Source organism: Stenella coeruleoalba, assembly GCF_951394435.1.
Source record: "Stenella coeruleoalba genome assembly, chromosome: 1".
NCBI lineage: Eukaryota > Metazoa > Chordata > Mammalia > Artiodactyla > Delphinidae > Stenella > Stenella coeruleoalba.
This window is the reverse complement of record NC_137169.1, coordinates 47,217,313-47,356,279: the sequence shown is the minus strand read 5'-3', so window position 1 is coordinate 47,356,279 and position 138,967 is coordinate 47,217,313. Positions and strand designations below refer to the sequence as shown.

Sequence of the window (138,967 nt, the reverse complement as noted above, 5' to 3'; positions counted from 1 at the left end):
GATCTCATAGGTATATATAAAATCAAAGAAGGTTTAATGATATTACATACAAACTCAAAAAGAGCAGAAAAACTACCCACAGATGTCAGAATGGTCTTTCTGAGAAATTTTATTTATTGTATATTAAATGTTTTTTATTTATTTTATTTTATTTTTGGCTGTGTTGGGTTTTCGTTGCTGTGCGTGGGCTTTTCTCTAGTTGCAGTTAGCAGGGGCTACTCTTTGTTGCAGTTTGCAGGCTTCTTACTGCAGTGGCTTCTCTTGTTGTGGAGCACGGGCACGGGCTCTAGGCGCACAGGCTTCAGTATTTGTGGCATGGGGGTTCGGTAGTTGTGGCTTGTGGGATCTAGAGCACAGGCTCGGTAGCTCAGTAGTTGTGGTGCACAGGCTTAGTTGCTCTGTGGCATGTGGGATATTCCCAGCCCAGGGCTTGAACCCCTGTCCCCTGCACTAGCAGGCGGATTCTTAACCACTGCACCATCAGGGAAGCCCCTGTATATTAAATGTTTTAAATTTTATTTTGTTATAGTTGGTTGATTGACTCGCTCATTAATTCAGTATACATTTTTGGGGTGTCTGTTATCGACAAGGCAATGAACTGAACACTATGAGAACTGTAAAAATGTGTATGACACAATCACTGACCTCATGAGATGTACAATCTCCTAGTACACAAGTAACTATAATAGCAGACAAAATGTTACAGATGCTACCAGAGGCTGTGAGCACAGTGTTACAAGACATTAGCAAAGGAGACTGTTGCAACTGCCTGCTGGTCTCTGCCACCACAGGCACTTTGTATACACCCCAGTCGTGGCTGCTGTACTCCTCCCCAGCCTGAGTGAATTGATGAACAGCTGCCTCCCCGCCTCCCAGGAGACCTTCCAAGACCAGCAGGTATCAGGGAGACTAGGAAACATCATTCAAGGATTTTACATTCTCTTCTGGGAAAGAGAAGCAGTACAACAAACAACTATTCAAGAATAAGATATCACTGGGAGAATTTAATATAGTGCCATGTGGCTGACAGGGTCTTGGTGCTCTGGCCAGGTGTCAAGCCTGAGCCTCTGAGGTGGGAGAGCCAAGTTCAGGACATTGGTCCACCAGAGACCTCCTGGCCCCATGTAATATCAATTGACAAGAGCTCTCCCAGAAATCTCCATCTCAACACTAAGACCCCGCTATGCTAAACGACCAGCAAGCTCCAGTGCTGGACACCCAATGCCAAACAACTAGCAAGACAGGAACATAACCTCACCAATTAGCAGAGAGGCTGCCTAAAATCATACTAAATTCACAGACACCCCAAAACACACCACCGGACATGGTCCACCCCACCAGAAAGACAAGATCCAGCCTCATCCACCAGAACACAAGCACAAGTCTCCTCCAAGAGGAAGCCTACACAACCCACTACACCAACCTCAACCATTGGGGGCAGACACCAAAAACAATAGGAACTACAAACCTGCAGCCTGGGAAAAGGAGATCCCAAACAGAGTAAGTTAAGCAAAATGAGAAGACAGAGAAATATGCAGCAGATGAAGGAGCAAGGTAAAAACCCACCAGACCAAACAAATGAAGAGGAAACAGGCAGTCTACCTGAAAAAGAATTCAGAATAATGATAGTAAAGATGATCCAGAATCTTGGAAGTAGAATGGAGAAAATATAAGAAACATTTAACAAGGACCTAAAAGAACTAAAGGGCAAACAAACAATGATGAACAATACAATAAATGAAATTTAAAATTCTCTAGAAGGAATCAATAGCAGAATAACAGAGGCAGAAGAATGGATAAGTGACCTTGAAGATAAAAGAGTGGAAATAACTACCACAGAGCAAATAAAGAAAAAATAATGGAAAGAATTGAGGACAGTCCCAGACACCTCTGGGACAATGTTAAATGCACCAACATTCGAATTATAGGGGTCCCAGAAGAAGAAGAGAAATAGAAAGGGACTGAGAAAATATTTGAAGAGATTATACATGAAAACTTCCCTAATATGGGAAAGGAAATAGTCAATGAAGTCCAGGAGGTGCAGAGAGTCCCATACAGGGTAAATCCAAGGAGAAACACACCAAGACACAAATTAATCAAACTATCAAAAATCAAATACAAAGAAAAAATATTAAAAGCAGCAAGGGAAAAGCAACAAATAACATACAAGGGAATCCCCATAAGGTTAACAGCTGATCTTTCAGCAGAAACTCTGTAAGCCAGAAGGGAGTGGCAGGACATATTTAAAGTGATGAAAGGGAAAAACCTAAAACCAAGATTACTCTACCCAGCAAGGATCTCATTCAGATTTGACAGAGAAATTAAAACCTTACAGACAAGAAAAAGCTAAGAGAATTCAGCACCACCAAACAAGCTTTACAACAAATGCTAAAGGAAGTTGTCAAGGCAGGAAACACAAGAAAAGAAAAAACCTACAGAAACAAACCCCAAACAATTAAGAAAATGGTAATAGGAACATACATATCAATAACTACCTTAAGTGTAAATGGATTAAATGCTCCAACCAAAAGACATAGATTGGCTGAATGGATACAAAAACAAGACCCATCTATATGCTGTCTACAAGAGACACACTTCAGACCTAGGGACACATACAGACTGAAAGTGAGGGGATGGAAAAAGATATTCCATGCAAGTGGAAATCAAGAGAAAGCTGGAGTAGCAATTCTCATATCAGACAAAGAAGACTTTAAAGTAAAGACTATTATAAGAGACAAAGAAGGACACTACATAGTTATCAAGGGATAAATCCAAGAAGAAGATATAACAATTGTAAATATTTATGCATCCAACATAGGGGCACCTCAATGCATAAGGCAAATACTAACAGCTGTAAAAGGGGAAATCAACAGTAACACAATAATAGTAGGGGACTTTGACACACCACTTTCGCCAATGGACAGATCAACGAAAATGAAAATAAATAAGGAAAAACAAGCTTTAAATGATACATTAAACAAGATGGACTTAATTGATATTTATAGGACATTCCATCCAAAAACAACAGAATATACTTTCTCCTCAAGGGCTCATAGAACATTCTCCAGGATAGATCATATCTTGGGTCACAAATCAAGCCTTGGTAAATTTAAGAAAATTGAAATCATATCAAATATATTTTCTGACCACAACACTATAAGACTAATTACAGGAAAAACACCATAAAAAATACAAACATATGGAGGCTAAATAATATGCTACTGAATAACCAAGAGATCACTGAAGAAATGAAAGAGGAAATTAAAAAATACCTAGAACAAATGACAATGAAAACACGACTACCCAAAACCTATGGGATGCAGCGAAAGTAGTTCTAAGAGGGAAGTTTATAGCAATACAATCATACCTCAAGAAACAAGAAACATCTCAAATAATCAACCTAACCTTACACCTAAAGCAATTAGAGAAAGAAGAACAAAACAACCCCAAAGTTAGCAGAAGGAAAGAAATCATAAAGATCAGATCAGAAACAAATGAAAAAGAAATGAAGGAAACAATAGCAAAGATCAATAAAACTAAATGCTGGTTCTTTGAGAAGATAAACAAAATTGATAAACAGTTAGCCAGACTCATTAAGAAAGAAAGGGAGAAGACTCAAATCAACGGAATTAGAAATGAAAAAGGAGAAGTATTAACTGACATTGCAGAAATACGAAGGATCATGAGAGATTACTACAAGCAACTATTTTCCAATGAAATAGACAACCTAGAAGAAATGGACAAATTCTTAAAAAAGCACAACCTTCTGAGACTGAACCAGGAAGAAATAGAAAATATAAACAGACCAATCACAAGCACTGAAATTGAAACTGTGATTAAAAATCTTCCAACAACTAAAAGCCCCAGACCAGATGGCTTCACAGGCGATTCTATCAAACTTTCAGAGAAGAGCTAACACCTATCCTTCTCAAACTCTTCCAAAATATAGCAGAGGGAGGAACACTCCCAAACTTGTTCTGTGAGGCCACCATCATCCTGATACCAAAATCAGACACAGATGTTACAATAAAGAGAAAACTACAGGCCAATATCACTGATGAACATAGATGCAAAAATCCTCAACAAAATACAGCAAACAGAATCCAGCAGCACATTAAAAGGATCACACACCATGATCAAATGGGGTTTATCCCAGGAATTCAAAGTTCTTCAATATATGCAAATCAATCAATGTGATACACCATATTAACAAATTGAAGAATAAAAACCACATGATATTCTCCATAGAGGCAGAAAAAGCTTTCAACAAAATTCAACACCCATTTATGATAAAAACTCTCCAGAAACTAGGCATAGAAGGAACTTACCTCAACATAATAAAGGACATATATGACAAACCCACAGCAAACATCATTCTCAATGGTGAAAATCTGAAAGCATTTCCTCTAAGATCAGGAACAAGACAAGGTTGCCCACTGTCACCACTATTATTCAACATAGTTTTGGAAGTTTTAGCCGCAGGAGAGACAAAAAGGAATCCAAATTGGAAAGAAGAAGTAAAGCTGTCACTGTTTGCAGATGACATGATAAGAAAAAAACATAGAGAAAAAAAACACAGAGAATCCTAAAGATGCTACCAGAAAACTAGTAGAGTTTATCAATGAATTTGGTAGAGTAGCAGGATACAAAATTAATGCACAGAAATCTCTTGCATTCCTATACACTAACAATGAGAAATCCAAAAGAGAAATTAAGGAAACACTCCCAATTACCACTGCAACAAAAAGAATAAAATACCTAGGAATAAACCTACCTAAGGAGACAAAAGACTTGTATGCAGAAAACTACAAGACACTGATGAAAGAAATTAAAGATGATACAAACAGATGGAGGGATATACCATGTTCTTGGATTGGAAGAATCAACTTTGTGAACATGACTATACTACCCAAAGCAATGTACAAATTCAATGCAATCCCTATCAAACTACCAATGGCATTTTTCACAGAACCAGAACAAAAAATTTCAGAATTTGTATGGAAACACAAAAGACCCCAAATAGCCAAAGCAATCTTGAGAAAGAAAAACGGAGATGGAGGAATCAGGCTCCCTGACTTCAGACTATACTGCAAAGTTACAGTAATCATGATAGTATGGTACTGGCACAAAAACAGAAATATAGACCAATGGACCAGGATAGAAAGCCCAGAGATAAACCCACACATATATGGTCACCTCATCTTTGATAAAGGAAGCAAGAATACACAATGGAGAAAAGGCAGCCTCTTCAATAAGTGGTGCTGGGAAAACTGGACAGCTACACGTAAAAGAATGAAATTAGAACACTCCCTAACACCATACACAAAAATAAACTCAAAATGGATTTGAGAACTAAATATAAGACCATACACTGTAAAACTCTTAGAGGAAAACATAGGCAGAGCACTCTATGACATAAGTCACAGCAAGATCCTTTTTGACCCACCTCCTAGAGAAATGGAAATAAAAACAAAAATAAACAAATGGGACCTATTGAAACTTAAAAGCTTTTGCACAGCAAAGGAAACCATAAATAAGATGAAAAGACAACTCTCAGAATGGGAGAAAATATTTGCAAACAAAGCAACTGACAAAGGATTAATCTCCAAAATTTACAAGCAGCTCATGCACCTCAATATTAAAAAACAAACAACTCAATCCAAAAATGGGCAGAAGACCTAAACAGACATTTCTCCAAAGAAGATATACAGATTGCCAACAAACATATGAAAGGATGCTCAACACCACTAATCATTAGAGAAATGCAGATCCAGACTACAATGGGATATCACCTCACACCAGTCAGAATGGCCATCATCAAAAAATCTACGAACAATAAATGATGGAGAGGGTGTGGAGAAAAGGGAACCTTCTTGCACTCTTGGTGGGAATGTAAATTGATACAGCCACTATGGAGAATAGTATGGAGGTTCCTTAAAAAACTAAAAATGGAACTACCATATGACCCAGCAATCCCACTACTGGGCATATACCCTGAGAAAACCATAATTCAAAAAGAGTCATGTACCACAATGTTCATTGCAGTCCTATGTACAATAGCCAGGACATGGAAGCAACTGAAGTGTCCATCAATAGATGAATGGATAAAGAAGATGTGGCACATATATACAATGGAATATTACTCCATAAAAAGAAATGAAATTGAGTTATTTGTAGTGAGGTGGATGGACCTAGAGTGAAGTAAATCAGAAAGAGAAAAACAAATACTGTATAGCTAACACATATATATGGAATCTAAAAAAAACAAAAGGTTCTGAAGAATGTACAGGCAGGACAGGAATAAAGACGCAGATGTGGAGAATGAACTTGAGGACATGGGGAAGGGGAAGGGGAAGTAGGGACGAAGTGAGAGAGTGAGTGGCATTGACATATATACACTACCAAATGTAAAATAGATAGCTAGTGGGAAGCAGCCGCATGGCACAGGGAAATCAGCTCAGTGCTTTGTGACCACCTAGAGGGGTGGGATAGGGAGGGTGGGAGGGAGACACAAGATGGAGAGGATATGGGGATATATGTATACATATAGCAGATTCATTTTGTTATACAGCAGCAAGTAAGCCAGCAGTGTAAAGCAATTATACTCCAATAAAGATGTAAAAAAAATAAAAATTTAAATATTTAAAAAAAAAAAGAAATTAGCAAAGGAAAAGAAGATGCAACATAAATTTAAATTTTTGTCTACATTGAATATGTACTACTTTTGTAATAAGAATAAAAAGATTCATTTGTTTATTTTTTAAAGAAGGGATTGTTAAATTTATGAAAGAGAAACAAAGGTATGGAAGTGGCCATGGAGAGTCAGGAATGTATAGACCAACTTCTTTTTCTTTGTTCAGTGAATTAACAGAAGGAAAAGTAGCTGCCTTCCTCAGCAAAGTTTAAGGAAATGTTGTAGACTGGGGAAAACTAGGTTTCAATTAAGGTAAGCAAATTGAAGGATTTTTAGGGCTGGGGTGGGGGAGGGATCTTGGCTATCATCTTGCACACCCCCCATTATTTTAAAATTTATTTTTGGCTGCGCTGGGTCTTTATTGTTGCACGGGGTCTTTCTCTATTTGCGGCGAGCAGGGGCTACTCTTCGTTGCGGAGCACGGGGTCTAGGTGCGCGGGCTTCAGTAGTTGTGGCACATGGGCTTAGTTGTTCCGTGGCAATGTGGGATCTTCCCTAACCAGGGATGGATCCCGTGTCCCCTGCATTGGCAGGCGGATTCTTAACCACTGGACCACCAGGGAAATCCAACCCCCCATTTTAAAGTGGAAGAAATTGAAGCACAAACAAATGAAGATACTTGCCCAAAGTCACATAATCGATTGCAACTGAGACAGAACTAACATTCTTGTCTCCACACCCCATGCTGCTTTCACTGGCAGTATGTAGAATACTGTCAGAGGCATAAACAGACTTAGATTATCTTTATTGGCTATCTACAGGTGTGCCTTAAACATCTAGGCTTTCACTAATTGTTCACTGAATGAGTAAAAAATTAAATTAGTAGTATGTTATTTGATGATACAAGGACAAATAAAATGATATCTATAATATATATCTGTCTACTTGACATCCTGAACAACTAATAAATATTTCAAATTTTCCATGTCCAATACTGAACTCCTCATCTTCTCTCCCCATACCTGCTTCCCTCTCAGTTCTTCTTACCTCTAGGGATGGAAACTCCGTCCTTCTAGTTACCCAGGCTAAAAGCCTCCAAGTCATCTTTGACGTCTCTCTTTTTCTCCTACCACACATCCATTTTGTCAGCAAATCCTGTTGGTTCTACCTTCAAAATATCTCCAGAATCTGACCTCTGTCATCACCTTCTTTACCAGCACTGCCTTAAATTGACCCACAACTGTCTTTCTCTTGGATTACTGCAATAGTCTCTAAACTAGACGTCCTGCTTCTACCTTTGCCCACATCCAGTCTACTCTCAAAACATCCAGAATGATTCTTTTAAAAGTCAAGTCAGATCATCACTCCTCTGACCCCAGCTCTGAAATAGTCTTCCACTTCATTCTGAGTAAAGGCTAAAGTCCCTCCGTGGAACAAATGTTTAGAGCAGCTGTAGTCATAATAACCAAGAAGTGGAAGCAACCCAAATGTCACCCAATGGGTGTATAAACAAAAATGTGGTGTACCCATACAGTGGAATAATACTCGGTAAGAAAAAAAAAGTGAAGTACTAATACATGCTACAACTTGGATGAACCTTGAAAACATTACCCAATTGAAAGAAGCCAGTCAAAAAAGACCATATATTATACGACTCCATTTATATGAAATATCCGGAATAAGCAAATCCACAGAGACAGAAAATAGGTGAGTGACTATTTAGCACTGGAGGGATTGGAGGAAATAGGGAGGTGACTGCTAATGGGTACAGGTTTCTTTTTTTTAATTTTATCTTATTGAACTACAGTTGATTTACAATGTTGTGTTAATTTATGCTGTACAGCAAAGTGATTCAGTTATATATATATATTCTTTTTTTTCAGGTTTCTTTTGAGGATGATAAAAATGTTCTAAAATTGATTATATATATATATACATATACATATATATTTTTTCAGCTTTCTTTTGAGGATGATAAAATGTTCTAAAATTGATTGTGGTCATGGTTGCTCGTCTCTGTGAATATACTAAAACCATTGAACTGTACACTTTAAATGGGCATATTTTTTGGTGTGTGAATTACATCTTTATAAAGCTGTTAAAAAATGGAAGGTAATAGAAGGGAGGAAAGAACATAATAAGAGGAACAGTATATGTAAAGACTCCAAATTGGGAAGGAACTTAGTATCTTTGAGGAATACAGGAAAAGCCAGTGTCCCTAGAGTGTATGAACAAGGCGGGAAATAAGCTGGAGAGTTAGTTAAGGGCCACATTACGAAGGATTTTAAATTTTATCATAAGCCTCAAAGTTTAAAAAGGATTTAAGCAGGTAAGTGACATAAGCAAATTCCCATTTCAAAAATCATTCTGGCTGTTGTGGGGAGAGTTAGAAGTGGGCAAATGTAGAACCAGAGCATTTAAAAGGTTATTGCAATAGATAAGGAAGAAAGGATGGTTGATGTTGAGGCAGAGATAAGAGATAGTTTGTGATCTACTTTGGAGGGAGAAGCAATGAAAGTTGGTGACTGGTTGGATGTAGGGCATGAAGGATATTGGTAGATGGAGATTCTATTTACTAAGGTGGAGACCCCTAGAGGAGGAGTGGTTTGGGATAGTATATTTCTGGACATGCTAAATTTGAGCTGCATCTGAAAGCAACAAAGCGTCTATGTACATAGGTAGTTTGATATAAAGTCTAAATTGGGTTCAGATATTGGCTCTGCCATTTACTAGCACTGTGACATTGAGTAAAATTATTTTTTCCTGATTCCTTCATCGGGAGACAGCAATACCCTCTAATAGTCAAATAATAGCCTATTGGGTTATTACAGCTTGTTGGTTAAGAGCACAGACTTTGGACCCCAACTGTCTGTTTTGGATCCTGGCTCCACCATGACTATTGCTGTGTGACTTTGGGCAAGTTACTTAACCTCTTTGAATCTCATTAATAAAAGCACCTATCTCCTAGGGGCATTAAATAGTACATGCATTAGATCAGGGATCCCCAAGCCCTGGGCCGCGGACTGGTATCGGTCCACGGCCTCTTAGGAACAGGGCTTCACAGCAGGAGGTGAGCGGCGAAGCTTCATTTGCCACTCCCCATCGTTTGCGTTACCACCTGAATCTCCCCCCAACCCCGTCCGTGGGAAAATTGTCTTCCACGAAACCGGTCCCTGGTGCCAAAAAGTTGGGGACTGCTGCATTAGATAATACAAGCAAAGTGCTTTGGGCTTGGCATATTAAGCCCGATATAAGTGGTAACTATTACTATTATCTCACAGGGTTAACATGAAGAGATGAGATAATATACATGAAAGACACCAGTGTGTAATAGATGTTCAAAGAATGGGACTAAAATTTCTTTCCTTATTTTTCCACCTGAATTTTGTCTTAATCAAACTTTTAGCTTTTATCCAGATTAGATTAACCCGAGACACCCTCTCCTACTGGAAAGCCCACTATACCGCCCAACAATGTAAGGTGGGAGATAAAGCCTGGTTAACATTGCCGAAGAGGGGACAATGGATAAAGGAATGTCTAAGAGAGGAGGCACAGTCCAGGCTGGGAAGATAGAACGCAATTAGCAAATTTGGAATTCAGCTTAAACAGTGAAGCAGACACTATAGTTCCTGAGAAAAGGAGAGTTGGGTTGGTCTGGGACACTGGCTGCTAAGAGATGAAACTCCACAGCTGTGTCTTTTATCTGATGAATATCATCAATAAAGCAGGCCTCCTCCTGTGAGGACTCTGACTTGACAATATCTAAACTTATCATTAACTCTTCCCGAAGCGTTCGTGTGTGCCATCCCAGCTGGTCATTCATTCATTTACTCACTTGTTTGATTATTTAGTAATTCAATTAGTTACTAAGTTGACTATTTACTAATTCAACAAATATTTACTAAGTGCCAGGTGCTAAGGATACACAAGGTGAAAAAAGACAAAAGTTCTTATTCTAATAGAGCTTGAAGTCTGGTGGAGGAAGACAGGAAAGAAACAAGTAAGATGCATAAGTTCTATGGAGAAAAATAAATTAATGGCATCAGGAGAGATGTGGTCATGGTGAATAAAGGGCTGAAGGAGGGGAACATTACAACAGAGGGAACACTCAGTGCAAAGGTCCCGCATCTTCCTGTCTCTACCTTCTGTATCCCATTTCCCCATCCTCTAACATTTAAAGAAAGAAAGAAAAGTTTTTGTTGGACTGAAGAAAATAATATACTTAGTAACTCAAGGTATTTGTTTCTTAGGGCTTCTGTGTGTCAATTTCTCCTTTTCAACATTATGCCTGAGAGATTCATCCATGTTCCTCTGTGTAGATACAGGTCATTCTTTTTCACTGCTGCATAGTATTCCACTGTATGATATATCCTAATTTATTTAGTCATTCTATTTTTAATGGGCTTTTGTGTTGCTTCTGTTTGTGAGCTATCATGAATAAAGTTGCTTTGAACCTTCTTGTACAAGTCTTTTGATAGACATATGCCTTTATCTTTGTTGGGCATATCCATAGGAGTGGGACTGCTGGGTCATAGGATATGCATATGTTTAATTTTAGTAGATATTGCCAAAGAATTTTTCAAAGCAACTATACCAGTTTTCACTCCTGTTGGTCCACATCCTCATCAACACTTGATATTGTCAGGATTTTTAATTGTAGCCATTCTGATATACAGTGGTTTTAATTTGCATTTCCCTAATGTCTAATTATGTTGAGCACCTTGTCCTATGCTTATTGGTCGTTCATACATCCTCCTTCATGAAGTGCCTATTCAAGACTCGCTCCTCTCCCCTGAACCTTTAAAAATTTGGGGGGTTGTCTGTATTTTTGATTGATTTGTAGTTCCTTATACATTCTGGATATAAATCCTGTTTGCAGATATACATCTTTTCCTAACCTGTCCTAATTGCCTTTTCACTTTCTTACCTGTGTATTTTGGCTGTCATCAAACTTTTTCCGTAAAGGGCCAGATAGAAAATATTTTAGACTTTGTAGGCCATGTGATCTCTGTTGCAACTACTCAACTCTGTCTTTGTAGCACAAAAGCAGCTGTAGATAGCCACACAATCAAATGAATAAGCACGGCTGTGTTCCAATAAAGCTTTATTTATGGGCACCAAAATTTTGCATTTCATATACATTTCACATATCATGAAACATTCTTCTTTAGAGTTTTTTCAACCATGTGAAAACGTAAAAACCATTTTGAGCTCACAGGCTGTACAAAGACGTGTAGTGGGCCGCATTTAACCTACAGGCCGTAGTTTGGTGACCTCGGATGTACTTCATAAATATAAGTTCTTAATTTTAAAATATTTCAACTTGTACCTCTTCTTTTGTCATTATTGTATTTTATTCCCATATAGGAAATCTTTGCTTACCCCACAGTCATGAATAGGTTCTCCTTTGTTCGATTCTAAAAGCTGTATTTTATCGTTCATGTTTATATCAATGATCCTTCTGGGATTAAGTTTTATGAATGGTTTAACTCTTTTGTTTCTATGTATTCAAGTTATTACATGTCTTTTCCAGCCTTAGTATGCAGCCCTGCCTTATCTGCTTTGTGAAACTTTCCCTCATGGCCCTATGTGGAACTTATAACTCTCTGCTAGCCTTTTATTCAACAACTACTTTTTGACGACTTATTATGTACCATGCTAAGCACAAAGGTTTGGCTTTTGTCTGAAGATTACATGCTGTTTTTTTTTTTTTTTTTGCGGTACGCGGGCCTCTCACTGTTGTGACCTCTCCCGTTGCGGAGCACAGGCTCCTGACGCGCAGGCTCAGCGGCCATGGCTCACAGGCCCAGCCGCTCTGCAGCATGTGGGATCCTCCCGGACCGGGGCATGAACCCGTGTCCCCTGCATCAGCAGGCTGACTCTCAACCACTGCGCCACCAGGGAAGCCCGAGTACAGGCTTTTGAAGAAATCAATTAAGTCTTTATAATAAAATGTGATGAGAGTCAGGATAATATTGCCAGTATTTGGTTATGTTTTTCTCCTACTAAAAATGAGTCATTTGAGGAAAGGGACCATAAGCTTTTCATTTGATTATCTCTAGCATCTAGCATGAATTCTAGTGTAGAACAGGTGCTCATGAAAATGTGTGAGTGATTAAACGAATGAATAAACACCCATGTATATACAGTGAATAAATACACACATAATGTATGTGAATAGGTATACAGAATATGTATATATATGAATTCAGTAAATGCACATAAATGTGTATGTTTGTGTATACCCACACACAAACACAAAACTGTTCACATCTTCTACCCTTCTTCCCAGACACACACAGCTAAAGTGTCACTTGGAGAAACCACTGATCTTTCCCTTGTGTACCTTAGAAGAGGACAAAGTTATTCAGTGTGGATTAATGATTAAAGTCTCAATGGCTCTTGTATCAGACAGCCCAGGTTCAAATCCAGGCTTTACCACTCAGTAACCTCATAATCTTAGACTCGTTTCTTAACTTCCCTGTGCCCCAGTAACCTTATCTGTAAAACGGCAAAACCTTCCTCATAGAGTTGTTTAATGAGTCCATACATATGAGATAATTAGAGACCTAATTATCCGTCCTCAATGAGGATAGTAATTCTTGTCTGCTTTGTTCATTGACATATCCCTAGCTCCTAAAATTGTTTGGTACATATCAGATACTCAATATATACTTGTCACATGAATGATAAATACTGGATCAGGAAAATATCAAAAAGTCTGGGCTATTATTATTTCACATATGATATAAAAATTCTGAATTCCCATTACAGCCATTCCCCATCCCCCAACTATGACAATTTTCACTTTGGGAGTCCCAGCATTTTTCTACAGCGACACAAGGTGGCAGCATCAGTCTCCTTTTGAGTTATCAGCCATGCTCCAGTATTACCCATTCTGGAGACGAACTGCCACATCTTTATTTGCAAGTTCCTCTGTCCATTCTAGACTGCTTTTTTTTAAAAAAAATTAATGAACAGCATTCACTCTTTGAATTATCATAAAGTTAGCTCTTAACTGCTATAATTTCTAGCTAAAGAAAAGACGACTGCTTGTAGAAAGGTAAACATATTGACATGAACTGAGGCTACTGTACAGTAATACTACTGTTTTGTGTTCTCAAGCTCCCTTTTTGTAACAAATAACTGCTTGACACACAATGAACCCAATTCTTGCTTTTCAGTGACACAAGGTGCAACAATGTTGTTCCTTTCCAAGTCTATAAGAAAATACAAAACAACATAAAACTTCTCCGTCTTTTTAGTAAAGACGCGAGGCTAATTCTGCAGTCCCTCTAAATTACTCTGTGAAACCATGGTTGAGCAGCAGAAATTTCTGAGCACTTTTGAGGATGTACAGAAAAGAATTTTAGTTTAGAAATTAAGAGATCTGGAATTCTAGTCCTTCAGGAATCTCCTTACCTCCAATTTTAAGCAAATCTCTTATCTTTCAAAAATTCATTACCTTCATTTCTAAAATGAAGATAATAATCTCTGCCTTATCTACCTGAAATGAGATCAGTGAATGTAAATGCCTTTATAAACTGTGAAGGGTTCTATTTTACTCTGCATGAGCTAATGTTAGAATCATTTCCATTTTACCTTCAAGGAAAACCATTTCTATCCAGTTAAATGGGCTTGCCTCAGTTTTGTCATCTATAAAATGGGCTAACAATAGCAACCCGCCCCCACCTACTTTGGTGAACTGTAAGAATAAAATAATACATGTGAAAGTGCCTTTAAAATGAAAGTACTCCCACTTGTACAAGATTATTAGTTTAAGTAAATAGCTTTTCTTGAGTTTCACAAACAATCCTGAAGAAAATAATCTGTAACTAAATTGTCTAAAAGAAATAAGCTTGTTTGATTCAATACCTTCAGAATTCTCAAGAAATTGCACATTTCAAAAAAAGATAGATATAGAGATGCCGAAGGTGTTTTTGCATCTAGGGAAAAATGAATAAAATTAAATGGTACATTCAGAGTTAATACTGGATAAACACCTTTTTAGATCTCTGCCACATCTTTGTTTGCAACCTAGGCAGTCTGATACAAGAACCACCAAGACTTTAATCCTTAATCTATACTGAATAACTTTTAATATCTGTGTTTAAAACAGGTATATTGTAGAAACAAAGTGCTCATTTAAAATATTAACATTCAATTAACATTTGTCAACTACCTATTGTATACTAGGTATTTTCAAATGCATTATTTCATTATTAATGTTTTAGTCCCCAGAACCAGAGAAAAATGTCAGTCCCATTTAAAAGTTGAGGCAATTCAGGTTCAGAGAGGTTGTTGAGCATATCTCAGATCAAACAGCACATCAAGATGCTCAAAGCTTCTGCTCCTTCCTGCCTTTTCTCCAGAGTGTTACTCTGGAGGCCTCTATTCAGTCCAGTGGGAGCAGTTGTGATATTGAATCCAACACTTAGAGCAGCAAGCCAACAAGTTTTGTTTAGTAAAAACCAGAGATGGAATGGAACACTTTTAAAGAACTTGGATAAGTGGGTACTTGTTAGGCCAAACTTAGGTTTCTTTAAGTGAATTTCAATGGCTTGGGAAATTTGGGCTCTGACCTTTTGACTACACAATTTTATGTAAAGGAACTCAGTTACCTTTCCCTTAAGTATTTCCAGAGCCAATTCATGCCTTTTCAAAAAATAAAAAATGATTAATTATTAAATGTTAGGGGTTAAAAAGAGAGAGTAATAAAATTATGAGGTAACGAGAGATCTTAGAAATGAAGGCCTTTTAAATCTCTTGGGAGGTATCAGTTATTTAAGAATGATGTGCTGTGTTGCCACACATAATAAGTTAATCTTAAAAAGGCATTTATCCCCGCTGATGTTATAGTTTTTATACAGACTAGTTGAGTGAAATGGATGTCATTTTCAGGTGTGCATTCTGGTGGGCTATGTTTACCAGGAATTTAAATTATGTAATTACTTTGAAATGACACCATTCTAAACTATCCAGTCTGTTCTGTTGCATTTTACTTGCTAATTGGACTCTTCAATTTTAGGATTTAAAGCAAAGAGGCCTTCAGATGCATCTGGGGAGGCTGTTTCATTTCCTATTACATAAAGAATGATATTGACACTATATTTATGACTAGTTCAAGTCCATTTTAATGAGTATCTGTAGTGTTCTGTTCCCTTGAAGAGTTATCCAAATGTAATCATTGTTTGCACCCAACTACATGCACCAATTAACACTATGATCTTTTTGTTATGAAAAAAATAGCCCCCAGTGCCTTGTGAATGGAAATATAAAGCTCTTATTTAAACATCCATTTATTTTCCCTTTTATTCGCTCCTGGAATAACAGGTTTTTATCTTTCTTAATAAGTAGCTGAATTTAATCCAGGGAACCTTTGAAGCCAAAAAGGTTCCTAGTATTCAATCCAGTGCCAGCTGAAGTTTACCATCAATCTTGCCCAGTAACTTTAAAGAGCCCAACAGTGACTGTTGAGTTATAATACCATTTAACTACAGTAAAAGTCTGGCTTTTAAAAATGCCTGTTCTTAAATTAATAAAAGTCATTTCACAGAGAAGGAAAAACAGACAGGAAATGTAAAGGGAGGTGACTATAAAATTCAAATAATAGAACAGAGGACTCTACAGTGGAATATTCGTGGCTGTCAGTGGCACAGATGCCCTAGGACTTTTGAAACTCAAAGGAGGGAAAGATCAGAGTGGGCTCCTGAAGTTTCAGGGGTTTGCTCTTACTTTTCGTTTGGGATTCCAAAGATGTGGCTTGGTGACTTAGAACTTCAAGGGTGATTATCATGACAAGGAGTGCTGAGTGGGCAAAAGGGAAGACACCAGGAGCCCAGAATTCCTTTCAGAATGTCAGTAATGGTGAAATCGGTTTTGTATTGTTTCTGCTATTTTAACATGTCAAGAGAAGGTATTTCTCCTGGTAAAGCCGTCTAAGGAATTTGTTCTTCTGGTTTCTCTGGCTTTGACTTGCTGCTATTTGATTGAGAATGCTGTGTCTGATCTGCCGCTAGATACTGCAGCTCCAAAACTGTCTCAGAGATTCAATTACTCTTGCTTCCAGAAGACAGCGATTTTGCCTTTCTTTGCCAGCCCAATGGTTGCTGTGCAGTCTGGACTTAAGCTTAATTCTGCAGGCGTCAGACTCTGTGCGAGGTACCTGGGAGATGCTTTGGAGCTGATAATCTGTAGAGTGGACTAGTCTTTACTAAGTATAACGCCAAATCAGACTGTGATGAGTGCCACAAGAGTGTTATAAATAAAGTGTTGAAAGTGAAGTTAATTCTGTCTAGAGATCAAGACAGGGCTCAGAGAGAAGGTGACATTTCAGAGTACCCTAAAGCAAGAGAAGAATTTTGCTAGTTAGAGAAGGGATGATGTGCATTACAGGCAGAGGGAAAAGGAGGACGGGGTGTGGAGCGGGAAAGGACTATTGGAGAAAGGTCAAATGGCTGGTGGTGGCTGGATATAGGGTTACTGAACCCCATAACAAGTCAGGATAAAAAAAGAACATGAACAATATAACATATAAAAAAGCTACAACTATTTCTGTTTCTGGATGTACAAAAAGAGACATCTGGAAGAAATGCCTATTTATTGTACTGTGTGCCCAGTTTTCTGCTAGGCACTACAGAAGATAGAAGGAAAGGCCCTTGCCTTGGAAATGATTATAGTCTACCTGGAAGAAAAATTAATTCACATAAAATAATTAACTTAAAAGCACATGACAACCTCTAAGGCAAAGCATTAGATTGCCCCCAAAACTACCCCCCGTAGTTGTACAAGCAGGCTGGGGGCCAGCTGAACTAGCAGGGGGTTGTAGGGCTTGGGACTCGTTCACCCTGGAAACAGGAATAAAAGTCATAGTTAACACCTATATACCTGGCACTGTTCTAGGCGTTACATGGGTTAGCTATTTAAGTCTTCACAATTACTCTATTTAGGAGAAACAGTTATTATCTCCAGTTTACATATGAGGAAACCAAGGCACAGAGCCACGGCCAAGGTTCCAGTCCACAGGGTCTAGCTCCAGAGTCGTGCAGTCCTTTTCCTGTTCGTATCCTCAGAATCTACCCCAGTACCCGGTGCTGGGTGTTAAGATCTTTAAAAAAAATTTGTTTTTCTTTGAGTATTTTCGGGATAATATGATTCAAATCAAAATAAAGACTTGAAAGCCCCAAATGTGTCAGGGAGGAGAAATGCTTTTGAGCTGCACAGCCTCAACTTTTACCTGACCCAAGGCCGGCAAGAAAAAGTTTCTTTTTATTCTTTTATTTATTTATTTATTTTTCCTTTTGTGACAATTTAGTGTTTCTGAACGCTAGGGGCTCCCGGATTCTCTGGTTTGAGAGTAACTTTTCCTTTTAGGATTTTTTTTTTTTTTTTTGGAAAGGGGTGGGGGAAAATGTGGCCTTAATTATCCTACGTCTTCGGCTGCTTAAGGAAGGGGCTGTGCTTTCGGAATCTCTTCTGAGCCAAGTAAGGAGGTCCCTCTCTCTTTTTAAAGGACCTCTTGAAATAAAACTGCCGAAAACAAATCCAGGCGATCACAACGGCAGCTGCGGCGGCAGCAGCAGCAGCAGGAGGAGGAGGAAAGTTAGAGTTGCGGCAGCGCTTCGGCGTGGCTGGGCTCCGCGCAGCTGGGCTCCGCGCAGCTCCCATTCATTAAGCAACCAGCCGCGGAGGAGGGTGGTCGAGGGCCCGCGCTGCCCGCTCGCTGCTTTGCACACAGAAACGGGAGCCCCGCGCGTCCGGGGCAGCGCGGCGCTGCAGAAGTTTCTGCTCGGGAGTTGTCTCTCTCCCCTCTGGACTTTCGAACGATTCGGGATTGAGGCAGGAAAAGCAGAGGAGCCCCAGGGGAGCAGAAAGCACCACCGCCTGCCGTTGGAAGCGGGCAGCGGGGCCGCACTCTCCCGCCGCGCCCCGAGCAGCCTCGGCCGGGAGGCGACCCGGGCGTCTGGGTGTGTGACTGCTGTCGCGGGGCGTCTTGACCAGCGCCATGCAAAACTACAAGTACGACAAGGCGATCGTCGCGGAGAGCAAGAACGGCGGCAGCCCGGCGCTCAACAACAACCCGAGGAAGGGCAGCAGCAAGCGGGTGCTGCTCATCTGCCTGGACCTCTTCTGCCTCTTCATGGGTGAGCCCAGTCCCGTTGTCCCTCCGGCCCTCGGCGCCCGGCGCGCGTCCCAGCCCGACCGGGGCTGCGCGCCGGGCCGCGTCTCCCGGCTGCGCCGCGCAGTCCGCCCCGGGGGCCGCCCGCAGGCTTCTCGCGGAGCCTTCGCGCCGCTCCAGGCCCCCGGGTCCCCGCCCTCCCCGTTCCCGCCGCCTCCCCGGCCTGTAAAGGAGTGTCGGGAGCGCTGTAGGCTTTCGCGGGCCACTTGGACACCGAATCCTAAAAGCCGACCTCCGGTTGGAAGCCCGGCCAGAATCCCACGAAAGGCGTGGGCTCGGCCTGTTAGGATAGGGGAAATCGGTGGAACCAGGACCTGGAGCCGGCGTAGAGCTGGTTGCCCTCCATCCAAGTAAGATGGATCTCCTGGAGCGCTGGGCTCCAGCCTGTAGAACGCTGCCTTCCCCCGGCCGAATGTAAACATTCAGCCCTTCCGCCGGGGCTGCCTGGGCCTTTTCTCATGCCGCTATCCTGAACGCCCCCCGGGGGTTGGGAGGGTGCTCTCGAGGGGCGTGATGCTGGGTACCGATCCAGCAGTCACTTTTTAGGCGCCTACTGTGTGCCAGGGAGTACTGCCTCTCCCTGACTCGGTGCAACACGGGCGAGGAGGTCCATTTCACCGATGAGGCAACTGAGGCACTGGGAAAGCTAGCCACGGTTCATGCATCGGGACCACAATTAATTGTACTCCCAGAAAGCTGAGGCTGTAGCCCGCTTCTGTTTTCCAAACTAGTTGGAAGCACAGCTGGAAGAGCAGGAGTAAATGGAATGGAGTGGGAGGGAAAGGAGGATTTATGAACTCGCCCCCGGGGCAGGGGGTGGCTATTGGCAAGAATCTACAGGAGTTCCAAGATTGAAGTAAGTGTAGATTTTTTTTTTTAAGCGAATCATGGTGTTATGGGAAGCGTGCAGGACTTGTCATCAGGACACCACCACTCTGCCACTTGCCGGGGGTGCCACCTAACTGCCTCTCTGGCCTCAGTTTCCTCATCAGTTGAGTGAGTGGCTTGAGCTAGATGCTCTCTAAGGCCCCTTCCTGCATTAAGAACTCGGATTTGGTCCAGGAGCTGTTCTGCCAACTCTGCTAACTGAAGAAACATCTGTGTTCCCTGTTCCCCTTAAAATAGAACTCCTGCACGGAAGCTCAAGTCCCTTTGAAATGGAGTTGTCCATGCAGAGTGTGCAAACCAGAGACTTCTTGGGCTGGAGTCCAATGACCCTGTGTTCATGGCTCTGTAGCAGGATCCTTACTGAGGTCCATCTGTCCTTGGCTTGATTGTCCATAGTAAATTCTGAGAGTCAAAGAAAGAAAGGACTCTTGGAGCTTAAATATAAGAATGGCCCCCTTTAGATATGCAGAGACAGCTGAAGGTCGAATTGTGCTCTGCGGAAGGGAAGAAAGGTGACTGTAGTTCAGGTGGCAAATCCCATTCCCACCTCCTCGTATCAATTCAGCATTAAGATGTTATGTAAAGGAATTGTCACTGGGGGGCCTACCTTCCTGAAGGCCACTGGCTTATTATGCACAGTGCAGAGATGAGTACTTAAAAGTCCCCTTGCCAAGCTATTGAATGTTTAAGAGACCTTCCCTGGTCCTGGGGGAGTACCAGGAACACAAACACATTGAAGCTGTTTGCTGTAAACTTGTCTGGGGCTTCCCAGTGTTCACTGATGTGTTTTGTTCCTTGGTGGTAGGGTGAATTCTTTCTAGACTGTCTGTTCCCTGTACCCTCCTACCTCCTACTTGGTGATTAGGAAAGCAGAACTAGAACACACTTGACAGCCTTCGGACAGTTTTATTGAACTCCCCTCCTCTTTCCACTCTTCTGATTTCAGAAGGCAGTCCCACGAGATGGTGTATCTTATCAAAGGAAAAAGTGTGAAGGAATTTGCAAAAAGACACACCTATCAGCTATAGTTTAGCGGGGGACACAGAAATCCCAAGATACTGTTGTACATTGAAGGTGTTAAGTAAGGTGTATGTTTACACATTACAGCTCTTCATCTGCCCCAACTCTCCCTGTGTCCCCTTCAAAGCTAATATTCTATACCTAGCTGTTTGTTAAGTTTACTCACTATTGGCCTCTTTGAGCAAATGATTTTTGTTTACTGAAAAAAAAAAAGTTAATAAGATACCAGGACGTTGTATTTTACCATAAGGAGCACATAGCTATCCGTTTTAAGGTATGTGCCTTGCCATTAACATAATGTCAACCAAGTCATTTTCAATGTGTCTCCCCTATGCATAGGCCAAATTACAATATCACTAATTTAATGCCTCTCGACCACCCTTAATAGGAAACACTGTAAGGTAAACATTTACTTGAGAAATTTATGCAGGAGAACTCTATTTGGCTTCTAAAAGAAAATTATTAACACAACATGTGATTTTAATATTCCACACATCACAGTCCTAAAAAATTGTTTCTACTTGGTTCACTTTCTGCCTGGGACTGTCAGTATGATTTAATTTTTATATAGTGTATTGATCATATGGTCTGGATTACAAGGCCCTAATATATGAAAAAGGGAGACATTTTTCTGTTTATTCTCTCACAGGAATATATACCAAGCTTCCTCTCCTTGTGTCTGGAAAAAATAAAAGCTGATGTGCACTATACGTGTTATGTAAGTGGAAATATGCAAGCAGTTTAACTTGTTTCACATACCTTTTGGAATGTTAAATTCTTGGTGAAAAAACAGAAGTCCACTCTCCTTTGAGGACCAAAGGAATCTGGTGTCAGAGAATCACCAATGGAGGTTTATGTCTCAGAAAATAGCATCTTTGCCGATTATTGCTTTTATAAACACAGTTATGAATCTTTGCATAGTAGTTTTTCTGAAATGGATTTTGTTTTCCTTTCAGTTGCATAAAAGTATGGCCTTCTGTTTTTTTATGCACTCCTTCTGCTCTACCAGGTTACAAGAGAGCAGCAGACAATATTCCCAGGCAAGGAGGAATGAGCATCTACTGTCTTTCTAAGCCCTGTTAGCCTCTTTTTCAGATGAATGAGCTGTTTTCCTTTTCACTTCAACTCTGATGAAGAGATTATCTCCATTTTATAGATGAGAAAACTGAGGTACACACTGAAGTCAATTTGAGTTGATCTCTAATCCTCAGTGAGCATGACTGGAGTCCATCCCCCTTTTCTTCCCTCATCTGAAGAACCCTGGAACTCAGATCATTAGAAAATTCTAAAGCTCGGTTTGCAGAAAGTCCTGCCTCTCCACATTTTCCAGTTAGTCATTTGCACCAAAGCAGATGGATAAAGGTGGTTCAACTCTTCTGGTCAGTGATACGGTCTCGTCTCCCCAAGGTATCGTTTTGATTTGGGGTCGTTCTAACACTAAGTAATTCCCAAATTTTGAGGACGCCTTTTTACCCCATGAGACAGTGGTTCCAAAGAAAGCACAAATGGCAGTGCACGGCGGTAGCACAAATGCAGAGATTTGGTAAATCCATGTGGAGCTTCTCTGCTCTGTCCCCTGTCTCTTCCTTGTCCCCCTCCCCAGATATCTACTGAGTGCCTCCTTCCAGCCCATGCAGAGTCAGCCCTGCTGACTCTTCCAGGATGGTTGAAAACCTTCATTGTCTGGATTGGCTAGTTTCTTTTGTTTTTCGTTTTTTTTTCTCCTTAGCTCTTCCATCCCTTTCTCTTATACTTGAGATATACCATAGGGTTATAGCTGCCTTTGTGGGAGACTGTTAAAGCCAGAGTTGGTGGCCTTTTCCACTTTTAGCCCTTTTGACTTCCTGTCAATTTGAGATTCTTTCTTTCCCCCTTCCTGTGCAGTTGTTTGGGCTGGCAAGCCCTGTTCATAGCATGATGCTAATGATACCATAGTTGAGGGCTTCTTCCCCGTGTAGGCAGTTATGTTTATGGAGACACCCTGCCCTAGGTGTCATGTCAACCTGGTACACATTATTTGCGGAGTGATAATTTGGGGGATGCCTACTGTGTCAGTACTTCACCAACTCAGCTAATAAGGAGACCCATCTGGTGTGACATGCAGATTTCTCAGGCTCCTTCCCAGGAGATTCAAATTCACTAGGCTCTGGACCAGGGCCTAGGATTCTGTGTTTTATAAAAGCTTCTGGTGATTCTTATCAGGCCAATTTGAGAATCACTGTGTTGTTTAATAGCTAATGTCCTAAAGGGCAGTTGGTTTATGTAGAGGGATCGCATGTTCTGGCACGTTTTGAATTGTTAGGTTGTCCGTACTTTTCTTTCTGTTTGTGGCCAGTACACCTGTCTTTTCCAATAAAGATATTCAAGATACCTAGAGATTATCATACTAAGTGAAGTCAGACAGAGAAAGACAAATATCAAATATCAAAGACAGATATCACATATCTCTCATAGGTGAAGTCTAATTTTAAAAAATGATATAAATGAAGTTATTTACAAAACAGAAACAGGCTTGCAGCTATGGAAAACAAACTTATGGTTACCAAAGGGGAAACGTGGAGGGGAGGGATAAATCAGGAGCTTGGGATAACCGTACTTGGGATAACCAACAAGGACATACTGTATAGCGTAGGGAACTCAACTCAATATTCTGTGATAACCTATATGAGAAAAGAATATAAAAAAGAATGAATATAGGTATATGTGTAACCGAATCACTTTACACCTGAAACTAACACAACATTGTAAATCAACTATACTCCAATTAAAAAAAATATTTAAGATTGTTAGAATCCTTTCAAAAGGAAAAATTACCTCTGGGTGCTGGCCTGAAGGTCTGATTTTTAGTGCAAGGACTTGCTGGTGTCTCCTAACTGCTAAGAGACTGGGATTTTTATTTCTTTTTAAACTGAGTTCTCTGTAGTGTTGTAGGCCAAGTGACCACTTTGGATAAATGAAGTGTTAACTCTATAAATATTTTCTTTTGAGATATTGAAGTTTGTATATGAGTAAACAGTGAAATGAATGAATGCGGCTTCTAGAGAGAGCCTTTACAAGATCGAAGTTAGCTTGGCAAAGTGTTGTAGCAACAACACAAGCTTCGGATTCACCCAGGTCTGGGTTTGAATCCTGACATAAAGTCATCTACACATGTGACATGGGCAAAAATTATTTAACCTTTCACGCCTCAGTTTCCTCATCTGTAAAATACAAAAGCAAACCTGTGACCCTCGTATATGGTGAGGCTCAGATGAGATCACAAATCTGAAAGCAAAAAAAAAAAAACAACAAAAAAAACAAATCTGAAAGCACTTCGAAGAGGTAAAAAGCACTAAATCATTATCGGGTATTATGTAGCTATTATTATTCACAGTAATAGCATTTTCCTTTCCTTCCCGGTGTCCTTACTCCTCGATGGTTCTATGAATTTAATATTTTGGCAGCAAAGTTGCCTGAAATATATTAGGGGAAACAATTGTGAAGAGAATCCCAAGAAAAAACCAGACAGAGGGAACACAAATGTTTTCTATTAGCCAGAGAAAAGCAGTGGCAGGTTTGGGAAAAGTCACAGTGCAGGAACCTCAAGAGTCTTTGGTGGTTACCTTCTTCCCCTCTGGAAGGGACATGGCTATATCATTTTAAGGGAAAGATAAATACACCTTTGTCAGGGAGGGAATTTGGACAAATGGCCTATTTTAGTGTCAACTCTTATATGTGTCTTTTGAAAGCCCAGAGGAAGAAAAAATAACTAAAAAGAGCAACATGATTAAAAATAATCAAAATGCTTGTCGTCCAGGGCACTCTCCATATCTCTTGAGGAAGGGAATCACTGTGGTAGTGAACATATTTATTGTTCAGGTCAACCATGTAATATAGATAGTAGATTCCTTTTAGAGAGGAGGAAACTGCAGTTCAGAGAGGTTAAGTAACTTGCACAACGGTGCCCAGCTAGTAAGTAGTCACTAAATTTTCCAGAACTCTCGTCGGCTTACCTTGCTGCCCACTTTTCAATGCAGTTAATGCAGTGAAGACTCCCTCTTTTCTATTCCATTCCATTTCATTTATTTCCATTTTTTTGAGTCCAAATATGTACAAATATGTTCTGCAGGGCCCAATAGAAATAGTTGCAGAACAGCTTGGAGTGTGCTGACTGAGCCTCTCGGTGGACGTAATAAAGAAAATTCCATCGGAGCAATTCTTTAGTGCCTAGATTCATGGATGCTTTAGAATTTGAAAGTACCTTGGGGATTTCATTATCAACAATACCAAGTCATTTTTTATCTCAGTCAGAAAAATAGACCTCTTTCAACAGGGGACAGGTGGGAGGTCCAAGGGGGAAGCACAGGCTTTGGAGACAGATAGGTGGGAGTTTGCTTAGGGTTATTAGCTGTACGTGGTTAGGCAAGTTGTGACTGTCTCTGAGGCCTCGGTTTTCTCATTTGTAAAATGGGATAATATGTGTTGTGAAGTTGCGAGGCGATGCCTGGTATAGTGTGTGGCGCTGTGCACTCACCAGCTGCTGTTGTCATTGTCACCACGTCCTAGTCAGTGCCCTTGATTCACATAGGAAGACTTGGATGCTTGGACTGGTTAGTAATTGTCTGGTGATAGCGAAAGGGCAGGACCTAGAACCAAGGTCTTGCCTTTATACCATTTTGCTTTTCTGGTGCGTACTTGTCAGTTCGAAACTTGATTATCATTTATGAGGTAGTTCTCCAGAGAGCCCTATTCTTATTTTTCTCTTTCCTGGGTCAATTAAAAGAGGAACAAGACAAACAGGTTTAACTTTTAACCCAAACCAGAGGATGATAGTTTAGTGAGGGCAGAGACACATGGGGCAAATTTGAAGGACTAGGCAGTTTTTTTGATAGATCACTTTTCTTCCACTGGCCCTTGTTCTAAAAGGTGCTTATTACCAAAGATCACTGCTGACTGATTTGCACTTGAACAGGCACCATCTTTTTCAAATGATGTGTCCCAGGAGAGAAGAAAGAGAAGCCCACGTTTTCGAAGTGTTTGTTTTTGACTGAGGAGGAAACTGAGTCTCAGATGAAATAATTTTCTCAAGGTCATGCATGAGTTGGTGGTCCCAACATTCAAAAGAAGGCTAGGTCAGTTTCTGAAACATCCTTGTGAAACTATTCTTCCTTTAGGTCCAAGTTAAATTATAAATTATGATCTGCATTAGAATTCCCAAATTTAAACCAAACCAAACCAAACAACACACATAAGATCCAGTTGGCACCTTATGAAAGGAACTTGATGATTTCTGTGTGCTTTGAGAGTATACACTGCAATCAGAGTATTGGTGGGAAGTGTGTTTTTGAGGTTTGTCACAAATTAACAAAATTATATGCTTAGAGAGTTTTGCAGAGAAATGCAAATCAGTGTAAGCGCCTTGTCATAATAAGCAGTATGCTTTTGTTCCTGTTTATGTATCCCTAAAGCACATAATACACATGATTATATTGACACGAAGGAAGCTGTTCTCACTGATGGTTTCTTTATCTCTGGCCCCCAAATTAGCATCAATCAGTATAATTTCTAGAGAGCCTATTTAATTAAGTCTATGTTTGTACCTGTCTTTCAGGTATGTCTTGTCTTCTGCAGTTGTTTCTTGAGCATCTACTATGTGCAACACCCCTTAGTCCCTTCTTCCCCTGGGGTGGGGTTCCTTGTGCTTTATGAATTCCCACGTTGGGAAAGGGTAACAGACTTTTGGGTAATTTTACACACTTAGTGCTGCTGATTTGGGCATGGGAAGGGAGGGGCTATAGCTGCACAGTGAAAAGCAATGAGTTTGCCTGAGGGCTTGGAGCTGGGTCTTGTTAGAGAAATAATAGCCTTCATTACATGGAGTGGGAAAGGGTATTGCAGCAGAGGGAGCAACGGATGCTGAGACTTAGAAACAAGAACGTTTTTGGGAAGGGTGGGTGGTTGGAGGCTGGAGTGTAAGTGCTGTGTATTTGCATTGAGTTGGTGGGGAAAGAGAATGTTGGGGATGAGGCTGGAGAGATAGTTAGGAGCCAGATTAAAAAGGGGAGCTATAAATGGCAGGCCGCTAAGGGACTTGAACTTTAATTTGGAGGACCAGCGAATGAGGTTGTATTTTCGTTTTCATTTTTCTTTTTATTATGGAAAATTTCATACAGAAACCAAACACAGTATATACCTAGGAGTGGAATTGCTGGGTCATACGGTAACTCCATGTTTAACTTTCTAAGGACCTGCCAAACTGTTTTTCCATAGCAGCTGCACCATTTTAGAAGTACCGTAAGGTTAGTTAAAATGTGTAAGGAAAAAAAAAATTACCAAAGTTTTACAGGCAATGTTTGACATTAACATATTCATGCGCAGTTTTTAAGAGGGGATTAATTTAATCTGATTTGTGTTTGAGGGGAGGGAAATTGGAGGCCAAGGAGGGAGATCATTTGGGAGGCAGATTAGAAATGAACCTGAGGTACAGGGGACAGAGAGGAGAAGGATGGGTGACAAGGAGATTAAAAGAGATTGGGGGGGTGAGGGGGATGGTGGTGGTGGTGGGGTTCCTGATCTCCTGGTTGGGAGCCTCTGAACCATGGTGATGCCTCTCTCTCCACGAACACTTTAAAGGCAGTGTTTGTAGAGACCTGTGAAGCCTGTATTATAGGATTAGTGAATGCTTCTTTATGTTCATAGCCTTATTAGAAAGATGAGGCTCTAAGTTTTTTATATACATAATTTATTTAATTAATATATATTTTGCTCTGGAATTTTTAAATTTCTCAAAGCCCCTTAAAATAAATGGGCTATTGGAAATCCTCTTGGTTTAGAGAAACGGTTTTCCTTGAGTTATAATGGTATTTTTAAAACAGTTTTGCTGAGATCTAATTTATGTACCATAACATTGATTCACTTAAAGTGTTCAATTCACTGGCTTTTAGTATATTCACAGAGTTGAGCAACCATCACCACAATCAATTTTAGAACATTTTTATCACTGCAGCAACAAAAAAACTGTATCCATTAACTGTCACTCCACATTTACCCTCCTCCTCCCCCCATCCCATGGCAACTACTGATCCACTTTCTGTTTCCTTGCCTTTCACTCAGCATAATATTTTCAAGGTTCATCCGTATCGTAGCATGTATGTTCAGCATGTGTGTTCAGCAGGTATTAGTACTTCATCTACTTTTTTTTTTAACATCTTTATTGGAGTATAATTGCTTTACAATGGTGTGGTAGTTTCTGCTGTATAACAAAGTGAATCAGCTATACGTATACATATGTCCCCATATCCCCTCCCTCTTGCGTCTCCCTCCCACCCTCCCTATCCCACCCCTCTAGGTGGTCACAAAGCACTGAGCTGATCTTCTCCCTGTGCTATTGGACATAGATTTTCAATTCTCATGGTTATATTTACCTAGGAGTGGAAATGCAGGACGATATGGTTCCTGTGCTTGACTTTTTGAGGAACTGCCAAACTATTTTCCATAGTGCCTACACCATTTTGGAAGTGTCGTAAGATTAATTAAAATATGTATGGAAAAAATACAAAAGGTTTACCGAAGACCTTTGGAATTAACATATTCATGAAACCACTCTAGTGCTGCTTTGTTTGTCAGAGAATATTTCACAAAGAAACAGAGTTTTCAGTCAGTTTAGCAGTGTCAGTGGGTTTACGATGAGTGAGCAGAGAACAATAAAGCTGCCTGAGGAATAGATGCTGGGTGGTCAGCTAGACCCCCTCACCCGCTGAGTAACGTACTTCCACAAACCAGGGTGTGTGACAAGCAGATTCCTGCTTCAGCAAAATGAAAAGCAGCCTTAGATCTTCAGAGTACCCTGAAAACAGTGAAAAGTACAAATATTAAAAATCCCTATTCCTTGGATTCGCTTTACAATATTTTTAAGACCATGAAATAGAACTGTAGTTCCTGATAAGGTTGATTTTTTTTTTTCCCATCCCCTTTCCCCCCTGGAGATGTGGCCGTTATACCTGATTATCATCTCAAAAACTAAAATTACTGCGCATCTTTTAGATTCATGTGCTGGATGCTGGGTGATATTAAAGGGTATAAGACACAAACACAGATCTTTAGAAACTGGTTGGAGTGTCAAGTTGAAAATTACAGTGAAGATGAAGCTATAAGTGCGTGAAAAATGAAACCACATAGAATACAAGAAGGTGAGGAAAAGGCACTCAACCTTTATTATTAGGAGTTTTAGTTGATATCTCACTTAATCTTTCCAATAACAAAATAAGGTAGATGTCAATAACCGGTTTTGCAACTCAGAGAGGGTAAATGATTTGCTCAAGTTCACACAGCTAATAGGTGTTAGGCCTGGGATTTGGACTCAAGCAAGCCTGACTAAATAATGACAATTGCTAACATTTATTGAGTGCAAGTATGTACCTCTCACCGGGCAAAGCAGTGTGCATGCGTTCTCTTATTTAATTCTCCCAGTGAGCCTATGAAGTCTTCATTACTATTATCTCCATTGACAGAACTGAGGTTCAGAGATGTTAAAAAATAACTCACCAGAAGTTACACAGCAGGTGAGTTTGAGTTGGGGTCAGACCTGAAAAGTCTGTCTCATGAGGCCATTTTTTTTTTAACATCTTTATTGGAGTATAATTGCTTTACAATGTTGTGTTAGTTTCTGCTGTATAACAAAGTGAATCAGTTATATGTATACATATATCCCCATATCCCCTCCCTCTTGCTTTGAGGCCTGAAGCCCAAGTTTTCCCCACTATTCCCTGCCAGCTTTCACATCAGCAACGCGTGAGGAATTGTCCAAAATGAGTTAGACTCATGAGTCTCACCCTGGGTTCTCTGGACCTGCCAAGGTCTGTTAGGGCAATCACAGGGCATCTCGTGCTCTTTTTAGGACTTCAAAAATACCTAACACGTCCTGTACGTTTTTCAATGATTAACTTGCCTAGACTAACTGAGAACAGCAGCCTCTGCCTGGACTGGTCGCAGCACTGGCGTTCTGTGCTTGTGATCTGAATGTGGAATGACACTGGCAGATCACTCTGGTCTCGCTGGTTATTTCCACTCATCAGGGGATGTGATTGACACTTCCCATGCTTTGATTAACAGAAGTGGAGAAATGATTTAAATATAGTTTACCTGGTAAATAAAAACATCTTATAGATGTCACAGAGGGTCGAGAAGGAACTGCAAGGCATCTTTGATGGTGAAAAGGTTGGACATTCTAGAATGGACAAGCAGCTCTGGATTTAGGGCAGAGGAAGCCCGCTGGATCCTGGGAAGGCTTCTTAAAGGAAGGAGAGACTTGAACAAGGCCTTTGTCACTCATATCGGGGAGCAGGAATGGGTCTCTCTGTTAGTGACCCTGTTTGTCCCGTGGGCTCTGTCTGCTGTCTTGGTGGTTTGGCGTAACCTTTGGGTCACACTGAGAGATTGTGAGCTTCTCTGGTTAGTGGCTGTGGATGCGGCATCTTCATTAAATGCAGTAAATAGAACTTCCCCCAGTAGCCTCTTCCCCACAAATGACCCACATTGTTGTAAAGTTAGCAACCACTGACAGGAAGTGGCAGGAGTGCTTCCAGCCACACAGTGGATTTCATTAGACACTGGCCCAAAGTAGCTGTTTTGGTCATTTTGGCTTTCGTAGGCTTCTAGGGAGGAACGGCCTAATACATTCTTTCTCATCCTTGCATGTGTCCTGCTGTCATCTTCGCCTTAGTGGATATTTTGATTAAATGCCTAGTGTCTTCTTTTGAAGCAGCCATATGTTTCGCAAGGGAGGAACTTCTGGCAGGCTGAGATTTAAGAATATTTCCAAAGGTGTCACCAACTTACAGTAGTCCTCCCTTATCTGCTGTTGCCCTTTCCATGTTCTCAGTTACCCTCAGTCCAAACATATTAAATGGAAAATTCCAGAAATAAACAATTCATAAGTTTTAACTTGCATGTCGTCTGAGTAGCGTGATCAAATCTCTCGCTAGGATCCCCAACTGGTGACATGGTCAGCTACTGACATCCAACCATCCACGTTGTTATGACTTGATGATCCAGGATCACCCGATGCATATGGTCCTTCTTCTGACGTATCATCAGAAGGTCAGTAATAGCCTAACGCTGTGTCACAATACCTACGTCATTACTTCACTTTGTCTCATCATGTAGGCATTTTATCATCTTGCATCATCACAAGAAGAAGGGAGACTACAGTACAAGCAGATATTTTGAGAGAGAGAGAGAGACAACATTCACATAACTTTTATTACAGTATATTATCGTAATTCTGTTTTATTAGTCATTGTTGTTAATCTCTTCCTGTGACTAATTTAAATTAAACTTTATCATAACGATGTATGTACAGGAAAATTCATGGTACGTACAGGGTTCGGTACTGCCCACAGTTTCAGGCATGCACTGGAGCTCTTGTAAGTATCCCCTGAAAATAAGGTGGGGGGCTATTATACTTGAATCTTTTGTATAGCAGTTTTCTCATTTAAATCTGTCTGGAGAGAGTGGCTCCAATGCCCTGGCAGGAGGGATGATGGGTCCCACTCACTCTAGTAAACCTTTGCTTTGGACGGTCTATACTGTAGGCATTGTGTGAATGTAGAATTCTCTGGGGCTGGCTGGGAAATTAAAGTATACTTCTTGAGTCAGAGTATTCAAAATACAGGGCTTTCAATCCCAGGGGAAAATAAGCCCTCTTGATTTTAGGGTTTAATTTTCCGAAGGCCACTGATGGAGTTGAAGACCCTTTGATTATAATTTTGCTTTAAATTGGATGTTTGTGGTTGTGTTGACCTCAGCTGTGAAATCCAAACATTTATTATTAATTAATAATCCCTTTCATTGAACAGTTCTACCAGATGATAGCATATGCATCTGAGAATTTGAATGTAAATATTCTTCTTGCCTCAATTCATTTTTCTCATTCTAGCTCTTTCTTCAGCTCCCCAGCCCTGAAAAGCCCGCAAAACAAAACACTCAAACCACCCTACCCAGGATATCATTCTCCAAGTGTCAACAGGAAAAAGTCCGGGAAAGGAACATCTTTGAACCCTTGCACTATAGTCAGGCACATTCACGCATCTCATCAAAGCCTACAACTGTGGAGGGGAGCTATCGCTGTAACTGATTTTACAGATGTGGCAGTTGCCCTTGGGAAAGGTCGAGGAACTTGCTGGGGATCCTGCATCTGGAAAATGGTGGAATGCCTGGGACAAGAACCAGCCAGCACCTATGTCTCCTCTTTCCTCCCACCGTGAAGACTCGCGTTGAAATTTGCACTGACTGCTATTTCCAATAATAAGCATATGAAGCGAGCAAGCCAGCCAGAAAATTTTAAAATGAAATGACTAGACCTTGTAAAGTGTTCAAGTGTGATTTGGGGGTGAAAGCCTTTTGCCCCTTTTAGTATTGCCTGTTTCTTTGTAAATTCCTAGAGGATAGATATGAGACTCAAAACGTCTGGGCTGGAAGGGGGAAGGGCATGAACTTTGCTGTACATCCCTGGCAGGCAATCATGCAAGGGGTTTGTTAACTGGCTTGAATTTCACAACAACCTATGGAGGGAGGAGGGGGTTAGAGTTCATTTCAGTTTCCTCAGAACCTGGTCGGCTCTGCCTGTCTCAACTCTTTTTGGTGGGTGGCGTAACACATTGTATTAATAATTCAGCTACTTCATCACTCGCAGAGACTGTTTACTAAGATTCCAGGGGAACTGCTCTGCTAGAATCTATTTGGAGCTGGTAGCTGGGACCATGCATCCACTTTGGTTGAAAATATGCTCACAGAGCATCCCAACTCCAATTCTGTAGAGAAGAAAAGGGCAGAAAACCGCGGCAGGGGACTACCTTGCCGACCTTGCGGATTTCGTACAGAGATGGAATGACTGGGGGATAGCGACTTCGGATTTGTATTGTTAATTCTTCCTATGGGTTTTCTCCAAAGGAGTTAAAAGGGCAGGGAAATGCAACAATTTGAGTGAAGCAGCCTGCACTTGGGTTAGAGGCTCTGTGTATTTCCCAGGCTATTGCAGGACTCCTATTCAGCTGGGATTTGAATGGGAGTGTGATTTGCATGAGAGCAAGTGTATAAAGTAGGTCTTTTTTTCCCTTTCCTCAAAGAAGTTTTGTGGCATTTCTTTTTCTGACAGAGTTGGCATGAAGCTTTGACAAACACAGACCGATGGAAAAGTTAAACAGGCCTGAGAGCAAGCGCATTTTGTCCAGATCCTTCACACTTAGAATGCAGAGCAGCTGGCAGGAGGCAGCTTAGATCACAGGAGTCATGGCAAGCGCTGTTCCTCCACTGTGGACTGGTGATGAATGGGAAATGCTCACAGAAGCAAGGGGAAAATGGATGATTGCCTATTTATCATTCTCTGTGGTCGGGGGAAACTACAGATGAGAACAGTCCTGGGACTCAGCTGTCCATCTTATCTGTCCTTCGGTATTTATTGAGATAAATACAAAGAGATAACAAAGAAATACTAGAGGCAGATCCTGCCCTCAAAGTGTAGGAGAGAAGATGAGAGGATAGACACACATTCATTCCTGGAGAAAACATGGCCAGGTGTCTTGAGCTGATCGTTAAATGAAATTTTAAAAAGTCCTAGAAAGTTTAAGAGGCAGCTCCACACTGATCCTGGGCTGTGTTCCCAACTTTGCTGTATTAGCTGGGTGATCCCTGGCATATCACTGCCACTTTAGGAATGGTAAAATGGAGATGATGATTCATTCCCTGCCTGCCTCATGGAGCTATTGAGACCAAGGGTATGGTATCACATATATATAGGAAAATGCTTTGAAACTGTGAAGTCATATTTGTACAATGTATATATATATATATATAGAGAGAGAGAGAGAGAGAGAGAGAGAGTGTGTCTTCTGAATCTGCTCTCCTCCATTCTCCCTATTTCTATCCCACTTTAAGTGCATGCTGTCATACACCTAGATCTGAAAACATTCCTTTACAGATCTTCTTTTTAGGGGGATAGTGTCCCCCCGTATATTATTTATGCATTAACTATACAGGAATCGTTTCTCAAAACTGTAATGCGGATCACATAGGCCCTTCTCTTCATGATTTTTATGACCTCTCGTGGACTACAGAATAAAACTTATTAGTATATTTGAGACCCTTCAGAATCTGGCCCCAACCAAGCCTTTCTGCTCCCCATTCCCTTCCCATCCCCCTCCACTTCCCCCCTTTATACCCTTGTCCCAGACATCTCCATTCTGTGGCTCTTCCAGGAACTTTCCCACCAAATCATTTCTCTTTGCTTGATACGTGTTACTCACCTCTTAGAATCAATTCAAGTGCCACCTCCTCTGTGAAGACTTTTCTGATTTGTTCTGGGCGGAGTTAGCCCCTCTCTGGGCTATCATAGCACTTTGTATTGACCTTTCTTGTGTCAAATTTTTTGGCTTGTTTTATGGTTTTGTACAGTTCCATCTTAATAGATTATGATTCCCTTGTATATAACAGGTGCTTGAAAATTTTTATTAAATTCAAGACATTGAAGAAAATGTCAATAAAACATTATTTTAGTAAATATAGACAAGAAGCAAAAAGAAAAATAAAATTTTGTTGCTTATCCTACCATAGTCCTAAGGTAGCCATGGGCACAGTATCTCTTCTTTCTATAAATGGCTGAATTATTATTAAGTATAATTATAAAGCTAAACACTGGATGCTTAAGACATACTTCCTGCCAATCAGTGTGATGGAATGGAAAAAAGCCTTCGCTTTCTAGAGTTTATAACAGCCCATAATAAAGTATTAACTAACCTGAGAGATTGGGACTATGTAGCTAATTAAAGGCAGCTAGATATTTGAAGTTCGATTTTGCATTTCATGCAGTGTTTTGAACTTGGTCAACAGACAGAATTTGTACTAACCATAATAGCTTCCATTAAAAACAAAAATTGAACTTACCCTAAAAGCCAGGGCTGTAGTTTAGGATGAGTGGTTTTTCTCATCCTCGTCGTGCCTTAAGGAGAGGCTCTGAATGAGGAGAGCAGACGCCTCCTGTTGGGGAAAGATGCCCAAGCGGAGACTTACGAAATCTAGGTTTATGTCTTAACTTTCTTATTAACTTACTGGGTCACTTTAGCCAAGTAACTTTTCCTCTCTGTGACACTGTTGTCTCATCTGTGAAATGGGACAGTTAAGTCTTCCAGTATGGAGAATTCTCTTGTTCTTTTGTCCAACTCGGCATTTCCTCTGAAATCTCTACCTCCGTTCCTTAAAATATTTTAAAGTTCACATTGAGGGAGGAAGGGAAGGATTTTCTCCTTTCAAATCTTTTCTGTTTGATCATATTGCTGTACTTTTTCTTAATTCTGTCCCTTCAAAAGTATTTGGTTCATAGCTTTTACCATTGGAAAAACTTAAAAACAATCCCCTTGTATACTAGGACACTGCACATTTGTGTGTTTACCTTTTTAGGTATTAATCTGGGTTAATCTTGCTTTTCATAATTTTGAGAGGGCTGAGATTGTAGTACCAACATGTCTGCTTCAGAAGAGAAAGGAACTAACAGTACAGAGCACCTAATGTGTTTTATTCGATCCCTGTGATATCCTTGTGGAATGGGTGGATTACTCCAATTTTATAAATGATAAAACTGAGGCATGAAGAGGTTCGTTACTAGGAATTAACCCAGATCTGTGTATCTTATTTCAAAACTCAGGCTTCAAGACCATTTAATCAATCTTCCCACTTTCACCCACACCTGGGGCAGTCCCTCTAAACCATCTTTTCTTGGTTAGTGTCAAACCTCTGCTTAATAATTTCAGTGATGGTAAATTTTATAGCAGTTCTAATTGTTCAGAATATTATGTTAATATAAAATCTACCTTTCTATATATTTAACCGAGCATCGGCTATGTTTGGTACTCTGCTGGTAAGTTGTTATTAACATTAATAATCATATCAATCAGTTTCATAATGAAAAGCTCCTGAATAAGTGGTGGTGATACGTCACTTCAGGCAATATTCGTTGAGCACCTTTCATGTACCAAGTACTGTGCTTGCTGTTGGGGTCTAATGATGAACTGGATGTAGTTCTTCTAGGGTCTTCTGGAGGAGACGCTGGTCAGATGCAGCTCTAGAAATACAACACAGACGCGGTACAGAGGTAACAGGATCGAACTGGGGGGCCTGGGGACAGTCTCGTCACAGCTGTTTGGATGGGCAACTCAGGAGAATGCTCTTAGGCACCATTGTCAAAGAAGGCATTGCGCTGAAGACCTTTCTTGAGCAGAGTGGTTCCCGTGCCTCAGCTCTAACCATTGGTACAATGACCACCCTTTAGAACAACCTTAGAATGCAGGAGTGGAGGGACCTAAGCATCAGTCGTTTTCCCCTGCCCACTCCCATTGAATAGGTGGGAAAACTAGGCTCAGAGAAGCTCAGTCTCTTAGAAAATGAGTAAAATCCAGAGCAAATAAAACCCTTACCTTGTGCAGGTTCAAGTTTAAATGCAACATATGCCATATTTTAAAGCATCCCTTTATGCCGTGGATTTGGTTATTATGCAAATCAGATAATGACCCCATGTGTCATAAAGCCTTTTAAACCTTCACGTAACATCCCAAAGCACAGCAATATACTCTTACAGTAAAAAAAAATTCCAAAAATGTGATTATGTTAAAAGTGGGTAACCCTCCCACCCTCCCTCCAAATTCCACTCCCCAGAGGCAGCTGCCGCTAACAGTTGTAGTTCCTGCCAGCCTTACTTTGAATACACAGGTCTTCTGATTGGCATCCACCTTCATCCGTATTGGTTGTTTCCTGGACACACCCCACAGATGCCTGCCTTCTGGCTCTGGCTCATGCCTTTGCTCTTCAGAGCACCCGCCCCTTCTTCTCTGCCTATGGGAAAGAGTATTCATCTCTAGTCTGGTTTCTGCTCATCCTCTATCCTCACTACCCCAACCTTGGGGAACTTTCACCTCCTCATTTCAAGTCCTTCCAGCTGTGACACTAGGTAGCAACCTTCAATCACTTACTTTCTGTTGGGTTAACTTTCCTTCCCTAAATAATGGGGCAGTTGAGTTAGATGATCTTTAAGCTCTGCTGAGGTCATCAAATATAAAAGACTCCACACTTAGGACATTGCTTCACAGTTAGATGTCTTGATCCGTGTTGAATTGCTGAATCCTGTACAGGGTTGGGACATAAGAGGAGAGATAAAGAGATTCACCCTAAGAAGTTCCCACAGTTTAATCTCAAGAGTTAGAAAGTTTTAAACTTTCAGAGGCGATATGGCACAATGGAAAGAGGATGTGTCCTGGGGGACAGTTCTGGACTCAAATCCTGGCTCCACCATTTGCTAGCTTACAACCCGAGGCCAGGGTTGTAACCTTTCTGAACTTCAGTTTCCTCATCTGTAAACGAAGGACAACAGTTCCTATCTGACAGAGTGTCCCAAGATTGGGAGATACAGACAGTAGGCTCTTCCACATTAATCTCTACCCTACTCTCTAAAACCTTTTTATTTAGAAACTTTTCTGTCACAGTTGGCAAGCTTCATGAGGCATAAGAGAGAGTGCTCCCTGGATTGATAGGATGTGCAGTGTACACGGTACAGATTAGGTGCAGTTTACCTGATCTGCCAAAAGTAACTTTGGAGTCCTTCCAGGGAATCATCGAGTAGCTGTACAGATGTAGCTACCTTTCTGTCTGCGCTTGCTAAAGGAAGGTGTTTTCCAATTTGGAGAGAACGTGTTGGAAATTTGTCTTTAATGCATTCCAGTGTTCTGAGGCAAAACTTGCCCAAGAGATTGAGCAGAGCCTATGAACCAATATCATTTAAAGTTCATTAAAACGATCGTCTTAATTGAATACAATGGAACAAGAAGTTCTCAGTCTTCTGGTAGCAATTAAAGACTAAAGAGTCAATTTGCAGTTGTTTTTGCAACTCTTAAAATAATACTTTCTCTGCCCCTCCTCTCATGAAAAGAGTTTTTAGCTATAGACATACCCTCGCATTGAGGATTTTGAAAGCTGTGAGGACCACAAACCTGCTGGCAAAGGCTTCTGCTGCCAAGGCGTCAGAGTTCTCAAAAGCAAGATGGTTCAAGCTCAGGATGCGCCGATTTGGAAATAGAGTCCAAACAAAGGGCCTTTTGAAGCAGGAAACTGGGCTTTGGCTTCTGCACAGAGCAGTGTGGGATTGGAAAAGCGCCCTAGGACTCGCTGAGGAGAAGAGGCACTATGAGACCGATGGGAGGAAGTATAAAGTTTCTCCATACAGTGAGACTTTCTTTCCAAAGCCTCGAAAGTTGGTTTCGGAAGCTGTCATCTTTCCTCTGTCTGCTTCATCGGCATGCCTCTAAAATGTGGACTTAATGACATGGTATGTCTTTGAGCAGAGAAGGAAAATGAGCCTCCAAGGTACATGGGGACGTTCGCATTCTAGCAAGATGCCTGACCTGAAGACCAGTGGTTTTCTTTCAAGACCCAAAGCAACCACATTCATGAATTCATTCATTCACTCACTTAATTGCAATATTTACTGATCACCTGCTACGTGCTAGCTTGATGGAGGTATAAAGTTAAACAGCACAATTCCCTCTCAAGGAGCTCAACATTTAGTTAACCAAAACTTGAAGTACTTCCCAATGTGTTCACGCACACATGACTTTCCTCTCCTCCATCACGCACACAGGATTTTACATTTGACCTTCCCTGCAGTGAAACTTCGAATACTCACCTTTACAGGTATTCCAAACAGCAGCACACTGACCAACAGAAGGAGTCCAGTTCAGGTAGAGAAGGGCTGTAAGCACGGGGGAAGGCTCAGTGATGGAGCTTAAGGAAGAGAAAATAATTTAAATTCTGATGGATTCTATTCTTCGTGGGTTTTTTTTTCCTGTTCTTTTCCTGTTCCTTTTTCTTTTTTCTGGCCATGCGGCTTGTGAGATCTTAGTTCCTGACCTGGGATTGAACCTGGGCCCTGGCAGTGAACCGAGTCATAACCACTGGACCACCAGGGAATTCCCAGTTCTTCATTTTGATATATCTAAACTTCACCTATTAAGCACAAACTTCCGTGACCAGAAAAGACCCACTTCCTGTCAAAGGCTTGGTGAGACAGAGGGAGGGGAGTGGAAACACAAGAGTAGGAACAACAGAAGGAAAAGGGTGGGTTTGGCAGAACCACGGGCGAGAGAACTTACGCTGGAGAGCCTGGGAGCTGGAACCCGTCGCCATAGAAGAAGCGCGGTGGCTTTGGGTTGTACATTTGGAAAACTGATTTTTCTGGAATAGAAAGGGCTCAAAGATGTGAGGCAAAAAGGGACAACCTTTCATGTATTAGTGATCTTAGATGTTTGCTCTGTGCCCCAAATGTGTATCGATAATGTAGCCCATGTGTTCGTGTCTTCCAAGAGTCAAGAATCCAAGCTTACTCGGTCTCTGCCTTGTAGCGTTATTTATGTGCCAGTTTACTATTGATTGTTCCTACACAGTAGTTTTACAGACGTAGGCTTGATCAACCCATGCAAACATTCTTGAATTCAGAGGTGCCAGGGCCTTGAATCTGCATACAGGTTCCCCTAATATTAGTTGGATGTTGTCATCAGATGTAGGGATGTCTTGATTCCCACCGAAGGTGGTGTTTTTGATGACAGGACTTAATCAGAGAAGTGACAATGTCTGATTGGTTGATTGAACAACATTTAGAAGAAAACTTTCTGGTGTGTTTACGGACACCAGGCCACACACGTAGCTTTTCTCTTGCTCTTTAGTTTTTGTTTTTTTTTTCTCTTTTGCTCTTTGAATTAAGAGTATTTGTATGGTAGATTACAATTTGGGGAAAATACTGTATATACTATGTATATTTGGAGAGGTATAGAGAATAAGTGAGGGTTTATGTGGAACCTTGACAGTGAAATCTGAGGCAGGGACCTTCTTTTTTTACTTCTCTATTTCTTTTTTTTTTAAATTTATTTATTTTATTTATTTGATTTTTGGCTGCGTTGGGTCTTCGTTGCTGCGCGCCAGCTTTTCTCTAGTTGCGGTGAGCGGGGGCTACTCTTCGTTGCGGTGTGCAGTCTTCTCACTGCAGTGGCTTCTCTTGTGGCAGAGCACAGGCTCTAGGCGCGTGGGCTCAGTAGTTGTGACATGTAGACTCAGTAGTTGTGGCTCGTTGGCTGTAGAGCACAGGCTCAGTAGTTGTGGTGCACCGGCTTAGCTGCTCTGTGGCATGTGGGAATCTTCCCGGATCAGGGCTCAAACCTGTGTCCCCTGCATTGGCAGGAGGATCCTTAACCACTGCACCACCGGGGAAGTCCTACATACAATTTTCTATTTTTTTATATTTTATTTATTTATTTATTTATTTACTTTTGGCTGTGTTGGATCTTCATTGCTGTGTGCGGACTTTCTCTAGTTGCGGTGAGCGGGGGCTACTCTTTGTTGTTGTACGCTGGCTTCTCATTGTCGTGGCTTCTCTTGTTGCAGAGCATGGGCTCTAGGCGCGTGGGCTTCAGTAGTAGTGGCACGCGGGCTCAGTAGTTGTGACTTGCGGGCTCTAGAGCTCAGGCTCAGTAGTTGTGGCACACGGGCTTAGTTGCTCCGCAGCATGTGGGATCTTCCCGGACCAGGGCTCGAACCCGTGTCCCTGCATTGGCAGGCAGATTCTTAACCACTGTGCCACCAGGGAAGTCCTACATACAATTTTCTATGTTGCTAATAGTCACCATAATGAAAATTATTTTGTCTTTGCTTGACCATATGACCCTTTATGATCATTCAGAATTAGGCATCACCCTTTAATCACACATAGATTTCTCTTCCACTCCCTTTCTCTTCTCTTCACCCTGGGAATGGTACTATTGCCCCTGTTTTGCTTGGATGGCTGTGACAGTACCATAGACTGGATAGCTTAAAGAGCAGAAATGTATTGTCTCAGAGCTACGGAGATAGAAGCCTGAAGTCAAGGTGATGCAGGGCGATTCCTCCTGTGGGCTGTGGGGCAAGGATCTGTTCCTGACCGCTCTCTTTGGCTTGTAGATGGCCGTCTTCATGTTCTCATGGCATTCTCCCTGTCTGCTCTGTATGCGTGTCTCTCTGTCCAAATATCCCCTTTGCAGCAGGTCACCAGCCATATTAGATTAGGACTGACCCTAATGTCGTCACTGTAATTTGATTACTACTGTAAAGACCCCACTTCCAAATAAGGTCATACTCGGAGGTCCTGGGGGTTAGAATTCCAATATATGAAATTTTTGAGGTGGGGCATAATTCAATCCTTAACAGCCCGCATTTGTATATGAGGAAATTGAGACCCAGGCCAAGTAGCTGGAGATTTGAAGTTTGGCCTGAGTGAATCTGGAGTGCTGCGTTAGCATCTCATCCTGTCTTCTCCCCATGACTTGAAAATACCATGAACAAAGGGAAAAAAAATTCTTTGATCTGAATTTAATTAGCGTGAGACAATGTTTGATGGTTATTAACTGCTAAATTTAACTGAGTTTGACTATTTGAAACCTGTGTAAATCATGTTATTTAAAAATGAAGTTAAGTACAGCACACTATACTTAGTTAAAATGTTTTATTGCTCTAAAGCATTTGCTAAGCCTGTTGCACAGACTCTTCCATTCTTATCTGAAAGTACCAGATAAGTACTGGTATTTATAATACAGTGACCTGTAGGCTTTATAGCATCCCATCAATTCCCTGGCAACTGGATCACACTTTATAGCAAAACCAATCAGTATTAGATATGGGTCACCAATTTTTATCTTGTTTGTCTCTCTTTTTTGTAGATTCCTTTTAGTTCTTCATTTTCCTTCTCCTGCATTAGTGATTATGGCAAGCCACACACAAACACTCACATGTACACACACACACTTGCACCCCATATATATATATATATATGTGTGTGTGTATACACACACACACACACACACACACACACCCCATTAGACCCTAGGGAAGGCTAGAACCAGCATAACAATAACCGACTAATGTAGCCAGTCATGGTGCAGTTGTACAGCTCATGGATACCTGTACTTGTGTCTCTTTGTCACTGAGTGCACTTGGGCAAATCACTACTCTTCTTAATTTCCCCACATGAATTAAAAAAGAAAACGATTTAACTTAGGATCACTGCATCTCCCCAGTTGCTCTTACATCTGTGATTTGTTCATTGTAGGTGCCTAATAAATATCTATTGGACAAAAATGAATGAAAAGAAAGTGAACACATAGTTTCCATAGTGTGGTGTGAACTAAGGAAGATCCAAGTGACATTCCATTCAAACCAACATGAAGTGCTGAGAAAATCCCCAGTTATTTTCCTTTAGCTGGAAATAATCAAACATTGAAAAGACATTGGAATTGTAGAAAACTCTACATATGCCCTTGCCTGCTTTAAAGGAAAGGAAGAACTGCCACGTGGGGACATAGGGCTACCCTAGTCATCTTGCTTCATTCCAATGTATTTTGTGGGGGCCATAACCATAGCTTCATGAATTGAGTGCACTCTGTATATGGTACTGTACCTCTAAACTTCAGAGTAACCCCTCCACTGGCCCCACGTTACAGATGGCCTGGAGAGGTTAGCAGCTTACCCAACGTCACAGGACTAAAGAGAGGCAGATGCAAACTTCAAAAGCAAATCCATTTAATCCCCAAAGCCCGTGCTTTTCTTGATAGTCTGTATTGTCAGTCACCCGCTCCCATCTCATAAAAAACCCAAAGGCTTGGTGACGTTCATGATACATAATCAGTAACTCTTTGTGAAGTACATAGTAGACTTCTTTATTGGCCAAGATAACGCTTGTCTCTCTCCTTCTTACAGAAGACACACCATCTCATATTCATGATACGAGTAACACCGATTGAGCATTTCAGTGTGCTAGGCGTGGTGTGAAACATTTTCTCACACGGTATCTTTTTTATGTCATATCCCTGTGAGAAGTTAACTGGCATGTTTAAGGTGGAGACAGGACCCAGGTGTGTCTGACTCCAGAATACACACACGTGGAGCTATACCATGCTCCTCTTTGCCATGTGCTTCAGCAGCCAACAGATGGATTGCCACCCCCTTTAGCCTCATACTTCTCGTCTACGCCTGGTAATGCTTTTGAATAGTGCTGTGCGTTAAGATAACCTGAGAGGGTCTGAGACTAGCAATGAGTTTCAGAGAGGTGTAGGAAGCAAGGAGGGGAACAGGCCCAGCCTCTCCTGGAGAGCAGGCAGTGTTTATTTGAGTTGTGCTGTCCTGGACCTAGCTTGGCGTCCAGGCTGTGAGAGGCTTTCATACCTCTTATTCAGGGTGGATGGGGATGTGTCTAGAGAATGCAGAAGGTTTTTCCTTGGGAAGATGCTTGTCATGTGTCACTGAGCAGGGAGCTTTAGATGTAAAGTCCTGTTCTCTGGTCCCTCTTCCCCATGGCCGCCAGGGTGCTCTCTCTCAAACACAACTTGGCCATACTGTCTACCCCACACGTATTCCTTTATTTTGAGTGTCTGCTGTGCACCCAGCAATGTGTAGAGGATGAATAAGAAACACCATCCCTGCTGGCTAGGAAATCAGTCTTGTTGGAAAGCCATACCCTCAAAACATAATTTTGGAGCTAGTTAGAGACCATTTAGGCTAGCTTTTCTTAGCAAGGGCTCTGGAGAACTGTGGTTCTTCTAGGTTGTACATCTCCCTGTTGAAACTCAAAAGTGAACTCTGATGAAGTCTCCAGGGAGAGCAATTTGTGCCAAATATGCTTTGGGATATAACCGAGTAGTGCAGGCTCCTCTCTTTAATAGATAAGGGGGCTTGGCGAGGAAAAGGGACTTTCTGAAGTCACCGAAGAATCCAATGCTGGGCTCCAAGACCCAGCCCTGGGCTTATTCTGCTGCACAGAGGCCCCCTAAAGTTACTCCCCACTCTGCTTCTATCTCAGACCAGGCAGTCCTAAACCACATATTTTCTCCTGTATCTTGAAACCATATGTTTCGTAGGTTTTTTTTTCTCCCTTTCTAAGATAGGCCTCTGATGTTTGGTGTCTGAAATCGTTCTGTTTCTTTTTCAGAGCTGTTTTGGCAAAGACATTGGAAAGCTAGGTTCACAACAAGGCAGAAGAGAAAGTGAGAGGAGGCTTGCAGGTGTGGAGCCCCAGTAGGAAAGACGGGGTTTCTATGGGAATGTTACCAGCCCCCTAAATAGGGAGCTCTTTGAGGGCAGGAGCCTTGGTTTATTCATCTCAGTATTTCCCACTCCCAGCACAAAATAGACACTCAGTAAACCTTCGATATTCAATATGCTTTAAAATTTTTGTTTATTTGGTGTATGCATATAAAAATTCCATTGTAAAACCCCTTGAATTCAAACGTGAAATGGTCTTGACTTTTTAGAGTAGTGATTCCCAGATCGCCTTGGGATAGAATCATCTCAAGGTCTTATTATAAAAGGAGAATTCTCAGGCCCTCGCCGCAGAACTTCTGATTGAGTTATTGAGTGGGTTCTGGGCAGTGCCTGGAATGTGCTTTTAATAAGTGCCCCTGATGGTTTGGATGATTGGCCAAATCGGAGAGTCAGTATCCAGAGGGTAACGTTGTTCGATCCCCCATGTCACCCTTAAAGACAGACATGAAAATAAGCACTGGCCTTCAGGCCTGGAACCTTAAAACAAACACACACACAAAGAGCTGTGTGCGAAGGAATACAGAAAGGCTATATGCAGAACAATTGGCCAGTATAGCCTGGGTCAGATGGAGAGGGGCGATGGATAGAAGTGATTTGCAAGCCTAATTAGACCTCCTCCCCAGTGCTCAAACCTGCAGCTCTAAGCCTTCTGCTAATTGGCAGTCCCTTAATAGATTAGGACCTGGCATCAGGTTTGCATGTTATTATAAACCACACACAGAAAAACCCAGTGGCTGAGGAACTCCTGCCAAACCCAGGCCTGGGTTTTTGTGAGGCTTTTGAAGTGCGCTGCTCTTTCAGTATTTTGTATAGTCAGTGTACTAAAAGGCATCAAACCACTCCTTTGGATGGGATTTGTGAAGGGCGAGTTTGTTCAATAGTTAATTCCCCAAGACCCGTTCTGTCATCTTGACGGACAGGCTGGAGCCCGTATATGCAGCTCTGCTCTCAGCAGTCCTTGGGGCATGATAGGAGACATGATTTCTCATGGATCCTGTCCTATCCTTAGGAATCTGTCCCCCTCCCCTTGGTGCGCTTGCAGGGGAAGGAAGAAACGTTAAGAGCGCATCTGCTAGAGCTGGGCTGAGTGACACACCATCTCAGGAAATCCTCACAGCAGCCCTTCCAAACTGCATGACATGACGTGTTTTGCCAATGAGGACGTGGAGATCCTGAGAACTCGCTAGTCCAGGGTCACACCGCTACACCTGGCGGAGAGGGGAGGGACTCGCACCTGGGTCTGCTCGCTGCAAACTACCACCGAACCAAACCAAAGCTGGAAGACCCTTTTTAATTTTTCTTGGTGCTCAGTTGATGAATCTGGGCAGTGTAAGAGTTTTTCTGAGACTCACATCCTGCGCGGGAATACTTGTTTGCATCCCTGGGTAATATATGTACTGTAAGTACACATCTCCCTCCTCAGATCATATAATAGGGTCCCTGCTCAGGGGTGAGGCTGCCATCACAGAGAGCCTTGCTGCACGGAGGGACCGAGCGGGGCCGCAGAGGGTGGCTTTGCAGAAGGCCTCTGACTGGCTGTCAAGGGCGCAGTCAGGTATGCCTGGAGCCTTTGAACAATTCCAGGGGCCTTGCCCTCTGCTCTTGTCGGCCCAATTAGGTTCCAGGGGGGCCTCCTTCCATTTTTTTCCAAGTCCATTTCCACAAAGGGAGAGCTGTAGGGGAGGCCGAGATTTCAATGAAAACCTTCCATTTTTCAGGCAGACATACCAGGCAGCTCTCATGGCGATACTATGGTGAAGGAGAATAATGTTATTTGGCATTCCGCCCTTTTAAGAAAGTGTATGTGTGTGTCGGGGGTGGTGATGCGGATGGACAGGCGGGAGAGGATAGGCAGAGAGAACAGTGCGGGCTTTGTAATTTACCGCAATAGAGCGGTCAGGTGGGCAGGGTCATGAGGAGAGGAGGGTTGCAGGGAAGGCCTCAAAGCCCCCTCCTTGGGCTGCAATACCTTCTCCTCCCCCTTTTCCTGATTCATTCACTTTGAGAGGTTGCAAAGGGGAGGTTGAGGAGTTTTTATGTTTTTATTTGGAAGAAGGGCTCTAGACGTTCTGTCCCTCGGAGAGAAGCTGGCTCCTTGCTGCTTTGCAAGGATTAAGGGCCTGGCTTCCAGAACCGTGGAATAAACATCCCAGGAACTACCCTTTTCTCTCCACAGCTGAAAAATGCATCATGGAGCAGTGGCTTCCTGGAGAGTTCTGGCAAAAGAGCTTCCCTCTGGAACAATAGGGCTCCTATAGCAAGCCACCTAGGAGTTCTTCCCTGCAGCCCGCTCTCCCACGTGCATCTGGATGACCACATTTTGTTTCCCTGATCCTGGTGGGTAAGGGGCGGGGCTCACAGCCAGAGCCACCAAGGGCGGCCCCAGAGCACAAGGGTCTCTATCTCGGGAGGGCTGACCCATTTACGAGAAGTACCCCTTCTGAGGTCCAGGCAAAGGCACCTAAACGTAGGAAATGGAATGGCTGCAGGGCACTGTGCAAAGCCAGCCTGACCCGGCGGCGTTTCTGCCCTGCTGCTCCGTGACCTTATTTCTCATCTTCTGTTCTGGCCTTTGCAAAATCGAGCTGGTACTGCTCACTGGAAAGGATTATTGGGAGGGATAAATGAGAGCCAGCTCAAAGTGCCTAGAATAGTATCCAGTTTGCAGGAGTAACTGATGCTAATTCCCAGCCACCCCCACCCCCCGCCTCTAACCCACACTGCAGTATTGCTGATAGATACCTACTTCTTTGAGCCAAGAGCTGCCTATCATGAATTTGGTTTGTATCTGAAGGTTTGCAGATTTGGGGATGTTTTCTGAGGCTGTTCTTTATAAATGAGCATCTTTGAACCCTGGAAGGCTTTGCTTGGCCAGGCTACCTTCACAGACTTAAAGTAGCCTGCTCCCCAGTTACCCCAGCTGGGATAGGGGGCAGGAGGTGATGCCCATCTGCTCTGTAAAGATGCCATGGAAAGAAAGCCTTCAGTTTGTTCAGAAGATGCCCTGCACTCCTTGGATAAAGGTGAAAACTTTGGAAGGTCCATAAGACACCTGGTAAGACCACCTCTTTCATTTTGCACATGAAGAAATAGAGCCCAAGAGAGCAGCAGTGCAATGATATAGTTAGTTAGCAGCAGAGTTAATGCTGATGAATACAAGTTTTTATTATCAGTTACCATTGGTTAGTATTTGTTTTTAAGGTGGCCTTGGCTAGAGAAACTTTGACTAAATTCCCCAAACTCTCTTGTGCTATCTTATCGCTACCAGGCATTACTTCACTGAATCGAAAACTAGTGTGGAGATCATTTTCCTTCCAGAATATTGGCTGAGCTGACCCAGCTCAGACTACTTGAGATTCTTTCTTGCTCAGTAGGTGAAAGGTTGGCTAATTTATTAGAACAGACACAAAGTAGAATGACCCCAATATATCTATCTGCCTTCAACTTACTATAATTTATAGCGATCCTAGTGATGATTAAGTTAGAAACCTTTTTCCTCCAAGGAAGAAATTTCTTCTGAATTGAACAACATTTCTACCTCTCAGTTTTTCCTTTTTCGCATCTTTTCAGCATCTGTGTGTTAGGAATTAGATAGGCTCCCTCAAACTACTTTTCTCACTTTGCCTCAAGAGTAAGAGGTGGGTAGGGGATGAGGGTGAAACTCTGAAGCAGTTTTTTTGGGGTGGGGGAGACTTCCCAGTTCTGGATTTTTCTTTTTGTTTGTTTGTATTGCTTTAAATACATCATTAGCATTCAAATAACAGCAAGGAATCTTTGAAATGCATTTATTGAGCTAGTCTATAAACCGGTATTGCACACCTATTGGCTGCTGAGTCATGTGCTAAAGGGCATCTTCCATGCTCCCTGAATATTTTAGAAATGCCTACGTGGAAGTTCCCGTCATGTGGCATCATGGGCAGTTGTCCCCAGAGTATGCCTTCTTAGAGGGCAGGGACCACTTCTTATTAATTTTTGTAGCTCATAATTCTCTCAGTGTGGAGTTTCCTCCATCAAAGCAGGCTTTTTCTCCTTCACTTTCTGGCCACCCATTGCAACTTGGAGAACTCAGTGGGGTATGCACCAAGCCTCAGATGTCTGGGAGAGAAGTTTGACTTCTACTTTAATCAGGTGTTCTGTGATGCCGTTCCCTCCCGGGATATGTCTAAAATGAAAATATAGGCTAGAAGGACAGCACAGAGAGAGGAAATAAACTACAAATTAAAAAGTGATTAGTGAGTGTTTAGGCAGAAGGTCAAAGGGATTATTTTGGACTTCAAACTTTTCAGCTTTCAGGGCTTGTATTCAGTTACAAAATTACATCCCCAAATTATTTGTGCAGGTGGCAGCTGTCAGATTTGAAGAAGGTTTCTGTGTTTTACAAAAGGAACATTGACAGGGCTGGGAGTGGGGAGTATGCTCCTGGGGTGAGGGCTGTCTTCTCCACCACGCACTGGAATTGCTCCAGTCTTGTGCAGCTCGAGTGACAGTCCTTGTCTGAGCTGACACAGCCGTGTCCAGGTTGGTCAGGTGACCTTCTTGAGGAAACCAGTCAAGCCGGTTGATTGGCATGGAAACAGTCCCGGAGAGTCGATTTTCAGACTCGGAGCGCAGGGAACGAACCTTTGTTAAATACCTACCATATGGTATTTCATCCTCACAGCTCTTCAGAGTGGCTCTTGGCGTCCTCTTTTTACAGTTGGGGCTCAGAGAAGTTAAGCAATTTGCTGAAGATTGCCTACATGATAAGTGGCAAACCCGGTTTTCAAATCCAGGTCTGTTGCTTTCTTGAAATCTATGCTCTTCCTCTTACTGGGAACTTTCTTCGCAGCAGAGATTCCCAAGAGGATCACAGCAAATGGGTTAGGTCGGGGTGTGCTGAAAATGATCCTTTAGCCCTTGGCCTGCGAGCTAGGGTGGGTGTGGCACTGAATCACTCCTCAGTTTACCCCTTCCAAGTATGTTCTGATAGTTTCACCACCTAAATGTCTGGGGAACTCTGAAGATTAAGTGTCTTAGAGATCATCCAGTTCAACCACTCCTCTGAGACTTGAAGCTGGTTGGGTTCTCCATAATTTACTCCTGGTGCAATTGTCTGCTCTTTGCGAGGGTATGTGGTACTGTGTTGCTTTGGGAGATTGTGTTAAAAAAAAACAGGATTTGGGGATATGAGAGAGATTAGATTAAATTCAGAAACAGGGGGAGGTGTTGGGGAGAATCTAAGACGGGGGGGTCATAGAGTGTACTGGGGGCGGAGCCATATCCTGGGAATTTTAGTCTGTTTCCTATACAATTATTCAGTACCCATGCGCTGAGCACCCACTAAGTGCCAGGAATTATTCTTTGTGCTGGGGATACAGAGATGAATAAAATATGGACCCTTTTCTGAAGAGACTCTCAGCTAGTGAGGAGACTTACCAGAAAAGATTCATTACAGTGATAGGGGGTGGTGGGTCTCAGCCTTCCCATCTAGTAAATGGAATAAATGACACCTCAGATCTCTTGTAGTTCCAAAATTTTACCAGCGTATTACTGAAATGTTCCTGACTCCACTAGAGTAAGGTTTGTAATACCAACAATTATCTAGTGGATTTTAATTTGTAAATTCCTTCTCACTTGGCTTTGACTTTTTAGAATGAATGAGCTTCTATCAGAAAGAGGCTTTGTTTTCATTTTAATACTATTGCCTTGAAAAATAGAACACTCTATCACATAGACGTGTATAAGTTGGGTCTACTTCTTTCTTCTGAAGCATAACCATGTAATTTATTAACACGTCCACATTGTTTAAGTGGCCAGTAAGGCAGATTCATTCTGGCCCTACCTACCACCAGCTTCATGGAATAAACTTGCTAAGGCCTTTGTAGTTCAACAAGCCTTGGCTTCCAACCCTCATTCATTTTTTTTTCTTTTTAAACATCTTTGTTGGAGTATAATTGCTTTACAATGGTGTGTTAGTTTCTGCTTTATAGCAAAGTGAATCAGCTACACATATACATATATCCCCTTATTTCCTCCCTCTTGAGCCTCCCTCCTACCCTCCCTATCCCACCCCTCTAGGTGGTCACAAAACACTGAGCTGATCTCCCTGTGCTATGCGGCTGCTTCCCACTAGCTATCTATTTTACGTTTGGTAGTGTATATATGTCCATGCCACTCTCTCACTTCGTCCCAGCTTACCCTTCCCCCTCCCCGTGTCCTCAAGTCCATTCTCTATGTCTGCATCATTATTCCTGTCCTGCCCCTAGGTTCTTCATAACCTTTTTTTTTTTTTTTAGATTCCATATATATGTGTTAGCATACGGTATTTGTTTTTCTCTTTCTGACTTACTTCACTCTAGGTCCATCCACCTCACTACAAATAACTCAGTTTCATTTCTTTTTATGGCTGAGTAATATTCCATTGTATATATGAGCCACATCTTCTTTATCCATTCATCTGTCGATGGACACTTAGGTTGCTTCCATGTCCTGGCTATTGTAAATAGAGGTGCAATGAACATTTTGGTACATGACTCTTTTTGAATTATGGTTTTCTCAGGGTATATGCCCAGTAGTGGGATTGCTGGGTCGTATGGTAGTTCTTTTTTTAGTTTTTTAAGGAACCTCCACACTGTTCTCCAGTGGCTGTATCAATCTACATTCCCACCAACAGTTCAAGAGCAACCCTCATTCATTTTACTAACTGTGAGACCTTTGGCAAGTCACGTAGCTTCTGAGCCTCAGTTTCCTCATGTCTGAAATGCAAATGTTATTAACTGCCTTGCAGTGATGACTTGACACAAGTTTTGGATTTGAAAACGTTGATAGGAGGCACAGTCTTTGGTTAAGTTTAAGACATACGCACATGCACATACTCATCCATATGTGTCTAATGTAGCCATCACCTATCACGGAGGACATTGTTGAATCAGGAGTTCATTATTTCTATTTTTATGGCTTCAGCCAAGGACTTTATGTTCTCTAGAGTACGGATGGAAAAGCCAAACGTCTCCAGGGGCCAGGTGGTTAACATAAATGACTGAAGTAGACCAGGTATAGGAAGATTGACGGTACAAGCTCAATGGGAATGGAACTGAGACACAGCCTTGGTTCAGGGAGACAGCAGGGCATGGTGGTACCCTGGAGAATCTGTGCAGCCAGTTACCACTGCCTGCACTGATTGCCACAGGGCGGTAGAGCTGGCTTCAGAAGCTGAGATCTGAATGTTATGTGAGACCTCTTGTTATTAAATGTTGACAACGAATTTTAAAAATCTTAAACACTGGGTGGGCCAAGCGGAACATCTCTGCAGGCCAGGTTCGGCCATGCACTGCCAGTGTGTCACCTTCAACCTAGAACTTGGTAGGACCGTGTAGCCTGATGGGTTAACTTGGAATGCCCTGACGGCCTTGGATTTCCTATCAGCATGACGTTGTTCTTGTAAGGCCTCCAGTAATGCTCCAGCTCTTCATTTTTGGCACTGTGTCTGGCTCCGGTCTTGCCTTTTGACTATCTCGAGCTTTGACCCTCCCAGGTGTCTGATGTCCTGCCAGTCCCCATATTGTTTATTTTACCGCCATGTGAACCTGGTGTTTTGTGTACACCTGGATAGCATGGCTTGGATGGGAGCACAGTGCTGATGAATGCATGTTTAACTGTTGGAAAAATAAGAAGAAATGCTTTTTCACCCTTATTATAGACTTACCTCCCATTCAGCCTCCTGTGATCTTTGAGAATACGGGGCAGGGTTCCTGCTGTGGTATTTCTTCTCTGTGTCAGGGTGCCAGGTCCTGCTAACCACTATCGAAGCCCCTTCTGTTTACACAATCCCTAGAAGTCCCTGGAATTAAAGGATTTTATGAGCATGCTTTTCCCGTGGGATCAGATTGCACTGGGGAAGAGGCTGGTGGGCCCGTGGCTTTTGACAGAACTCTGATCACATCTTATCCCTGCTTAAAAGCTTTCCATGGCTTCCTGTCACATACAGAAGCAAGAATTGACATTTATGGAGCCCAGCGGTTACTGGTTGTTTTATAAATTGTCCCAGTTAGTCCTTCCAGTCCACTCTTTATGTTGGGAACTATTACACAAAGGCCTATTGCACAATGATGCAGGTGGAGTTCAGGGAGGTAAACTGACATGCCCGAGGTCACACAGTAAGCATGACAGGTGATAGAAGTGGAATCCTGTCTGCCTGACTCCAAAGTTCCTGGTTAAATTGGAAAAAAGTAACTCTGCCAGAGTGGGTTACGTGGCTGAGTAGACTCCTTTGTAGAAAAGATATTTATATTTAGGTCTTGAATCAGAGTCTGCCAGTGGTACTTTAATCCAGATGTTAAAAACATTACTTCCCAGAGTTGTCAGGAAGATCAGAGGTGATCATTTATGTAAGAGCTGTAAAACCCTGTGCACGCATGTGATTCTCTCTCTGTACTAGTTCTGGGCAGTGTATTGAAAATGAACACATCTGGGTCATTAGGGAGACTGAGGCAGGAGAGTGGCCGGATCTGTACAAATCCATCTCAGCATCTAAGGAGGAGGAGCCTTGCTTTTTATCCTTGTTCAAGGTCAACCTACACTTTGCGGAGCTTTGTAGCTTTGTGAATAATCTGCATAGACAGAGTTCATGTTTACTTAAGAATAAAGGCTAACTGGCCCTGTCTCTGAATGAACTTTAGAGTCAGAGTATTCTATTGCATACTCTGGTTACACCTCTTATCAGCATAGTGGGCACTGAGGCAAATTATAATCTCTGACCCTCAGTGCTTTGGCTGTATACTGAAAATTAATTTAGAGGGTTGTTTGGAGAGTTAAATCAGTTGATATATCCAAACCTCCTGGCACATAATAAGTGCCCAATGAATGTAAATTTACTCTCACCCTTTTAAAAGAGGGAAGAAAAGAGAGGAAGGAGGTCTTGGGAAGTGACCCAGTTTTACCTGGAGAGGAGGAATCGTTAGTCCTTCAGGCTCTAGTAGTTGTGTAGTACTAGAAATAAAATATCTTGTTTGTGAAATACATAATGGCAACCAAAGAGGTCTGGAATTCTCTCAGTGAAAGGTATGAATCATGGGCCGTTGGTTGAGTTTTTAGTTCTTGGTAGATATGGCAGCCCTTTAAAAATCCAACTGCACCAAAGCCGAAACAGCCAGAGCTGGGGGTTTTAAGGTGGCTGAAGTTCTTTATTTTAAAGGATAAAATGTGTTTATTTTAAGCCCTTTCAAATAAGAAAGATCATTCTAAGTCCTTTTTCATACCCACGATTAGACTAAAGACAGGTGTCTCTTTGTCACGGAATCTGAGATTTTTCCAAAGTTGAGGAACTCAGAAACAGTGCTCAAGGTTGTGTCCTGAGCACCTCACACAGTGCCCAGAAACTAAACTCAGGAACTGTCTATACATGCTTGTGGAATCCAGCTAAGACCAAGGACTTGGGCTCAGGAAACCCAGGGACCAGGATTGGATCTGCCATTCCTTTCTTCATTTCTACCATGTGGTTGCTTTAAGTTCTGACAGTCTTCTTTTTGTAAAGAAAGGGCCTGAACTTTCCAGCACCGAAGGACTGAGCATTTGTCAAAGAGAACCTCTAGACCCAGAATACTGCATGTTCACACCAGCCAACAGTGAGCGTTTTTCATGGCAGCCTCTTTCAAAGGTGGGAAATGCCTTCATAGTAAACTTAGGTTTGTCTCATCTGGATTGTGGCCAGTCTAGAAATCTGGACAAATATCGTAAACCAAAGAAAGTTTGCACACTTCTAAGACAAGTAGCAATTAATTACTTTAAATAGAAACCTTGTCACTTACAAGCAACATAAATATTTGTATTTTGAACCTCTAAGTAGTAGCTGGGTTGACCATTCTGGCCTTAAGTGATTAAAAAAAAAATCAGTCGGTCATATTTTAACAGGGAAGACATTTATAAAGAAAGGGAGGGTCAGGTCATGGAGTAAGAAAACATAAGCCCAAAGAAAGACAGACCTGGGTTCAAATCCCAGCAACCAACTGACTCACTTGGGAACCTTGGCCACGTTACAGAACTACTGGTTTCAGTTTTCTGTTGGGTACAAATGAAAGTAATGGCCTGCAACTTTTCAGAGCTGTTGTGGTGATGAAAATACATGAATTCCTAATTCGATTCTAAACTCCTTGAAATCAGAAGCCCGGTGGCGTCCACCTACGCTTCTCACATCTGGTCCAAATTGGTGCTATTTGCTTGCTTTGATTTCAGATGAGCTACTTAAACTTTCTGAGCCTTAATTTTTCACTTGTAAAGTGAGTAAAACAGTAAAGTTGGTAGAACTCTATAACCGTAGATAAGATGCATAAATTCCTGTCACAGAATCATTTGAGCAACTAGACTGTGCTTGATACCTACACACAGATTCTATGTCCAGTATTATTTTGTGAGCAGATATGTAGGCTTTCTGCAGATATTAGTTTAATTATCACTCACACAGATGCTGAACTTGGCTTATTTTAAGGTAACTACAGCTCGGGTGAAGTAGAAAGTTGGACAACTCTGGAAAAGGTACTTGAAGGACATGGTCCATAGGAGCGATGGGAAAATCTCTCCCCGATGCTCCGATTTCGGTCATGCAAAAGTGCAAAAATTTCTCGTTCACTCTCCCACCCCCACTCTTTTCCTACCCTCACAAGAGCTTTCTAAAAAGCACTTTGAGAGCAGGAGGCTGTGTTTAATTTTGCACAAACTTGAAGCTGTGGCTGGAGGGAGCAGGGCTCTGGGGCTGGGTCACTTTGGTAACACTTCCCACATGACTTTATCAATGGGTGGGCCACGGAAACTTATCCCATGTTTTCTTACACCCCACCCCCAAACCGCCCAACCTGCCCAAGTGTTCGTTTTTTGAAGCCCAAGAACTTTCAAAGGCCTGAACCCAACACAGGGGCTTTTCTTCATGCTTTGATTTTCTGCCCGTTAAGTGTTTGTCAGTGAGTTCGTATTTCGCTTCCTCTGCAGCCTACACATCCCAAGAGGTCCCTGGAGGTTCAGGAAGTTAATTGATCCTTGATTAAAAGAAGGAGAAATGCTTGAGTTGAGGTCTAGCATCACCAGATGGGGCGTGTGTGTGTGTGTGTGTGTGTGTGTGTGTGTGTGTGTGTGTGTGTGGTGTGTGTGTGTCTATTTACATACATTTTGGTTCTGCTTTGCAGAAAGCTTGTAATGTACCTTTCATTTTAGATAAATCTAAATTCCGGGATATTGGCTTCGGAGTCTTCATTATATTCAGTACTGTCGTGTGTGGTGCACAGTGAATGTTCAGAGAGCAGGAGCCAGTGCTGCTGCCTTGACTGTTCCAAACAGAGCATTTTCTTCTTCAAAGCCCATGAGATTTGCTGGGCTTCAATTAATGTATTAAACTCATAGGTGCTTCCTTCCCTCTCTTTTAAGTGACTCATTTACTTTAGAAAGCGCCCAGGAGTCAGAGCATTTGAGCCCTGTCCACCCCTACCGCGGACAGAGGGATGCTGGTAAGTCACTTTAATCCCTTTGAACCTTAGGGTGACTGAACGTGTCAGCTGTTATGACTGCTCCTCCTGTTGGCCTTTGGGCCACTGGAAGGTTGGGACTCCAGCTCAGTAGCCCCATCAGTGCTGAGAACAGAACAGGCAGCAGGTTTGTCAGATCTGCCACAGTTTATGTGGGGGTCCTCGGTACCTTGTGTATCTCTCCCAGCTCTGTAGTCAAACTTAAAACTGTATTCTCGTGATGGCAATGGCCATCAGTTTTGTGGATGGCCTATTGCGATCCCTAAACTACACTGTTTTTATGAGTGTATTTAACCCCTGGACCCCAGAAAAACCTCCGACTCACATGAGGGTCAAATTAAGCCTCCCATCCGGGCCATCTTTAGTGTCTGTAGTCGAGTGTTCTTCTGTGCCCGCGCTGTACTCTCTACATCCATCAGTCCTCACACTAAAAATGTTTTAGCGCACTTGTTTTCATGATCTTACAACACGATGCACCTCTTGAGGGCAGGCACTGTACTTTGATGTACTTACCCCTTGATTCCCAGTGGCTAGCCCTGGGAATGGTCTTATAATGAAATGATCAGGGGCTGCAGTGATTGGTAATAAAGATGGTGCCAACGCTGGAAATGGAGATCCCGTTTTGGAAAAGAACGCCTCGTCTCTGTCGTGGAGAGGCAAGGCATGGTGTTATGTCTCTTGAGGACTGGCTGTCCCACTGCGGGGACATGTTCATGCTTTTCCCATCAACTGAAGGGGATCTGAGGTTATTCTTTTCCCGGAGCCAAGTCAAGATTTGACTGGCATCACCCCCAATCATACCACAAGTTTGTAGGGGAGACAGAAAAGGCCACCGGGTTTTCTAAATGCCGTCTCCACGCCTTTCAAGAAAATAAAATGGACCATATTCCGATCCAACTTCTTGTCTGTTTGTGGCCATCATCCACATAATTGGAACCGGAAACCCTCCCCAAGCCTTGGACAAGGAAGGAAGGAAAAGGATTTGGATTGTTCCCAGGTTAAGAGTACAGAGGAACTGACCAGACAGATTTTCTTTCCTAACCTTCTCTGTGGGACTTTCCCCTCCTTCTTCCTTTTAGCGTTTCTGAGTGTCCACAGTATGTGCCAGACTCGGTGCTGACACCACCCCGTGCTGCTGCCTGGTTTCTTCCAACGAAAGCAACTTCCTGTACTGGTTTTATTCCATGATGTGTGTCTTCCCCTACTAGATTGTAAACTTCCTGAGGGCAGGACTTGTGTCATCTTTGTAGTCCTCGTACTTAGTAGGCATATTTAAGACTCAATAAATATTTGTTGAACGAATGAATGAATGAATACATTATTATATCCTCCCAGCAATCCCAAAGCAAGATTTTGTTTTTCCCGTTGAGCAGATGAGAGGGGGGTTTTGGAGATGAAAAGTAACTTGCTCGAGTAGTAGGGAGCAGAGTTGAGATCATTAACCGAGTTCAGTCTGACTCCACAGCTCTTTTATATGTGTTTTATTGTCCTTATGAACATATGTTTTACAGGCCTATCATGTGAACACTAGTAAAAATAGAAGCTGGGGGCCTTAGGAGCGGAGCACAAATGTAAGGAACTTGGGGTCTGTTCCCTTCCTTTTATTAGCAACGCTCTGGCTCCTTGGCACCACAGAGACTGTGACCGGGCTCAGATGTGAAGCTAACGGTGTTTATCACGATGTGTGGAACTTTAAAAGTGGACTATTAATATCATGCTGCTGGCTTCACAGCTCCTTTTCATAGCCAACTTGGCCACATTTCAAAATGTTTAGGCAGTGGAATGAAGACGGCTCAGGCCCACGTGATATCTTTTCTCTCCCAGCCCCCAACCCGAGAAGATCAGCTAACCGCACTTGCCATCTCGAAGCCAGAACATGGATTCCCTGTTTCCCTTTCTTCCTTTTCTCCATCGCAGAGCTAATAGTTGTTGCCTTCCAGGGCCCCTCTGTGTTTACTCTCCGAAGGTCAGGCACAGTGCTGCGGTGTGCGGCTGGGCTTTCTTTTCAAAGCACCAGTATGAATTTGATAAAGTAAATTGTTGTTCTAGCAGGAAGCAGTTGGGGGGGGTCACAAAATAAATAGCCGTAGAATTCAAATAAATCCAAAGAATAAAACCAAATAAATCCATGTGTGTATGCACAGTGATACATAAATACACTTTTTAGAAAGTGAGCATTTTTATCGCTGCCAGTCTGGACCAAAGTCATTGAAAAACTGCAGAGTTCATGGTATATATATATTTTTTTCTTTAAGGGGCCGTCCGGGCCTTCGAGCCACATGACATGAGCTTAATTCTTTTTGAAAAACATGAAAATGGAATCTTATCTTTTAAACGGCTGGTTATCGTGGGTTTTTTTTTTTTCCACTAATGAAATTCATATATGGATGAAACCAATTTGCAAAGTTAAATTAGGGATTTAGGCACTTTGGGGTGGATTGAGAGACCCTGAGTGAGCTAAGCATTCGTTCTGAGCCTCTATCCTCTCCACTGGCAGATGAGTGATAGTAGTGCTTAAGTGATTTTAAAATGACTGCTCAGGGTTGTTGGAAGAGTCAATGCAAAAATGGTTGCAAAATACGTCACCTGTTGTTAGTGCACAGCAGTGGTGGGCTGTTATCATCGACAAGGTGGTTTTCATGGTCTTCCTTAGCCTGACATTCAGTGGCTTACCTTGCACTTTTACTTTACCTTTTACTCACCATTGTGAGGTGGCCTTGGGGCTAGGTATTGAATTTGGATATAGGGGAGGAAGTGTCTTTCCAGCCTAAAGAAGAGCATGAACCGAGACAGAGGCTCTGTGTCCTGTTTTGTTGGAGGGTGTATCAAGGAGGTTCAGGTCGTGGGGAGCTCTGGAGGTCATACTTACGGATGTCATCTTGTCCTGTGCAATGGGGAAACATTGAAGAAGCTTGAGCGTGGCCACGACATACTTACGGTCAGGAAGCAAACTGGTGGATGTGGGTAAGAGGCACAGAAGGCCAGGAGACCAATTTGGAAGCTGCCGCCGTGTCCAAGAAAGAGATATTGTGGGCCTTCACTTTTTGCTTCAGGCTTATGAGGGCCTTTCCTGGCAGGTGATGGAATCCATTTTCCATGACCTTTAAGAGAATGGCAACTGAGCTGGACATTGATAAACTAGCAGCAGCTGCAAGAGTGCCTCGGTACCCCTGATGCCCTTGGGCTCTGCTCCAGGTCTGTAGGCAGGAGGGCCCAGCTCAGCTCTGCTCAGTCTTGTCAAAGACTCTTTGAACAGTGAAAGAAAAGCACTGGAAATGGTATTCGCTAAGCAGCTACTATGCGCGAACACTGTACTAGGAGTTTTATGTGCTTTGTTTCCTATTCCCCTTTAGTCATCACCACAATTCATTTGTGGGGAAACTGAGGCTCAGGAAGATGGAGAGAGAACCAGATGTCACATTGCTAGGAAGTGGTGGATCTGGGGTGCAAATTCAGGTTGTCTCTCTGATTCCAGAGTCTTCAGAATTCCAAGCCACAAAGTCTTGGCATGAGCTTCTCAAGGGGGAAATGATTGACTTAAGAGAAGAAGGCACTTGGAGGCATCATGAGACATCATTAGATTTGGGGCTTTGTTAGTAATAATTACAAATCGGGCTTTGATTTTTAGCAGGATGTTGTAGAGCAGTGGAAAAGCTCCTGCCCTGCCACTTCCACCGCCTCCCTCTGTGCTCTTGGACAAGGCAAGAGGATCACACCACACCCTTCTTAGTGGCCACTAAAGGAGGGAAGGGGGTGCACGTAGAGAAGCCTCTCTGTAGGCTGTAGATCAAATGCAAGGAATTAACTTTGCCATCGATGTTGTTATCTGGGGTGGTCTTTGCTGTAGGTCATTCTTCTTTGGCCTCCTCTCACTGATGTTTTTCCCTCTCTCCTGTTTTTTTCTGGTATATGCGATGATGGTTCCGTCTGGTCCAGCGGGCCTGCCCTTCATCATCATTGAGACAAGCACCATCAAGCCTTACCACCGGGGGTTTTACTGCAATGACGAGAGCATCAAGTACCCGCTGAAAACCGGTGAGACAATCAATGATGCTGTGCTCTGCGCTGTGGGGATTGTCATCGCCATCCTCGCGGTAAGCGCCCAGACCGCCGTGCGCAAAGCACGTCGTGGACTATCCGAGCTAGTAGAGGTTTGGAAGATCAAGTAGAATTTCATTTGATTAACACTGTTTCATGCAGTTAATACGATTACTAAAAGTATTTTAAAATACTAAATATATATATAAGTATTATAAAAGTATGCTAGGCAACCTTCTACAATGCTTTGCATACCTTATCCTTACAACAATCTAACAAAGTCTAGATATTGTTCTTATCTTTCTTCTACAAATTAAGAAGCTGAGGTCCGCAGAGTAAAAATAATTTGCCCAAGGTCACTTAGTTAATGAGTGGTGGAGTTGGGATTTCAACCTATTGTCCCTTACCCCAGAGTCTGAGCTCTTAGCCACTGTGCTATAAATCAGCCCCAGATGATGGGGGTAATACCTTACCAAACATCTCAGGCCTTTTCTGTGTTCTTTCCACACTCTCGTGGTGCTGCTCTGACAGTGGTAATGCCACTGACATTCTCTGCCATATTGTTTAATTCTCTCATCCAGGGACTGTAGTGTCAAAGTGAAAATAGAATGAGACTTGCAATCCAGGGACCTAGGTTCTAGACCTGGCCCTCCACTGCCAAGCTGTACGTCTTTAAAATCTCGTTCCAGTGCTGTACGTCTTTAAAATCAGGGGTGACCATCTTGCTTCAAAACTTTGCAGTCAGAAGTAAAAGAGATCATGAATATTGAAATAATTGGCAAACTCTTAATTGCCGGCCAGGCTGCTCATACACCAGTGTAAAATCTAGACTTACATCCAGATCTTCCCTTAGAGGAGGAAGCCTTCATTGAAGATGCCAGAATGTGCCGCCGACTTGACAAGGTCCAGGATTACTTTGAGCAATGGTAGCCTCATGGGAATCAGGGTATGGTCTATCTGGGCTTTACTTGGTCACTGCCCTGTTTCAGACATGTCCATTTAGGGCAGGGGAGGGGGAGAGTAACTGAGGGTGTTCCAGTCTTATAATCTGTAGTTCATACATTTTCACAGCCATCCATTCCACACCTCCAATATTTTCTAAATTTTTTCTTTGTCCTTGAACTTGAGCCAAATGGGCAAAGGGCTAGGCATCACATCCACCAAGATCGAAAATCTTTGTTTCAAATCCTTGAGTCATCTTTGTATTCATCCTAGCTTGGAAACTTAGCTTTGGCCTGTAACAGCAAGCCAAGAAGGAAGGAGTTAATATTAAGAACACTGCATGTGAAATAAGGGCTTAGTATCCCCCGCATTCAAATGGAAGATCAGAAGCTTGGAGGGATTCAGTGACATGCTCAAAGTGTAAAGCAAGTAAAAATTCAAGCCTCAACCTGGCTATTCCCAAACCTCTGTCCGTCTTGCAGGCTTGATTTAGGCTTGGAGGTTGGCTATCCTATCCAAGTGCTCAGTGGGATGGGCAGTTAGCGACTGTTGCCTTCTCTGCTTCAAAGGCAAGCTGCTGATGGCCATGGAGCACAGTGCGTGAAGTTTTTCTTTTGACTTCCCCACTCTGGGGGTTTGTGATAACTTTGAGGCCCCTGTTTGTTTTCTAATAACATCGTAAACGAGGCGTGCAATCAACAGTTTGATGTTGGGGGAGGGGGCAGGGAGGCTAGTAGAATTCTTTCCAGCCTTTAAAAGAAAAACCGTCCATTTGGCAACTGCGGTAGTTTCTTAAAGGTGGACTAAGGATCTTTGTGTTCAAAAGCTGAGAAATATGAAATCTAATTTTACTCTTTGCTCCAAATTAACAGTGTGGGGTTGAGTTCTCTAGGAAGCATGGCTTTGCCTGGAAAAAGCGTTTGAATACTTAATACAGTATCTTGTGCTAAGGTTTGAACAGGTGTTTTTTGACACTTGGAGGCTCAGTTAATTGAATGCTTTTAGAAGCCGACTCTAACCCGGGAGGGCTTGAGATAAGAATAGCACAGTGACAGGGATGTTCTGTGATCTTCGTACTCTTTACGTGCGATTATCAGTGGCTTGCCTCGTGGGCTGCTCCTAGATGTGGCGCCCTGGAGAGAGACACTCCTCAGAGGCCTTGGGCCCCTCTGGCTACGTGAATCCCTGGTTCTTCTAGGCCTCGTTTTCCTCGTCTGTAAAATGAGAGTGTTCTTTGACTTCGCTCCTGGGGATTGCTGTGGGAATCAAATGCCGTCCCTTCCGTGGGCACATGCTCGGCTGCAGTGGGCTGGGTGGACCCAGCGTGCTCAAGTGGCTTCTTTGAGGTCCACGTGTCTCTTCCATCCTTCCTTCCTCAAGCAAAATTCCTGGTCAGCAGCTCTTTCCCTGCTGTTTGCCAAGAGCCCCTTCTTCCTCACGAGATGCTAGTGTTTCTAAGAAAAATCTGCTTTGAAGAGCTTAGTTGTGGCTGGCCTCTCTCCTCATGTCACGTGGATGTTTTAATTAAAATGCTCCCTGACCTCCCAGGTTTCCTGGAAATGGTCATGTGCTGTGGCCTTCGTTATATAGGAAGGGCGGCAGTGATGTCTCCTTCTCCCACACAGGGTTAGCAAAATAGGTTTGGTCGGGCTTCCGTCTGGTTCTGAAAAAGGCCAGCCAAGCAAATGCAGTAATAATCGGTGTCCTTTGTCAGGGGCTACTGTTGTGTCATGGAAACCTGAGACCGTGTTCAAGCCTTTTGCCCTCGTAGAAACCCCGCCACCCTGACACGAGGTTTTCTGGTGTCTCAGTTTCTCATGGGGTTAAAGTCATAAGCGCTGGTTTATCCCTGAGCTCCTCTGCTATGGAACGTGTAGCAAATTAATGAACCTCACTGCGCTTCAGTGGCCTCATCTGTGAAATGGACATTATATGTCTACTTATGAAGGTTCTCAGAAATAAATGAGCTAAAGTATGGAAAGTAACTTAGGGCCCGACACAAGCAGTATAGTAGGTAAATGTTCACTATTTTTATTGTAAATGAGTAAACAGTCAAAAAGTTGTGAAGTGACTTAGCCAAGACCTCATACCCCGTATAAGTAGAATCAGGAAATGACTTCCAGCCTTTGCACTCATCACATCTCCCGCTCTTTCCTTGTAGTTTATTCGTCAGAAACCGGGTCTCTTGACTCTCGTTCCAGTGCTCTTTGCAAGAAAACTTTTACCTCCTGATCCAGCTGCCCCTGCGTTTCAGCTGGAGGCATGTGTGAGAGGTGGGCTCCTAATGAGGTCTGCTTGCCTGCTCACCTGCCATTAAGGACCGGAGCACTCAGGGGAAAAAGGAAAAGCAAAGACCTCAGAGGGAAAGTGACTAATTCCCATTCATATATATTCTCAATTCTGGAAAAGCTATACGACTTGAATTCAACAACGATAGCAACCCCTCTCTCCCACTGTGACCGGCCAGAGAGCCTGGCTGGCCCCGGCCAGAATCTGCTTCTGATCAGAGGGCGTGAATGACAGGGAGGGTGGAGGGGGTACCCAGAGCTGGAAATCTAATCATCCTGCTACTTGCTGCCCCGGTCTCCTCCCACCGAATGTCAGATTTGTTTAAAACAACACGAGAAGCCTTTACTGATTAGGATGCCCTTGTTCCAGTCTGAGGAGTCCCCACAACAAAGGAATCGCATGCCAGCGGGGTTTAGAGTGTGGTTGAGAGATGCACGAATCAGAAGTTATAGAGAAAGCAGACACCTTTCTATGGCAGGAGATGTGGAAAAATCTAGTCATTTTGACCTCTTTTTCAGATGTATCGCAGATTCTGGAATTATAGCATAATAGGAATTCCTTCTAAATCCACAAGGCAGTGGTTCCTATCCCTGCCTTGTAAGGGTTTAATGACTCTACAGCAGTGAGATCAGGAGCGAAAGCAGTACATATCATTTCCTATCTAGCCTTCTCTCGATTTGCCTTGTACCGCGCTGTGAAGGGAATTATGGGCAAAGATCTTAATATGGAAAAATGCTTAGTATTCTTTTTAAATAAACATGAGCTCAGTGCTTGCCTCGGTCAGACCCTGAAAGGGGTTTAATGAAGATTCTTAATATCTAGGAGTTGAAGCATGATGGATCACAAGTGAATCCCCTTCTCCCTCTGGCCGTAAAAACACTCCTTTTCCTCAGATCCCATTGATTTTGACCTCTGTCATGATATTCCTAACTAGAGAAAAAGCTTGGGCTTGGTCATCATCTGATTGAGGTTCACGGCCTGACTTCTGAGCTTATCCATTCTGTGACTTGTCCGTCAACTTCGAGCAATCCATGGACCCCTTTGGAAAAGAGCTATACCTTCCTTTACTGTAAATTGGTGACAATGGTTCACCAACGCCATAGGCTAGTTCTGGGAGTCAAATCAAGTGACAGTATGTGTGTCATCAGTGAGAATCAGCCTTTTCTTTTCTGTAGTGTCTGCCGTAGCCTTTGTACTGTGCATACAAAGCCGCCTTCGTACGCGTATTCTTTCACTTGTACTTGGTAGTGATTCTAGGGGGTAGATTGGTACAGCTAAGGCAACTGGGAGTCAAGATAGGAAGTGACTTTCCCATAACTAAGGAGTGCCAGGGCCAGACCAGTAGTCCTCTGGATCCTAAGGCAAGGCTTTTAAGAAAAACAATGACACCACTGCTACCTTCTAAAGGCTGCCTCCCCTTCCACAATTACTTGTCAAGCCCCCAGGGCGTGGCAGGTGCTGGGGATGCAGTGTTGAACCTCAGCGCAACAATCTGTGTGTTGTCTCTTGTCGCTAAACTTCCAGAAGCTGCCCCATCTCAAGCAGACGAATAGCACCTTCAATACACATCGCCTTGTAATGTGTCCACATCTTGTCTCCCAGCTAGATAACAGGTTCCTGCAAGGCAGAGATCAGGTCTTTTCCTCCTGCACATGGTAAGTACTAAATAAACACCAAGCAAATATCACCTCTTCTCCAGGAAGCATCCCTTGGCTGCCTCCTCCCCCCACCTTCCAAAGGTCCCAGAGGTCCCCGGGCCCACCGCTATCGTTGCAGTCACTGTGCTGAACTGTCATGTCTGTTTGATTGTCTGTTTCCTCATTATCCTGCTAGCTGCATCACGGTAGGGACCGGTCTGATTTGATTTTGTATTGCTAGTGCAAGGCACAGACTTGGGTGCTCAATATACATGTTTGTGAAAATCACAGAGGAGGTCATGCATTTTGGGCAGAAACTCACAAGCATTAGGCCAAAAGATGTCAGAGGACCTAGGAAGCAGGGACAAGTGTCCTGTTTATCTCCCTAAAATCTTCCCTGTGGTCCCTGATGCACGTGGGGGCCTGCTCTCTACCACATGCACATTTCTAGCTGGAGAGACAAGAAGAAGAGCTTATAGCTCCGAGACTTGTTTATTCAGGATCAGGCTTCAGTTTGCCCACATCTGGACTTCATTACTTCCTCCCCACCCTCCCATCTCCCTTTATCTGAGAGAGCACTGCCAAGAAAACAAGGTTCCCCAAGATTGCTTCCTCATTAAAGGTTAGTCGAGTCTTCAACTCTGAAAAACATGAAGTCGAGCTGGCCCAGTGGTGCCTTGGTGGGAGACCCAGTTCCCCAGTTTACAATCCACTACATCTGTGCAATTATCAAGACCACCAACAGAGAGTGGCCCTGTTAATCCTTCAACTGTGTCATCCCGGATCAGACAGCTACAGAGTTCTTCTGAGACCTTCTTACCCCTGGGGGTGAGGTGGGGGAAGGGGCCCTATTTGCGATGTAACAAACACAGGCATGGAGGTTAGGATTTAGGTTTCTCCCTTTCCCCTCCACGCCCCATACTCTGCAGAAATTCTTCCTTAGTTACTGTCACTCTTAAGCGTTCAAGTTTATTTGGAATATGTGTCGAATATGAAGGTGGTGATATTCTCCACTTAAAGTGATAATGCTTAGGGGTCTGGGAAATCTGTTTGCGTGAGTTAGTGTTAGGGGATGGGGTAGAGGATCAGATACCATTGATGAACTATCTAGTGGGCCCGAAACTAATATGCCTTATCTTAAGTCCTCTTCAACAGCTACAGGGGGTAGGTATTATTTACCCCATTTTACAAATGAGGGAAGGTCCTGAGGCTTACAAGGGGGATGTGGCTAGTGTGAGGTTACTCTGCTTAATGAATGGGGAGCAGGAATGAAAACCCAGGTCTGTCTGGCTTCAGAGCCTGCACGTGAACTGACCTTGAAGACCCCCTCAGTGCTAGGGGCTATGCAGAGTGCTCTTTATTTAGTGAGCTAGAAAATCTTTAGTTCCTGGTGTAGAGAGCTCAATGTATAGAGGAAGACGAAACATCTGGAGCAACGGGCAGATGGCTGCCCGAGGTTGACAGTGTGGGATGGTGTTTTGTAGCAAGTGGTTTGTGCAGAATCTCTGGGTGAGACCTTCCTTAGAACAAGCAGGCAGCTTGTAGGCTTCCTCTTGGCCTAGAAGCTGATAGACAAGACATAGATACTGTCCTTGGAGCTTATGGTATAAAGGGGAAGCAGGGCAAGTACAAGACTGACTGTACCATTAGATCCTCAAGGAGACTAAAGAATTGGTCTGAGAGCTAGAGGAGAGTCAGGGCTGTGCAGGGTGGTGGGCCCCAGAGAGGTGAGAGCTTCAAGGACAAAACAGGCCAAATGCTATAGATGGTCTAAGGTGTAAATAAAGTGCTATGGGAGTTGAGAGGAAGATCACTGAAGGTTGTTTTCATTGGTGAAGGCTTCATCGTCGTCATCATCATCATCCTTCGTGGAGCACTTGTCCCATTTAATATCACAACAACCCTTGAGCTCTTGGTACTGTCATCATATCATCCCCCTTTGTACACATAAGAGGGCTGAGAGTCCTAGAGCTCAGTTGTCCAAGACTCCTGAGTCAAAGAGCCCAAACTCTAACCCAGTGCACTAGTCGGCACTTGAGCTCTACTTTGAAGCAGAGGCGAGACTTTCATCAGAGATCCTGATACTCCAGGCAGAGGGGATGGCTTCACCATGACTGAAACAATAGGGTGTTTTCAAGAGTAGTCGAGCCAGACCCGTTTGGCTGGAGAACTAGAGTGTAAGGGAGTAGACAAAGATAAAGTAGGAAGAGATAACTGCAAGGCTGTGAAACTCCTTGAGTGCTGAGGACTTTTTACTCCAGTTAATTGCCTAGAGATGGATGAAAGTATTTTCAGCCTACTGGGTCAATTTTCCAACCAAGGTTAAGGATGAGGCCCGAACCACAGTGGTGGTAATACAAGGGGAAGAGAGAGACAAGAATGGATGTGAGACACCTTGCAAACGTGAGATGAACAGAATTTGATGACAGTGGGGTAAAGGAGACGGAGGGGTCTAAGATTTCCTGTCTTTGCAGTTCTATGTTTGGTGGCATCTTGAGTAGAAATGAAGGGAAGAGAAGTGAGGTTTGGGGCAGAAGTTGCAATGAGTGTGTGACTTGGTCAGGTTGACATGCTGATAACATAGGTTTGATAACTAACCAGTTGGATGATTTGGCGGAAGATTGGAACAAGACTGATAGGGGTAAATGGTAAGCTGAAACTAGAGAGAGAAAGGTGCCCTTTTGAAGGTCATCTTCACAGAGGTAATCATTGAAGCTATTGGAGCAGCTGAGATCACAGTGAAAAGGCAAGGATACAACCCTAGGAAGACCTACCTTTATCTGGTAGAACCCAAAAGTGGAGCCACTGGAAGAAGAAAGGTGTTTGAGAAATAGAAAGAAAAGCACAGTGATATTAAGGACGTTAGGAAATTCAAGGTCAAAAGGAACGAGAGGTAGGCAATAGGTGATGTTACAGAGAGAACAGTCGGGAGACTCTTGCATGGATAGGCAGAGCTGGTCATCTAGGAGACACGTGGCTGTGAGTCCCTGACTTTGGAAAATACGATGCTTCACGCTTCAAACTGCCTTCCTTGTAAAGCTTGTGGGCTTAGGGCAGCCACTACTGATTTCAACCATTCATAGCTTCTATGGTGACCTCTCTCTGGCTTCTTTGCTGCCCATTATTCTAGATATTGGAGTTTTGACCTACCCATAAAGCCCAGAATCTCCACTGGTGGCCTTGGACAGATTTAGGTTCCCGTTGCCTTTCCCGATCTGTCAGGCACTGATCTCCTGCCAAGAGGTTGAAGACAACCTAGTGGGAGAAGAATGGGATATTAAATTTCTCATCAGTTATTTCTCGTCACGAAAGATACTGCATTTTTTTTGTAGTAGATGGAGCATTCAGCTCAAAGAAAACACAGCTACATGTATCTCCAACCTTAGAAGCAGGACCCAGATACGTTACATTTTTCCTTTCCCTTGGGACTGAGAGATAATGTGAAGAAAAGGATTCTCCATTATTCTCCATCATTTAATGTTTGTTGAATGAATGAATCTCTTCTGGGCTGAGAGAAGTTCATTAATCCACAGAGCTGAGATGTGAAGGGGGAGCTTGGTGCTCTGTGGCTGGCAGGGATCTAGATGTGCACGTGCCTGACAGGGTTACATGACCTTCCCAGGTGCTCAAGGAACGTCTGTCTCCCTGGAGACATCCATCCTGCCACCACCTGCTAGGGCTTCTAAGAGAAAGCTAGCTTGACGCCATTGGACAGAACACGGGAGGCCCAGGCTGCAGCGACAGCCCTGCCACTGCCCATTGCCTTGTACCTGAGGGTGATTCAGTGGCCTCTCTGGCCTTCATCATACTCACCAAGTATGGATAATAATTTAGTAATCCATAGGGTGTTGTCAGAAGCAGATAACAGTGGATAGGGAAATGTTTTGTGAGCCATAACAGGCTGTGCAGATGTTATCATTCAAGCAGATCAGAATATAGGGAAGTTTGTCCTTCGAACTCAGCAGGGGAAGAAGATGAGTTCTCAGGCTCTGAAAGACGGATTGTTGGGACACTGTGTGCAAAAGTCTTTTCTTGGGAAAGGGGACTGTTGTAAACAGCCCTCGCTGCCTGGGATTTAGACTTCCCTTCTGCTTTGTTCCCCTGAAAAAGGCATCCTAGATAAAATGGTCAAAACCAACATCTCCATACCCATATTTTCTGGTTCTACCCTGGAGGGGGGTACTTCCACATTCTTTAGTGTGGAATGGTCCTTTCCAAGGGGCTCTTAGAACTGTCTTGGAAAAGATGTACTTGTATAAAAGTACAGGCATTTCCTACAGATATTGCAGGTTCGGTTGCAGATCATCGCAATAAAGTGAATATTGCAACGAAGCGAGTCACACGAAATTTTGTTTCCCCAGTGCATGTAAAAGTTATGTTTACACTAAACCGTAGTCTATTAAGTGTGCAATCGTATTATCTCTAAAAATCAATGTATATGCCTGAATTAAAAAGCACTTTATTGCTAAAAAAATGCTGACAATCATCTGAGGCTTGCGGGAATCATAAGCTTTTTGCAGTGGTAACAGTAAAGACCGCTGAACACAGATCACAATAACAAATATAATAATAATGAAATAATTATGAAATAATGAAAAAACTGGAAATATTACGAGTATCACCAAAACGTAATACACAGAGACATGAATTGAGCAAATGCTGTTGGAAAAATGGTGCCGATAGACTTGCTTAACGCAGGGCTGCCACAAACCTTCAGTTTGTAAAAAAAAGAAACAACAAAACAAACAACAAAAAAGACCTCACAATATCTGCAAAGCACAATAAAATGAGGTATGCCTGTGTTAATTTTTTGTTTCTCTTTTTTCCAAGGGCAGAAAAGAAAACAATGTTTGCATGGCTCTTCTGCTAGGTGCTAGGCATCTGATATACCACCTTCTTTTTTTTTTTTGCGGTACACGAGCCTCTCACTTCTGTGGCCTCTCCCGTTGCGGAGCACAGGCTCCGGACGCGCAGACTCAGTGGCCATGGCTCACGGGCCCAGCCGCTCCGCGGCATGTGGGATCTTCCCGGACCGGGGCACGAACCTGTGTCCCCTGCATCGTCGGGCGGACTCTCAACCACTGTGCCACCAGGGAAGCCCCTGATATACCACCTTCTTGAATCCCCTGGCAATCCTGTCAGGTAGAGATTACTCTTTTTATTTTGTTTTTTGGAGCTTTTTAAAAAAAAATTTATTTTACATTGGAGCACAGTTGATTAGCAATGTTGTGTTAGTTTTAGGTGTACAGCAAAGTGATTCAGTTATTCATATACATGTATCTATTCTTTTTCAAATTCTTTTCACATTTAGGTTATTACAGAATATTGAGCAGAGTTCCCTGTGCTATACAGTAGGTCCTTGTTGGCTATCTATTTTAACTATAGTAGTGTGTACATGGCAAGATATTACTCTTATTTCATAGACAAGGAGACCTAAGCCCAGAGAGGTGAAGTCACTTATCTAGGTCCAAGGTAAGAGATGGGATTCAGACCAAGGTTTTTCTGGCTCCACAGTCAGTGCTTCTTTCACCACCATGTGCTCTCTTCTTTCCAAAATGTCTCTCCTAATGTATCTCCAAATTTCCCCTCCGGAACAGTTCAATATTTGTGAATATGTGGCCAGTTGAGCTCTTGTACACCAGAAAAGACAGGAAGAGGAGCTGTTTGAGAGTTGGAGACTCCCTCCCTCCAGACTGCGGCCATTCTCGGGCAAGGACTGATTGACTGATCCCTTTCTCTCCACTCGTAGCTTAATTGCAATGCTTTCCCACTTTATTAGTTTCCAGATTCCGTGCCAAGTGCTTTAAAAGGCAGGTAGGGGAGAATTCTTCTCTGCTCGCTGGCAGCCTGCCATCACCCCCAGAATCTGTTGCTTGCTGTTTCAGAAAGGGATCCACATTGAAGGCATTTTTCTCAGCCGTGAAATTTACATATCATAACCTTGCTGACTGAAGCAGAAATGAGGGCTCCAGGGGCAGGAGTATGGGCCCGAGTGGGGACAGAGCCTTTGCAGGGGGGAGAGGGAGGGGGAGGGAAGAGCTTATTTTATTACCCGGGAATAAAAACATTGTGAGTAATGAATAAAATCCGAAAGCAGTAAATCTGGAACTCCAGAGTTACGTGTGTAACGTGTTGGAGAACAATTTAAGCCCTCGCCTCTTCTGCAGAAGCGAGGTATTTGGGCAGCCCGAATTTCATTAAATGGTCTTTTAAGGGTTAGGATTACAAGAAGCCAAACCCGGCTGGTTCATAATGATGATTTATGGCTGTGTTGTCGACTCCCCGACCCTTCTGTACAAGGGGATGGAGAAAATACATAATTTGTTGCTCATTAACTCCAGGATCTGTCAGGGCTGCCCCAGAAGCCATGTGGTCCTGGAGTCATGTGTCTGCTAAATGGCTTCAGCCTGGTCCTGTCCTCGAAAACACGCAGTTGCCATTCTACAGTGGAAATTGTTTTTAATAACAATAGAAATAATAAAATGATCTCGATGTATTTCTTCTGTGTGTCTTTCAACTTGAGAGTCAGAATACCTGGGCTCTGCTCTTAACACTGTAAGCTTACTAGCCTCACATCCTTCAGATAAGTCATTATTTCTCAGTGCCTTAGTATTCCCACCTGTAAACTGGGTATATTGTCTTCACAGGTTGCAGATTAAATGAAACTGTAAGTTGCTAAAGAAACATAGAAGATTGCTAGTATTATTAGGGTTGTTATTGGGAATTTGAGGGGCCATCACACATTCTCTTTTTCATCTTCCCACGAGAGGAGGAAGCATTTTAATTAGCAGCTTGCTATTTGCGAGACTGTGGCACTGAAAACTGCAGTTTTAGAATGAAGGGATGTTAGAGCTGAAAACAGTCCTTGAGGTGTAATCAAACCCTTTCTCCCTAAGACGGCTGACGCAGAGAGGCGACTCCCCTGAGATTCATCAATAAAATATGTAAGAGATGCTGATGTGCAGTGGGAACCCACATGTTCTTTTTCAGCATCAGATAGGAAATCACGCTCAGGCCATGCCGATTTAGAAACAGTTTCTTAATCTGTGGCAGTGGATGGCTCAAGGAAGTCGGGAGCAATCCAAGGGCAGGGATCATTCATGGGGCTTTGGTTCTGCTCCTTGCCTGTGGTGTCATCTCCGAGGAAGTACCGTTCCTCTGCTACTAATTATTACCTTTGTTTGGTTGGGAGGCTACTGGTGGAGGTGGCACAGGAGAGCTGGGAATAAATGTCTTTGCCGTTATGAAGGAATGAATCACGGAGTCTAGTGCCCTCGTTTTGCAAATGGAGAAGCTAACTTATCCCAAGTCACTCAGTGAGTAGGGACTCGAGCCCTGGCCTCTTGACTCCTAGTTTAGTGCTTTCCCCCCCCAGGTCTAACGTCACGTGGGCATGATTTATAAATAAAGAAGAATAAGAAAGAGAGAACATGATGGTGGTAACAAACATCTGGAATGTGTTAGCCTGTAAGGTTACATAGGGTAAAAGTATAAACAGGTTCAAAAGGGGAATTAGACCATGAATGGTAGGAAAGAATGCTGGGTGGAGGGTTAGAACACCTGGGTCTAATCTTTAGATGTGAGTTAATTTGGACCTCAGTTTCTTCCATATATAATGGAGCCTTTCATTTATGACCGGCTAGGCTTCTCAGATTTTAATCTCTGCAGCATGTTGTCAAAGGACTCTTAGTAATGTTTAGATGACATTTCCAATTTTGCAATAAAACAACTGTGAGGACCACCATCCTGCTCCCTTTCATTCATTTGTTCATTCATCGGATCGTCCTGTTCTCCCAGGGAGTGGCTAAGCCAGGATGCCAGACCAGACTGGCCTTTGATCAGCTCTCTCTAATATAGAGTCATATGATCTAGGAAACTCAATATGATCTAGGAAACCAAAGGGTAGCACTTAGAAATATCAAGTATTTATGAACACAGAATCACTGTATAAACGTTAGCGTGCTGGTAGCTGTTGTCACGACTGCACCTGCTCGCCGCGCCCCTGGGCCCAGCTGGAATTTCATGGCCATCCTCCCCCCAGACTTGGGAGCCCTGGACTTGGATCAGATCCCTAGCCTCGACGCCTTCCCCAGCTGTAAAAGAATGACGGGACACTTTGAGAAGGACTGCCCGGATGTGTCAGTCTATTGCTTCCCCTGTGGTTGTGAACATGCTCTCTGTTCCCTGAAAGGGCAAGTGTGGCTCATCAGCCTTCCCCGTGAGGAAGTGTGAAAGGGACTTTGTGGTGAGTGGTGAGTTGAACATCGCTGTCCCTGGACTCTGGTTGCATCCAGGAAGTGGCCAGGGCTGTGCCGTGGAGTTAAGACAAGGGCAGCAGGCTGTGTGGTGGTGCATCACCAGCGCAGAATAGGTCCTCGGCTGTGTAGGCAGCAGAGGCATTTTGAGTCAGCTGCCCACCCCCCGTTCTTAATGTAAAACCCGACAGTTTTGGTTAAGGTGCTTTCCCTCCCACAGCCTCAGTCCACCTCCTGGTGGTCCTGAGGAGTTCATAAAATAAAGTGTATAAAAAATAAATACTGGTATGCAATAGATAATCAATGGTTGGTGGCCCTTTTTTTTTTCTCTTTTAAGTAGTGATATCGCCCCTAAGCATGAAGGAGTGGGCACTGTGGGATGGAGGAAGGGCATGATCTGAAGTGCCTTGTATAAAGTTTCTTGGTTTGTAGGCCAGTGTTCTTTCCATCATGCGCTACTTCTAAAGAGTAAGATGAAAGAATCACTTTCTATGACCCAACAGGGCATTTCCTATCCATGTTGCCACCTTTCCGGCAGTAACTGCAGAGATTTAAGTTATTTCAGAAGGACGCCAGGTAGGTGGCAGAGCCTGGATTCAAACCCAGGACTGGGTCTGGGGGCATTCGCCCTTTCCCACAGAAACCTCGGCCGTGGCTCGACACGGCACGGATCGAGGCCCGGTGTAAAGTTACATCATTGTTGGTGATCCTTTACCCCAAATCCCAGAATCCGGAAATGTGCTTAGGCCCTCAGACCACGATCTTGATTCTTCAATAGCTAAGTCATTATTTGTCTCTCTCTTTGTTTTAAAATATATGCGTGTGTGTGTATAATATATTTTTATATATTATGTATTTTTATATATTATATATTTACATATAAATATATTTGACTGCATATTTTTCTTGTTACAAAAGTACAATATGGCCGTGTAGAACTTTTTAAAAAAAGGAAAAAATGACTGTGTTAGCACATTAATCTTTTCTCCTGTGCCTATTTATGTCTGTATACTTCTTAAATAGAGAATTGGGATGTTCTAGATTATAACTTGGAGTTATGTACTGAATATCTCTTAGGTCAGTAAATATCCTTTACAGCCTCACTTTTGTTGCTGGGTCTTGATACTGCCTAACCCCCCACCCATTGTCTTTCAGATCATCACAGGGGAGTTCTACCGCATCTATTACCTGAAGGAGAAGTCCCGGTCCACGATTCAGAATCCCTATGTGGCAGCCCTCTATAAGCAGGTGGGCTGCTTCCTCTTTGGCTGCGCCATCAGCCAGTCCTTCACAGACATTGCCAAAGTCTCCATAGGGCGCCTGCGTCCTCACTTCTTGAGCGTCTGCAACCCTGATTTCAGTCAAATCAACTGCTCTGAGGGCTACATTCAAAACTACAAATGCAGAGGCGACGACAGCAAAGTCCAGGAAGCCAGGTGAGACCCCACCTCCCGTGGCACTGTGTCCATGCCTTTGCTGTAGGCAGTTCAGTGAGCACCTACTTAGTAGGGTACCAAGTTCAGAGCTGGGCCCCGGTTTAGATGGGTGAATAAAGCAGAGTCCACATTCTTAAGGAACTCACAGTCAGATGATTGAGACAGATAGTAAATAAACAGTTACGATAGAGCATTGCTAAGTCCATTCGTTCATTCTTTCTTTCTTTGTTTCGTTTATTCACACATTCATGGGTGCCCGCTAGGTTCTGGGCAATCCGCTGCCAAGGATGCAAAAATGAACAAGGCAGTGTGCTGCTTTTGGGGTCACTGTCTAGGGAGGGAAGATGCACGGACATGTACCGGGGATATGAATACAGCCCTTACACTGCCCTCTCTTGCTCTTACAGGAGGTCCTTCTTCTCTGGCCACGCCTCCTTCTCCATGTACACCATGCTGTATTTGGTGGTAAGTACTTTGATTCCAGTGGAGTCCAGCCCCAGCTTCAATCCTGTCTGTGCAAAGAGCCATCAGAATCGTTAGGGACAGACTTCACTGAGAAATCTTTGAAAAAGAGGTTAGATAGAAGAATAGCTTCTATTCTGAGCTCTGCCACTGACTTAGCAGAAGTTGTTTCACTTTCCAGACTTTTCCCATGTTTCAAATAAAAATAATATTTACCATGGCTGCTTGATAAGGATTGAGCACCCATTTTGGAATGATTAAGTGATAAAGACACTTGTATAACATTTTATGGTAATAAGCACCGTTTTCTGAAAATCCGTGAACTCAGTTGATCCTTTCAGAAGCCTTATGTTATAAGTAATATTATCTCTACTGTGGGAAAGGATTACTCAGTAAGTCTTAGAGAATTAAAGCAAACTGCCAAAGTTTACGCAGACACCAGAACTGTCGCTCAAATCCATGCCTTGTGCTCGAATTCCTCGTAATGTTCTCCGTGCCATTCCTCCCCCACCCTCTACTGATGGAAGGGCTTTAAAAATCATTGTGTGACTACGGAGTGATTTTGAGTTTTACAGAATCCTTCTGCATCCCTGAGCACACGTGACCTCATAATAGCACAGTGAAGGAGGGAATCCTTGGCCCCACTGCTCAGATCCAGAGACCAAGGCCCAGAGAGGATCAGTAGTGTGTTGGAGGACCTTCAGGTAGTGGTAGAGCCATGGTCTGAGGTCCCCTGTTGGCCTCGCCATGCCATGCTTCCTGGAGATGCCGGGATGGTGCAGGTGAAGCGCCTTGCTCCCCTCCAGCTGCCGCACAGACAGACAGCCGCTGGTCTGTTTCTCTTTGTCAATTAAATATGGTCCCACTGCCGTTCCTTTCCCCTTGAATGAGGTCCGTGTGCCAAAGCACTTCCTGCTTTTGGCTGCTTTGATGGAGTTCAGAGCGAGAAGGCGCTGAAAGGTCAGATGTAGCTCAGAGGAGCATAAGCTGTTTGGAAAAAGAACATTTTGATTTCAACTTATTTGAAAAGCATAATTAGGAGTTGGAAAAACAGCAAAGAGGTTTTTTTTGTTTTGTTTTGTTTTTTCCCCCAATCCTTTCCAAGTCTGGAGGCCTCCAGGCTTCCTGTTACCTAGGATACAGAGCTAAGAGGTAGGCCCCGACCTCTAAAAACATTAAATGTGGATTTTAAAAATTCATGGAGAGCACTTCCCACCATTCTTCATTTTTTGTTGTTGTTGTCTTAGTTTTTGCTTTGCTCTTAGGAAGGACAATTTAGCAGCAATATTTTGTTTCCTGTTCCATTTATATTTTACCCAGGGCTGGAAGCAATTTTACAGAATATAATTCAGTGTTTTGTAAAGTAAAAGTGCTGGCAGGTTTCTGGTACCTTCTAGGTGCCAGGCACTGTGTCGCACTCAAGCTATACCTTTCGATTCTCTCAATAACCCGGTGAGATGTGGGGGTTTTTTTGTTTTTTGTTTTTTTTTGGTGGTATGTGGGCCTCTCACTGTTGTGGCCTCTCCCGTTGCGGAGCACAGGCTCCGGACGCGCAGGCTCAGTGGCCATGGCTCACGGGCCCAGCTGCTCCGCGGCATGTGGGATCTTCCCAGACCGGGGCACGAACCCGTGTCCCCTGCATCGGCAGGAGGACTCTCAACCACTGCGCCACCAGGGAAGTCCGTGAGATGTGTTTTGATTACACTGTTTTCAGTTTCAAACAAACAAACAAACCTGAATCTAACAGGTAGCTGAAGCCTGGTCCTCATGACCCCAGCATCGTTGTGTGTTCTTTTCATTGTGCTGCACGACGAAAAATAAGGCCAAACAAACCTCTGCAGGATAAACTTACAGAATATAAGCTCCAACCCTAATTTCAATGTCGCTTGAAGGTGACCTGCCTTTCTTCAGATCTGCTTTAATGGGTGAGATGCCCCCCTACCCCCAGCACCCATCACCTCCTGGAAGCTATGATTATAGCAAGAGCTCTCTGTGGGGGTGATGGGTGAGGAGTAGATTGTGATTGAATGTTTATTTGCATCTTTGAGGGAGGAAAAAATTATAGTGCCTTTATATTCCAGGAAGGAAGGAAGGGAGGGAGGGAGGGAAGGACGAAAGAAGAAGAAAGAAGACAGCCTCCTTAATCCTTCATCTCTGAAGCATATTTTTACACACACTCCCCCATGCACACACCGCACACTCTTCAGAGCTCTTGCAAACATACACACATTCACAACTCGCAGACACCCACATATACAACGTACAAACACAGGGCTCTCCTTTTAGCTCTAAGATTATCTTGTCTTAAAACAACCTCTGCAGGTAAGGGCTAAGAAGTAAGGAGGACAGTGCCCTTCACCAGGGCTCCTTTTTATGTGATATTACACAGAAATCTCAACTCTTTGAAAGTCCAATTTGCAAAGCTTTCTAAAGGAATTTTGAAGAACACCGTTGCCTCCTGTCTGGGGAAGTGGGAAATCCTGCAGTCCATCAGAGAAGCCCCTAGACTCCTCCCACAGGGCTTTTATATTGGGCTGCAGGAAGTGCCGGAGCTGCACTCGGCCTCCCACAGAGCCCCGTGGGCTTTTATGAAGGCAGCCTGTGATCCACAGCTTCTCTGGAGCCTTGGGAAGAAGCCCGTTTGAACCGGCTGGGCATGGCATTGACAGTGTTTGCCTTTAGAGTTGGACAGACCTGGGTGACTCTGGCCATGCCAATTACTAGCTGTGGAACTGGGAGTTGATTACTTAGGTTTTCGAACCTCAGTATACTCATCTGTCAAGGGGAGGCAATTGTGTCTGTTTTTGCAGAGTTGTTGCCACTTTTCTTCTCTAGGCCCTGCTTTCCCCATCCGTCAAATGTAAGAGTGGAATTAGAAGGTGTCTTCTAATTTAAGAAGGTGGTTCTAATTTAATTCTAATTTAAATTCTAATTTAAGAAGGTGGTTCTATTTAAAAGCAGTTGGGACCACGTGCTGAAAGAGAAGATGGGAGGCACTCAGAGACAGTTTTGCCCAGATTCCCATGGAGTTCAGAGAGTGGCGGACCAGAAGCGCCAGCCATCCCTTCGCCAGGCCTTTCAGTGCCAGCCACCGTCTAGAGCCTCCCGTGGCTTTGGGGGGCGCTCCATATTAGGTTTTGATTTGTAAAATGGATAGCTTGGAAAAACCATGCTCCAAACACCAAATTATCTCTGGGAATGGAAGCTTAAGGATGAGGTTAAGGCCTGTCAGAGATTAATGCAAATTCTAATCAGAGAAATCCCGCAGCCTATATAAACATAAACGGTGCTTCCTACCCTTGAGCCCTGGTCTAAACTCCAGAGGACCACATCTGGATTGGCCCCACGCCTCCATGGTCAGGGATTGAGGATGGCCTGGCTGTCTGGATAAAGTGGCAACACAGGAGCCAGGCACCAATTCACATAGCACACCTGGAGTTACCTCTGTTGTACCAGGCAGGCTGCTGCCTTCTGGGGCTGCTAGATGAATCAGACCTGGGCCCTGCCCTCGAGGAACTCACCTATGCTTTCAACATTCATCATTCAGCATGTATTTAGTGAGTGGCTATTATGCACCAAGCCCCATGCCAGGGGTGGGGATATAGCGATGGGCAAGGCATGGGCATGGCCCTTGGGGAGTTCAGTCTAGAGGAACAGGTGGACAGTGACGATAGTCTTGTCCATGCTACAGGAGGGCCCGGGGTGTATAGGTTATTATGGAAGCTCAGAATTGTGGCACCCTGGCTAAGCTGGAGTGGGGAGCAGAAGCCGGGGAAGGCTTCTCTTAGGTAGTCACGGGATGGTGGGAGGGTTGGAAGGACTGCCAGGTGCACGGGTGGAAAGGAGGATGGTGATGCGGGATCTGCAGGTGTTCAGTTGAGTGGGGCTTTGATGGCTGGTAGGAAGCAGGGCGTGGAGGGTGCAGTGAGAGCTGAGAAGACCTGGGGGTCGTCAGCCCCAGCTCCTCCTTCTGCAGCAGACCAGGCAGCAGCAAGTTCGAGTGAGGCCTTTCTCGGCCTGCTGAGCTCCTCTCCTGGGAATCTGCGCCTTGCCCCTCCCCTTCCTCAGGACACTTTGTCAGAGAAGCCTTTCCTGGAAGCCCCCTCCTATACTCCCTAACTCCCTTTGCAGCCTTATTTTTTCCCCCAATTTCTCACCATCTGACATACTCTTTGTGTATCTCCACCAGATAAATTATAAGCTTCATGAAGGAGAGGTTTTTGGTCTCTTGATTCACTGCTGTTTCTCACTTCCCAGTGTCTGATACTTAAGTATGCAATGAATGATGAACGAATGAACGGATGGATGGATGGATGATGGATGGATGGATGGATGGATGGATGGATGAATCCCGCGTCTTTTGACACTCCCAGGCCGTGCTCCTTTTCCATTCCAATCAGAACTTTGTTCATCTCCTCATCACTGACTTGATAGATCACAGAGGGCCTGTGTGATGTAGGGAAGGCCTTTGCTGCCTCTTTGCTGAACTGTTTGCCTTTGGACTCTTCACTGTGGTGCCCGTGAATACTGTGGATGTGTCAGAGGCTTTGCTGGGTACCAGGGAAGTGGCTGTGCTCTGATAGCCATGTTCTCTGGCCTCTGGTTGTTAGTCATTGAGCTTTTGTTCAACATGTTTAGAATCCTGGAGCAGTGGGGTCTGGTATGCCCACGACACATGCCCACAGATCCTGGGAGTGTCTGGTGAAACCCCTTCCGGGAACAAGGTTGTTGTTTCCAAGGGGGGATAAACCACAGCACCAGATGTTTTTCCTCTTCTTCCTGCCTGCCTCATCCGTCCATCCATCCATCCATCCATCCAGCAGTTTCTGAGTACCTGTTCTGTGCCAGACCTTGTGTGAGCAGCTGGGGACACCAAAAGAGCTCACATTTTGTGAGGAAAGCCTGAAAAATATTTAAATAGTGGCAAAGCAGTTGGCTAAGTTCTCTGATAGTGGTGGACTGAGGGATTGGAGCCCAGAGGAAAGGACTGTTATTAACTCTGCTCTGAGTCAGTTTACAGGCTCTCCTGAGCTTAAGATCAGGTCAGAGACTCTTCTATTCTAACTCTTACAAAAGCTGTACACCTGTGTTTGAGACATGCGTGCTATAAAAGTGTGTGACAGGTGAATTAGAGGAGCCTGAAGTCCATATGTCCCATTCGGGTTGTCCTTTAGTCCATGACGCCTGTATAGTCCCCTCAGATTGCTTCTCCAGAGACAGAAGTCCAATACAAAAGACCAATACTTGACATGCAAAGCACTAATTCCCTAAGGAAGCCAGGTGGTTCTGTGGTTAGAGCATGGACTTAAAAGAGGCAAATCTTACTCAGTGGAAATCATGGCCCATTGTTACCTTGAGCAGGTGACATGGCCTCTCTTGGCCTTGCTCTCTTCATCTGTAAAATGGGCACAATGGTGTCTGCCTACCAGGATGGTTGTAACAATTGCAGGGGATATAATTTAAAGCACTTCACTCGGTGTCGAAGAGCTCAGCAAATCAGTAGTTTCTTTTTCTCCCCCTGATAGTGGCAGAAAACAAGATCCGATTCCCTTCTAAAGGAGGAGAAAAGTCAACTAAAAACTCCTCTTTGTCCTGAACGTAGTTGAATAACTTCCCAGTTCTGCACCACGTAGAGTCACCAGGCACGTGAACCTGAGCCATGGAGGAGATGGGAGAAGGGAGAAAGTTTCTCCCGTGGGTGTCAGCGATCTGGACAGACTTCCAGGAAGAAAGAGGGCAGGGACAGAGGAAGGACAAAAGCCTCCTTCTCACTCTTAGCAGAGAGCTCCCAAGAGCAATGGAAATGAAGCCAGAGGACAGTACAGACCTGTTTCACCAGTATGCAAATTGTGTAATGAAACACAAATGACTTAGCAAGAACCAGTGAGACTCACCCCAGTCTGACTTGCTGGTTCAGCCCCAAGCTGGCTTGAACTCAGCCAGATCTTTCTAAGGAGGTTTTGTTAGAATTCCACAGGACCCAGTTTTGAAGCTCAGACCAGGAAGAAGAGAGCTCCACTTCTGGAGTGAGTTCTGTGTGCCGAGGACTTTCATATACATCGGGGGGCGGCGGGGGGGGGGACAGACATACACCTTTCTATTGTAAACTCCATATCTACAATCAGCAGTTTTATTTTAGCAACTGGAAGAAAAATCTTAGTCCCAGAAAGGGACTGAAAGATTATATTCTTTTTTTTGTGAAGGAACTTGTTTTATGCATGTCTGTGTCTTTCACAGCTTTGAACAGAATAGATGCTCACAGCATTTTTTTTTAAGTGAACAAATCTCCTTATGTGACATATGGGAAAGCAGAAATCCAGAGAAGCAGAGTGCCTTGTCCAGGGTCAGACAGCTGGTGTGTAGCAGAGAAAAGAGTCAAATCCAGTTGCTCTGTTTGCAAGTCAGGCACTTTCTGTGACATCGCACTGACGCACAGGAAGTGGATTCTCTGAACACAGAGGCCTTCACACAGGTGGGGAATTAAAGACAGAGAGGACAGGACCTCAGGGCTGCAGATGCCCAGGAGAGGTCAAGCTGATTTAGGCTTTCTGGTTTTGTCCAGCTGCGCTCACCCCTTTCTTAACCACCCGTTTCAGGGTGCCTGGGACTTCGCTGAAGCCCCTGCCCGAGCTTTGATTCTGGGAGAGGCTCCTTGCTGTTTGGTCTAGGACAGGGCATTACATCCTTGGGGCCACAAGGTTTGACTCCCTCTCCTGAGTAAGGGTTACCTGCCCCCTGTGGAGTGGGAATGAATGGAGCCTCCTGACCTACATAGTATCCCCAGGTCAGGTTTCCAAGGGAGCAGGGTGTTCCAGAATGTACTCACTGATTCTGGGGAGGCCCGAGCCTCTGGCCTGGAGTGAGCGGCTCTTGTGAACTGGGCTTTCAACTGGCAAAATCCAATCCGTTCAGCACTTAGATTGGGGTAGGGCAGAGGGTGTTATCAGATCCTTTGGTCAACCTCAAAGCCTGTTGCCCTCAGCTGACTTTTCAAATCGAAAGTAGTCCTTGGGTGAAAGGTCATTGTGCAATCGCTTTCTTTAGTAATTCGCTTGTTTTGGTGAAATCAGCAAAGTCATTGAGTCAATCTCATCTATCAAAGAGAAAGGGTGACATCGATTTCTATAAAGAGTGCCTTGAGTCCCTGTCTCATGCCAGGCAGGGTCCTGTGATGTGTCATTTGACCCTGGCAACCCTAAGAGGAAGATGATGTCCTGCCGGTTTCACAGAGAAAGAGACTGAGGCTTAGGGAAGTTAGTGAGTGGTAGAGCTGGGACTGGAATCAGGGCTGTCTCACCCCAAAATTCACTTTGCTACTGCTGTGCCCCTGCTACAGACACCAGGATCCACCCTGAGATCTTGAGACATTTCTCAATAAATGTGTCAGTTACTGATGGATTTGGGGGCGCGAGCTTCCATCTGCCCACTCATTCCATGCCTGACAGCTTCCCGAAGGGATTCTTTCCCCCAAGATGGCCCCTCACTTCTTTCTTATTCCTGAGCACTCCCTTTCTGAAGCTATTCTGATGACAGGTCTCTTCCTCCCTCCTCAAGTTCCTCTCATGTATTTGCTTTTTTCTTATATTAAGCTCCAGCCTTCAGTATCTGAGTCAGTGGAAGGGGAGATGTGTGCCTCGTTCAGGTTGGGAAACCCACCCTTCCTCTGTCCCGCCCTGATCTCCAGGGCCCGTGACCTAAAGTCTACATGGAGGGGGCCGGGAGAGATGGAGGATTTTGAAAAGTCATTTTTTGAGGACCTGCAGATTTTTAAATTGAGGGAAATGAGAAAACCTTGAGGTTATTAGGTCCAAATTCAGAGGAAAAAAACCATGGTTAGAGAATAAAAGCATCTGTTTTTTGAGCAGTACGTGGTGCCAGGCACTTAGCACCAATCTGTGCTACAGCCTGTGAAACAGTGGTTGTTACATTATTTCACATGGGCGAAAACAGGCTCAATGAGGTTTTTCTTTTTTGGGGGGGGGGTGCTGCACCCCGCCGCTTGAGGGATCTTAGTTCCCTGACCAGGGATCCAACCCACACCCTCAGCAGTGAAAGCATGGAGTCCTAACCATTGGACCACCACGGAATTCCCCAATGAGGTTTTTCTGGTGAAAACCTGTGCCCTTTCCGTTGCCCACCCCGCCCCTGTCCATGGCCAAGACTGGCTGGAGGAAGGCCAGACCATGGTGGTCACACTACATATGGCCTAGTCCTTCTTCCCTGAACTTGCTATTGTCTTAAAGACCGGGTTGAGTTGGAGCTATCAACATCATTCTCACTCTCCAAAAGGAAGAGATTTCTTTGGTTCTTGATTGTAGAATCTGCTGTTTGTTGGGTCCTTTCAGCAGAAATGAGGGAGTAGCCTGTGACCGGCAGATTATTTTCTGGTCCTGAGTACCTTGCTTAAAATCATTTTACACCACGGCTTACAGTACCATTTCCCAATGGTGATTCACTAGGTAGATACTCTGTAAAAATAATGTCTTGTAAGTGATGAAAATAAACATTTAGTATTTACCAATCTTTTTTAGAAAGACCCTTAGTATTCCATGGAGGATGGTTTGGGAAAGACTGACCTACTAAATAAAGGCCACGTTCATTAGTTTGACCTCCAGTGCCCTTCATGAGCTGCCTGTGCTTGCCTCTGGAGCCCTGTGTTTCACCCCTCCCCCATCCCCTGCCCCATACCCCCTTTTCTGCTATTACAGAACTTCAAGAAGTTCTCTGCCGCTCTGATTGCTGCCTTATAAGCCTTTGCTCTGCCTGGAATACACACCCCCTCACTACCATCCCCTTAACTCCTAGAAAATACCTATTCGTGTTTAGGATTCAAGTCAAGTATACCTTCCCCTTAGTAACTGACCTTGGTTCCCCCAGCTTCTTTCATAGTATCTATAAAGCCCATAAGTGCACTTACATGTTTTCATATGTTCCTCCAACTGGATGCTCGTAGGGCAGGAATTATAACCTCTCATTTCTGTGTCCTTAGTACCTATCATAGTGCCTGGCTTATTTATTGAGCTGTGTGTGTGCGTGTGAGTGTATTTATTTATTTATTTATTGGCTAGTTCCACAGGTTTGGCCTTTTAGGTGAATTTTAGAATAATTTTTTAAGGTTTTTTTCTCCAAAGCTTTTTAGGATGTTCCTAGGAATCTGATTAAGTTTACATATTAACTTTTGAGTTTATAAGTTGAGGGTTCTTATAAATGGGTGTTCTTATAAATAAAAATCCTAGCGATCTATTCAAATTGTCCTTTATGTCCTTGGCTTCATAAAGGCTCTATGCAGTTCTTGGTAAGCTAATAACTATTTATAGCATCATCTTGGCCATTATGATGATTTTTTTTTTTTTTTGCGGTACGCGGGCCTCTCGCTGTTGTGGCCTCTCCCGTTGCGGAGCACAGGCTCCAGACGCGCAGGCTCAGCGGCCATGGCTCACGGGCCCAGCCGCTCCATGGCACGTGGGATCTTCCCGGACCGGGGCACGAACTCGCGCCCCCTGCATCTGCAGGCGGACTCTCAACCACTGTGCCACCAGGAAGGCCCCATTATGATGATTTTATCTCTTCTTTTAGATTTTTAACTGGGTATTTTTTATAAAACGATTGGTTTTTATCACTTGTTTAGTGGCCAACATCATCAGTGCATTCTCTTTATTATTTTTTATTTGTTGTTCTTACATTTCCCAACAATACATTTATATAATTTCGTAGTGATTATAAAGTTGCCTGCTGTTTTCCAGGCCTGGGGTTTTTTTTGCAGTTGTCTTCCCAGTCGTTGAGGTTTCAGTGCTAGAGGTTCTTCCTACGCGGGCAAGAGTGACTCTGGAATCTTCCACTCTTCTATCTCCTCAGGTTTACTGCTGGCTTGTCAATCCTGACCACCCAAAGGAAGGTGTCCATTTGTCTCAGGAAGGGCAGAGTCACTCCCTTGCCACTGTCCAGGTCTATCTTTAGGCTGTCAGCCCCTCCCCTCTGCTCTCTTCCCCTCTCTCTGGTCTCCCAGTGCCTTGCTTTGATTTGTAGTCGGAAGTTCCCCTCGTCCCGTTGTGTCTTCCCCCTCATTTCCCAAGTTCCCACAGGAACCTGAGAAGTCTGCTGTGCCCAGAGGTTAGAACGGAAACTGCAGCAAGATAACTCCAAGGGACAATGCCCAGCTGACGTCATTGCAACTTCTTTGCCTCGGCCAGAGCAGCGTTTTGGTTTTTTTCTTCCATTTTTCTTCAGGTTACTCTTCTACCCCACCCAGTCCAGTCTCTGTCAACCTCTCTTTGAAAGCTCTCTGGCATTGTCTGGTTGGTTTATGTGTTTCCTCATATTCTAATGCAAAATCCCTGGTTCCAAGTGGTGACTTAGAAGCTTGTTCTTTGGTAGAGTTGCTTTCTTTTGAAGCAGAAGCATTCCCTTGCGACTATCATAATGAACCACCCTCCCCCACCCCGTCATCATGCTTGTGTTTCCATGACACTCCTGAGAGGCAGGTAGTGTAGGGATTGTATAGCCGTGATCTCCAGGAAAACACATGTGTGCATTGAATGAGTTGTCATCAATTGTAAAAAAGAAACCTTTACTAACTCCAGTTACTATTCTTTAATTGGTTTCAGTCAAGAAGATGATAAAAGGAAACTCAGGTTTCTGGAGGGTCTAGTCCATGCCAGGCCATTCTCATGAATTCTTTTCCTTGGCTCTTATTAGCTTACCTCCCTAGAAAAGCTCCATTTTTCTTAGTGTTTAGTAGAGGAACTAAGGCTCAAGGTTTAAAAACATGGGCTTGAGGTCAAGTCCAAGTTGAACGCTCTTTCTTCCAGATGGTTCCATGTGTGGGAATGTCACGTGTGTCAACCTGGGGCTAGAATGCAGGGGAGCGGCCAGTCACTCAGTGTCTGTTCGTTTTGTCTCCTCCCTCCAGCTGTACCTGCAGGCCCGCTTCACTTGGCGAGGGGCCCGCCTGCTCCGGCCCCTCCTGCAGTTCACCCTGATCATGATGGCCTTTTACACAGGACTGTCCCGCGTGTCTGACCACAAGCACCATCCCAGTGATGTCCTGGCGGGGTTTGCTCAAGGAGCCCTGGTGGCCTGCTGCATAGTAAGTAGCCTCTTGTCCTCGGCACACAAGCAGGGCCCTGGATGGCTTGCTTGTTAAATGTTTCCAGCTCAGTGACCAAAGCCAGGGAGCTCAGTCCTCTTCTCTGCTTGGCGTCTGAGGAGCCATCCTGCCCCAGGAGCCCTTCAGTGAAATGAGGATAATTCCTGCTTCTTTCCAGCCTGGGAGTTTTAATCCAACAGATTCTGTGAATCCTTTTCTCCAGAAATATGGAAGGTTCGTGCTCATAGTTGCAATAGCAAGAGGTCTTAGATATTATTCTACTCACTCACTCTATCCATGAGGGCAGTCAGGGTTCAAGAGGAGAAGAAACTTGCCTCAAGTCACATGTCAAGAGTCTAAGTGTCTGACTCATATGTTTCTCACATGCTGCTTTGGTGATCACTTGCTATTCAGAAGCACTTCCCAGCTGCTTGGAAAACATCTACCCTTCCCACTGTGACCTTTACAGGACTTGGTCAGACCCTAAACTAGGTGTTGGCTGGGGAGGTGGGAGTATGGCGAAGGCTAAGCCCTCTCCTAGCCTGAGGGCTTTGTACAATCAAGTCACAGAGCTTCCTAGAGAATGGCCTTGGGATGGACCACATTCCGATCGGCCTCAAATGACCTACCCCTCCACGTACTTCCTCCCTGACTCCCAGTGAGGGGGGATGAGGCATTCCACCTCTGAGGCTCTATCTCTTCAGGAATCTCTGCTTTTTTTTTGCCTGCTAAGTTTTTGTTTTTAAGAGTCAAAAAGAGAAACTTTTTTTTTTTTTAATCTGTACAACATTACATTTCACGCTAAAATTTTGAGGGTTTTTTTTCAGCAAACACAACTGAGCACCTCCTCTGACATTGTGCCTTCCTGGGCCCTACACAGGGGCACTCACCCTGGTCCAGCAGGAATCCGTGTTCGAGTACCACAAATGCAGCTTGTATTGTTAGTTTAACCCTTGCTCATTCCCGGTAAGAATCATGAAGTGAGATCTAGGCCAGCCCCTGGTCCTTTCCTGGTTTTTCAGCCTGGCTGCAGCCCCATGTCTCCCTGGAATAACCTCCCTGCTTTCCTGCATTCGTCACCCTGTGTTGAAATTGTGGACGTGTGTCTCCCTTTCAATCGTTTCTCAGGGACAGGGACCCTAGTTAACATATATGTTATTCTCCCTGTGTCACCAAGGCCTCTCAGAGATTCTAGCTCAGAGTAAGTGAATGCGTGTGTGATCAACACAAAGCTAGTACTCTTGAGAACATTCTCTTGAAGGCAGAGGGACGGAGAAGGCACAGCCCTTACTTCCAAAAAAATCCCAGTCTAGTTGCTCACAGCCAGGCCAAGCACAGGAGCTACAGTACAACGAGGGACTGTCACGGGGACTGGCCAGGGCACTTCGGCAGGCAGGTGAGGCAAGAAGAGGGGCGGGGAGTTGGGGTGATCAGAGTGGACACCACAAAGAAAGCAGCATCTGAGCTGCCGGCCAGCCTCATCCCAGGAACCCTAGTCTAGGGACTGGCTGTTTTGAGGGCTTTATTCATTGCTTTCTTTCGTTTTTCTTTTCAGTCAAGGCTAGAAGGGAGAGAAATTGCGGGAGCAGACCGTTAATGAGAGCAGCTGTCACGGAGAGCTTGTTCTCTGAAGGTTGGCCCTTTAATGTGAAGTGACAGTGGGGGATGGGTGTTTGCACGACAGGGTAACCCTTTGCTGACCGTGCCCTCTGAGCTTTGCTCTAGGCAGGAGGTCAGCCCACGGGGGCCTGCTGTGGTGTTTCCTTCTCGGCGCCACTGCCCTAATTAAAGTCTCCCGAATCCCCAATTAAAAAAATTGAAAGGTTGGGGGTTCCTTCATAGCCTTCCCCTCTTTTATAGAGCGCTCTCTACGCACAATGAGACGAAGTGTCCGGGAGGACCATGGTTTATTTTCGAGAAGGGAAGTGAGGGTCTGACTTTTATCCTGTTTGGCTCGGGTGCACTGGAGCACTGGATAGGAATTTGGTCCTAGCGTTTGTCAAGCATCTACTCTATGCTGGCTCTGCTCTGGGTCCTTTACTCATCGGCTCCTTTTAGGGACACGAAGCCGTTGTATACCGCGGCCATTTTACAGATGAGGTCACTGAGGCTCAGAGAGATGACTCAAGTCATCTGAGGTCAGAGCTAGTTGACAGCGGCTCCCGGGATGATCACTGACTCCAAAGCTTTGCCCTCTGTGCTTGGCAAGGGGGCACGGTCACCGGAGCTGAGGCGGCAGGAGGCGCCCGAGGCATAAGCAGCCTAGGCAGCAGCTTACACAGCAGAAGTTAAGGGTGTCAGGGGCCTTCCCAACCCTTCGGGCTGATCCAGTTGCTGCTTTCAGTTGGAAAGCCTGTTTTACAGTGTCAGGATGGCTTAGAAAAGGGTTACAAACATCTTTCCCTGTCCCACTTAGCTGTGAACACATGAGGGTAGGGACTTGATATTTCTCATTTTTCTCCCAGTGCCTGACTTCCGGCCTGGTCATGGAAGCTCAGGGTCCTGGCTGGCTCAGCACTCCAGCGCTGAGGGAGCCGTTTCATCTAAGCCACCTGAGAGGCCAGGGCAAGACACTGGAGTCAGCCTGGGAGCTTGAGGATGCTCAGCTTGGGGAAGAGAAGGCAGTGGTTCACTTCCCATCAAAGGAAGTATAAGGATCAAGACCCTGAGTTGAGCCAGAGACGGGTCTGGGGAACCAAGAGGCCGTCTGAGGACACCACGTGCTGGGGGAGGGGACCCTGAGGTGGCTGAAGGGCATCTGCCTCACGGGTTTTGCAGCTTTATCGGGTGCTTTTCCAGAGTTGTACCGGGTAGCTTGCAGCCTAGGCAGGAGCCTGTGGTCTCTGCTCTGCTGTGTCTCAAAGCAGAACTTGCCCCCAAGAATCAAGGCTGTCCTGGCACATACCAGGCAAAGCCGAGTTCTCTTCTCGCCCGTGAATGGGGCCGATATGAATGGATCTTAACACAGGGACATTACCTGAGCTTGGCTAGGAGGACCAAGAAAAGGCAGCGCAGTGAGGTACAAGGCCATCGCACAGAGGTCAAGGAACCCAGAAGCCATTTCCCACTGTGCCTGGTAACCTCCTGAGCCAAGCTTCGATGGACCCCCGTCAACAGGGAAATCATATTTGCTGACATGCATTGAGAGCTCACATGCCAGCCACTATGTTAAGCACTTTACATAGACCATCTCCAGTCCCCCAAAGATCCTATTTTGAACCCTATACCCATCACTGTCCTCACTAAAAAGATGAGAAAACAGGGACTAAGGAGGATGAAGTAACAAGGAGAGGGTAGAGGGTCGACCCCAGGGCGGTCCAGCAGAGACAGGTCTGAAGACCCCAGACTCTTCTTATAAGACCTCATCTCCTGCCCATCTCACGTCCCTTCACCTCCAGGCACATGAAACTTATCAAGATTTTTCAACACCCTGAGCTCTTATCTTAGACAGCTGTCCCCTTTTGATGGAGCACACAGTTCCAGTTTCACCCCATCTCTGATGAAACCTGTGTTAGTTCCCCATGTTGCTGCTCTGACAGATTACTACAAACTTAGTGGCTTAAAATGACACAAATTAATTTTCTTAGAGTTCTTGAGTTCTGAATTCCAAAATGGGTCTCAACGGGCTAAAATCAAGGTGTTGGTAGGGCTGCATTCCTTCCGGAGGCTCTAGGGAGAGTCTGTTTCTTTGACGTTTCCAGCTTCCAGAGGCTGCCGGCATTCTTTGGCTCATGGCCCCTTCCCTCGTCTTCAAAACCAGCAGCGTAGCATCTTCATCTCTCTTTCATTCTCTCTGACCTCTGCTTACATCTTCACATCTCCTTCTGTGATTCTGACTCTGCTGCCTCCCTCTTACGAGGACCCCTGTGATTACATTGGGCCCACCTGGGTGATCCAGGATACTCTCCCCATCTCGAAATCTTTAACTTAATCACATCTGCAAAGTCCATTTTGCCATGTAAGGTAACATATTCACAGGTCCTGGGGATTAGGACGTGGCCATCTTTGGGGGGCTGTTGTTTAGTCTAGCATACCTTCTCTTCTGTCTTTTCTGACGACAGATTGCCTAACTGTCTTCCAATGCTCCCATAGTCCTTTGCATGTTTTTCCTGCTGTGACATTCAGCCTGGTTCTGTCGTAATTGTTCAGATGTCTGTCTCCCCAGCTAGACTATGGGTGCCTTAAGAGCAGAATCCATGGCTTAACCCTCTCGTTGTTCATTATCAGTGCCTGATACAGTGGCTGACACACAATAGCTACTTGATAAGCACTGGCTAAAGAATGAGTGATGAATTAGCCTGTGACCCCAGGCAAGACACTTCTTCTTGAGCCTAGTTTCCTCATCTGAATTGATCTTGGAGGCCCTTAGCTCCATGACCTTCTCCCACAGAGATTCCGAGGCACAGCCGACTTTGGACTTTGTAGTAACTGAGCTGGACCTGCCTTCTCAGATGGAACCGTCTCCATTGCAATGCCTAGGTGGCCTCTATTTGGGGATCATGACATGTCTTTAAGTCCCCAGGGGGTACAGTGCATCACTACAGAATGTTGGCTCAGCCACTGCAGAGCCTTGGGCAACAGGCCATGACAGCCAAGCACTTTTACCCGGGTCTGTTGAGAGTAAGTCCTGTCACAGCAAAAAGACGTGTCTAGACAAAAATCACACGCCAAACAGGAGAGGGTTTGGTCCCCTCCCTCACTGCTTACTAGCTGAACGCTTTCCAGAGGAGGAGGGCAATGGCAGCCAACACAGAAAAAAAACCTACACAGTGTTGTGAACTCAAAACAGAGACACGGACACACAGGGGCAGAAGGGCAGGCACACTGATGTACATCTTCACACATGTGGACGGAGGTGCACAGGACAGAGGCACGGGGACAGACCCAGTCGTACCCAGACACAGGCATCCATCCTCTTTCCGTCACCTGCACTCAGAATCACAGATACACAGACAGGCCAAGGCAAACACAGGCACATGCTCACACACACACACACACACACACACACACACACACACACACACACAGAGCCACCCCTCCCAAGATGTGAACTCTACAGCTGGGCTCACCATTCCCACCCCTGGCATAACCCAGGGACCTGGACGAAGTGACAGACCTCAGTTCATTTCCTATCTGGTGACAACTTGACTATCTGTCCACCTCCTCCCTGACCCTCCAACAGATGGCAAATTGTGGGGCCCTGGGAGGGGTCAGGGCAGGGCCAGGCCGCCATTGCTGTGGGTGCAGCAGAGGAAGCAGCTGCTCGTGAATTTCATAAACATGCAGCAGAGTCTTTCCTGGTTTTCCTCTTGCAGGGTGTGTGGCTCAGCCAGCAGTTGCTCTTTTGTGTGCTGCTATCTTCCTCCAGGATGTAGGGAAGGGCGAGGATGTTCTTTGTCTCTGCCGCAGTTAGGTGACCCTGGGAGAAAGGACAAGTGAGAATGTGAATGGAAGAAGGGTTCAGTGATGACAGCCCCCCAAGGGGAAAATGGGGCACAGAGAGAGGATGGGACACACCCAAGGACTCATGGTGGCAGAGTAGGAACCAGATCTCGGCTCTCTTGATCCTATCTCAAAGGATTAAACTAGTAAACTCCAAACACGTGTAGTCTATGCCCTGAATTTGTGAGATCTTCTGTAACAGGAGATTCCCATCTATTTCCACTGGATTCATTCCACTACTGCCTGGGCACAGGGGAATGGATGAAATGACCACCCGAATCATTTCTTGCCCTGCAAAAGCCTAGCTCTTTGCCCAGAAGCCCTGGGGCTGACCTTGTCATCCTGGGCCTCTACTCTCAGGTGGGCAGGGGTGCCAGGAACCCCTGGGTGTGGGAGAGAGAAGGAAGCAGAGGCAGGGGTAAGCTTTGCCCCCCAATAGATAATGACAATTTGCACAGTTCTTCTAAAATCTCCTTTCTCATTCCCCTGCTGAGATGAATGGGGTAGATGATGAGGCAGAGACTCAGAAGGGGGAGTTGTATTCCTGCCACTTAGGCATATTGGGCAAGTCACTTCCTCTCAGCTGCCTTTTCCCACCCCGCGATGTGGGGATGATACGTCTTAACATCACCTGATCTTTGGATTGAGGATTCAGTGAATTAACGGTGCCTCATGCTTGACACATGAAACGCATTGATCAGATGTGTTTTGCGTGTTAAGTATGGTGCCTTGTTTTAAATATTCACAGCTGGAAAGAATTGGTCCTTAAAGAGCTTAGAGTGCAGTAGTTTCCCAGCCATGATCCATAATAAGAAATACATTATAACCCAATAGAGGTACCCACACATAACTAAAATATTTCACAAAATAAGACTTATGCTTACTGTATGTGATACGTTCTAACATTTTAAATTTAACCCTTTAAGATGCTGGTAGTAACCGCCCAGTAAATTGATTTTAAACTTACTAATGACTTGTGACATGCAGTTTGAAAAACACTGGGCTATTGGGGACAGACACGTAAACACACAAGTGCAGTAGAAGAGCACAGCCATTAGGATGGGATCCTGTCCTGGGGACAGTGGGGGGGCTTGAGAGGGGGGAGAGCTCATTCTTCTTGAGGGTGCTGGAAGACTAGAAGAATTCCTGGAGGAGGAGAATCTCGAGCAATGAATGGATATTTTCTGAGATACAAAAGATAAGGAAGGGCATTTCATGCAGAAGGAATAACACAAAGACATGGAGATGGATGGGAACATGGTATGTCTTGTGACCCTAAAAAGTTCAGAATGATGGAACTTGTGGAATATTTGGGGGAAGTCAATAATAGTAGCTCTCTTGACCCTTTCAGCTTCAAAAGGTGGGATTTCTAGAAGTAGGCGCCTGCCTTCCTCTAGCCTCTGTTATTCTTGGGTACCATGTTCCTGAACTCTAGCTGATACTGGATCTAGCATCTTAGTGACTGCCGTCAGCCCTCTGGGTCCTCCTTACCAGAAACCCTCCTTTGTATTAGCCAAGAAGTGCCTTCCTGTGAGGCTCCTTACAGGGCTCAGACGCCTGTTCTCCTCCACAATTGCCCGCGACTTTCCTCTGCTGCCCCAAACCCTCCTTCTTTTTATGGGACCAGCTCCCTTCGTGACCCTCAGTAGCAGTGATGGTCATGAATGATGGTAACTGAGGGAGGATTTGAAGAGCTCTGTATAGGTATGAAGCGTTTTCACGTGAATTCTCCCATTTAAGCCTTACAGAAACTGTGAGAAGGTAGATTTTTAAATAATGGTAGCACACAAATGCAGGGCAGACCCATCCTCTGAAATCATAAACCTCTTCATTTTGCATAAATGCAAGTCTAGACGAGAGTGTGACTTGGCCTGGGTCATAGAGCAGTAGCAATTTGGGGACTAGATCCTGCTGCCTGACTCCTCATATGACACTTTCTACCTCATCAAGTGCCCTTTCAGATATACCAGGAAATTACTCAGTATGGACACTGACAAGCTCCCGTGCCAGAAAATCACTGAAAGGCCTCTACTGAGGTCAAAAAATAATTATTGCAATCAAGTAACTCCCATTTAGTCAAAAGACAGGGCTGCCAAAGATGACTTTTCTTTAGACGGCACTTATTATACGTAGGGCGTGAGAGTGAGCTGAGACCCAAGGCAAAGAAAATTATTCCTTAATCAATGAGATTGTTTATTACGGTAGAGCAGGATGCCCAAAGGATATCCCAAGACCAGGGCATCAGGGTGTATGCAACAGGGGCAGCCCATGGTTTCTGTCCTCACAGTGGGGTGGACTAGATTTATCAAGGCTACGCTTGCTGGGCTCTGAGCACGGTTCATTCGCTTGAGTATCTCATTGTCTAAAGGGGAAGCATGACATAGCATTTATAGCGTTATGTCTGCACTCGAGCCTGTAGGCCTCATGCGAAGACAGAAGTTCATTGAAAGTTCAGCGTGGGTACCAAAGAGCAGATTCGAGCAGCTTAAGGAAGGGCTCATGGAGCCCAGTGTATAGATAAGGAAGCTGCTCTCAGAGAGATTACAAGATGTCTAAGACACACAGCCAGTGAGTGGCAGGTCTGTGGCTTGAGCCCGTCTGTTCATCTCCATGGACTGTCCACGGATGGCTCTCCTCACTCGAGTCTACATAACAAACACCACTAGAGTTTGTTCAATGCAGATTCTAGGCCACACTTCTAGTAGGTCTGGGTGGGCCCAGGAATCCGCTTTTTCAAGAAGCACCCTGCTGATTCGGAAATAGACGATCTGAAGATTATACTTTGAGAAACATTGGAATAGACAGCTCGGTTTTCTTCTGATTCTGAGATTCCAAAATTCTTCCACTCTTACGTTTATGTGCTCTGTTGGCATCTAAGCTCAATGAGGGCTTATAAAAATTTCAATATATAAGGATGTGGTGCCTGTCTTCAAGGAGTTCTCTTATGCACTCTCAGGACTTGAAACACTCAGGGACTCCAGAAATATTTAAAGGACAATTTTGTTGTCATAATCTGCCCTTAAAAAAATGACACTCAGGGCTTGCTGACTCAGCAATTTGCAGCAATGGGAGTGGAAACCTGGCTGCGGACGAGACTTTTTGTTTCTGGCCAGTGGTTCTTGGTGAGCTCCAGGCAGGCAGCACCTAGGCCAGGCTGGGCTGTGTGCTTTGGGCATCTCCAGAGCTGGTGAATGCTGGTAACGAGGCATTGGAAGCATCTTCCTTTTTGATTGTGCTGACTCATTCCCCAAAATAGCCCCAGAAATTATTGGACTTTGAGAGCATATCCTATCTGCCCTGTGGAAAACTCCCATCTCATATGGTCTTTATGTCTGGCTTGAATCTATACAGGCTTTCACCTATTCGTCCATATTCTCAATCATTTCAATTTTCCCCTCTCTAATTTTCCTTGTTTCTGGTTCCTTCTCTTGTTTCTTTTCTTTCCACGCAAGGGGCAGGGGAAGAGACGTGACTTGATGTGGGTAGGCACTGAACGCGCAAGCCAGTGATCATTGCTCTGTTTATTAACAAGCCCCACTTGCTCATTTTGTGACATCATATACTCCTTTGAGTAAACCTCTGAGGTAGGCGTTGTATCCCTCATTCAGGTATTTTGCTGAAAATGGCAAAACTTGGATTTAAAGACAAGTCTGTCCCACTACCAAGAGCAAAGCCTGTCATCAGTGCTACATGTGTAGGATGGAGAATGCGAGGTGGTGACCCAATGGCACAGTAACAAGGGTCGCCATTTAGAAGGAGACTCCTGTACATGTCTCATCTCATTGCCGCCAACAGGATTCCTCCAGCCAGGAGTTGCCCTGTTTGTGTGTTTGCTCTCGGTGGAAGGGCTTCATTATCTTGAGTGCTTGTCTGAATCAGATTACTACGCCCTCAGATCACAGAAAAGCTTGCCTTTCTGACTCAGGAGAAGGTCAGAACCACTTTCCCAAGCAAATATTTGAGGGAGCCAGAATTTTAGAAGGCAGAGGAAAGCAGAGCTGTCCTTTTTCCCCTAGCGTAGTTACCCAAACTTGAAGAGTTTCGTTGGGAACAAGTGAGAGATTTCTAGAGTTAAAAACAAAACTAGAAATAAAAGCATTATGTCCCCCTGCACACATACATGCCACCTCCATCAACGGCAGTTGTGTCCTCAACGTTTCAAAAACCCATCTCTTCTTTGTCTTCACTGCATGGTGATCCTACAGGACTCATCCTCTCCTAGATTCTGCAACAGTGTCCTGACCGGGACCCCTGCCTTCGGGCCCTCGGCTCCCTTTCTGACGCCTTCTCCTTCTTAGGTAATCAATGATCTTAATGCAAGTCTTCCCAACGTGCTGCTTCCCTGTTTCAGCCTTGACAGTGGCTCCTCGGGCTGTGCCAGACCCCTTCTCAGTATCTGGCTCCCCCTCCAGCCTCACTGACTGCTCAGCCCTCCCTATACTGAGCTTCCTGCGGCCCCTGAACGAGCTGGGCTCCCTCACTCCTGTGCCTTTGCACGCGCTACTCCCTTTGCCTAGAATAACATTCCTGGCATTCACCACCTGGCTTACTCCTACTTATCCTTCAAAGCTAAGCTCAAATATACCTCCTTTGGGGGAAGCCTTCTAAGGCCCTCTCCCCTCCACTTCAGCCTGGGTTAGATGCCACATTCTCTGTGTTGCTTTAACACCCCGGCTTCCCTCTGTCATAATCCTCAGAACACTATTGTAACTGCTCTATTTACCTGGATCTCTCCCTCATTGCCCTGTGAGCTCTTGGAGGGCAAAGAACTCTCTCTCTTCTGTATATTTATCATCTCAGGGCTTTGGCACGGAGCAGATGTTGAATAAGTGTTTACTGATTGCACTTTTCACAAAAGCAATTTGTGAAGGTAGAGGAGAAGATAAATGGAATTGAAAGCATATGCTCAGGGTAGGAGAACTTAAAACTCTCCCTGGTGCTTCGCGCCTAGATTTCATGTTTGCCAAGACTGTCGTCTGATCGGCTCTTTCACACCACAGAGGAGGTCTGTGCAGTGGGGCTGTGGGCTGGGAGTGGCTTTGTCCCTCAGACCAGGGGTAGCCACCTAATTCGTGTAGACCCTTCCCAGCCTGGGCCTCTGGGTTTTCTTTCCAGGTGGAAATCATCTTCTGCAGGAAATAGAACTGGCCTTTCCTAGTCCTTTTTGTATTCTGCTGTTCAAGCATGAAGAAGGAGCCCTGTTTGAGTCTTGACGGGATCGTGTTTCATGATCCCCCAAAAAGTGTTTGCGTAACCTCAGGCCCCGCTGAAGGCAAAATACAGCTTAAGGGGGGATCCTGCTGGACCCGACTCCACTTTTTATCTTGCCGCTGGGGTGTGTGCATGTGGCGTGGGAGGGTGTGGTCCCCCTGACATCCGTAGGCGTTCTCCGTTGCCGATAAGATCCAAGGCCAGAGTGCTTGCTTCCAGTGGAAAGAAGTGGAGGAATTCAACAGCAAACATTTTATAAGCTCCTGGTGTGTGCAAGGCTCAATGCAAAGGCCTGTGGGTGATGTGGGATGATTAGGGCTGGGCTGCATCCTCAGGAAGCCTCTCATTAGGAAGAAAGACTGATGGGCGAAGTTTTGGAGACACGAGAGGACGTGGCTCACTCTAGGCCCAGACACGACCTTGGTACCACACAAGGAACGCCTTTATTGAACTATGTGCCAGATGCAGGTTTAGTTCTTATCAAGTACATTCTTGCCTTTAACCTTCATTTCATTCCTATCTTGCAGTTCGGAAACGGAAACTCTTAACATGTAGTGGATATGAGCTCAGGAAATTAAATTGGGAAGTCAGCCAGTAGATGGAGGTGGTATCGGGATCTTGAAGGGAGGGATGTTTGTGTGAGGGTGTCCCCTGCCGTCTTTGCCCTCAGCACATGGCACACAGGCTGGGAGAAAGATCTCTAAGGAATGAGATTCGTAAGAACCCTTATTTGGTGGCGCTCGCTGCTAGGCTGGAGAAAGTGGAGTTCAGAGCCAGCGATGGAGAGACTGACCGAAATCTCTTCCTCGGGGACAAAGTGAAGGAGGAAGGGGAAGGTAATTTCCAGGTAGAGATGAGGACATGGGCTCTGTCAGAGAAGGGTTGAAAAGTTTAATGATCTCCTATAACTTTAATCATGTTTGTTCAGATTTCCTTATACTGGGGGCAACTGAAACCCCCCTTCCCCACCTGTTTGTAAAGGGTTCCCGTGCAGGGGGAGCCTAGGGCCTCCTGGCAGGGTTGGGTACAAACCTTTTCTCTCCTGGTTCTCAAGCTGGCCCTGGCTACGAGACAAACCTTTCTGTGCCACGGTTCTCACTGTTCACACCTCCTTAGAAAAGAAAGAGACAAAAGGCTTAATTTTTTCCTTTGCAAAATGGTACATTCAATAGCACTCAGGCTGCAAATGTCTTAAAATGTTCCATTTCTTGGCGAATATTTCACTTTCTTGCTGTAGGATAGAAATCGCCTAGCCTTCTTTCTGTATATATATATACATATATATATATTTTTAACCAAAAACTAGTAGTGAAATGTTTAAGTAATATATATATAATGGGTACAAAAATTCAAAACATACAATACAAAGGATTTTATGGTGGCCAGTAAATAAGCCTCCGCTTCCCATTTGCCTTCTAGTCACCCCATGCTCTGTATCGCTACAGAGAGAACACTGTGGAAATCGGTTCAGCAAAGGATCCAAGTCACTTCTGTGGCCAGGCCCTGGCTGCAGAGCCTTGGTGTTGGTGCAGTCTTATTAAGAACTTCATTTTCTTGCCTATAATGGGCCCTGAATGAAGTCACAGGGCCGTCATTATTAGTGAGCGCGTGACCATCTGCAGGACAGACTCTTCCATCCAGAGAGCCGTTAGCCATAGGACCTTTGAAGTGTTTTAGCCACTAAAACACTAGTGGCTAAACTCAGCCATATGTTTCCTATTAAATTACATGACTGACAGCTGCCTCTTATGGCTACTTAGTACAAACGCCTGTTGCTTAATGGCTCAAATGGATATCTGTGTATTTATTTTGCCACCTAATACAAAGCATAAATTTTTCTTACTCTGGTAACTTAGCAAGTTCTTGAATCTTTCATCATAAGCTAATTGAGACCGGAACTCTGCCCGAGCCATCCTTATACCCTTGTGGGTAAGCGTTCAAGTAAAGGTTTCTCAGCGATTCTAAGAACGACTCCGTGAGGGCACATGCTCAGGAGGAGGAAGGAGGTTGGGAATAAGCGATAGGAGAATTTTTGTTGACCTTTCCACCGGGTTAGTTGCTGACTCCTTCAGTCAGGAGACCCTGGCTTCTCGACCCCCATCAAATTGTTGACATCACTGGGCTTTCAGGAAAAGGTGATAGCGACGGCTTCCTTGCTCCAGCGCCTGCCGATAGGAATTCGTACTGGCTGATCTCTTTTGGTTACACCCTAGATTCCTTTGTGAGGAAAGGGAAAGTATCACGGACTAATGACGGTGACTAATTATGACTTGCTTCCTTTGTGTGAGAACTTATCTTTCACTGCTACTCATTTACCTTGAGAAATAAGGAAGTCCTGCTTGCACACAGGGGGCACTGGACTGAGAGCCCACGGAAGTGCGGGCTGCCCCTGCCATGGCTGTGCAACGTCGGGCGTGTCACTGCCTTTCTCTGGGCCTCAGTTTTCCTCTCTGTACAAGAGGAATTGGACTCTGTGGTCTCCTTGGTCCTTCCGTATTCAAAGATCTACAGTTTGGGGGCGCCTTTCTCTAAAGTCTATGCTCCTATGGTCTTGCCTTTGCCTCTCCCCAAGGCTCAGATGTCAGTGACTGATTGGGACCTCTGATTTTGTGCTTCTAGGTTTTCTTCGTGTCTGACCTCTTCAAGACCAAGACGACACTCTCCCTGCCTCCTCCTGCTATCAGGAAGGACATCCTTTCACCTGTGGACATTATCGACAGGAACAATCACCACAACATGGTGTAGGTACTACCCACCTCCTGAGCTGTTTTTGGAAAATGACTGCTGACAGCAAGTTTTTGCTGCTCTCCTATCTCATCAGACAGTAGAATGTAGGGAAAAACTTTTTGCCCGACTGATTTTTAAAAAGGAAAAAAAAAGTCTTACCTTGTGGCCTTCCAAAATAGGTAGTGTTCACCTATATGGAAACAACAGCAAACTAACAGCAAGTGCGGGAATCCTGGATATGCAGCTGGTTTAAGTGTTCATGTTCTAGTGAACACAGGCTTGTTCCGGAACAAACACTAAGATGATTTGAGTAGAGCCTGCCGGTCACCTCTGTGACCTGAGGAATCCCAGGCCTGTTGGAAAAGCTCAAATTCACCTTGTAGCACACAACGCCAGAAATAGCACTGAATCAAGAAAATAGCCATGGGGGGCTCCCCTGTTGTGTCTCTCTGTCCACACCACTCGATTCTCCACTGTGACTTTGGTTCAGGAATCTTATTTGTTTGTTTGTTTTTGTTTTTAACTCTAAGAAGAGAGCACGTTTGCTCAGTCAAGCGATCAGATCCTGAATCCAAATTCCCAGTTGTGAAGCCTTATCACTCACTTCCTCAGCCCGTAGGCCAGCAGCGCAGTCCCTCACTTTAGCGATTAGGTGACTCTTTGTGGATGAGTGAATTTCACAAATAGCACAATTTCAGAAGCGCTCGAGGGCACAGGCCCTCCCGTGTCTTCTCTTGATGCACCAGCCTGTGATGCTGAGACGTCAATTACAGGATGCTGATGTTGTGTACATCAATGACTGGGGCACTGCCACGCTCAAGTAGTGATGGTTAGCTTCGGTTACTGCTTTCTTCCTGGAAACCCTTGCTGGGTGCCCACCGGGATTGCCCGGGAGCGCCCGGAGACGAGCAAAGATGTGGTCTGCCATCAGCTGATGGAAAGCAGCCTTCCATGCAAGAGATGAAGGAGTGGAGGGGGCAGAATGAAAAGTGAAGCAACCCTTTGGCTACTCAAAGTCTGAATGAGCCAGAGTAGCAGACAGTCTCACATCCCAGAGGCTGCCCTTCCAGATAAAGTGGGGGTCTCTGGGGGAGCCGCTCTTGCTAAGCTGTGTAAAGCACTATTGTCTTGGGGTTGATCTCTAGGGCAGTTCTTGGTAGGTTCTGCTGGGCAGAACACGTGGGTTAAATCTCCGTAGAGTTTCCTCATCCTCTCTCCGTAAGTGTCCTTCCAAGCAAGGTCCCACTCGAGGCAGCAGACAGGGACCGCTTCTACTGAACCTTTGAGGAAAGGAGGAAGGAAGAAATGCTTTCAGATCTCGGATGCAAACCTTTCAAAGGGCTAAATGTAACCACATGGGTCAACCACATGCACATCCTTACAACAGAAGCCGTCCTTTCATTTCAACTTATAGCAAGCTATGATTTTTATATATAAATATTATATAAATAATGTATAAAACATTAAAAGTTAACTATGTAAAATATTATTTCTGAAACAATTTTAGCTATATCCACTATGACTATAAACTGTGTCTCGACCTGTGTTATTTACATTAGCTGCTTACAAAAGCATGGAGTTCATTTTTTTTTTAATATCAACTAAAATATTGTAGTTCTGTGCTAGACATTGTTTTTACAATGAAAGAAATAACTGCAACTAGAGAAAACTGTATAAAAACATTAAATTGTCAGTATTTTTGTAAGGTTCCATTTTGTAAAGAGAATAATATTCAAAGACTTTTGTAGAATACAAAGTGAAAACTTGTATCTGCGAAACTATACTTGTATTAAAGGTGCTTTTTAAATAAAAGCTCATAACAACTAAGGAGGGAGTTGGAAGCTCGGAATGATTGAGGGGGTTGGTCTTGGGTGGGTGGGAGGAGGGGGACTTGAAGGCTGTGCTCCTCGAGGGGCCTCGCCTCCCCTCAGGGCATCACCGTGGGATTCTCTCAATGGAAAATATGGTGGCCATGGTACTGTCGATAGGGATGCCCCAAGCTCTTTCATCTCTGAGAGCCTGTTTGCAGAGTGAACAGAGAGAGCTCCAGTCCTGCTCTCCTCTCAGGGTCTTCTAAAGAGCTTTTGTATTCAAAAGGGGGGTTTCCTCGGGGCAGGGGGAGCTGTGGGTCCCCGAAAGCAGATAAGGAGCAGACTGTAGATAAGGTGTGCTTCGGGAGGTAACAAAGGGAGTCCTTTACCCAGCCGGCGACATCAAAGGAAGGAGGCTGCACCGCTAAGAATGGTATTTGCCCCCTGCTTTCCTTCCCTGTGTCTCCCCAGCCTGGAAGAAGAGGGGAAGCTGGACGTTCACTCACATTGTTTAAGCACCTGTGTGCCAGGCGCTGTGGCCTATTTGTCGCTTTTGATCCTTCCAGCAGTTCTTATTTTGAGAAGTAAGGACTGCTAAGGAATGCAAAGATGATGTTTAAGGTCGTAGAGGAGTAAACTGCAGGCCAGAGCTTGGGTTCATTTCCTATTTTGCTGCTGTCACAAATTACCACCAACTTGTGGCTTAAAACAGCACAAATGTACTATCTTCTCGTTCTGGAGTCTTTGGGGGCTCCGTTTCCTGGAGGTTACAGGTTATTAGCAACCTTAATTCCATCTGCTACCTTAATTCCTTAATTCCCCTTTTGCCACGTCACATAACATATTCACAGGTTCTGGGGATTAGGACATGGGCATCTTTGAGGGGACCATTATTCTGCCTACCTGTGGCCGCCAAAGATTCACATGCAGCCCACATGCAAAGTATATTCACCCTATCCCAACATTCACCAAAGTCTCAACACATTATAGCATCAATTCAAAATCTCAAATCTCATTATCAAACTACATCCTCTAAATAAGGTAAGGATGAGCTTCTGGGTTTAATCCATCCTGAGGCACAATTCCTCTCCATCTATGAATCCGTGAAACTTAAGAAATAAGTTATCTGCTCCCAAAATTCTGTGATGGGACAGGCATAGAATAACAGTTATAGACATTCCTAGTCAAAAGAGAAAATGGAAGGAAAGAGGGAATCATTGGTCTCAAGCAATTTTAAAATGCAGCCAGGCAAACTCCCATTTGATTTCAGGGCCTGGGAATAAACCCATGTGGCTTGTGGCTTCCTTTCTGCCACCAAGGTCAGCCTGCTCTTCGCTGCTACACAAGCCTCACTCAGGTCCCTGTCCTAACTCAGCATTTTCCTGTAAGTGGAGTTGTAACTTTGGACCCCACAATGCAGCGAGGGAGATTCTTAAGGCCAGAGTCCAAAGTTTTTCTTTCAAATCTAGGGGAACAAAGATCCAGATAGACAAAATAACTTCCTGGCAGGAGGAGGGGGGTACACAGCAAGTTAGTGGGGGAGCCGGGGAGACCAAATCAGGTCATTCCATACTGCTTGTCTCCCTGTCTTCCCATTATACCTTTCCAATAACACTTGGTGAATGAAACTAGTCTCAAGGAGGGAGAACGCCATTTCATGGGCACTTAAGGAAAGATGGGGCCTGTGCCATGGTATGGTGCAGCTCTGGGATTCAGATCTAAATGATTTCAGTTATTTGTTGATTAATACTAATTAAGTACTCTGTACCGGGCACTGGTAAACACATGAGGTAGGACAGTGGATAAAAGGGGCAGGGTCTCAGCTTCGAGGGAATTATGGGCTACAGAAGAATGCAAAAAAATCAAATAATCACACAAATAGGTAATTAAGAAGTAAGAAGAGCATTATGAAGAAAGAATACAGGAAGCTATGAGAGACGTCATTTGGAGGACTCTGTCCTATCTGATGGTGGTTTTTCTGAGATCTACCAAGGGCCAAAGCCTGTGTATACCACTTATCTACACCAATGACATAAATGAAAAGAGCTCTGCCAGATGTAGGTCTAGGAGAAGAGACAAGTAATTACGGTAGTGTGATAAGGGGAGGAGGGGAGGTGTTACAGGATCATAAGTAGAATGAGTCAGACTTTGACGTCCTCCATGTGGACCCTCTCCCTATCTCTGGTAAGCATCCCTTCTAGGACATTCAACCCTGAAAAAACATTCCAGCTTCTGCATGAACCAACCCTTCCAATGACGATAATTGTGCCTTCAACAGACCTTTGCAGTTTTCTGAAAACTTGAGTGCACACATCACATTTGGATTCTCCTCACCTCCTTGGGAGAAAAGATGAGGCATGAGTGGCCCCAGATGTCAGAGATGAATGTAGGCTCAGGGAGGCTTTGGTAGTTTTCTTTTGATACCAAAACAGTTTGTAAATAATAATGAATAAGAAAAAGAGAGACAACATCTGTTTTAAACTTTCTAAGAGAGGATATACAAATGGTAGATAAACACAGAAGTGTACTCAGCTCTGTTAGTCATGGGGGAATGCAAATTAAAATCACAGTGAGATATTACTACATACTGTGACATCCTTGTCTAACTTAACAAAAAAACTGACAGTACAAATGTTGGTGAGGAGGTGAAACAATTGAACTTTCATTCACTGCAAGTGGGGTTATAAACTGGTACAGCCATTTTGGAAACTTTGGCAGTATCTACTAAAGCCAATAATATGCACACCCCATCCCTCAGAAATTCCACTCCTAAATATACACCCAACAGAGGGATGTATGTGTTCTCACCAAAACTGGAAACAACTCAAATCCCCATCAACAATTGAGTTAAAAAGTGAAAATTAAAAAGATCATTAAAAGGTATAATTAAATATTCACATGAGGAATACCATTTAGCAATGAAAATGAACAAACCCCTGCAATGCACAACAATATGACTGAATTTCACAGAAAGAATATTGAGTGAATGGAACCAGGCACAACAGAATACATACTGTGTGAGTTCATTTTTATGAAGTTCAAAACAGGCAAACTCACAGCAAAAGAAACAATTAACAAAATGAAAAGACAACCTACTGAATGGGAAAAAATATCTGCAAACCTTATATCTGATAAAGGAGTTAATATCCCCAAATGTAAAGAACTCATACAACTCAATAGCAAAAAACAAATAACCCAATGTAAAAATGGACAATGGACCTGAATAGACATTTTTCCAAAGAAGTATAGGAATGGCCAACAGGTACATGAAAAGATGTTCTACATCACTAATCATTAGGGAAATGCAAATCAAGACCACAATGAGATATCACCTCATGCCTGTTAGAATGACTAACATCAAAAAGACGAGATATAACAATTGCCGGTGCAGCTGTGAAGTAAAGGGAACCCTTGTGCGCGGCTGGCGGCATGGTAAACTGGGACAGCCACTGTGGAAAAACAGTATGGAGGTTCCTCAAAAAAATAAAAGTAGAACTATTATATGATCCAGCCATTCCACCTCTGGGTATATATCTGAAAGGAATGAAAATCCTGTGTTGAGATATCTGCACCCCATGTTTATAGTAGCATTATTTACAACAGCCAAGACATGGAAGTAGCCTAAGTGTCCATCAACAGATGAATGGATAAAGAAGTTGTGGAGGGGCTTCCCTGGTGGCGCAGTGGTTGAGAGTCCGCCTGCCGATGCAGGGGAAATGGGTTCGTGCCCCGGTCCGGGAGGATCCCACATGCCGTGGAGCGGCTGAGCCCGTGAGCCATGGCCGCTGGGCCTGCGCGTCCGGAGCCTGTGCTCCACAACGGGAGAGGCCGCAGCAGTGAGAGGCCCGCGTACCGCAAAAAATAAAAAAAAAAAAGAAGTTGTGGAATATAGATACAATGGAATATTATTCCGCTATAAAAAAGAAGAAATTCTGACATTTGCAACAACATGGATGGAAATGAAGGGCATTATGCTAAATGAAATGTCAGACAGAAAAAGACAAATACTGTATGATCTCGCTTATACGTGAAATGTAAAAATAACAAAAAGAAAAAGAAAAACCAAACTCATAGAAAAAGTCATCAGATTTGTGGTTACCAGAGGCAGGGGTTGTGGAGAGGTGGAACTGGATGAAGGTGGTCAAAAGGTACAGACTTCCAGTTACAAGATAAGAACTAGGAGTGTAATGTACAACATGATGATGTAGCTAGCACTGCTGTGTGGCATATAGGAAAGTGGTTAAGAGAATAAATCCTGAGTTCTCATCACAAGGAACAAATATTTTTCTTAATATATATTTTTTGTATTATAAGAGATGATGAATACTAACTAAACTTATTGTGGTAATCATTTCACAATATATGGACATCAAACATTATACTGTGCACCTGAAACTTATACAGTGCTGTACGTCAATTATATCTCAATAAAACTGGGGGAAAAAAAGAAAAAACCCAAAACAAGCAAGCAAAAACAATACATTTCAAGGAGTTCAGTAAGCACAGAAAATTCCAGAGCGATGATTATACCTTGGTCAGAAAAACACACTTGAACCAAAATAAATATTTGTACCACTTGATTCCTAGCATTGAAAGGGCCTGGTAGGAAACCAAGGAAATTATTTGACTGTCATAATGATACTCAACCTTGTTTTTCTCTACTCATCTCCTATCACAGATTCTCAAAAAGGGGATCACTGACTTTCCCAGCCCCCATTCAGCTGATCATGTTCTATGTATTTGAGAAAACAGGAAAGCACTTGAGATGTCTCATTAGCCTGGTTATTGCTGCTTCCTTCCTTCGACATTGTGCTGTGAGGGTATGGCAGCTACCTTGGGGCTCTGGCAGCTACCTTGCCAGCCATAAGGAAAAAGCCAGAACCTCACAGAGCTCTGGGGCTCTGGCAGCTACCTTGCCAGCCATAAGGAAAAAGCCAGAACCTCACAGAGCAGTTGACCAGTGCCCTAGGTGGATCAGCTCTGGAGGCACCTGCGTCTAGACATCTCATTATGTGTGATAACTAAATGCCTCTGTTATTTCAATAAATTCAATTCAACGTTAAAAGAAAATCAGAAAAAGCTCATCTACAGTGATAGAAGTCAGATTTGTGATTACCGTTAGGGGGCATATCGACTGGGAGAGGACTTAATGTGGGTGGTAGTCACTTTGTGAAAATTTATTAAGCAGTACATTTCGATTCATGTATTTGTCTATTGCTATGTCACACTTCAACTGAAAAAGGGAACAGAAGGAAATTTGTTCAATACCAAAGGAAAATAAAAAGCTTGACAAGATATTGGCAATTTTTACTTCCTAAATAGCTTTCAAACTCATCCCTTCCCTTTATTCCCTTTATTTATGTGAGGCCCCATTAACTCTTTTTTAACCAACTGCAATAGCCTCTTTACCAGGTATCACTGCTTCAGTCTACATTCTTGTAAGAATTCCTCCATACAGCGGCCAAAGGGAACCTTCTAAACACGAATCTGACCATGCCACTCACCTGCTCAGGGAATAAAATCCTTCACATGGTATTTATTCTTCTTTTTAAATTTATTTCAAAAAATGTAATATAATACAGAGAATAACACGAGAACCGTGTGTCTACCACTCAACTATAAGAGATTAGCATATTGCCCTATTTGTTCCAGATCAGATATTGTTGTTGTTAAGAAAGAAGCGGTTGAGATACGATTTTAGCCCAGTCCCTTCATTCCACACAGTCTCTCCGCCAGGTAACTATTATCCTGAATTTGGTGCGTGCCCTTTCAAATCAGGTTTTCTTACTTGACCCAACATATGTATGCATCCATGAGCCCTATATAGAATTGTTTAGTGAGTGTTAAATAAGCATATATATAAATAGTATCAAAGTAGTATGTTTTTTATAATCTGCTCTAATCACTCACCATCGTGTTTTTGCGATTTATCCATGATGGCACACAGATCCGTAATGTTCATTTAACACTGTAGCATCACTGTATGGGTAAACCATACCTTATTAATCCATTATAAAGTTGATGGACATTTAGATTGTTTCCAGGTTGTTGCTATTGCAGACAGTGCAGACATAGACTCCTTTATGTATTTCTCCTTTTAGTCCCAATACACAAAGAAATGGAATTGCTAGATGGTAGAGTATATGCGTCACCGCTCTAACAGATATTATTGCCAAAATGCTCTCAGAAGTAGTTGTATCAAATTTATACTATCACTAGCAGCGTACGTAATTTCTATTTGATTTTCATCTTCCACAACTGGTACTGTTGGACTTTAACATTTTAGCAATCTGATAAGTGTGACTAAGTAAAATCCCTCTGAATTTTAATTTTCATCTTGCACACTAAATAGGTTGAGTGTGTGTGGTTTATAATTTTTTATTGTGAGCTTATCTATAGCAGGGTTTCTGTTGTCTATGGGAGTCCCATGCATCCTGGTCTCTAAAAAGCAGTTTTGTGTTTGCTGCCACCAGGAAGGAATCCCAGGGGGTTCATAGACCCTGGGCTATGCAATCAAATTATGTTATTCTCTTTTTAAACTTTCTAAAGAAGGATTTCAGAAAACAGTTCAGTCCTATTAGATGGATATATAGGACTGTGTGATTTGGCTTTTATGTGCCTCTCCAACTTCAACTTCAGCCAGAAGTTGTTACCTTGGTTTTATATGCTCCTTTTATTTCTGATACATGGAATGTCTTTTGATCTGGTCCATGTATTAACAGAGGAAGGGAACTATATTCAGTGGAGAGAACTGTTATATTTTATTCAGTATTTCTATGTGTTTTTTCTGGGAGAGGTAGTTCTACGTTAATGAAGTCTGCCATGTCGCTAGATTTGGAATTTCAGCATGGGATTCCTTTCATGATCTGGGATTTTCCTATCCCTCAACCCCTATTTCTTGTGATACACCTACCTTTCCCCTTGTCCCCTAAAATCCAGCTATGCTGAATTGCTTGCAATTCTCCCAAGCTCATATCACTTTGCTTTTGCATATGTAGCTACCTCTTCCTAGTTATTGTCAAGAATCAGATCTGCCTCCACCTACCTGGGAAAACTCTGAGCCCAGAGGTTGTGTTGGATGGCTTTGCTGGCCTTCCACTGTCGTCTTGCTCTGCAATTGACTAGATGTCCAACTATCTCACCTATTGACTGTGACCTCCTTGCAGGCAATGACAATGTCTTATCCTTCATTTCCTTAGGATGGAGCACAGTGGCTAGCACAGAGTAAATACTCGATTAAATATTTTTGATTGAATAGATGACTAGAGAGTCCCTTCTTTAGTATATGTTTGGAAGTGTGTGTGTGTGTGTGTGTGTGTGTGTGTGTGTGTGTGAGAATTATATATGCAAGGATGTACATGTATTTGCCAATACACAATTGTGTATCTCTGGGCATGCATGCAAGTGTGTGTGTGTGTGTGTGTGTGTGTGTGTGTGTGTCCAAGTATATGCACGTACGTGAATGTTCACTCTGCTTCTTCTGAGTGGGTGACACAAACTCTTAGGTGGCATTTGTGGGGATGCTATGATGTTTGTGGTGACGGCGGAGAGGGGGAATAAAGGATAATTGCCACTTTGGTGCCCAAACTGTGGAATATGTGGTCCAAGCAGCTCTCAGAAACTCGCCCCATGGAAGGTGCCTTTTATGGGGGGTGGGGGGGGTGGAATCCATTGTACCTAAGTAAGCACTGCACTGCCCTTGAATTCAGGGTGTTGGAACGAGGGGTTGGAAGGAGTTTTGACATCAGTGGTACAGCCTCAGTGAACAATGACTCCTGTGGACCTCATCTCTTTAACTCCAGTAGAAGCTATGTGCCAAGTTTTCACTTTTCATTTTCTTTTTAATCCTTTAAGGCCAGTTCCTGCCTCACACCGGGGCCTCTTTCCATCCCATTAAGCCTCTGCCTTCTATTTCTGTGTTTCCTTCCCTCTCATTACTCTGGCATGTGTGGGCAAACAGAAACTTTCTACTGGCACTCTCACTCGACATCTTTCTCTTTCTGCCTGATTCACGGGAGGCTGTCTGGGGGTCCACCTTGATTGGCAGGGGAGTTCCACGACCATGATGTCACCTCTGCTCAGTTGGAGGACCCCAGCATGAATCAAGACATCAGAGGAAATGAGTGGTGATCCCCTAAGGAGACAAGCTCATAAAATCATCATCAGTGACAGCAAAGGAAATTAAGGAAAACTGAGGTCAGAGTTATAAGAGTACAGCCAGTGTTTGTTTATTCATTCCTCATTCATTCAGTGAATGTTCACTGAGCCCCTACACTTTGAATAAGACATAGTTCTTGTCCTCAAGGAATTTACAGTCTAACGAGGGAGACTGATGGATGGATAAACAGAAAGACAAAAGTAAGCCCAGGATACTCTGGAAACCCAAAAAAAGAGGAGTCTAAATGACAGGAAGATCAGAGAGGAAGCAAATTGTAAAGAACATGGGTTCAGAGTCAGATAGACTTGGGTTTAAATCTCCAGTCTGCCATTTAACTACATAAACCCCTCACTTCTTGAACCTCTGTTTCTTCAGTTGGATGTTGGAGATAACATAATACTTATGCAAAATGGTTATAATGATTAAATGAAATATTTTAGTATAGAGCCCAACTCACCACAAGCATTTAAATTGAAGATATTTTCTATCTTACATAGATATTGCTTAATGTTAAATTTTGAAACAAGTAGGAGATGGCTAGATAAAGAAAAGGGAGCATGGTGTTCTTGTCAGAGAACACAACCATGTCCAAAGGGCTGACACATTTCATGAGCTGATATATAGCTTGATGTGGTTGAAATAAAGGGATCGCATGTGAAAGCAATGGCAGATGAAGTCAGAGAGGTAAGTTGAGGCCAAATCATGCAGTCTTGTATACCTACCTAAGAAGTCTGAGCTAGTATCTCTGGAGGTTTTCAAAAGGGAGTAACATGATTAGATTTGCATTTCTAAGAAGTTTCTCTGAGGCAACTTGACAAAAGAGCCTTAGCATGGACATATAATTTGCTCTACTAATGTTACTTCTAGGAATTTATCATAAGGAGATAATTAGAAATAAAGACAAAAGTTTATGTACAAGAATGTGTGCTGAAGGCACATAAGGAAATTGGAAACAATCTAAATGTTGACTAATTGGAAAACGATTAAATAAATCACAATACATCCAGTTGATGCAATATTTTAAAGCACTCAAGTACATTTGGCAATATTTCAAGGTATAGAGAGGCATTCAAAAGAAAATGCCAAGACAAAAAGAAGAATTCAAAGCTTAAACACAGTGATTCTGGTTTTGATTTAAAATAAATAAACAACTGAATAAATATGCAAAATTATTGGGAGGAGCTGTACCAAAACCAAAAAGTAACTATAGTTATCTTTGCATAGTGGAAATATTGGTGATTTCTGTTTTCTTTTTTCAAGTTTTTTCTATACTTTCCACATCTTTAGAATGAATATGTAGCTTTCAGAATTTAAAAACATTTTTTAAAATGATCACTCTTACGGGCATTGTAGAGAATAGAGGTTTATGGAGGAGAGACAGAAAGAAATGAGACAGTTAGTTGACTATTACAATAACCCAGGAGAGAAGCAATAAGATTTTTAGCCAAGGCAAAGCCAGAAGGGATGTACAAGCAGGAGGGCGGATTCTAGAAATATAAAGAGTTAGAATTGAGAAGACTTCATTGCCTATTAGATATGGGTGAAAACAGAGAGAAGAAATCAAACATGGTGCCCAGGTTTCTGACTTGGGCAATCAGGTGGAGTGTGTACTGATCTCAGAGAGAGAGAAAACGGGGAAAGGGCAGTTTGGAGGAGAGAGTAGTAGAGATGAGGAACTCTGTTTGGGATATGCTGACCTTCACCTGTTTGTGAGATGTTGAGATAGATGTGTCCAGTAAATAGGTGGATAAATAGGCCTGCAGTTCATTTAGTTACTCATTCATTCATTCAACAAATGTTAATTGAGTACCTACTCTGTGCCAGGCTTTGGTTTTGGACAGCAGTATACAAAACAAAATAGAGCTTGCATTCCAGTTGGGGACTACGGTCTCTAGCTCAGAATAGACATAACAGACATCTGGGCTGAAGACAGACCTATAGGAATCAACAGCTTGGACATGGTAGAGGTGGAGAAAGACGTGAGAAGTGGATGAGATGGATGGCCCAGCGGGGTTGTGTAGGATGAGAAACGTGGGCTTGTTTTGGATCAAGTTCAGTCAAACTATTTCTTTTCTATGGCTTAGAGGATTGAACTGCTTTGAAAAATGTCTGCACACCCTTTAAATATGATTACTTTCTGACTGTACTCAACTCCCAGTCTAGCTACCACTTCTGTGAGAGGTGGACAAGTCACTGAAGCTTAGATTTGATGGTCTTATCTCTAAACTAGGAATAATATGGCTTTAACCTGCGTCAGTATAACTCTCCTGCTTCAGGACCTCTGCACTCTCTGTTCCTCTGCCTAGAATACTCTTCCCTGTGACCTTCCCCTGCTGGGCTCCTTCTTCTCATCAGATGTCTGCCCCACTAACACTCCTGCAGAGAGGACTTCCCTGACCCTCCAGGATAAAGCAGTGCAAACCCAGGCCCTTGATGCTCAAGCACTCTATTCTAATCGCTGTCTGCTATTTCTTTTACTGTTTTTTACTCATTGTTGATTCTTGCACTCCCTAACCAGAACGTGTCATGAAAGTATGGGTCAAACTTGCCTTGTTCTTTGCGATAGTCCAATCTCCTAGAAGAAAGCTTAGCACATAGTAGGCAAGCAGTAAGTTTTGAATTATTTTGAATTTGAATAATTTTGAACAAATGAAGGATTTTCCAGCTTTATGAGCAAATATTAATAAACAACTCTTGAACACTTCTATGTGCCAAGTACCTTGTTAAACTGCTGGGGATACTGAAATCTTACTTGCTTCTTATTTGCAAACAAGTTTACAATCTCATGAGAGATACAGACACCTATGCAGCTATTATAAGGGAGTGAATCAAAGCGGGGTAGAGGTTTGGATTGTTGTGAGGAAGGGTCTGGAGATGTGCTGTATGTGTGGAGGACGGAACTAGGTGGTCTCGGGGCTACAAATTGGAATACTGGGATTGTGATGCCAACTTGATATTATGACCCAGAGGCTTGGTTGATGGATGAAAAGACAGAACAGGAGAATGAATCCACTTTACACTTGCACTAGACTATGAAATTTATATCTGTTTGGCTCACAAGCACATCATATCCAGATGTACATACACATAGTAGGTGCTCAATAAATATTTTTTGAATAAACAAGTTTCATCTCAGCATGAAATAAAATTCACAGTTGGTATATTCCTGAAATGGAATATCATTCAGCCTTAGCAAGGAAGAAAATTCTGACACACGCTCTGACATGGATGAATATTGAGGACAGTTTGCTAAATGAAGTAAGCCAGTCACAAAAAGACAAAAACTGCATAATTTCACTTATATGAGGTATGTAGAATAGTCAAAGAAATAGAAACAGGAAGTAGAATAGTGGCTGCCAGGGACTGCAGGCAGGGAAGAACGGATGGTTGTTTAATGGGTATAGAGTTTCAGTTTTGCAAGAAGAAAAAGTTCTGGTAGTTGGTTGCACAACAATGTGAATATACTTAACACTACTGTACACTTGGAAATGGTTAAGATGGTAACTTTTATGTAATATGTATTTTACTACATTTAAAAGTAAAAAAATAAAATAAAATAAAATTCAGAGTGTGACTAGTGATTCAGTTGCATCTGAATCTGTGTTATTTTGTTCTCCTAAGTGAAAGAACTCAAAAAGCCTGTGTTCCTAGTGAGAGTTCCTCCTGTTTTCAGAATCTATGAACCTGCATGAAAGGGGCAAGGGGAAACTGAGGCTCTGAGAGGTTTTGTAATTTGTCCCAGGTCACACTGTCAGCAGGGCTGGTTCTGTGATAAGAACCCCAGTCATTGACTTGAGTGCAGCGCTCTCCCCATTCCACCTGCGGTCAGGGGTCAGGGGCAACCTCTGCAGCCACCTCTCACATCCTGATCCTGCTTGGGACACCACGGTTCCTGCCGCAGGACAGATGTCCCTTGACATCTCTGCTTGAAAATCTGATAGGCACCTTGCAATCAGCTATACGGAGCTCCTGATTTACTAGTTATCAGATGGTATATTCTTAAAAATAATTTTTGATGATAGTTCACTGTGTGATTTTTGGCATACAACTTAGGAGTTCAAAGAATGAAGTCGCAGTCCTATAAACAAAACTCTTTCCCCATGAACTGATTCTTGACACTAAGTTCTCTGTGCTGACATCTGTAAATATGATAAATAGGACTAGAATTCATGCTTAACTCTGTGTCACTCTAGTGATAAATATTATATACCAGTGGATATATATACTAAAGAAAATTCTCAGATATCCCATTATGAGATAAATTCCCTATACTTTGTATGTTTCCTTACTTTATATGTTTAGGAATTATTTTTTAAAATCCAGATTTGTTATTTTGATCAATTGTGTATACTAATCATTATAATGATAACTCAATGCAGATGGAATTTTTTAATGCTTAGAACCATATGGTTAGAGGAAACAAAACATCTTATATAGCATTTATATACATTTTAGAGAGATATGATATGGTGATCAATAAAAGACTTTCAATCTTATAATCTGTATTAGGTTAAGATTCTGGAGGAGAGGTAAATGGAATGAAAATATGAGTTCAAGGAATAAAAGAAACTAAAATTTCTGATTGTTGAGAAGAGTTCTTTCATACATTTTTAAAAGTAAATGTAGGCATCAGAACACTATGATATTCACTTTCAACTAGATCATTTAAAAGTGACTTAGTACCTTTATTTCAAATTTTCAATATTTACAAATTGCCATAAGTTTCTTTGCAACTATGTAAACTTACAATGAACAATTTTAGAGGTCAGTGTAAAATGTGTGTTAGAGTACATAAATTTTCAGAATTCTTTTGTGGGTGTGTAAACCAAACCAGTTTGAAAACCGGGGGCGCAGACTGTCCTTGATAAGTTGTACTGTAAAGGATACTGAGAAATGGGTAGGTAGCGGGAGGAAAATATGGAACCTCAAAAGACCTGTTTGGTTTGGGTTCGCTCCTGTTTCTAACGATGGGAGAAATTACAGAATGTTTATGTGCCGAGGAGAATGATTTAGCCAAGAAGGTGAAAGTGATGGTGCGGGAGAGGAGGGACGGTGGCTTGGGGCAGTGAAGGACGTGGGCACAGAGTACCAGCAGACGGGAGGCCCGTGAAAGGACAAGGCAGAGCGACGTGGCCGACGCCGGGAGGGAGGGCAGAGAGGATGGGCGAAGGGCAAGCGCGGATATCCGTGTGGGATGGAGGAGCGGGTGGTGGCTGGAGGAAGTTCTCTCTGACTGAGTCTATTTCCTCAGTAAAATCAAAGCAAGATTAGCAGCCGTGAGGAAGGGTGCGGGAGGAGGTGTTGGGAACGACAAGAGAGAAGATGTCGAACGGTCCTTTAGAGGAGTGGAACGGAATTCACTCGGGAAGTGCAGTAGGACTTGGGCTTGGTTTCAGGAGTTTGTTGAGAGGAGTCAGCCAGGCGGTGTGCTTCTTCCGCCACGTGCAGCCGGGTGGACGCAGGTGAGGGCGGGCGGGAGAGTTGTATTTACCCAGCTTGCAATGTGCAGGTGCGCACACTGATGGGTGCGGGTGCAAGGGAGTTGAGGCCGAGTCATTAAAATGATGGAGCCTGGACTTTAAGCTGCGAAAGGAGGGACAGGACGGCACAGGGATGGGTGATGCAATCCATGAATAATTAACTCCCTGTGGGGGGCCAACTGCTGCGTTTGGAGTATTGACTTTCTTTTTAAAATTTCAGCCGTCTTATTTTTTTCCCCCCAAGGGCACTGACTCTCCGATTCTCCTCCTCTTCCGTCCTCAATATTTCTGTCGTCGTTTTCACAGGTGGAATATCTTCTAACATCTTCAAGGAGGTCAGTCGCGGTTTCTTTCAGCGTTACCTCTGCCGCCTGCGTGGCCCGCTTTGCGCGTTTCCTAGGCATTCGCGTTTCTGTTTGTTTTGGTTGCCGGCTTTCCTCCCGCAGCCGCGGATCCGGGCGGTCCCTTCAGGTTCCGGGGGAGAAGGAAGCGCTGATTGGTTGTCCTGCGAGCCGGTGCGGGGCCTGTCGCCGGGGGGCGGGGAGGGCGGCCGGGAGCTGAGCCAGCTGTGGTTCTCCCTGGGCCGCTGGGCTCCGGCCGTCCCTCCGTCCCGGGCCTGGGAGGCAAGCGCCCGGGGCGGGACTGTGCGGGCCACGGGGGACCTGATTTCTTGTTTTCTGCCCAGCCGGACGTTTTGGCACGCAATGCAGATGCTTTGTAGCTGGGCATTTATCTGGGAGAGTGTTTGCGGTGACGTCACAGAAACAGATTTTGTTTGGCCTGCCTCCCCGCCCACTCCCCGCCCTCTCCAGACTTCTTCGGGTGGGCAGGCACGCACCCAGTGGGAGCAGTCCAGGGCTTCCAGCCAGTCCTCCTTTTGAAAGGCACGGCGTCGGAAGGGTGATTGAACATTAACTCTTCGTGGCGGCAGTTTATCTGTCAGGGAGGCCTGGCGGCCGGAGGATTTCGATTTCCAAGCAGCTCCACGCACAGAGTGCTGTCCACCAAACACTGTATTTCGTGCTTCGTTCGTGCCACACCCCGGGGACGTTTCCGAAGAGAAGGGCAACTTCCAGCCCTTTAGAGTGACTGCCTTTCATTCTCACGCCCCAGCTCTTGGTGGTTCCTGCACTGAATTCTCACAACCTGTGATGTCGACATTAGTCTCCCATTCTTCAGATGAGGCAGTTGAGTCTTAGAGAGATGAAGTGACTTACCGATATCATCTAGATAGGTGGGACAGAATTCGGTTTGGCCCTGATCTGCCTTCAAAGCCCAGGTATAATCTATTATTCTACCAGAGCCATGCCCTCCAGGGATACTGGGTTTGCTGGGTGGGGAGAGGACAAGAGAACTAAGTAAAGCCGGAAGTGCAGACTCCAGGCGACCACTAAAAGCAAGGGAAAGCACCATGACTTACTTTGTTTGCTTGCTTGTTTCTGTGCCCTTTAGGGAAATATGCCCAGAGGAAGTTCATTTAACCTGGCCCTGCAGGATGAGCAGGGAATTCCACCCGCTGACAATGGACATTTCAGGCCCTGGGAGCAGAAGGTCCAAAGGGGAAGAGATTCTGGCATCCGCAGAATGTAATGGGGGAAGGCCCTTAGGGAGACCCCAGCCCTTCATTTTACTGAGGGAATAAATGGAGGCCCAGAGAGGGTACTTAATTATTTAAGATCACGAAATGCAAGTGCCCAAATTGGGGCTGGAATCCCAGTACTCTGCCCTTTAATCTGTGGTCTGTCTTTATTAGTAATTTAGTAGTAAGACACAATGTAAGAGTTGTTCACACTTGTTCAGCACTTACTAAACAAGTACTTCATATATATTCCTTTCTTTTAATCCTTGGAACAACTCTATGAGGTAGACGGTATTTTACAAAGGAGAAAATTGAGACTGAAGGAAGTAACTTACTCCGGATCACACTGCAAGTCTGAGCCTGGAGCCCAGGCTCTTTCCTCTCTGCTCTAGTAGTGATAAGCAGATACGGAAAGAAGGGTGTGACCAAAAAAAAAAAAACCCTTTTCAACGTATGTATTTTTATCTCCCGTATTCAGATGAGAAACTGAGGTTCAGAGACCGTCAGTGACTTGCCTAAGGTCACAGAGCAATAAAGTGGTGGAGCGGGCAGTGGTGACTACTCCTGGGTTCTCTCTACTCCTATCACAGCCCCCACCTTGGAGAGAGAAGCAGTCAAAGCCCCTTGTCTCTTGATCGTCTCTCACATCTTCCAGACAGCTCTGCCTTGGGATCGTCCTCTGCAGGCCAAGTGGCTCTGGTCAAATCTTACTTCTCCAATGAGGAATTACCTATCCTAACAAGACAGGGACCTGGGTCTCCCGGCGGCCAGTGAGGTGATTTTCTGCATTCCTCCTCACTTTCTCCTGTGCAGCTTTGTCATCAGGGGATCTGGATCACATTATCCCCCAAAGACCGAAGTGTGCGATGCTTTTAGCTCCAGGGTCCTTTGGAGAAGCCACTTGGTCAAGCCCCTTTGGTTTAAGTTTGCAGGATAAGCATCGAGGGGCAAAGCCCGGTCAGGACGGTGGTGCTGGAGGCCTGGGGCCTGCTTGAACTGCGTTAGCACCTCTTACATCTGGGTGAAGAGTGACGAGTAGACAGAATTATGAATTGGGGGTGGAAAAATGAGTCTCCCCAAATATTTCCGTTCACTAGTAACCCTCACTGACCGAGTGAATCAGCTTCATGAGAGTGCTCCAAATTAATTAGGTTTATCTGGCTTGTCTTCACTGCTAAATCAGGTGTCTCTGAGGGCTTGGCTTCCAGAAGGGATGTTTGAAAGATGGGTTTCCACTGTGGAAGGAAGCTCTGGACCAGATCCCAGGAGGTCTGGGGGGCTCGAGCCAGCTCTGCCAATGACTGACTGTGTGACCCTGGAAAAGGCAGTTCACCTCTCTAAGCCCATCGTTATTCATTCACTCATTCTGTCATTCCATACACATTTCTGGAAGCGCTACTGTGGGCCTGGCACCGTCTTAATGGTTGAGACAACTTCTAACAAGACAACCTCTGCAGTGGTAGACCTCATAGCTTCTGGGGGGAAACGATCAAGGCTAGAGACTGTGAGTGGATTCTAAGCTGCTCTGGGATATGGGTAAATGCCCCCTGGAAGAACTGATGTCAACAGGACCCTAGCCCTTATGGAAGCTCTGTGAAAATTTGAAAAAGGCTCCTCCTTTTCTGGACAAATGTAGCCTCATACCTGGATGTACAGCTTGGCAAGCAGAGCCTAAGCAGATCCTTGTGTCCCCAGTTGCCTCCTAGGCTGATCACTCTTGCCTGGTGAACAACTTGCTTATCTGAACACAGCAGCCCTGAATGTCAAGATTGAGATAGAAAGGTCCGGTAGAAGGAAAAGGTGGCAGAGACCATTTCAGGCTCAGAAAGGAGTGTGTATAAACCCTGCAGGCTGGAGAGAATGCTGCCTCCGCTTGGGGACTTGCCTGTGGTTCAGTGACTGGAGGGACAAGTGGGTGGTATATTAATGGGGGGATTGAGGAGAGATGAGGTTGGGAAGATTGGCAGAGGCTGTTTCTTCACTTATGAAGCAAACAGTTAGTGGGCATCAGTGCAAGTGTAGTGCCATAAATACTAGGGAAATAGTGAACAAAATCAACCCAATGCCCTTCCCTGGAGGAATTCACATTCTAGTGAGATCCCGATGGGCCTCCAGTGTCTATGACGGCATCATGAGGCCATATTGATTTCTGACCCACCTCCCCTCTAGCACTGTATGAGCCCCCAACCAAGATAATGTGTATAAAAGGCCTTTGAGAACTGGGAACTTCTGAATCATTCCAATAAATAATCACTTTTAATCTTTTTCTTTTTGGCCGGACTGCGTGGCTTGCAGGATCTTAGTTCCCCGACCAGGGATTGAACCTGGGCCTGGCAGTGAAAGCACCGAGTCCTAACCACTGGACCACCAGGGAATTCTCAATCACTTTTTTTTTTTTTCTTGGGGTACGCAGGCCTCTCACTGTTGTGGCCTCTCCCGTTGTGGAGCACAGGCTCCGGACGCGCAGGCTCAGCGGCCATGGCTCACGGGCCCAGCCGCTCCGCGGCATGTGGGATCTTCCGGGACCAGGGCACGAACCCGTGTGCCCTGCGTCGGCAGGCAGACTCTCAACCACTGCGCCACCAGGGAAGCCCCTCAATCGCTTTTAATCTTAATCTGAGTGACTAACGCTTGTGCCTAGGAATTCGGGGGCCTGTTCCTGGCACCCACCTGATCCTACCTTCTGAGAAGAAGACACCTTTTGTCATGGTCCTGATGCAACAGGAAATGTGACGCCTTCCCTTGCTCTACTCTCAAGGCCCATCCTGACCAGGAAAGATCCAACCTCTCTGGGTCAGCTGAGCAGGCTGGATGGCCTGTGACTTCCTGGGGCCTGTATAGGAATTCACTGGCTCGTTCTCAGGCTATGAGCATCTGCTGTGGTCAAAGGCTGTTTCTCTTCTGGCTGAAGCACCGGTGTGGATGAGAGAGTCACTTAAAAATCACAAACAAAAGGGAAGCTCTGACTCTTGGGTAAGAGAGGGTTATCCCCGGGCTAGAAGCTGGGTCTGGCCTGATCAATAAATAGGTCTGATTCAGTGAAAGAGGCTGATTCCTAGGCCTGGGAAATTGTCCTCTTCCTCACTATGTGGCTGTAGACAAGTCAATTCCCCTTTCTGGGTAGTAGTTCCTTCCTCTATTAACCAGGAGGTTGAACTTATTCAAACCTGAACAACAGAGTCATTTGAATTCTTCTGTGGGACCTCAGTATGTAAAACAGATAAAAGCAGTGGTGCCGCGGTTAAGGCAAGTGGTGGGGCCTGGAGATCTGCTGATCTCATCTTGTCCTGCCTCATCCTCCCTGGACTTCTCCCGCTACCAGATATTGTCCTGGAGTCAGAGTGGAATTTGGTTTGAAAATGAATGGATTAGATCATTTTTCCTCTAACTGGGCTCCGCTGGCCCCTGGGTTCAGGGTAGGGGTGAGTGCAATGTAAAAGTTTTGTGATAATTTTGTGTATCCATTGAAATGGTTATCCAGCCCTCTCCCCATTCCATATAAACATAATCATCCTCCCCCACCTCCATTTCTATGTATAGATGTGAGATTTCAGTGGCCCCATTTGACTTTCTATTTATGACTATGGCAACGCCATGAATAAGTCTAAAATGTTTTCCATTTCACTTTCCGTGCAGTGTGTTTCCCAAATTGGACAATCTGTGATTTTTTTTCCTTAAAAAAGATGTATTTGTTAGAAGACAGTAGCATAAACAAGGTAGGAATTTATTTCTCTCTCATGTATGAAGTCCAGGTAGGCGTTCCAGGGATAGAATGATGGTTTCTTGAGCATCAGGACCCGAGCTCTTCCCATCACGTTGCTCTATAGTCCTCATCATGGGCCTTCCAACCTGTGATCCAAGAAGGCAGCCCCAGTTCCTGCCATCAAGTGTGCATTTCATCCAAAAGGAAGGAGGCAAGGAGGAAAGTAGAGAGCCTACCATTTCTTTTTAAGAGCAGAATTTACACACATCACTTTTTTTCACATCCACTACCTATAGTTTGATCATATGGCCACCCCTACCTTCAAGGGAGGCCAAGTAATCTCTTTAGTTGGGCAGTGTTGTGACCAACTAAAAATTCTATCATTATGCAACAGAAGAGAACAAATGGGCCAAATGGTAATCTCTGCCGAGAGTCTAGCCATTTCTCAAGCTTGAGACACATGAATTTCTACACTTTTTTTTCTAGGTGTGAAATTCTGTGATGTGAGTAACATCTAAAAACTTCAACCTGGACAGGAGCTCAAGATTTCAGCTAATCCAGTCCTTTCATCAAATGATGAAGATGTTATGGACCCATTTTACAGAGAAGACAACTTTGGGCCAGAGAGGTTAAGTGACCCACCCAGGGTTAACTTGGTCAGTAGCACAGGGAGAAGTTAATCTTGTGGAGATAATTGCAGGAGTGGTGGGATTCGCTGGGCACCTGGGAGGGCTCTTTGCTCTGTGCTTTTTATTGCTGCTTCCATGATGTCCTGGCTCTTCAGACCATACCTTACCGCTGGTGCTATCATTTGGGGGATAAAGTGGACTCTGACCCAGGGATCAGGATGTCCTGAGGGAGTCCAAGCTTTGCAGTCACACAGAGCTGGCTTTCAGTCCTAGTTCTTCTTCTTATGACTCTGCTGCCTTGGGCAAGGCATTTTCTCTTGACCTTAGTTTCCTCTTGTTTAAACAGAAGATAATATTCATCTCCAAGTTTTCTTCCCACCCTTCCTTCTTCCTTCCACCTCCCCCCCCCTTCCCCCACCCCTTTTCCTCCTTTTTGTCACTCATAGAATGAATAAATAAAGGGAACTGGTCTGGGACTTAGTACTTAGAAGTGAAAGCCCAAGGTAGTTTCCTTTCTTTCTTCCTTCTTCTTTCCTCTTCTCCTTTCATTTTCTTTCTCTTGTTTCAGTTTCATGTACGTTTAGATTTTTTCCCACGAGGTTCAATAATCATAGGACCCAGAGGACTAAAAAAAAATGTAGTAGTTGGTACGCACCAGATTCTCTTTAGAAAATGCGGTGCCCAGAAATAGTTGCCCTGACTGGCGAACTTCTACTTCCCTTTAACATTTTTTTTTTGGCTTGTTTTTTGCATCAGGCAAGGAGAACTATAGTACCTCTTGGGTTTCCCCCTCTGACACCTTACTGCTGGAGCCTGACGTGGCTATTCCCTCCCTTCTTCATGATTTCTGAACGCTTGAAAATGTTTATAAAATGTCATGCTTCCTGTGGGGTCTTCTCCCCCTTGTATTTAGCTCTGGTTTTCTATAAGCTCCTTGAGGACAGGGAATGGACATCTGTGTATCCCCGCCTTTATGTGTTAGAGAAGTGAAAACTGAAGCCTGATTGGAGATGAACTTCCTCTGAGCAAGGACCCTGTGTTCTACTTCTTTGCCTTCATCGTAGCACCTATGAAGGACAAAGGAAGGAAAGAGGAGTGGAGGGAAGGAGAAAGAAGGTAGGGCAAGGGGGAGGAAGGGAGAAGGTAGGAAATCAGCATTTAAGCATGAAAAGTACCAGCTTTTAAGAAAATGCTACCTCGCTTAATCTTGACAGTGCACGTGTGAGACAAATTGCAGAGGTTGAGACTGGAGCCCAGGAAGGTGCAGTCACTTGTCCGAGCTCCCACAGCGCATGCAAAGCAGAATGAGAAACGGAAACAAGATCTGTGAAGCTGAGGTGAGGGTCTTATTCTTGAACCATGAGTCAGAGTTACTGACACAGTCAAGTGTGAGAATTAAATGCACTGTGTAGGAGGCTAGGTCTATCTCAGGGATTCCCTTTAATGATAGTAATAATGAAGCTCTGTGACCCTGACAAAGTAGCTGGTTGTCTTGCAGCCTCAGTTTCCCCATCTCTAATGAAGGGGGCCCTCTGTGAGTGTGGGGGTCCCTCTAGGCTCTTGAGGTGCTGGGATTCAGCCTCTCTCCCTGAATTCCTCAACCATCAGTGTGAGCCATTTAAAAATGATAGATTCTTCCAGCAGGAGCAATGCCTCTTTCGCTAGGTCAGGCCAAGCAAACTTACTTGGGGTTTTTGATGGGATTTCTCTTAATTGATTGGGGTGAGGAGTTCAGAGTTAAGTTGGAGGACTGGCTTTTCAGCTCCAAGCTGGAAGAGACTGGGGCCTGACATGATTTGAGGTTGCCTGCCCCCTCTTAGAAGGCTGATTGGAGAGCATTCTGCACCCAGCAACACTCCCTACTCCCTGGAGAGCACAGAGGGAGCTGATGTAAGCTATCTTGGTCCTGGAAGGAACGATGTCAAATTTCTGGGGCTTTCCTATTTTGACTCTCCCCATTGCCTGGATGGTTTTCAGTGTTCTTTTGTTTTATTTATTTATTGGTCTGTCTCTCTCTCTTTTTCTTTTCCTCTCTCCCTCCCTCTCCTACTTCCCTCCTTCCCTCCCTCAACTTCCTTTCTTCCTTCTTTCCTTCCAGATGTATTCTTATTCTCAGTTTAAAAACATTTAAGACAATAAGAGGTTTTGAATGGTAATGCTCTCCAGAGTCTAGCTATCAGTGATGTTTTACATCTTCTGATCATTGGTATTTTCCGTCTCTTCCTTATTCATTTAACTAAGACTCATTAATAGTAGCAATAGTTACAATTGGGAGAACTTACCGAGCACCATTCTTTCAGGTCCCACAAGGCACTGCGTTCTTTCACCCAGCAAATATTTATGGAGCATCCACCCATTTCCAGGCACCATCTTGGAAGAGATTCATTCACAACCAAGGCAGAGTCTCTTTTCTGAAAGGAGCTTACATCGTAGTTGGAAACACAGACAATGAGCAAGTAAACAAATATTTAATGTATTTTCAGGTTATTTAATTACATCCTCAAAACAACCTCATGGCAGGTATTATGAGCCCATTTTACACACACAGAAACACTGAAGTGTGGATAATGAAATTACCTGCCCAAAGTCGCATGAGAAATTTGAATGCGCCCCAGCCTGTGGTCTTTGTAGGACCCAATGAAGCTTTTTATTGTTAGCCCAGAGGCAGTAGACTGTGAAGCTATGACGCTGAAGCTCCAGGGCTCCTCACTTGCATGAGCCCTTTTTCAAGTCACTTCGGACCTAACTTTTTTTTTTTTTTTGTGGTACGCGGGCCTCTCACTGTTGTGGCCTCTCCCGTTGCGGAGCACAGTTTCTGGACGCGCAGGCTTAGCGGCCATGGCTCACGGGCCCAGCCACTCCGCGGCATGTGGGATCTTCCCGGACCGGGGCACGAACCCGTGTCCCCTGCATCGGCAGGCGGACTCTCAACCACTGCGCCACCAGGGAGGCCCCGGACCTAACTTTTAATCCCTTCCTTAGTGAGGACCCATCACATTTTATAAGCCTCGGGCTTCACAAAACCTGGACCAGGCTTCACCAACATAAGGATTCAGAGACGATCCTAATTTTCCTCAAGAACTTAGAATCCAATGGAGGAGAAAGACATGAAAATAAAACATCATAATACATAGGGATGAGTGCTATCATGGAGGTGTTATGGACTAAATTGTGTCTGCCAGATTCATATGTTGAACTCTAACCCTCGATGTGATTGTATATAGGCAGAGGGCCTTTAGGGAAGCAATTAGATTAAATGAAATCATAAGGGTGGGGCCCTCATCCCATAGCATTGGTGGCTTTGTAAGAAGAAGAAGAGACAGCAGAGAGCTCTCTCTTCCTACACACATGGAGCAAAGCCCACATGAGCACACAGAGAGAAGGCAGCTGTCTGTAAGCCAGGAAGAGCACTCTCACCAGAAACTGAGATTGCTGGCACCTTGATCATGGACCTCTAGCCTCTAGAACACTGAAGAAATAAATTTTTCTCATTTATGCTACCCAGTCTGTGGTATTTTGTTGTGGTATCCTGAGCAGACTTGAACAGGAGGCAGGTACAAGGCAGATGGATTTGAGGATGGGGGAAGCATTCCAGGCATAGGAAACAGCCTGAGTAAAGGTGTGGAGGCCTGAGGTAGCACAGCATACCTGTAGAACCGTAAATAATAACTGTACGTACTCTGGTGGAGTACGAAGGCAGAAATAAACAGTGAAGGTGGGTGGGAGAAGGTGGCAACCATGTGAGATGCCATGCTTAAGACTGGATAGGTGTGGGAGCGCCCCTAGTTTGCCCTTGAGCAGGGCAGAATCAAAACCATCCTGGTGGCAGGAGGAAGAAGATGGATGAGAGGGAGGGAGACTAGTTAGGTGACTAATGTAATAGTCCAGGTACGAAAGGGTGAGGCTATGAAGTAGGTCAGTGAGGTTGGAGAGAGGGAATGTGTTGGAACTAGGAGGAGAGGATGGGAGAGAGAAGAGGAGCTAGAATCATACTCGGGTTTCTCATTTGGGTATCTGGGTGGATGGTGCTTGGAATATTTTGGCCACATGTAAAGTGACTTGAATATATACATAGATTTAATTTACTTATGAGGAAAAGGGTTTGGAATTCTTGTATTTCAAAGAAATATGAGGTGGATGTGTGCCATGGTCCTAGATCTGAAGGTCTGGTCAACTGGATGCTCTGATATTTGGGAGCCAGCAGAGTGGGAATAGGGTGTCCAAGAGGCACAGGGGAAGATCTGCAGGCAGCCTTCATTAGCAACATTATGCTTCTTAATAGAATACTGCTTCTTTTTCTGTTTTTTTTTCTTTTTTTTAATAAACCTGAAACTTGGGCCAAGAAAATTATAATGTCTTGGAAGGAGTTGGGGTCAAATTTGGGGCGAAGAGTCTGGTCGAGTCCTCGTCCTGACCTAACACACCATGTGCCTTTGGGTGGATCAGTTACTGTCTCTGGGCCTCAGTCTCACCTTTTCAAAACTGAACCACTTGGGTTAAATGATCTTTACATTCCCTTTTAGTGCTCATATTTTATGTATCAATGTTTAACTAACATTATGTAAAAAATGTACACAAATCAAGAGTTTGGAGAAGATTAGAGTTTTATTTCCAAGGACAATGCCTAATTCAGTCCTGAAATGACAAGCTTTAACTCCTACGTCATTTCATCTCACCCTGGATTCACAGACTCATAGAGGAGTCTAGAGAGAAGAGATTATTTAGATACCATCCAGTTCAGTTTCTTTGTTTTTTTGTTTTTTTTTTTTTGCGGTATGCGGGCCTCTCACTGTTGTGGCCTCTACTGTTGCGGAGCACAGGCTCCGGACACACAGGCCAAGCGGCCATGGCTCACGGGCCCAGCCGCTCTGTGGCATGTGGGATCTTCCCGGACCGGGACACAAACCCGTGTCCCCTGCGTCAGCAGGTGGACTCTCAACCACTGTGCCACCAGGGAAGCCCCAGTTCAGTTTCTTGATTCCACTTTTGAAGGGAGCGAGGAACAGGAAGAGCATCACCCAAGGTCATACAGCTGGTTAGTAGCAGAGTCAGGCATTGAACCCAAGCTTCCCGACGAGGGCCATGAGGGGCGTATAACCACCAGCTTACTCTGTAGACTCTGATGTGAGTGGTATCCCTGGAATTATCGAGGCAGAGATCCTGCTCTTGACCCCCACTTCAGCACCCCGCTCATTCTATGTATCTAATTGTTTAAAATGCCTCCTCCACCCCCCTGGATACCTGGCACCCTCACTTCTTCCCTTTTACTTGCCAGCTGAAATTCTATTCATCCTTTAAAACTCAGTACAAATGTCACCTCCATGGTCCCCTTTCTTCCCTCTGTACATACCTTTATGGCCATATAAACATAACACACTGCACGGCAATGGTTTCTTACTTATCTCTCTACAGTTAACCGCAAAGGTTGGGAACCGTGTCTTATTCATCTCTGTACTTCTAACATCTATCTAGCCCAGGTGTTCAACTATTGTCCATGGAATGAATGAATACAACGGATAAATGATAGCATGAGTATAAACTGAGGTCTGCTGGAGAATATAGAATCAAACAGAAAAGGCTTAGGAAGCCATGTCCCATGAGGTGTAAATGAGGCTAGGGTTTTCCTCTCATCCGGTTATTTCTTGGACCTACAGGTCATCACCCTCATTAAGGACAGCTCTGCTAAGCTATAAGCAGGAAATGCCTTGGTATCAGGCCCGATGGCCCATATTGAAGACATAATCCTTTGGCCCGTGACTCACCAATGGATTCCAGAAGGCTCAGTGTGGGTGGCCTTCCTCAATCAATCAATGGTTGGGCGTCCCAGCTTGTGATTGGATCCAAGCCACCCAAGCGTACAGGTCTCTTAGATGCAGGCTGTATGGAGACCTCTGGCCACCAGGCCTGTGTAAGTTGTAGCCACCCACCAGGAGATACAGAGAAGCTTCCATAAAATCCAGCTTTTATGACCACTGACACCCCCTTGAGCATGGTTAATATGATTAGTTAACGTTTATGAGACACCCTCTGTGCAGTGGGGCCAAGGGAGAGCCAATTTGGCAGCCTCAACACAAATGGATGTTTCTGTGTAACCCCACGAAGGTGATCCCTCCTCCCCAGATGAGTTCATTTGCAAGTATATTCAGGAGCTCATATAGGCCAGGGCAAAATTCAGTGCATTCTGTATAACATCAATCTAGGCATTAACCCAGGGGAACTTCAGTTAACCAAAACCCAGCAAAGGAAAACCCTCAATTAATTGGATCTTGATTTTTGCACTTCTACTGATTTGTTCTATGAGTGACGTTGACGTGCAAAGTATTTGGTTCAGTCTTTCTCATTCAATAAAATATAGGAGCTGCTGACTTATGCGAGACCCTGTGTCTGCTCTCCGCATTGTAGAAATAAATAGACAGCCTGTGCCCCCAGACAACTCAACCTTGAGGGTAAGAGAGGCATGGCAATAAAAATATAGCCTTACAGGTGATGTGTAAGAGCGAAGTTCACAGAAGAGTAGAGGCCTAGAGGAAGGAGCGGTCAGCAGGTTAGGCAAGCTTTATAGGAGGAAAAGCTTAAGACGGCATTTGACTGGTGGTGACAATTTCGGGATAGGTGGATATGGACCTTACAGGAAGAGGAAATGAATGAACAAAGGTACCGGAAGGTGAAATGCCATAGGATATTCAGGGAACGCTAAGCCATGCGGACAGGCTGGAATCTATGGTGTGAGGGGATGAGGTGGGAAATCTAGGCAAGGGCTAGATTATAAAGGGCCTTGCCCATCGTTTAAGAAGTGACTGCTGCATTTGGAAGCACTGGTCATCCCCTTCTCGGAATGCTCTCCTCCCTTGATCTGGGTGACATCACATCCTGATGGAGTAGCTCCTACCTCTTTGGCCTTGTCTCCTCTGTTATTTACATGGAACTATCTTTCTCTGCCATGTTTTTTTTTTTTTTTTTTTAACATCTTTATTGGAGTATAATTGCTTTACAATGGTGTGTTTCTGCTGTAGAACAAAGTGAATCAGCTATACCTATCCCCATATCTCCTCCCTCTTGCGTCTCCCTCCCACCCTCCCTATCCCACCCCTCTAGGTGGTCACAAAGCACGACTCTGCCCATGTTTTAATACCAGTGTTCCTCCCCTGTTTTCTTCTCACTCTAGACCCTTCTCTGAGCAATTTTCCCACTGCAGTGATTCCCCAAATGATACCCCTCGTGCAGATAAGTTCTTTCCTGAACTCCAGATGTGTACATAGATCTAACTGCCTAGTGGATGTCTCTACCCGATGGGGGTAGCCCTTTGTTCTCTAAACCGTCATTCGTTCTGTATTTCCAATCTTATGAAAAGCATCAACATCCAGCCCCTTGTTGTAGCCTCTGGCCTGGAACTCTCCTGGACTCCTTACTTTCCTTCATGAGTCACTTCAATTCCATCAACCATTCATTCATTCATCCCCTAGACATTTATGGAGTTCTGACTTTGACCAGCAGCTGGTGATGTGGAGATGAGTAAAACAGAACCCTGGCCCCTGAGGAGGAGTCAGAAGAAAGGGACATGAACAGGTGGCTGTCACTCTGGGTGCACAGTGTAGCAAGAGGGGGCTGTGGGAGCATGGAGAAAGCACCTGCCCCAGCTTGGTGGCTGGCCTGGTGTGAGGGAGAACTGGCAAAACTTCCTCCAGGAGATGATTACCTGTGCCGGCCCTCAAAAATGAGTAGCAGGAAGGCCGGGCAGTAGCGGGTGGGAGATGGTGAGGGAAGAGAGTCATTCCAGGAAAAGGGAATAACATGAGGAAATGAATGGAGATGTAAATGGCACAGTGTGGCTGCAACTACAAGCAGTTGAGAGCTGCCGGAGAGATAAATGGGAGGTGGTAGGAGAGAAGGAGGTGAGGTTGGTTATAGTTACACGGAGCCTCGTGTTCCCTGATGAAGAGTCCGGATGTATCTCAAGGGAAACAGGAACCCGGCATTTGGAGCAGGGGTCTGACCTGATCAGGTTAATTGTGCAGGAAGATCACGCCAACAGATGGGGTAGGTTGTCAGGGGAGGGAGGGGCTGCTCCAATAAGAATACCGATGCAAGAGGTGATGAGGCCAGACCTGGGCCAGGTGCTCCAGGAATGGGGAGGAAGTGCGCCTGGGGAGACGTTTCTCAAGCAGGGTCAGCTGCCTTTGCTCATCACTTGACTATGGGAACGATCCAAGGATGGAATGAAGGGGCTGAGTTTTTTCCAGCTGAGAGAACACAGGAGTGGAAGCAGGCTTCCTGGGGTAAGAAGCCTTCAGTTTTAGACCACTTTTGAGATGTTATTCCCCCAAATGCTTTGTAAGCTTGATTTTCTTCACATGGTGGACTGGGGCTGCCTGCACCTCCTGGATCTGACCTCGACCCCTCTGGGTTGAATCCATAACTTTGAACTGGGCACAGAGGCCCAGAGCGGAACAGAGAGCTGCTGGGAAACGTGGACGGTGGGAGTGAAGTCACCAGTCACCTTTGCTGCCCCCCAGGCTGCTGGCTTCAGTGGGCCTCCTACACCCTACCATTTCCCGCTAGGAACGTGGAGCCACTGGAGAGATACAACCACTCTCCATCCACACCGGCAAGTGTGGACCCTGTCCATCCCTGAAGGAACCCTGTCCATCCCTGCCTCCGTGCCCCTCCACCTCCACGTGTTTCTCATTAAAGGGCTGATGGAGGGGCCACTGTGGTTCGTGGATTTTTCATTGCTCTGTCCTCCTCCAACTTAATCCTCCAGAAAAGCTTATGGTCTTAAAGGGAAAGGGGCTTTGATGAAGAGTGTGCGGATCTCAGAGAAAAGCGGGTTTTAGGGTTCTGTCTAGATAATAGTTCCCTTTTCTCTTTGTTTTGCGTTGTGTTCCTTTTGTTTTAAAGGGCAGGTGTTTCCTGTTGTCTTTGGACAAAGTAGCATCTCTCTGGTATTTTCTTAGAGCGAGTGAAGTGGGGTCAGCCTGAGGGAAGCATGGTGAGCACAGGGGTTGCCAGCCCTGAGCTACTCCTTCCTTGTCTATAAGAGGTTGGCCTAGATGAAGTCCGAGTCCTCTTAGGTCCAAGAATCTAAGATATGGTTCCGAGGGTCCGTGAGGTGGGGTGGCAGCACCATGAACAGAAAAAGCAGGGAGCTGGGAGCCCTTGCTCTTCTTGCCGGCTGTTGAGTCCCCGGGCAATTCAGCTCACCTCCCTGAATTAGGATTTTCCTATCTGTCAGATAAAGACAATTATCCTATTTGGGTACTTTCAGGCTGTCGTGAGGAACAAATGGAAATGTCAGAGGGTAATTTGTAAAGGACTGTGCATGTCAAGGAACTTGGGCCCAACTGGTGACTTTGCTCAGCTGGCTCCTTTGACAATTTGAATTGGGCCAGTTGAATTGTGGCCTAGAACGTGGTCAGTGGGAATAGTGTGTATAGCCAGTATCCCTCCTCAGTGAGACCCAAATTTCCTCATCAGTACCATGAGTACAATAATAAGTATCCCACAAGGTGGTAGTGAGGAATAAATAACATAATTCCATTCACCTCTTCTTCTATCCACCCATCTGTCCATCAGTCCATCCATCCAGCCACCCATCCATCCATCCATCCACTAAACTTTATTGCACACCTGTTGTTCACCAGTTTCTGTGGTGACCTCTGGGTACCCAGAAATGAATAGGATATAATCCTGTCCTCTATGAAAGCACAATCTAGGTACAGAGACATAAAACTAACCAAAAAACTTATAAAACAAGGAGTTCAGGGACACACATGTAGTCCAGGTGTTTGGGAGCCCAGCATTTAGCTTAGTCTGTGGGTCAGCAAAGTCTCCTTGGAAGAGATGGCATCTGAGCTGAGACTAGAAGGATGAATCAGCCAGGTACTAGGAGGGTTGGGGGAGGGCACAGGCGAGGTAGACCACCGTCCAGACAAAGGGACCAACGTGGAACATTCTTTTTTCGTAACTTTGCATGGCTTATTCCTCACTTCTTTCAGGCCTCTGCTCAAAAGGTCCCCTCCTCACAGGCATTTTCTCTGAGCACTTTGGTCACTCTCTATCCCTTTATCCTGCTTTCGTTTCATTTACATCACTTGTCATGACCTGAAGTCATAGTATATTTATTTTTGTGTACTTAGAGTCTGTCTTCTCTGTTGGAAGGTAAGCTCAGTGTGGGCAGGGACCTCACCTGTCTTGTTCAGTGACAGATCCCCATCCCTTCAGGTCTGATGCTGTATTAGTAACAAGATACTATAGGCTGGGTGGCTAAAGCAACAGAAATTTATTTTCTCATGTTTCTGGAGGCTAGAAATCTGAGATCAAGGGGTCAGCAGGGCTGGTTCTTTCTGAGGTTCTTCTGAGGAAGAATTTGTTCTATGTCTTTCTCCTAGCTGCTGGTGGTTTGCTGGCCATCTTTGGTGTTCCTTGTTTTGTAGACACATCACCTTGCTCGCTGCTTTCATCTTCATGTGGCATTATCCCTGTGTGTGGTGTGTGTGTGTGTGTGTGTGTGTGTGTGTGTGTGTGTGCCTGTGTCCAAATTTTCTCTTTTTATAAGGACACAATTCCCTGTATTCCAGTGTGACCTCCTCTTAACTAATTACATCTGCAATGACCCTATTTCCAATTCAGTTCACATTTGGAGGTACTGGAGGTTAGGACTTTAAGATATGAATTTTGGGGGGACACAATTCCACCCAAAAAAGACACACAGTAGATAGTCGGGATCTATTTGCTGAATGAAGGAATGCATGGATAAAGGCAGAGAGGCAGGGATTAGCATGGTGCCTCTGGGGAACGCTGGGTTGCTTGGGATTCTTGGAGCTTCAAGGGCAGGGCAGGGCCTGGTAAGAGCTAACACCCAGGAGGTATGTGTACCTCTTCTTTAGCACATGGGAAGCACCCAGTCAGAGGCAGGTGCTACGATTTTAATTTCTACCGGTTGTTAGGTGGATATATTGCTATCTCCGTGGCAATGCATCCTTGCTCCTGGTGCGTCGCAGTTCACAGCACGGCAGAGCTGAGTGTCAGCAATTTGGGCCAACACCATCCTGTTTACCAAGAACCGTATGCGCACCAGCTTACTCAGCAGGTCCCAGAGGCCCATGTCTTATACGAGGCCCTCTAACCTGGTCATCTTTTCTTTACATCCCAACAATGGGCTGCATTCTGCCCTCTGATTAACAGCCTATCATTCATGACCTGAGGTCAGTAATGGTTACAGGGGTTCTGGTACATTTCCTTTAGGGTCATAACCACTGAGACACAATTTCTGATTAATCAACCCTTGTGATACAGCATGGGCAGGGTAACAGAACATAAATAGCAAAGGAAACCAAGATTAATGTGGAAATGTCCCTGAGATATCAGGATAGGAAGTTGGGAAAGAGCCAAGAGGGCTTCTTGGATAAGCTGGAGTTAGACGGCTGTAACCTCAGAGCCGAGTGAAAAGGGCTCTGGTGTTGATTGCCTGTCATGAATCCAACCTCTTCCACCTACGAGCTCTGGGATCTGGGGTGAGTCATCCTCCCACGGTGAACCTCAGTTTCCCCAGCTCAAAAGTGGGGACCGGGCTTCCCTGGTGGCACAGTGGTTGAGAGTCCGCCTGCCGATGCAGGGGACGCGGGTTCGTGCCCCGGTCCGGGAAGATCCCACATGCCGTGGAGCGGCTGGGCCCGTGAGCCATGGCCACTGAGCCTGCGCGTCCGGAGCCCGTGCTCCGCAATGGGAGAGGCCACAACAGTGAGAGGCCCGCGTACCGCAAAAAAAAAAAAAAAAAAAAGTGGGGATCGTATGACCTGCGTCATTGTGAAAATGCGAGAGAATGCAGGAGAGTTTAACAGAGACTGTGGCGTTTAACAAGAGCTCAATGCATGGTAGTAACAATAATATCGCACACAAATTTAGCGCTTATGAGGGGCAAGGCATTATTCTAAGTGATCTAACCCCATGAGGTGGGTACCATCGTAAAACTCACTTTGCTGTTGGGAGAACTAAGGTTCAGAGGGTTTAAGTAAATGCCCAAGGTCACATAGCTACTAAGTGGTGTAGCTGAGATTCACACTCATGCAGTTTTTCCTAGAGCCCCTGCTTTTAATGATCACGCCGTGTTAACTGTTGGCCTAATTATAATTGATGTTAATATTCTTTAGCTATATGATGAGAATTTGGGGCATTTTCAAATCAAGAAAACTGGAGGGAAGATAAATAACAAAAGTTATTAAACGATTCCCATGTGCCAGGCAAAAAAATACTTATCTCAATTAACCCTCACGTGCAGCCTGGAGAAGATGTACGATCACCTGCATTTTAGAAATAAAGAAATCATGACTCAGAATTATTGTGCAGCTAAGATTCAAACCAAGTCCATCTGGGTTCAAAGCCCAAGCTTTTTCTACCACACCCGCTGCCTCCGGGAAATTCATTGGAGATACATTGGAGGGGCTGCATGATATCAAGAGCCCTATCCCTAAGGGGTGACTAAAACATGGGAGGCTCTTCCTGACTTGCGTCAAAGCTGAGTTAGTAAGGAAGACCATTTACAGGTTCACAAGACATGGGGTCCAAAATGAGTAACGAGTCAGACTCCCAAAGGAAGTTAAGAGGGCAATAGGAAAAATACTGCTGGGTCTTGATGGTCCATGAAAGCGCAGAGGAAACATCAGCAAGTAAGGAAGATGGATAGGAGAGCTTATATTTAAAACTGGCTGGAGGTAAGGAAGGAAGCGATCAACCTAATTTTAGAAAGCCTTAGACTCTGAGGCTCCTAAGGTTTGAGACTGGGAACTCGGGTGAGGATTACTTGCCATTCATCATCCACTGGCCTCTGGAGGAGGAGCTGGGGCTGATTCAGCTGGGAGGTATCCTCCGGTGGGGTAGAAAAAGGATGAGCTTTGAAGCCAGGGAGATCTAGTGTTGAGCTACATTTGGTCAACACTAGAGGTGAGGTGGGAAAGGCTTCACCAGCTATCATCAACAGGGTCTCAATTAAAGATCTGATTTATTCAAGTATCTGAAAACATTCTACAATGAAAACTGTTATCAGATGCTGCTTGTACTGTGCTATGGACCACACATATACTGTTTTCAGAAGACTTGAAATGCCAGGGGTAGTTTAAAGACTGTACACCTGATGGAGAAGGAAGACAATGTAATGTTTCAGCTGGATCCAGAGGTGCATCAAATTCAGGGACAGCTCCAACTGGCAAACAGGTGTTTCATGTTGGTATCCAAGAAGAAGTGGTTGATAACGGACAATTCAGAAATGCTTTCCCAAAAGGTGGATGGTTCTTTAAAAAGTTTGAGGTCACACCCCTTGCAGAAAACACTGACACCCAACACACTGATTCTTGGTCCAGGAAACACGGGTCTTCCACGTATTAAAAAAAACAAAAACAAAAAACTTATTTCACCTCTCTGTGGCTTGGCTTCCTCATCTATGAAATGGGACGGTAGTATCTGCCTGCCACAGTTTTTGTTAAAGATTAAATGAGAAAGATGGAAAGGGCCTGGCCCTTGGTAGGCACTCAATGAATGTTCATTTGGTGAATCTCATGGGGAGGTGAAATGTTTGTAAAAGGAAGTCTTCACTGAATCACGATAAGAGTATCATCAGTAGATTCTAATTTCTTTAGATCAGAGGAGGTTTTCATGTCTTCTGTGTTCTGTTTTTGGCCTTTCACTTATTCAATGCCTACTATGCTCTGAAGGCCCTAAGAACGCTTAATAACTGCATGAATATAAATCATATACTCAAACCCTGGCATAAAGTATTGTCACTAATTACATAATGCACACTGAAGTTTACATTATAGGACTTTAACGCCGTTAGCTCTTTTTTCTTCAAAACTGAGGTATATTTATGTTTTTCTTTCCTGATTTCAAAAATAATGTAAGTTGGTTGAAAATAATTCTGTTAATTCAGGATGATATGGAGTAGCAAGTAAAAGAATTCTCTGTAATTTGACTTCCCAGACATAACCATGTTTTGTTATGTGTATGTGCTTCCAGACTTCATTCTGTATGCATATAAACCAATATGTTGCGTTGTCTGTACACACACAGACACACACACACAAACCTTAGTGCAGAATCTTGATCTCTAGCTGAGCCCATTGCCACCCAGAATAAAGACTACATTGCTCAGCCTCTGTTCCAGCAATGTGTGTGCAGGGGGCTAAGTTCTAGCCAACAGCATATAAGCAGACAGGGTGTGCAGCACCAAGAAGGTTGCTTAAGAGAGGCTGGTGGAGATGGGAGGCGTATCTTTTCGGCGTTTTTTCCTGCCTTCTTCTGACCTACAAAACAGATGCCAAGGTAAAGTGTCAGCAGTCATCTTAGGCTGTGAGGGGACTCTGAGGATGGAAGCCGCACGTTGGGGACCAGAAGAGAGTAGCTGAGGCGTTGATAACTTAAAGGAATAGCCATACCAGCCCCCATCGTCCTTCTCCAGGTCTTCTTTAACATTGGAGAATAACTCCCTGTGATTTTAAGCTACTGTGATGAGATCTTCTGTGAGCGGTGCCTGGACACTAAGTACCTAAATGATACACAGTTCTTCCCCACCCCTTCTGCTTAGCTGTATATTATATATATTTTCCCCTGTCAATGCATAAACAAATCTACTATGTTCTTTTTCATGACTACATAAATATTCCATTGTAAGGATTTACTGTTAATTTTCTCAATTCCTCATTGATAAAACTCCTAAGTTCTTAATTTTTGAAAATGATGAACAGTGTGGACCGTAAATCTTTGTGCACATTTTAGTATTTTCTTAGGATAAGAAGAGGAATTTTAGGGCTAAAAGAGATGTGCATTTTAAATTGGTAATTTAATAAAATTGATAAATTGTTCATTGTAATTGATATGTATTGCCAAATTATCTCTAGAAAGGTTGTTTCAAGCTCTACTTCTGCAGGTAGAATTTAAAAAAAAATTGTGTCGTGAGATTTTTCATACATGCAAGGCACAAAGAGGAACATACAAAAATCTACATACATACTATTCTGTTTAAGTAGAACATTTCCACAACGGCCTGAACTGTCCTGTGTATCTCATTCCAATGGGACCATCCAACTCTTCTTACCCAGTGGGCTAGTGTCTCTCCTGATCTTTCAACACCCCTTGAGGCCAATGGGTGAATCTGTAGGATTCTTTTACTTGCAAGCCATGGACACTCTCCCCCACTCAAAAAGAATGCATTGGTGCCTACAATTTAAATGTCTGGGGTAGAACTTGTTGGAGGGAGGAGTCAAAGGAGGTCATCAGGACCCCATCTCTCTTCCTCTCTCAGGCGTCCTTTCCTCCACGCTGGTAAGATGGCGGCCAGCACCGCCAGGCCTGCATTCTTCAGGTTCACATCCTGAACCTGCAGGAAAAAATAGTGCATCTTCCCAGTAACTCCCACGTAAGACCTGGATTCATTCCAATTAGATTAACCAGAGTGCTGTGCCCATCCTGAATATATCTAGCTCCCATTATGGATTTGTCATGTGGAACCTCTCAAACGCTTCTGATGTTCATTTATATTTTCTGCCTGAGATGGGATAGCAAACCCCAGAGTTAACTACCTTTTCGGTAATGTGGTCCCTGGCAGAGGATACAAGGATAAGCAACGCTAACATTTCCTGAGCGCTATAATGTGCTGGGCCCTTATCTCATTCATCTGCAAGGTGGGTATGATGTCCGTTTTGCAAAATGGAGAAAATAATGGCTTAGAGAAGATGAATGGCTGCCCTGAGCTCACACAGCTTGTGTGTGTTGGGACTGGGGTCTAACCCCAGGGTTCTCTCATTCCAGCGTCCAGTGGAAACACGGCCAGGGCATGCTGTCTCTCTTGCAATAGTCATGCATTCACCTCACAAGGCTGATGTAAACTGAAGCACTGCACAAACATTAGTGCATTGAACTCATTGTGATGTCCTCACTTTACCTCCTTCAAGCCCCCTGGGGGAGGGAAGGAGACAGCTTGGTAATTGGCCTGGTAATTCTGAGTAAACAGATTAAGTAAGGGCTGAGAGAGACAAGTTATTTCCTGAACTATTTTTTTCTTTATTTCTACAAGTAAGTTTTCAGGGGATATCTACAAGTGTTTAGAATTTTGAGAATCATATAAAACACTTACAGTAGAGGTTTACTCTGGGCAGGCTGCGCGGACCCTACAAGGTATGATGGAAAGAAGCAGGGCTCAGGCTAGACGGGTGGGGTTTCCAGCCGGCTTCTGGCTGTTGCTGGCTCCACTATGTAACGTGGAGCTGGTCCCATCTCCTTGATGACCTCGGTTTCCCCACTGGTTCAACACGGGCTTTGGATAAAGACATGCCCATCCTACAGCTTTTCATCTGTAGAATAGCTGTGGGGTAAGGGTGATTAGGAGCTGCTGGTAATCCCAGGCTAACCAAGTGTTATCCGTGAGCGTCTCAGGAAGAAAAAAAAATATCTTCCATTGGCTGTAGGGCAGCCTTCTTGTGGGCTGAAGAGGAGCTGAGGAATGGGACCCTAGGGGTTTTCCTGCTTCTGGAAATATCTGGCTTTGGTTATTCCCCAGCCAAAAGCTTCATGACCCCTGCAAGGAGTCACTTGGAGTACCTGACCAAGCTCCAGTTTGAACGTGAGGAATATAGGTCGTTAGCAAGAGGCTTTCATGTCCCGTAAACTGGCTTCCTGGAGGGGAGAGCTCACCACAGCATAATCAAGCTGTTATTCAGAAGCTCAGCCTATTTCCAGCCAGGGGCACACAGAGCTTCTGGAGGAGGGGCAGTGCCAGGAGGTGGGAGGAGCACGGGATGGGGGGTCAGGGGCTCTAGTCCAGGCTCTGCCACTGAACTGGGCAAGTCACTCCCTCTCCTTGGGGCTCATTTTCAAGATGAGAGGTGGTTATGGGTGTGCTTTGGGACTTTCCAGCTCAGACAAAAACCACACGAGGAAATGAAGTGAACAGATCATGGAGCCACTTGCCTGAGTTCTGTGGCAGCCTTGCTCCTCACTGTCTTTGTGTCCTTAGGTCATTTATTTAAATTGCTGTGCCTCAGTTTTCTCATCTGTAAAATGGGAATACTCAATGTTCACACCCCATGGAGGTTTGTGATGCTTCAAGGTAAAGCCCTTCAGGTAGTGCCTGGATAAAGTAAGCACCTCCACATATAAACCCTCACAGTGATCGTCACCCACTCCATAGCAGGCGGCACCCTCTGTTTGGGGACTTGGGGGAGCAGACCTTTTGGGGTTGGGACCTCAGGCCTGCAAGGCTCCGGCAATGCATGAGGCTTCCTGTGGCAGTGGGAAGATGCCTTTATACTCAACTCTGTCTACTGGGGTCTCTACAGAGGAGGACACCCCTCAGCAAGGAAACTCCTGGGAGGTCAACGTGTAAGACTTGGAGGTCTCCTGCCAGGAAGAGGGGAGGGCAAGAGAAAGGAGAGAGAGAGGAGGTGGAAAGATAGGACCAGGCTGACTTGGGTTCAAGTCCTGGCTCTGCAGTGTCCTTGCTGTGGGAGCCTTGAACGAGTCTCTGGATTCATCCGAACTTCACGTCGCTCTTCTGTAAGATGAGAGCACGGTGCCCAGACCACAGATCTGTGCAGCGTGTGAAAGAAACAGCAGGGTGAGAACATCTGGCCTGGTGGCAGTTACACCAGGGATGCTCAACAGGTATCAGTCGGATGTGAATCAGAGGCATGGAGGACGCAGCCTGTGATTGCAGCAGGGTGCTCGGAGAGGAGCTGGTGGTGTGTGCATGTGTGTGTGTGTGCATGTGCCTGTGCAGGTGTGGCACAGTGGAGGTGGGGGGAGGGAGAGGAAGGGTCTGCCTCTTACCTAGTGACCTGTCCAGGTCTCTTTATCCTAAACACCCCTGCCGTGGTTCCTGGCCACACCCCTCCCACCGGACACTGGCTGCAGCCTCTTAACTGGCCTCTTTGCTTCTGGTCTCACACGCTGCATATTTTCCTTCACCGTGTGATCAGAGTCATCATTCCAAAACGGAGATCTAGTGTCACTCCTTGGCTCCTTGCTGTCCTCAGGATAAGTAACAAAGCCCTGGGCCAGGATGTCTTCTGATTGTCCCCTGCAAGGCCATCATCCTCCCTTCCCCTCCTAGGACCCTGACCCCCAACGGGCCCACCGTGTTCATGTTCCTAGCTGGGTTCAGCCAATGCAGACCCGGGAGATGGGAGGGAAGGAGGCGAGCCGTCAGAGCACTGACCTCCTGCTTCCCTCCTGCAGGTTCCCGGGGGAGGTTTGTTTCCCTCTGCCAAAGGCCACAGCTCCTGTCACTGTCTTCCCTGTACCCTGCCTGCTCTGGCCCCCTCAGGCTTCAGGGTGGCACCGGCTACTAGCCCGTGAGCACTGCAGCATCCATTCTCACTTTTCCTGCTCCCTGACCACACTTCATGTAAAGTTTCTTACACTTTTCTTAAGTCACTCAAGTGAATGTGCTGTCTCTTTCCTGCTGTGACCCTGCCTGATACATACTGCTTACAAGGCCCTGTATACTCTGCCCCAGCTGGTCTCACCCCTGCACCCGATGTGCCCACTTCTCCCTATTAGTCACACTGACCAGCCTCTTTCTCACCCCAGAGCTTTCCCACAGTTGGAGTTTCCGCCAGGATCACTTTGTTACTCTGTACCTGCTTCCTCCAAGAAGCCCTCCTTGATACCCCCAGGCTTGGTCGGAGCCCCTCCTCTAGCTCCACAGGTCCGTTTGTACTCCCCACGTCACCGCAGCATGAATCATGATA

General features: G+C 44.4%; 1 protein-coding gene and 1 long non-coding RNA gene across 2 annotated transcripts; both read left to right on the top strand.

The window, feature by feature from the left end:
- Positions 1-17,719: 17,719 nt before the first annotated feature.
- On the top strand, positions 17,720-100,692 carry PLPP3 (phospholipid phosphatase 3). Its single transcript, XM_079924809.1, has 6 exons — positions 17,720-18,777; positions 59,282-59,439; positions 73,662-73,942; positions 74,350-74,407; positions 85,314-85,490; positions 98,763-100,692. Exons 1-6 carry the CDS (start codon positions 18,639-18,641, stop codon positions 98,886-98,888), a joined length of 939 nt encoding a protein of 312 aa, XP_079780935.1. The 5' UTR covers positions 17,720-18,638; the 3' UTR covers positions 98,889-100,692.
- Positions 100,693-120,127: 19,435 nt separating this feature from the next.
- LOC307192336 lies at positions 120,128-123,097 on the top strand. The gene is made up of 4 exons (XR_013830043.1): positions 120,128-120,257; positions 121,213-121,346; positions 121,445-121,567; positions 122,531-123,097. It is a non-coding gene; the product is annotated as an uncharacterized lncRNA (long non-coding RNA).
- The last annotated feature ends 15,870 nt before the right edge of the window (positions 123,098-138,967 follow it).

Bases quoted from the DNA above. Each gene is read 5' to 3' on its own strand.
- PLPP3 (XM_079924809.1), top strand. From the start codon at position 18,639: ATGCAAAACTACAAGTACGACAAGGCGATCGTCGCGGAGAGCAAGAAC. The intron at 18,778-59,281 runs GTGAGCCCAGTC...CGTCTGGTCCAG, and splicing joins CCTCTTCTGCCTCTTCATGG to CGGGCCTGCCCTTCATCATC. The intron at 74,408-85,313 runs GTAAGTACTTTG...TCCTCCCTCCAG, and splicing joins ACACCATGCTGTATTTGGTG to CTGTACCTGCAGGCCCGCTT.